Source organism: Saimiri boliviensis, chromosome 21, assembly GCF_048565385.1.
Source record: "Saimiri boliviensis isolate mSaiBol1 chromosome 21, mSaiBol1.pri, whole genome shotgun sequence".
In the NCBI taxonomy this organism is placed as follows: Eukaryota; Metazoa; Chordata; class Mammalia; order Primates; family Cebidae; genus Saimiri; species Saimiri boliviensis.
In genome coordinates this window covers 9,509,996-9,632,137 of record NC_133469.1, presented here as the reverse complement: position 1 = coordinate 9,632,137, position 122,142 = coordinate 9,509,996, and the positions used below count along the sequence as shown (strand labels likewise).

Below are 122,142 nucleotides of genomic sequence, written 5' to 3'. Positions count from 1 at the left end.
TCAGGAGGCCGGCGTGGGGCTGGGCACTGGCGTAGCTTTCAGGTCCTCAGTGGTTCCGAGATCCCAGGGATTGAGGACCACTGGAGTAAGCGCGAGGTCACAGCGGGTGCAAAGCAGAAGACGTAAACTCCTGACCGCCCTGGGACAATTCGCAACCCCGTCAAGCCTCCGTGCCAGCCTTTGTAAGGGGGCTGGGAGCAGCGGGACTTGGTTGACCCAGACTCCGGTCCTGAGCGCTGGGGAGCCAGGTTTGACTCCGTCGTCTTCCTCCAACCGTAAGGGCCGGGGCAGGCAGCTGGGAAGATGACGTAATGTGCTTCCAGCCAAGGCCGGAGGCGGCGGCGGTCGCAGGTGGAGGGTGGTCTATTAACCCTTCACTCCCAGGCCGGTGGACGGAATACCGTGTGGAGCAGATCCAACGGAAAACGCAGCGGCTCCTTTAAACAAGGAGGAGCAGGTTAAGATGAAGACCAAGCGGCTACTCACCACATTCGCTCCCAGGTTGCGGGGGGAGGGACCTCGCTATGCAAATCTGAGCTGCTGATCGATGACGCGCCATCACCCCACGCGCCGCCTCGCGCGCCCATTGGCTGAGATGAGCCTGGTCCCATTGACAACAAACAAGGGGGCGCGCGGCCTGGGGGCGTGGCCGCAGGGGGCGCGGGCTGGGGCGGGGGAATCCCGCCCCGCCCTTTTCGTGCGGCGCCAGGGCGCAACGCAAACATGGCGGCTGCTGGCATCCGCCGGTGAGGCGATACCGGGCGGGGGTTGTCGGGTGTCATGGGCGGTGGCGACGGCACCGCCCCCGCGTCTCCCTGAGCGGGACGGCAGGGGGGCATCTGTGCTGAGCCGGGCGATGGACGAGAGCGGCGAGCTGGGCGGTCTGGAGACCATGGAGACCCTCACGGAGCTGGGCGACGAGCTGACCCTGGGGGACATCGACGGTGAGTGGTGGGTGGATGGGAGTACAGGGGCCGCGCGGGGAGGAAGGGGTTACGGTGGCGCGCCCGGGTGCGCGTGCGCCCACTCCTCGGCAGCCCAGGCTTGCGCGGGAAGAAACCCGCGCGCACAATCCCCCCGGCGGCCCCCAAGCCTTCCGGGGCTGCGAGCGTGAGCCCCTCCCAGCTGCGCTGCTCTGGGAGGCCGTAGGATCTGGGGCGCCGTGGGGCCGAAAGCGGCTCGAAGGTCTTGGGTTCTGGAGCGCGGGGCCAGGGACATCGCGGGGGCGTCTCAGGGAGCGGCCTAAGGAGAGCGCGCGGCCGCCGCCTCCCTTGCGCGCCCACACGCGCTCTCCGGGGTCCGCTCTCCCGCGGCCGCATGTCGCACCTGTCACTACCTGCCCTGCTGCGGGGGCGGCCTTGGGATTCCCGGGGTCCAGCCCCGGGTCTGCGCACCCCGCATCCCTGGTCTTCCCGGGATTGACCGACTACCGGGTCGCCGGGTGCTCCGCGAAACTTTGGGCAGCGGCCACAGAAGGAAGTTGCTGATGAAGAGAGCGGTGGCAGCGGAGTGTGGATGCATCTATCCGGGATGGAGACCCGGGCGCTCCTGCTGTCACGCTGCAAAGGGAATTGAGCAGAAGGAATTTTGAGTTGTGGCCCTTCGGGTACGGGCTGGGGATCGGGTGGCCTTTGTTTCCGTGCCTTAACAGCGGAGTGGAAGAGCTGGTAGGAGCCCAGGGATCCTCTCTTTAAAATACTCATTTTGCGACCACGGGAACCACGATTTGGAAAGGGTCAGCGGCTTGCTCAAGGTCACCCAGCTGGTTAGAGCCCAGTTCTTCGATTTCCTGGGCCAGTATTGATTTTTTTTTGTACCCCTTCGTTCAGAGAGTCCAGTTGACTAGGCTAATAATCTCATTAGTTTGAAAGTATGTTCTCGTCTCCAAAATACTTTGTATTATTTCACTACTTCTTCACAACAATCTTGTGAGATATTCTGATTACCCCTATTGTAATACGGTAATGAAAGAAGCTGAGGCCAGGAGATGCTGACTTATCTAAGGCCACGCACCTTAGAGAGCTTTAGGCAGAAACGCAGATGCATGGTACTTTTCAGTTTACAGAATGCTTTCATGTCTAGGATCTCATTACAGCCTTGCAGGCATGTATGATGGCTGCATCCCCCTTGTGCAGATGAAGAAACAGAAGCAGCAGAAGATTCTCTTCAAGGGAAGAGATAAATGCCCCAGCTAATTGAAAAGGATCTGTTTGCCGTTTCCCCATTTTGCTTTTTGTAATATTTCTCCCCTTGGTTTGTCCTTGTTTTCCATTTTAGTCTTGTGGGCAGTGTGGTAAGACCCTTAATTGAAGCCCCACTTGTAACCACAGACCCTTTACTGAGTGCTCCTAAATTCAGAGATGGGTTAACAAATGGGAGTTGGGGGTTGGGCAGCTAACATGTTTGGAGAACTTCTGTGCCAGCCAGTGTTAAACACTTATACACGTTAATGTTCTTAATCCTCATAACCGTCAGGTAGCGAGAACTGTTATACTAGTCATCACCCTCTCACAGATCCTGAAAGTGAGGCCCAGGGCAGTTCATTAATTTACTGAAGATTACACAGCCAGTAGAAAGTACTGTATGTCTATAACTGTCTACCAGCAAGGGCACAGAAAGGAATTCATGTGCATTTTGCATTCCTGTTCCATGATCAATTCCTATTTTTTTTTTTTTTTTTTTTTTTCTGAGACGGAGTTTCACTCTTGTTACCCAGGCTGGAGTGCAATGCCGCGATCTCGGCTCACCGCAACCTCCGCCTCCTGGGTTCAGGCAATTCTCCCGCCTCAGCCTCCTAAGTAGCTGGGATTACAGGCACGCGCCACCATGCCCAGCTAATTTTTTGTATTTTTAGTAGAGACGGGGTTTCACCGTGTTGACCAGGATGGTCATGATCTCTTGACCTCGTGATCCACCCGCCTCGGCCTCCCGAAGTGCTGGGATTACAGGCGTGAGCCACCGAGCCGGGCCAATTCCTATTTGTTTATTTATCTAATTTTCAAATTTTAATTTTTGTATATTTAGTTACTTTTTGAGACAGGGCCTTATTCTGTCACCCAGGCTGGAGTGCAGTGGCACAATCACAGCTCACTGCAGCCTTGACCTTCTGGGCTCGAGCAGCCCTCCCATCTCAGCCTCCCAAGTAGCTGGAACCACAGATGCGTGCTACCACGCCCAGCAAATCTTCTGAATTTTTGTAGAGATGAGGTCTCACTATGTTGCCAGGCTAGCATAGGTCACAAAACTTTTGGGCTCAAATGATCCTCCTGCCTCGGCCTCCCAAAGTGCTAGGATTACAGGTGTGAGCCACCTAATTTTTTTGAGAGACAGGATCTGGCTGTTGCCCGGATGGAGTGCAGTGGCATAATCATAGCTCACTGCAGCCTTGAACTCTTGGGTTTAAGCAATCCTCCCAGCTCAGCTTCCCAAGTAGCTAGGACTAAGGCATGTGTCACCACACCCAGCTAATATATATCTATTTTTTGGAGAGCCGGTGTCACTATGTTGTCCAGGTTAGTCTTGAACTCCTGGGCACATACAGTCCTCCTGTCTGGGCCTCCCAAAGTCCTGGGATTACTGGCATGAGCCATCACACCCAACCCTGTCTTAATTTGTAATGTGTTTAAATTACCTAGTGGTTAATACTGTCTTTATCCCTGTAGATTTCTGAATAAAATGGAAACTACCACACTCTGGAAACTACCAGAGTGGTTCAGTGGCTTCACAGGTCCCTTAGGTTTAATCCCAGTGGAAGAAGATTCCACTTCTCTGCCCTTCCAGAAGATCTGGTTTATAACAGCACATGAGGCTTTTTCTCAAAATACAGTTATATACTGCACAAGGTGTGGCTATTTTGTCACAAGAGACCTAGGGACCAGTTTTGGGAAAAGTGGTTCCGTGTCTTCAGTTGATTAACAAAAGTATTCAAGTGCTGGCTGTGGTTTCTGAGCTGTAAGGAATCATGAAAGATAGCATAGAATTTTATGGCCTCATGGAGCTTGAGATGAGAAACTATAGTGCTAGCATGGAACAGCTTACAATTGCACAGGGCAACAAGTGAAAGTCAGCAGTGAGGGTAGCTTGGTAAAGGCTCGCTTACCGGGAAGACCACACCAAAGAGGTAGCTCTCGACCTGGGCCTTGGAGGACAAAAAGGGTTGGGCAGGCTGAAGATCAGTGGTCTGAAGATAATATTATCCCTTGATTCTTACCCCTTTGTTCCCCTTACTGACTGTTAGCTCCATGAGGGCAGGGAACTTCGTTTTATTCCCACTGAATTCTTTGTGCCTAGAAAGAGTGCCTGGCACAGGGAGTGTGCCCATTAAATATCTGTGGAATGCCTGAGTGATCCAGTGGTCTTGGGCTGGGAAGGATACTAATTGTCTTGGACATGGTTTAGAATTGGATTAGATCAAGGATAGCCAGACTGGATGCTTCTAGGAGCCAGTCAGGTGAGGAAGAGGAGAGGCAGAGGGAGTACATTTACTTCCTTTGTATGTGTATGGTGGGGATAAGGGGTAGATGCAACCTAGAGAGCCTCCAGGAGGAGCATGCATGCAAGGATCCATTCTACAATGTCTGCTGAGTTCCAGTCCCTTGGGAGCCTTCCAAGGATATGGGCTCAGGGAGGCCATATTCATTCACTTATTCAACAGAGTTCTTGAGTGGCTTCTAAGTACTCCTGTGATGGACAAAAGATATCTTGAGTGAGACAGACAATGTGCCTTCTCACTCAGGAAGCTTATGTTCTTGATGGAGGAAATACAAGTTGAGTAAAATAAGTATATCCCAAGCCCCCCAGCCTCCTGTAATAGAATAACTCTACCATTTCATTTTGTGGTATATATCTCTATCTTGAGAAAGGGCCTCATGCACTATTACGCACCAGGTCTTCGGGAAGGGCAGCGAGGTGGGATCCTCTTCCATTGGGATCAGGAAAGGCATAGTCATGGAGGTGATCTTTTTGCTGGGTCCAAATAGATGGGTGGCAGGAGCAGCCTAACAAGTACGTGGGAGGAGTTAGAACAAGCTACCTTTAGAAATAAAAGGTTACTACTAGAGATTTCTTAGAATATAGTGTTTGTGAGGAAACAGTAGAAGATGAGGTCTGAGAGGTGAGGTGGAGCTAAATTATATTCTAAATGCAAGGCGTTTTATGGAATATAGGGAGGGAGTTGTTGAAGATTTTCAAGTAGGGGTGAAACATTAATCATGGGTTTTAAGAAAATTGAACTGTGGGCCCGGTGTGGTGCTCATGCTTGCAATCTCAGCACTTTAGGAGGCTGAGGAGGGTGAATCACCTGAGGCCAGGAGTTTGAGACCAGCCTAGCCAACATGGTGAAACCGCGTGTCTACTAAAAATGCAAAAATTAGCTGGGCATGGTGGTGCATGTCTGTAGTCCCAGCAACTTGGGGAAGCTGAGGTGGGAGAATCGCTTGAACCTGGGAGGTGGAAGTTGCAGTGAGCCCAGATTGTGCCACTGTACTCCAGCCTAGGTGACAGGGTGAGACTCAGTTTAAAAAAATAAAAAAGAAAAGAAAATTGAGGCTGGGCGCGGTGGCTCAAGCCTGTAATCCCAGCACTTTGGGAGGCCGAGGTGGGTGGATCACGAGGTCGAGAGATCGAGACCATCCTGGTCAACATGGTGAAACCCCGTCTCTACTAAAAATAGAAAAAAACTAGCTGGGCGTGGTGGTGCGTGCCTGTAATCCCAGCTACTCAGGAGGCTGAGGCAGGAGAATTGCCTGAACCCAGGAGGCGGAGGTTGCGGTGAGCCGAGATCGCGCCATTGCACTCCAGCCTGGGCAACAAGAGCGAAACTCCGTCTCAAAAAAAAAAAAAAAAGAAAAGAAAAGAAAATTGAACTGTGGTGATAAGGAAGATTGGAGGGAGGGAGGCCATTTAGGAAACTGTAGCCATCCAGGTATGAGGTGATGAAGGGTGACAAATTTGAATGGGAGGTAGCCCTCATTCAAGTGCCTTTCCGTGGCACTGACTTGGGCCTCTGCTTGCTTCTTCCTGCAGACACCCAGTTTCACCTTTGGCAGAGTACCTTATAGTACCTGGCACTGAATAGGTGCTCTGTAAAGGTGTGTCTAGTGAGGGAAGGAAAGCACCTCAGGTTTGGTCTGGGTGTTCACACCATTAGGAAAGTTGGAGTGGCCAACTGGATGAGCTAGGAGTGAGTGTTGGGGATGTGACAAAACATGTCCTCAGTGAAGGCTTGGCCCTGAAAGCAGAGCAGAGGTAGAATTCTGAGATCCCATTACTGTGAGCCTGGACCACTGGGAGAGTTTAGAAGTCAGCAGGAAGAGCTGGTTTGGGGAAATTTGTCTTAATTGGGCTGAAATTGGGGTGCATGGGGGTCGCCCAGTGGGAGATGCGCCAGAGATACTTAGGAGAAGGTAAAACTGGGATGGAGACTGAAGAGTGGACACTGTTGAGACAAGAGGAGAGAACTGGGAGATCTGAGGTTAGAAAGTGTTACCTTTTCGAGGAGTAGTCTGTAGATGATGGAGACAGTGCAGCAGAGGACAGCAAGGATGACAAGGCCATGAACGGAGTCATGGAACTTGGTATTAGGAGGCCAACCTTTGCCAGAACAGTCAGATAAGGGAATCCAAGGCTGAAAGGAAGCAGAGGTGAGTGGGAGATGGGCAAGGGGAGGCAAGTAGTTCTCTTCGGAGAAAGTTGAGTAATTTTTTCAATGAGCTGATCTGTCTTTATGAGTTTGCCTGTTCGGGACATCTCATAAATGGACTCAGACAGGTAGCTAATATTGCTTAGGCTCATCATGTTGCAGTGTAGCTTTCCATTGCCTGGACACACCGCATTCTGTTCACTCCTTAGTTGATGGACGTTTGGGCCATTCCCACTCTTGGGCTACATTATGAATGAGTCTGCTACAAACTTTTGTGGTCAAGTTTCTGTGTGGACACGTATGTTCATTTCTCTTGGATAGGTCTTCTACATTTTTTTGTAGTTTGTATTTTCCAAGGCCTTTTAATAAATCGTCCCACTTACTCACATGCTTAGTTTCTATGTTCTTGTAACTAATTCATCCCTAAATCTTATGACAGAAACTTTCTCTTTTTTTTTTGAGATGGAGTCTTGCTCTGTCGCCAGGCTGGAGTGCAGTGCATGATCTCAGCCCACTGCAACCTCCATCTCTTGGGTTGAAGCAATTGCCCTGCCTCAGCCTCCCGAATAGCTGGAACCACAGGCATGTTACCATGCCTGGCTAATATTTTTGTATTTTAGTAGAGACAGGTTTTCACCACATCGTGCAGGATGGTCTCGATCTCCTGACCTCGTGATCCACTTGCCTTGGCCTCCCAACGTGCTGGGATTACAGACATGAGCCACTGTACTTGGCTGGCAGACACTTTCTTTTCTTTTCTTTTTTTTTTTTTTGAGACGGAGTTTTGCTCTTGTTAACCAGGCTGGAGTGCAATGGCGCGATCTCGGCTCACCGCAACCTCCATCTCCTGGGTTCAGGCAATTCTCCTGCCCCAGCCTCCTGAGTAGCTGGGATTACAGGCACGCGCCACCATGCCCAGCTAATTTTTTGTATTTTTAGTAGAGACGGGGTTTCACCATGTTGAACAGGATGGTCTCGATCTCTTGACCTTGTGATCCACCTGCCTCGGCCTCCCAAAGTGCTGGGATTACAGGCTTGAGCCACCGCGCCCGGCCGGCAGACCCTTTCAATGTGGTGGTCAGTACCTTTCTTTCCTGCCACATCTGATGGCTATTGTTTAGGTCTGCTCTCTCCTCACTTATCTTGGGACAACCCCTAACCATCATCTTTAGGGGCAGTGTTGGATTGAAAGAGCTGCTGTTGTCCACAGTTTATTTATTTCCCACCCATTTTAGCTCCTGGTCTCATCCAGTTACATTTCCTGGGATATGTTTTAGGGGGTTGCTCAGATCAGGACACTACAGTCCCCTTGGGTTTTTCCTCCTTCCTCTGTCTATTTGTCAAGGCCTCGCCCTTGACAAACATTCCCTGCATTCACACCCAGGCCTTTGGCCTAATGTTCTTGAATGCTGCTTGCCTCTCATTGAACAGGCTTTTATGTAGTTCTCATGTTCAGCTCATATCTTGGCATTTTAAAAAATACATATTTTTGCTTCTTTCTCAACTACATCATTTCTCTCCTCAAATATGTAATTAAAAAAGGAAATTCTCGGCAGTTTTATTCAGTTAGAACTTTCTGAATATCAAATTGTCCATATCCTTCTGGATTCTTGTCTGAACTTTGCTTATGTGCACACGTGTCACAGTGTTTTCACGTGTGGGCTGCTACATATTGAAGTAGTTGAGGTGTAATAGCCACGTAATCTAATGTAATCCATCTGAATAGGCAAATGCTTGCATACCTGTGTAATTGTTGAACTTTTTAATCATTTGCAATTTTTGCTTAATATGAGCACTGTTGTTCTCAATATTTATGAACATGTCACTTGGGAGTTTGTTCATGGGCGTGTGTCTTCCAAAGAGGAGTCTTCAAGTTGGGGTGGGTTACACATTGCCAAATGTAGCCCTTTCATTTTAAAAACATTTCCAGTGCTACAAATTACTATGATGATTGGGAATTGTAACTTGGAAAATATTTTTATTTTTTGAAAAGATAGTACATTCATATGAATAAAAATAAAATATATAAAGAGGTACTGTGAAAAGTCTTGCTCCCAGCCCTACCCACTATCTGCCTAGTCCCACCACTCCCTCATAAGTAATTACATGTTTAGTTTCTTTTACCTACTTCAAAATGTATGTGTTATTCCCAAACAAGCTAATAACAAATATGGATTTTAATTTTTGCTTCCTTTTCATTTTCACTGGAAAAGGCAGCATGCTATAAGCCCTGTTCTCTGCCTTGCCTTTTCTTTTCCACTTACCAATGTATCTTATAGATCTTCCCAGACTTTTTCACTGCTGCGTGGTTTTCCATTTTACCATGCACTATAATGTATTCATCCAGCCTTTTTTTTTTTTTTCTTTTTGAGACGGAATTTTGCTCTTATTACCCAGGCTGGAGTACAATGGCTCGATCTCTGCCCACCGCAACCTCCGCCTCCCGGGTTCAGGCAATTCTCCTGCCTCAGCCTCCTGAGTAGCTAGGATTACAGGCACGTGCCACCATGTCCAGCTAATTTTTTGTATTTTTAGTCGAGATGGGGTTTCACCATGTTGACCAGGATGGTCTCGATCTCTTGAGCTCGTGGTCTACCCGCCCCGGCCTCCCAAAGTGCTGGGATTACAGGCTTGAGCCACCGCGCCCGGCCATCCAGTCTTTTTTTGGTGGACATCTAAAGGTACTTTCAGTCTTTTGCTATTAAAAATAATGCTGCAGTGAATAGCTTTGTAAATTCATCCTTTCACACATGTGCAAGGGTCGGTGCAGGAGCAATGATCAGAAGTGGGATTGCTGGATTAGAGGGAGGGTGGTGCTGTCTCCAACTAGTTGCTGCAACAATCCACTTAGGTGAAAGATAAGAGGGAGGGGCGGGAACTAACATTTGCTGCTGGCTCTGTGTGCATTTGTAGTTTTGTTAGATCTTGCCAAACTGCTGTCCTTAGTGTATGAACCAATTTACACTCCCACCAGTGTGTGGGAAAGGGCCTGTCTCCCCACACCTTCCAGGCACAGTTGAATTGGGACTCTTTATCCCCTTTATTCTGCCTGTCTCTTTGCCATACTTTTGCCATTTTAGAGCTCATACTACCCCTATCCCCAGCATGACACACATACAGACTTCCCATCTAGGCCTTTTGTCTTCTCACTCAATTTTTCTGTGCTCAAGACCACAGAACAGTCAGTGGATAAAAACCAACTTTTTTTTTTTTTTTTTTTTTTTTTTCTGAAACAAGGTCTCACTCTGTTGCTCAGTCTTGAGTGCAGTGACACGATCTCAGCTCACTGCAGCCTCCGCCTCCTGGATTCAAGGGATTCTCCTGCCTAAGCCTCCTGAATGGCTGGGATTACAGGTGTGCACCACCATGCCTGGCTAATATTTGTATTTTTAGTAGAGATGGGGTTTCACCATGTTGATCAGGATGGTATTGAACTCCTGACCTCGTGATCCTCCCACCTCTGCCTCCCAAAGTGCTGGGATTACAGGCGTGAGCCACCGCGCCTGGCCTTAAGACCAACTTTCTAAGTGATCCCTTCCAGTGCCTCAGATGTCCTCTTTGCATGTTCAGGCCCCTGTTGGTTGGGCTTTTCTTACACTTCTGTTGCTCTGGGTTTCATGGAGTGATCCTTCATCTGGTTTGCCTGTTCTCCTTGCTTTTAAAATTGTTCTTTTTTTTTTTTTTTTTTTTTGAGACAGAGTTTCGCTCTTGTTACCCAGGCTGGAGTGCAATGGCGCGATCTCGGCTCACCGCAACCTCCGCCTCCTGGGTTCGGGCAATTCTCCTGCCTCAGCCTCCTGAGTAGCTGGGATTACAGGCACGCGCCACCACGCCCAGCTAGTTTTTTGTATTTTTAGTAGAGACGGGGTTTCACCATGTTGACCAGGATGGTCTCGATCTCTGATCTCTCGACCTCGTGATCCACCCACCTCGGCCTCCCAAAGTGCTGGGATTACAGGCTTGAGCACTGCGCTAAAATTGTTCTTTAAGATTTGTATGGGAGGGGCTGGGCACGTGGCTCAAGCCTGTAATCCCAGGACTTTGGGAGGCCGAGGTGGGTGGATCACGAGATCCAGAGATCAAGACCATCCTGGTCAACATGGTGAAACCCCGTCTCTACTAAAAATACAAAAAATTAGCTGGGCGTGGTGGCGCGTGCCTGTAATCCCAGCTACTCAAGAGGCTGAGGCAGGAGAATTGCCTGAACCCGGGAGGCGGAGGTTGCGTGCAGTGAGCCGAGATCGAGCCATTGTACTCCAGCCTGGGTAATAAGAGTGAAACTCCGTCTTAAAAAAAAAAAAAAAAAAAAAAAAAAGATTTGTACAGGAGGGGAGGCTGGGCACATTGGTTTACGCCTGTAATCCCAGCACTTTGGGAGGCTGAGGCGGGTGGATCACTTGAAGTCAGGAGTTCGAGACCAGCCTGACTAATATGGTAAAACCCCAACTCTACCAAAAATATAAAAATTATCTGGGCGGGGTGGCACATGCCTGTAATCTTTGCTACTCAAGAGGCTGAGGCATGCTTGAACCCTGGAGGTAGAGGTTGTGGCAAGCCGAGATTGCCCTACTGCATTCCAGCCTGGTCGACAGAATGATACTGTTTTTTTAAAAAAAAAAGAAGTTCCACTTCAGGCCTTGTTAAAAATTAAAAAAAAAAAAAAGGAAAAAAAAAGAAGAAGAAAATGTGTACAGCAGCTCCTTCAGTCCTCTGCTTTGGGGGACTCGGAAAATGGTTTCTTGTTTTATGCTGTTTTACTGGAACTGTCTTCTTGTCTGAGATCTCTTTCATGTAGTTTCAGAGAGGGTAGTCCTTGCTGCCCCAAAATTTCAGTGCATCCTCATGTAAAAATTATTTGGGGCTTTCCATCACTATAAATAGAGGTGTTCTGGACGTTGCTTCCTTTCACTGTAGTTCTCTTAAGACCATTTTTCACCAAAAATCTGCAGATACTTTAGAAAATGCCCTTTTGTTATAAATAGCCTCATTTCTCACAATACTTTGATTTGAGGTTTTTTTTGTTTTGTTTTGTTTTGTTTTGTTTGAGACAGTCTAGCTCTGCCCCCAGTCTGGAGTGCAGTGATGTGATCACGGCTTATCACAGCCTTGACCTCCCAGGCTCCAGTCATCTTCCTGCCTTAACCTCCCAAGTAGCTGGGACTGCAGACACGTGCCACCAAGCCTGGCTAATTTTTTTTTTGGTATTTTTTGTAGACGTGGGATCTTGCTGTCTCACACAGTCTAGTCTTGGACTCCTGGGCTCAAGTGATTCTCCCACCTTGACCTCCCAAAGTGCTGGGATTACAGGCATGAGCCACTGCATGTAGCCCCTTGATTTGAATTTTTAAAAAATCAGTCTTGCCAGGCCTGGTGGCTCACGCCTGTAATCCCAGCACTTTGGGAGGCCAAGGCGGGTGGATCACGAGGTCAAGAGATCGAGACCATCCTGGTCAACATGGTGAAACCCCGTCTCTACTAAAAATACAAAAAATCAGCTGGGCATGGTGGCGCACGCCTGTAATCCCAGCTACTCAGGAGGCTGAGGCAGGAGAATTGCCTGAACCCAGGAGGCGGAGGTTGCGGTGAGCCGAGATTGCGGCATTGTACTCCAGCCTGGGTAACAAGAGCGAAACTCCGTCTCCAAAAAAAAAAAAAAAAAAAAAAAAAAAATCAGTAGTTTTTCTCAGTTAATTGGGTGGACTTTCTGTTTATTTCTTCGGAGCTTGACCTCAGCTTGTGATAATTGTTTTCTATTGTGTTTAATTCTTCCTGTATGCACATACAGTCAAGCACCACTTAGCAATATTTTGGTTAATGGTGGACCACATATATGACGAGAGTCCCATAAGATTATAATGGAGTGGTCAGGCGCAGTGGCTCATGCCTGTAATCCCAGCAGTTTGAGAAGCCGAGACAGGTGGATCACCTCAGGTCAGGAGTTCGATACCAGCCTGGCCAATGTCTCGAAACCCCATCTCTACTAAAAATACAAAAATTAGCTGGGTGTGGTGGCGGGCCCCTGTAATCCCAGCTACTTTGAAGGCTGAGGCCAGAGAATCGCTTGAACCTGGGAGGTAGAGGTTGCAGTGAGCCAAGGTCACACCTCTGCACTCCAGCCTGGGTGACAAGAGCAAAACTCTGTCTCAAAAATAAAAAAATAAAAAATAAAAGATTATAATTGTGCAAACATCACAGGGTGTGCTCACATAACCTACATTCTATTGCCATACCATCTAAGTGTATGTGAGTATACTCAGTGATGTTTGCACAATGATGCAGTTGACTAATGACACATTTTTCAGAATGAATCCTGTTAAGTGACACATGACTGTATTAGATAATGAATAGAAACAAAACTATTTCATCTTGATCCCACGTAGAGGTGCATTGATGTTCTCTAAGGGAACATGACTCATTCTGTTCTTTATTAGTTACTGACTGTTACTCTGGTCACTTCTACTTTTGATCATTTACCAGGTTTTGAAATCACTGTGTAGGCAGCAGCCACTATGTGCGCAGTACTGCATCTGGTCAGACCTGCACTTCAGACCTTTATGTAGGCCTGTTTTGTACTGGGCTCCAGGTACAGTATTGGCAAATAAACAAGGTCCCTGTTCTCACAGAATGTGTATGACCCTGGGTGCCAAGCACTGTTCTATGCCTTAATCTACATTGTCTCATAATGCATTTTTGCTTTTAATCTTTTGTTAAATTCTGTGGTATACTACAGGTGAAGAAACAAAGACCTGGATCACATAGCTTGTCAGAGATGGAATGAATAGTGGCCTAAATACAAACGTGAGCAACTCCAAAACCCATGTATTTTCCCTCTACCCTATGCCCTGTCTGATGTAAGTAGGCTTCTAAGTTGCAAATACCAGGTGGTGTGGTGTGCTAGTCACTCCACATGTGTCTATCAAGAAGTATCTGGCTAGGCACAGTCGTTCACACCTGTAATCCTAGCACTTTGGGAGGCAAAGGAAGGAGGATCCCTTGAGCCCAGGAGTTTGAGACCAGCCTGGGCAATGTACCTGGACAGCATAGTGAGACTCCATTTCTATAAAACAAAATACAAAAATTATCTAGGCTTGGTGGCAATGGCCTGTAGACCCAACTACTACTTGGGAGGCTGAGGTGGGAGAATCACTTGAGCCTAGAAGGCTGAAGATGCAATGAGTCAAGATCACACCACTGCACTTCAGCCTTGGCAACAGAGTGAGAGACTCTGTCTAAAAATACATATATATACATATATGTACATACATATAACATATGTATTATATATTATACAAACATATATAATAGATGTGTTTATGTGTATAAATGTGTATATATATTTATATATATATATATATATATATTTATATATATATATATATATATATATTTTTTTTTTTTTTTTAATTAAAAAAATGTCTGTTCTATGCAGACTTCCCCTCGGTCCCAGGGTACTTTTCTGAGCCTCAATTTCCTCTGTAAGGTGGGGGTTGGGCCTCTACATCCTAGGTGCTGCAAAAACTAAGTGAGCTAAGGTACAGGAAAGGAAGCGGGCAGGAGCTAACCTCTTTTGGCTCTATTTTAAAACGAATGAGGAACTGAATGAACTAACTTCAGCTTGCAAGTTGATGTAGTCTGGGGCCTTTTTTAAGAATATGTTTTGAAATGTTTATTTTTTCCTTTCGAAATGGCTTTTGTAGGTGTGGTGGGTGGGACACAGAAGAGCAGTCACAGAGTGTGGTGCAAGTGACCACAAATCTCAAGGATTAAACTTTGTTGACTTGGTGGAATTTTTTAGAGCAGCAGAATCCCAGAGCCTGCGCCTTAAGATAAGTTTCCCTGGGGAACTTTTGTTTCTAAATTAATGCTAAACCACTGAAGGGCTTGCAAACTGAAAATTTCTGCATATCTCAGGCCTTCAGAATTGCTAATGAATATGTGTCTAGATGTGCCTTGTAAGCTTGCTCCTCCTTCTGGCCCTGTGGAACAGGTCTGTTGGGTTCAGGATCTGGTTTGAAACAGTGATGAAAGAAGATGCTGAACCAGACGTGAAACTGCCTTGCTAACCTGGTGTCTGCCAAGCTTAAGCCCTCTCCATCCCATAGCTGTGAAAGGAAATCATGCTTCTTCCCAAGAGCTAACATTCCTGTGAGGCCTTATGCTTTACCCAATACCCAAGTCCTGATACATTTGTCTTCCTAACAAGTTCTATAAGATTGAGGCTTGATTCCCACCTCCCCACCACCCCCAAGACAGAGTCTTACTCTGCTGCCCAAGATGGGGGTACAGTGGCTCAATCTTGGCTCACTGCCAACTTCTGCCTCCAGAGTTCAAGCAATTCTCCTATCTCAGCTTCCTGAGTAGCTGGCATTACAGGCGTGCGCTGCCATGCCCAGCTAATTTTTATATTTTCAGTAGAAACAGGGTTTCACCATGTTGGCCAGGCTGGTCTCGAACTCCTGACCAACATGGTGATCCACTCGCCTTGGCCTTCCAAAGTGCTGGGATTACAGGTGTGAGCCACCATGCCTGGCCGAGGCTTGATTTTTATGCCCATTTTCCATGGACATAGATGATTTGCCAACACTTCCTATGCTGATAAAGTGGAGGAACTTGGATCTTCTGATGTGAGATTCCGTATCTTCACTGTCCTGTGAAAATGAGGTGGAAGATGCCCTGGTCCAGGAAGCTTGTCTGTCTAGGAACCCCTTCTGTGGTCAAAAGTTGTTTTTAGCCGGGCGCGGTGGCTCAAGCCTGTAATCCCAGCACTTTGGGAGGCCGAGGCGGGTGGATCACAAGGTTGAGAGATCGAGACCAACCTGGTCAACATGGTGAAACCCCGTCTCTACTAAAAATACAAAAAATTAGCTGGACATGGTGGCGCGTACCTGTAATCCCAGCTACTCAGGAGGCTGAGGCAGGAGAATTGCCTGAGCCCAGGAGGCGGAGGTTGCGGTGAGCCGATATCGCACCATTGCACTCCAGCCTGGGTAACAAGAGCGAAACTCCGTCTAAAAAAAAAAAAAAAAAAAAAAAAAAGTTGTTTTTAAAAAATCCTTGCTGCATTTCAACATGAATGCATATCCACTGTATTCACAGCACAGTGCTAGAAAGTGTTAGAGATCAATGAAATGGCCTCTGCTTTCAGGGAGCTAACACGTAAACATCCAGTCATAATACATGGGAAAATACAACAGAGGCCATAACAGAGGAACACCTCTAAATTTTTGGAGCACTGAGGAAAGGAATTAGAAAGATCTTCACAAGACTTTGGCATTTGGGCTGAGTTGTGAAGGGTGAGTAAATAGGATTTTAGAAGGTAAAGGAAGAGGCAAGGTGTTGATTTAAGATGGAATTAGACAAAGTTGGGAATGATTTGGCATACTCTAGGAATATCTGTGTTGGAGCACTGTTACCGGACAGAGGTTCTTTTTTTTTTTTTTTTTTTTTTTTGGAGACGGAGTTTTGCTCTTGTTACCCAGGCTGGAGTGCAATGGTGCGATCTCGGCCCACCACAACCTCCGCCTCCTGGGTTCAGGCAATTCTCCTGCCTCAGCCTCCTGAGTAGCTGGGATTTCAGGCACGCACCACCATGCCCAGCTAATTTTTTGTATTTTTAGTAGCGATGGGTTTTCACCATGTTGACCAGGATGGTCTCGATCTCTTGACCTCATGATCCACCCGCCTCAGCCTCCCAAAGTGCTGGGATTACAGGCTTGAGCCACCGCGCCCGGCCCCAGACAGAGGTTCTTAAACTTGAATGTATCTATGAACTCCCGGGGTATACTCCCAAAGATCTGAATCTGGAAGGTCTGGTATGTCATCCAACAGGAGCACCTAACTAGTGGAGGGGCAGGATCAGAGAAGTCTTCTCAGTGATAGATAAGCTGAGGTCTAAAAGGGGTGGAAGGAGAGAGCAGCTGTGTTCCAGGCTGAGTGAACAGCCATTTTAAAGGGTTTGACCAGTGCTGGTGCTGGGGTGTCTGGGTTTTCCGCAGACCACATTCTTGATAACTGTGTTGTTTCTCATCTTCCTCAAACAGGGTTTTGGTCAGGCCCCTCCTTGCTTCAGTATGTTGTTTATCAGTCAGGATTCTTGGTGATAAGCAGCAGAAACTGCTTCTATCTAGCTTGAACAGAAAAGGATTTGTTAGAAGGGTGGTACATGGAGTGACTAGAAAAGCTGGAGAGCCAATTTGGAAAATGGGCCAGGACCTGGGAGGCTCCTGCTTAGTACTCCTCCACTTTGATGTGTATTGTCGCTGCTTTCCTGGGTCATTCCTTCAAGGGTCGCACTCCTGGTGGGAGCATGCATTAATCGTTCTTCTTTCTCTGAGCTTGGGGCATTCACTGTACTCATTCATGACTGAAGCACTTACTGAGCACCTGCCCAGTGCTAGGCTCTGTTTGGTGATATCCATATGATAATAGAACCAAAGCATCTGCATTGTGTTGTGGTTAAGAGCTGACTGGCGGGAAGCCTTCCCTCACATGAGGACTGCCCAATGGGGATTCTCCAAAGAAAGATCAGGGTGCTAATGGGAGGGTCGGGTCTGATAATGGACAAATGGAGCAAAAGTGGCAAATGCCCACCATGGATTCTGTGCCTCTCCTTGCCTCTGAAATAAAGGCCGTTTCTGCAGCCAAATGTCTATGGTAGCATTAAGTAAGGGCTTTCACAATTCAGCTACAGGCAGCTCCATGTCTCCATTTTGCCCCATCTTTCTCTACTTCAGCAGCTTGCAGGACATTTCCTGATGCTATGGTTTTGCTCAGACTATTTCCTTTGCCTGGAATACCCTTCTCTCTCTCTAATATATAAAAGCTTTTCATCCTTTAAGCTCGGCTTTCACTGCCTGCCAGGATGGATCAGTCCTTTCTCTACTCTCTGACAGCTCTTTCTTTGTGAGGCACTTGTCTGTTCTTGCCTTTGTCACAGTTTATGGAGTTGGGTAGGTTTCTGTGTCTTCTCTGTGAGCATGGGAGGTCAGAAGAAAACCAATACTTCTCAGTCCTTCCTCCATGCTGAGTTCCACACAAGGCCCATAGGATCGATCCTCCAGCTCCCAGCCCAGAGTACATAGCATGTGCAAATTTGAGTGGATGTTTGTATTTGTAGCATTATTTGGTAACCTGCTTTGCAAGTATTCTTTTTCTTATTTTAGGGAGATTTGGGGGCATGGTAATGAATGGAAGGGTAAGATGGTGGGATGTTGGGGTCTTTCATTTTTGCCCGAATGGTTTAAGGCAGGCATCCCCAAACTACGGCCCGCGGGCCGCATGTGGCCCCCTGAGGCCATTTATCTGGCCCCCCTCCGCACTTCAGGAAGGGGCATCTCCTTCATTGGTGGTCAGTGAGAGGAGCACAGTATGTGGCGGCCCTCCAACGGTCTGAGGGACAGTGAACTGGCCCCCTGTGTAAAAAGTTTGGGGACACCTTGGTTAAGGGCTGAAAAAGACTTGCTTTGTAGACTGCCCCCAGGAGGAGGACTGTTCAGCTGAAGTGGCTTGTGCCTGATTTTGCTGACCGTGGGTCACCTGTTGCGAAATGGGAGGGCCTCCTTTTTCAGAACAGCAGGTCATGCAGGATCAGTTCCTTGGTGTCTCACTCTGCATCTTGCTCAATTTGTAGTCTCCAGTGTCAAGAGAGTGAAAGGAAACAGTATGATGCTAGGGCAACAGCAGGTGAAGGGCTGGGAAATACGGGAAAGACCTGGGATGACACATCCTTCTCTTTCTGAGCTGGGCATTCACTCTAGTCATTCGTGAATGAAGCACTTACTGAGCACCTGCCCAGTGCTAGGCTCTGTTTGGTGATAGCCATATGATAATAGAACCAAAGTATCTGCATTGTGTGGTAGCTAAGAGCTTGACTTTAAATCCCAGCTCCACCATCTGCTGACTGGGTGACATTAGACAAGTTACTGAGCCTCTGTGTGCCTCATTTTCCTTACCTGTAAAGTGGAGATTGATAAGGCATCTACCTCAAAGTGTCATTGAAATTAAATGAAATTTATATAAAGTGTTCAATATGATTGCTGACGTATAGTAAGAGCTCAGTGAATGTTAATTTCTATGCTATTTTTTATTATTATTACTAATTCGCTCAGAGTTTTTCTTCTTGATTGTTGTTCTCAGAGTCTAGTCTTGACCTGGTTTTAAGAGCAGGCCTTTAAAAATGGAGCAAGAGACCGCCCTTCAAACATGGGATGACAAGAATCTGATGTCTCTATTTTAGCATTATGCAAGGATTGGAGTCCCTGGCGGCATCAGAGGGTGGGGCCATTGCATGGGTGGGGACTCTGGTCGATTGCAGCATTGTGGAGCCTAACCACTGGGAGGCGGGGCAACCCCGATGGAGGAAGCATCTCCCTGTGGTGGTTGGGGCAACTTCTGGAGCAGGGTGCCTGCGAAAAGAGCACAGGGTTTAGGAGGGAGTAAGGCTCCTATCTCTGTCTGCTACTCGCTCCCTCACCTGCCTGAGATGTGTGCAGATCACCCTTTCTTTCTTTATTATTGTTATTTTTTCCTCTCCTGACTTTCATCTGAAACCCTTTCTACAGGCCCTGGGAGATGACTTGTTTCCTAGCGTTGGTCGCTTTCTGGGCCATATTTATAACTGAAACTCTTACTTAACTAGTTTTCAGAAAATTCTCAGCGTCTTCATCGGTTGATCGTTATCTCACTTTTTATTCCAGCTATTTTGATATTCTCAGAATGATTTTCTTTCTAATTTTTGAAGACAGAGTTTTGCTCTTTTTGCCTAGGCTGGAGTGCAATGGCATAGTCTTGGCTCACTGCAACCTCCACTTCCTGGGTCCAAGTCATTCTTCTGCTTCAGCTTCCCGAGTAGCTGAGATTACAGGCATGCACCACCATGCCTAGCTAATTTTTGTATTTTTAGTAGAGACAGGGTTTCACCATGTTGGCCAGGCTGGTCTTGAATACCTGACCTCAGGTGATCCACCTGCTTTGGCCTCCCAAAGTGCTGGGATTACAGGCATAAGCCACTGTACCCAGCCAATGATTCTTAATTAGTTCATGATATGGGGTTCTAGACAGGACAGCAGCCTCTCTGCCTACTCAACTGCATAGAAACCAGAATGAGCAACTGCTGGGCTGGAGGAGCTCTCCTTCGTAGAGCATTGTTGGACTACTTGCTATGGGTTCTCCTTCATTTTCCTAAGGAGAATGGCCAAGTTCACTACCATGAGTTGTAGGGCCCTTTGTGCTTTGGCCCCTAACAACCTGCCCATTATGGTGCCCTGCCCATCACCTGTTCTCTTCAACAGCCTATCATGCCGCTCCATGCCTTTCTGCTTTGGCTCATGAGGTTCCCTAGCCTAGACTGTATTTTGCATCCTGATCAGCCTTCAATCCAGCTCATTCAGGGAACTGTTGACCTGCTGGAGTCCGTGATTTTGTCATGTTCCCTGTGTCCTCTTTGGTGTCTTACAGGTACACATCTCTGCTGTGACAGTCTCCACAAACCATTTGTGATTCTTTCACAAACTCTTTGAGGTCAAGGACTAATGTATTATCTCTGTGCCTGGTACACAGTAGATGCTTAACCCATTGAATTCCTTCTGTATTTACATACTTACCTCCGTAAATGTGAAAAGCTTTGCAGAAATTACATAGATTTGTTCAAATTTTCCAGGCTAGTCTAACTTTTAAAAATATCTTATTCTAGGCTGGGCGCGGTTGGCTCAAGCCTGTAATCCCAGCACTTTGGGAGGCCAAGGCGGGTGGATCACGAGGTCAAGAGATCGAGACCAACCTGGTCAACATGGTGAAACCCCGTCTCTACTAAAAATACAAAAAAATAGCTGGGCATGGTGGCGCCTACCTGTAATCCCAGCTACTCGGGAGGCTGAGGCAGGAGAATTGCCTGAACCCAGGAGGCGGAGGTTGCGGTGAGCCGAGATCGTGCCATTGCACTCCAGCCTGGGTAACAAGAGCGAAACTCCGTCTCAAAAAAAAAAAAAAAATCTTATTCTGGCTGGGTGCGGTGGCTCACACCTGTAATCCCAGTACTTTGGGGAGGCTGAGGCGGGCAGCTCATGAGGTGAGGAGATCAAGACCATCTTGGCCAACATGGTGAAACCCCATCTCTACGAAAATACAAAAACTTACCTGGGTGTGATGGTGCACGCCTGTAGTCCCAGCTGCTCAAGAGGCTGGGGCAGGGGAATCGCTAGAACCCGGGAGGCAGGGGATGCCATAAGCTGAGATAGTACCATTGCACTACAGCCTTTGCGATAGAGCAAGACTCTGTCACCAAAAAAAAATGTGTGTGTGTATGTGTGTATACACACATATATATGTATGTATGTATGTATGTATATTATTCCATTGTGAAGTGAAACATCCCCATCGTTTCTAGTTTCTGGTTCAGAAAGCATGATCATCATTTTTATAGGTTGCATGACAGTTGCTGTTGAGAGCATTTCAGTGAGTCTGTTCCAGTTTTTTGGTTGTTGTTATGGGTTGGTTTTGTGTGTGTGTGGTTGGTTTTTTTTTTTTTTTTTTTTTTTGAGACGAGTTTCACACTTGTCACCCAGGCTGGAGTGCAATGGTGAGATCTTGACTCACTGCAACCTCTGCCTCCCGGGTGCAAGCGATTCTCCTGCCTCAGCCTCCCAAGTAGCTGGGATTACAGGTGCCCAGTACACCGGCTAATTTTTGTATTTTTAGTAGAGATGGGGTTTCACCATGTTGGCCAGGCTGATCTCGAACTCCTGACCTCAGGTGATTCACCTACCTCTGCCTCCCGAAGTGCTGAGATTACAGGAGTGAACCATGGTGCCTGGACTGGTTTTTGTTTTTTTAATACTAGTATGCTTGGTGCTTGAAGTGGTATACGGAATGGAAGATTTTCTTCATGTCCTCATAGAACACAAGACATGAGAAAAACATATTTAAATTTTATATTTATTTAGAATCTGGGGTGATGGCTCATACCTATAATCCCAATACTTTGGGAGGCTAGGCAGGCAGATCACTGTAGGCTGGGAGTTTAAGACCACCCTGGCCAACATGGTGAAATCCTGTCTTTACTAAAAATACAAAAATTATCCGGGTTTGGTGCATACCTGTAATCCCAGCTAGTCAGGAGGCTGAGGCATAAGAGTTGCTTGAACCCAGGAGGAGGAGGTGGAGGCAGAGGCTGCAGTGAGCCAAGTTCATGCCACTGCACTCCAGCCTGAGTGACAGTAAGACTTCATCTGAAAAAAAGAAAAACCATAAAATTTATTTAGAGACTGGTTCTCGCTTTGTTGCCTAGGCCGACCTTGAACTCCTAGGTTCAAGCGATCCTCCCACCTTATCCTCCCTTGTAGCTGGACCAACAGGCATGTACAGCATTTTTAAAAAATCACTTACTACCCAGCAATCCCATTACTGGGTATATATCCAAAGGATTATAAATCATTCTACTACAAGGACACGTGCACACGAATGTTCATTGCAGCACTGTTTACAATAGCAAAGACCTGGAACCAACCCAAATGCCCAACGATGATAGACTGGATAGGGAAAATGTGGTACATATACACCATGGAATATTACGCAGCCATCAAAAAGGATGAGTTCACGTCCTTTGTAGGGACATGGATGAACCTGGAAACCATCATTGTCAGCAAACTGACACAAGAGCAGAAAATCAAACACCGTATATTTTCGCTCATAGGCGGGTGCTGAACAATGAGAACACAAGGACACAGGGAGGGGAGCACTACACACTGGGGTCCGTTGGGGGGAAATGGGGGAGGGGCGGGGGGTGGGGAAGTGGGAAGAGATAGCATGGGGAGAAATGACAGATACAGGTGAGGGGACGGAAGGCAGCAAACCACACTGCCATGTGTGTACCTATGCAACAATCTTGCATGTTCATCACATGTACCCCGAAACCTAAAATGCAATAAAATAAAATTAAAAAAAAAAAAAATCACTTACTATATGTAATATACCAAAGTAAAATTTTTTAAAAGTTAAAAACATACTCATATTAAAATGTCATGAGCACATATCAGAGATTTATTAACATTGTTAATGAGGATAACAGGATGACACATGGATCAAAGGAGATTGCAAGAAACATATTTACATAGTAGAAAAAAGAATGCAGGAATAAGATTGCGAATTTAAATGCAAAACTAGGGCCAGGTGCAGTGGCTCGCACCTGTAATCCCAGCACTTTGGGAGACTGAGGCAGGTGGGTCACTTGAAGTCAGGAATTCAAGACCAGCCTAGCCAATATGGTGAAACTTCGTCTCTACTAAAAATACAAAAATTAGCTGGATGTGGTGGCGTGTGCCTGTAGTCCCAGCTATTTGGAAGGCTGAGGCAGGAAATTTAAACCTGGGAGGCCGGTCACAGTGGCTCACATTTGTAATCCCAGCACTTTGGGAGGCCGAGGCAGGCGGATCACCTTGAGGTCAGGAGTTCGAGACTATCCTGACCAGCACGGAGAAACCTCGTCTCTACTAAAAATACAAAAAATTGGCCAGGAGCGGTGGCTCACGCCTGTAATCCCCAGCACTTTGGGAGGCCAAGGTATGTGGATCACGACGTCAGAAGTTTGAGACTAGCCTGGCCAACATGGTGAAACCCGGTCTCTACTAAAAAATTACAAATATTAGTCAGGCATAGTTGTGGGTACCTATAATCCCAGTTACTTAGGAGGCTGAGGCAGGAGAATCACTTAAACCTGGGAGGCAGAAGTTGCAGTGAGCCAAGATCCTGCCACTGCACTCCAGCCTGAGTGACAGAGGGAGACTCTGTCTCAAGAAAACAAAAACAAAACAAAATACAAAAAATTAGCCAGGCATGGTGGCCCATGCCTGTAATCCCAGCTACTTGGGAGGCAGAGGCAGGAGAATGGCTTGAACTTGGGAGGCAGAGGTTGCCGTGAGCTGAGATCTCGCCGTTGCACTCGTGCCTGGGCAACAAGAGGGAATTTCTGCTTCAAAAAAAAAAGAAAAAGGCCGGGCACGGTGGCTCACGCCTGTAATCCCAGCACTTTGGGAGGCCGAGGCGGGTGGATCACGAGGTCAAGAGATCGAGACCATCCTGGTCAACATGGTGAAACCCCATCTCTGCTAAAAATACAAAAAAAATTAGCTGGGCATGGTGGCACGTGCCTGTAATCCCAGCTACTCAGGAGGCTGAGGCAGGAGAATTGCCTGAACCCAGGAGGCGGAGGTTGCGGTGAGCCGAGATCGCGCCATTGCACTCCAGCCTGGGTAACGAGCAAAACTCCGTCTCAAAAAAAAAAAAAGAAAAGAAAAGAGGAGGCGTGACACTTATATTCAAAGAAAGATTGCCCCACCCCACCCCTCAAAGACATGTACAGAAAAGGGAGTGAGTACTTTTCCAGGGCAGATGAACTAAGGTGGACAGGAAGTGAAAACCCTTAGAGCAGAAGGGCATAATTCATAGGAAGATTGGAAGCTTGTGTTTAAGAATTTGATTTGATTTAAAGGGCTGTTGGATGAACAAGATACCCAAAGATGATTGTCGTTGGGTAGGAGGTTGAAATTATTTCTTGCATTTTAGGGCTTCTCAATTGAAGGATGTGGTTGAAAGAGCCCAGTTCCTCAAGACCAGGCTGGGCGACAGAGCAAGACTCTGTCTCAAAAAAATAAAAGGAAAGTGGAGCTGCAGATCCCTCTCCTGTTCAGACTGTGAGAGCTGGCTCAGGTCCCCTGCTGTAGTGGCCCAGAAAGGCCTGGACTTGCTTTTTCCTGCAGAGCTGACTCCCTCCGGGGCTACCATGAAAGGCTGGAGAGAGCCCTAGACAGAGAAGCCAGAAGACCATTTTAGAATTCCTTTGGGTTTCTTTCCTTCATGATTCCCTTTCTTCTCATTCTGAATTGTTTTATTTTATTATGTAGTATTTGGTATATGCAAAGGAATATATGACACCTTTGTGTATGTTATGAAACACAAGCATTTGAGGATCGCCACCCCTCCACCCAATTTTCCTTTGTGGTTTCTTTGCCAGTAAAAGAGTTCACTCATCCGTTTCTTAAAATATAGGATGCTTGAGTCACCAGTTTGCCAGCCTGTGTGTCATTCAACACCTCCTCCAGACTCTTCCCAGGAAGGTGACCCAGAATCCCCTTGAAATACATGATACTGTCCCTGTGCTCTGATGTGCCCCCTGGTGTTTGAGAGTGGAGTGATCTTTAGACAGCAGTTTGCTTCTTTAAACTGTCCCTTTGTTCCCTACATTATTGCTTGCGTTTTAGGGCTTCTCATTTGAAGGAAGTGGTTGAAAGAGCTGAGTTCCTCAGCCGCTCCTCTGGGTGACTAGAGTGGGGGTAACTGATGATTTTGGTCCTGGAGAAAGCTGTGGTGATCACAAATAGTGGAATGTTAGAGAAATGGTTATCTCACATTGACCTTCAGGTTTGATACTAGTCTGCATTTGGTTTTTAAAATAATTATTAGAAAAAAACACTGTAGATGGGGAGATGGGATCATTATAATGAAAGTTCTAGACTTTCAGTCAGGATACTTGTTGGGAATTAGATTTTGCATTTACCTCCCTCAATGGTTTTAGTCCATCTCATTCCCAGTGGCCTACGCACATCACACACCATGCTTATTTCTATGTTCTTGTATTTGTTGGGCAACTCTAATACGAAAGATAAAAAGAACAAAAAGTTACAAATGAAGACAGTTTCAGTAAATAGTCCTGTAATCTTGAGGGTGAGGGTTTTTCTTTTCTTTTCTTTTTTTTTTTTTAAGCCTATGGCACCCGGTATTCCCAGGCAGTCTCCCATCCAAGTACTAACCAGGCCCGACCCTGCTTTACTTCCGAGATCTGACGAGATCGGGCGCGTTCAGGGTGGTATGGCCGTAGACGAGGGTTCCTCTTAAGTGTCACACAGAAGCCATGTTATTTCACTATACGATATAAAATTTGTATATAGTCAGTTCTGCTATAGTACAACATGTGTATTTCTAAAAATCACCATGCTGTGCAAAATCATGCAATAAAAAACACAGGGGGAGCGGGCATGTTGGCTCATGCTTGTAATCAGGAGGCTAAAGTAGGAAGATTGCATGAGGCAGGGAGTTCAAGACCAGCCTGTGCAACAAAGCAAGACCCCATCTCTCTTATAAATAAAAAATAAAAATTATATGGGCATGGTGGTGTGTGCCTGTACTCCCAGCTACCCAAGAGGCTGCAATGGAGGATCCCTTGAGCCTAGGAGGTGGAGGCTGCAGTGGACTATGATCATATCACTGCACTCCAGCCTGGGTGACAGAGTAAAACCCTGTCTCTAAAAAGCCAAAACCCAGAACTTACTGGGAAATGGAGGATTAAAGATCACAACAATAAAAAATTTCATACATGACCAAAAAAAGGAAAGACTTATTTTTTAAAAAAGATAGGGACCTAATGGTCAGACATGGTGGCTCACACCTGTAATCCCAGCACTTCGGGAGGTCGAGGTGAGCGGATCACGATGTCAGGAGATTGAGACCATCCTGGCTAGCACGCTGAAACGCTGTCTCTACTAGAAATACAAAAAATTAGCTGGGCATGGTGGCACACACCGGTAGTCTCAGCTACTCATCAGGCTGAGACAGGAGAAACGGCCCAGGGGGCGGAGGTTGCAGTGATCTGAGATCATGCCACTGCACTTAAATTTAGGCGGCAGAGTGAGACTCTGTCTCAATTTAAAAAAAAAAAAAGATAGGGACCTAATGAAACAGTCATACAGTTTTATAGAACAGAAAAACTAAGAAATACATAAATACCACAATGTAAAGGCACTTTGGCTTGAAAAACACCTGAGGTTTGCTTGTGGGAAGTAGGTGTCATTAGGTTACAGCTTGGGAGTTATCAGGAAATGGTAGAAGCAGGGCTGTCTGAAGTCTGATGGAAAGTGCTGACATCAGTGTGATAGATGTGATTAATAACACGTGTAGTGACCTGATGAAGCCGGTAGATGTTTAAGGTGCATGTGTGTGTGCACACACATTTTGTGCATTCCTGCATGCTCATTTCAGCTAAATACGGTTTTCTATATTTCCTAGTGTTCCTCATACTTAAGCAAATGCAAAATTTATGTTATGCTCAAATTGTTGCTGGATATATATCTGATGCATTGGAACAAATTCACATTTTCAAATTGGAGTTAAAGTAAAAGAGTCAAAAAAACAACAAACAAAAAAAAAACCCACCATGAATAATGCATACTAGCTAACACTAAGTGCCAGGCATGGTGCCATAGATTCCACATGAGTTATCTCATTAACCCCATGAGTTAGCTATAATTGTTAGCCACATTTTTACAGATGAGAAATACTGCATCTCAGAGAGGTAAAACTTGCCCCAGGTTCCAAGGCTAGGACATGGTGATTCTCTATTGCTATGTCATTCTTTTTTTCTGGACATATTAAAAGAGAAATAACAAAGTGGGGGAAATACTTGCAGACATATAAGAAAGAACAAATATCCATAATATCTGGAAGTTTATAAAAACAGTAAAAAAAAAAAAAAAAAAAAAAGACGAAATAGCCTGATAGAAAAATGGGCAAAGGTCAAGAGCAGACAGTTTACAAAGGAAGAAATACAAATCTCAATAAAATTGGGATTTGGCCGGGCGTGGTGGCTCAAGCCTGTAATCCCAGCACTTTGGGAGGCCGAGGCGGGTGGATCACAAGGTCCAGAGATCGAGACCAACCTGGTCAACATGGTGAAACCCCGTCTCTACTAAAAATACAAAAAATTAGCTGGGCATGGTGGTGCATGCCTGTAATCCCAGCTACTCAGGAGGCTGAGGCAGGAGAATTGCCTGAACCCAGGAGGCGGAGGTTGCGGTGAGCCGAGATCGCGCCATTGCACTCCAGCCTGGGTAACAAGAGCAAAACTCTGTCTCCAAAAAAAAAAAAAAAAAAAAAAAATCTGATTTAAAAAAAAAAGACTTTTGGCCTCAGTTAGTACTCAGTCATACAAGACAAAACAATTCCATGTCAGTTTTTTCCATTATCAGATTGACAGAAATGGCTGTGGGGAAACATTAGCAGGAGCATAGATTTTTGAAACCTTTCCATATACTGGTCCTTTGACCCAGCCATCTAACTTCTAGTAATTTATCCTAAGACCTTTGACCCAGCCATCTGACTTTTAGGAATTTATACTAAGAACATAGTCAGATAAGTGGGGGATAAAAAGAGTTGTTAATAATGCTGGATAACTGGGTGTGGTAGCACATGCCTGTAATCCCAAGACTTCGGAAGGCCAGTAAAGAGGATCGCTTGAGCCCAGGAATTTGAGACCACCTTGGACAACATAGGGAGACTCTGTCTCTTTAAAAAAAAAAAAAAAAAAAAAAAAGGTTTCTTTAAAGTTAGCCAGGTTTGGTGATGCCTGCCTGTAGTCCCAGCTACTCAGGAGGCTGAGGATGGCTTACACACAGGAGGTAGAGGCTTCATTGAGCCACACTCACATCACTGCCCTTGAGCCTGGGAAACAGAAAGTAATAACGATAATGGTGAACAATGGAAGGCAATCATCCATCATCATTGAATAAATTAAACAAATTTTAATACACTGATACTGCACGATGGCATACAACATGATACTATGGGACTCTGAGAAAGATAATGTTTAATGTCCACAATGGTTGACACTGAACATTCTTCACATTTTATTAAGCAAAGGGAGCAAGGTGCAAAGTAACATATTCAGTGCGATCTCATTTTTGTAAAACCATTTGCATGCATGTGTGCATGCTTATGTGTGCAAGCAAGCCTTGTAGAGGATGAAGTATAGAAGGGCACACGTTAAAACATTGACAATGAATGACTCAAGAGTAGTAGAATTGCTGGATGGTTTTTATTTTTGTTCCTTTCATTTATATGTTGCCTAAATTTTTCTTTAGTGAATATATTACTTTTATGATTTTAACAAATGATTTAAAACAGAGGTGGATGTGGTGGCTTACACCAGTAATCCCAGCACTTTGAGAGGCAGAGGTGGGCGGATCACCTGAGGTTAGGAGTTCAAGACCAGCCTGGCCAACATGGTGAAACCCTGTCCCTACTAAAAATACAGAAGTTAGCTGGGCATGGCTCTAATCCCAGCTACTCTGGAGGCTGAGGCAGGAGAATCACTTGAACTCAGTAGGCGGAGGTTGCAGTGAGCAAAGATCATACCACTGCAGGCCTGGGTGACAGTGTGAGACTTCATCTCAAAAAAAGTATTAAAAACATTGTCTAACACAAGATGCATAATGCATACAAAATATAAGAATAAATGACCTTTGTAAACTAGGTTCCCAGCACCAAATGGGCTGGATAACAAATACCTATTAAAGGATTATTGATAGATTGTGCAGTTTGGAGACACTGTAACTCCATTTGGAGGCTTCAGATTCTTTATTCTTGATCAGAATTAATCTGACCGGATTTCAGTTTACCTCATTCTCAGGTAGATGCTCCAAGGCTGAGCTGGGCAAAGTGATTTGTATTACCTCCAGGCCACAAGCTCCATAAAGTACATATGAACTCGGGGTCTTTGTTAGTCATGGGGCTGCTTGCAATGTACGGATGATAACAGGAACCTCTAATTTTAGTCAGTTGCTTTTAGAGACCAGAAGCCAGATACAGTTTCCTGGGGCCTCACCTATTTTGTTAAGCAACTTAGCTCTAAGTTTAAGAAGCAGCTAAAAACAGGACCAGGGGAGTGAGATGAGCTTGAATGTGCCAGCCTAGCTCCTGGGAGGGCTGTCTTTGGCCCTGGGCTCCGTGGGCTGCCGCAGGAACTAGAGCTTCATTTTCAAAGCTCCATAAAACTTGTACCTTCTCCCAGGCCTCGCTTTTCTGGGTTTCATGGCTCTCTGTGGAAATGAGAGCCTGTGTAATCACAGAATGTGAATGATCAGAGCAGGGAAGAGTGAGGAGCCATTAGGACGTTCCCATGGGGTATAACTCAGAGTTACAGAGCACAGCTGCACCCTGGTTTCTTCCAGGCCTCCTCTTTTCTGGCCCTGCAGACCAGATGGGGTCCTGGAGAGGCTCTGTGTGCCCTGCTGGAGCTTCCCATCACTCCTTTCTGCAGATGCTCCTCTTAACAGCCGCTCTGTACCACTCAGCCCAGTACCCGGCTGCCTGGCTGACTGGATATGGCTCCACTGGAGCTTTTTGTGCGTGGGTTGAAAGGGATTTTTTTTTTTTTTTTTTAATTTAAGCAGTCGCATTCCATCTGCCTACACACTCTTAGGCTTTGTGAACTAAGCTTTGTGACCTTTGTAGGTTACTTCACCACACCAGCCCATATCTTCTCCACAAAAGAGTTTCAGGTGTACTTGACAAAATAAGATCAGTGTGCCCATGTGCCTGTGTAGTGGGTGCTCTGGAAGTATCACTAATAGGGACCTGCATAAGGGTCTGCCCTTCACCAAGTACTCTGGATAAATTATCTTAATCCTCAGAGCAAAGAGGCCAAGTGTGTATTTTCTTTTCTTTTCTTTTTCTTTTTTTTTTTTTTTGAGATGGAGTTTCGCTCTTGTTACCCAGGCTGGAGTGCAATGGCGCGATCTCGGCTCACCGCAACCTCCACCTCCTGGGTTCAGGCAATTCTCCTGCCTCAGCCTCCCGAGTAGCTGGGATTACAGGCATGCCCCACCATGCCCAGCTAATTTTTTGTAGTTGTAGTAGAGACGGGGTTTCACCATGTTGACCAGGATGGTCTCGATCTCTCGACCTTGTGATCCACCTGTCTCGGCCTCCCAAAGTGCTGGGATTACAGGCTTGAGCCACCGCGCCCGGCAAGTGTGTATTTTCTTTTTTTTTTTTTTTGAGACAGAGTTTCACTCTTGTTACCCAGACTGGAGTGCAATGGCGCGATCTCGGCTCACTGCAACCTCCGCCTCCTGGGTTCAGGCAATTCTCCTGCCTCAGCCTCCTGAGTAGCTGGGATTACAGGCACGTGCCACCATGCCCAGCTAATTTTTTGTATTTTTAGTAGAGACGGGGTTTCACCATGTTGACCAGGATGGTCTCGATCTCTCGACCTCGTGATCCACCCGCCTCGGCCTCCCAAAGTGCTGGGATTACAAGCTTGAGCCACCGCGCCCGGCCAAGTGTGTATTTTCAAAGCAGCCTTTTGTAGTGAGGAAACCGAGGTGTAGACGAGAGAAGTACTTGTCCATACTCACACCGCTGGTTAGGTGGGCCTCTAGAGACTCACACTCAGGTCTGCCCAACATCAAAGCTTGTGCCCATCTATCAGGCCACCCTGGCCTTCTGCCCTCTTTAACTCTCCATGGATGAAAACTCTCAGCCAGTGAGTGATATTTTTCTGGCTTACAAAGCAGCCCTCTCTGTTGATTTCCCAGAAAGTTGGGATTTGGGAGGAATTCTGAAAGGTTCAACAAATTATTAGATTTCTCTTAATCGTTTTCTTAAAGCATTTTATCATCTAGTACTTGGAGTGTCAGCACTAAATTATGTTTTGTTTGAATGTGCTGAATTTGAGGACTTTTCTTAGTTTAATCATGTACAAGGAATTGGAATTAGTTAGTACAAGTTGCAATATCTGTAGCAATCTGCCCATTTCTCCCTCACACAGGCTGAGTGAGGACAGAGCTGAGTGTCAATCAAGGTGTTGGTAAATAATGCCACTATGTGGGAATTTAGTCTGTGAGATGCTGTTCTGCCCAGCAGGTTTAACTGACTGAATACTTCAGGTGCCTAGATTGAAATGCTAAGCTCCAGTTATCCCATATGGAGGCCACACTAGAAAGCCCCAGCCGTTTTATATCTTTATTTACATTTATTTATGATTTATTTTTCCTATTCTTATGTAAGCTTCAAAAAATCTTTTTTTTAAATTTTATGTTTATTTCTAGAGACTGACCTTTGATAAAAAAAATCTTTAGTTTTTTGTTGTTGTTGTTGTTGTTTGTTTTACGTTAAGAGAAGGAATCTGGCTAGGTGCTGTGGCTAATGTCTGTAGTCCCAGTACTGTGGGAGGCTGAAGAGGGTGGGTTGCTTTTCAGGAGTTTGAGACCAGCCTGGGAAACATGGTGAAACCCCATCTCTACAGAAAATACAAAAATTATCTGGGCATGGTGGCTCACACCTGTGGTACCAGCTACTGGGGAGGCTAAAGTGGGGCTTGAGCTTGGGAGGCAGAGGTTGTAGTGATCTGAAATTGAGACACTGCGCTCCAGCCTGGGTGACAGAGCAAGACCCTGTCTAAAATAAAAGAGATAGTCTCACTGTGTTGCCCAGTCTGTTCTCAAACTCTTGACCTCAAGTGACCCTCCCACCTTGGCCTCACAAGGTGTTGAGATTACAGGCGTGAGCCATCACACCCAGACTCAGCAGCTTTCTGTTTGTCAGATATACAAACATGCCCCAGCTCTGCCCTCCCAACACACACACACACACACACACACACACACACGAAATCAGAGACCTGAGAAGGATACCCTGGTGGTGGTGGAGTGGAGGTTTGGGGGAATGTTTTTGTTCGTTTGTTTTTAAGAGACGGGGTCTCGCTGTGTTACCCAGGCTGGAATGCCTTAGCTGTTCACAGGTGCGATCCTGCTACTGATCAGCACGGGAGTTTTGACCTACTCTGTTTCTGACCTGGGCCAGTTCACCCCTCCTTAGGCAACCTGGTGGTCCCCCACTCCTGGGAGGTCACCATATTGATGCCGAACTTAGTGCAGACACCCGGTTGGCATAGCGCACTACAGCCCAGAACTCCTAGGCTCAAGCAATCCTCCCACCTCAGCCTCCCGAGTAGCTGGGACTGCAGGCACGTGCCACCACGCCTGGCTGGGGGAATGTTAATAGTGGTGGTGTGGTGGGTTTTGTTGTGGTATCCAAATCAGAGCATCATGTGGCCTTGAGGGTTTGGAAAGGAGGAGCCAAAGTTCAAGAACAAGCAGTAGCTTCTTGAGATCGTATTAGAGAGAGGAAAGAGAAAAGAACGTGGACAATGTGGAGAATTATAGATCTGAAAATATCTGGGACAAAGCCGAGGCCCCTGACTTCTATATGGACCAATCATATGAAAAGAAGGGAGTAATGAGAGATGATGGGTTAGTTGTGGGTTAAGTTGGGTTTTAGAAAGCCTTTGGGAAGATTGACCAAGGAAGAGGCTCCGGAAACAGGCTTGAGACCCTTTGGGCTGGGAATTTAGGGGTCCCAGGTACTTGGAACATGATCTAGAAAAGGGAGCATGGTTTCCAGGTGGACACACCTTTGGACCCAAGAGCTGTTGCCCAGAGGAAAGGGGTACAATCAGACAAGAGCCAACATGAACCCTCGGAAACATGGAGTCCAGGGTGGGGCCGACTTACTGTGTCCTTACCTGGCAATACACATGCACTGTGTTGCAGCAGAACACAAAGCTGGGAGGCAGAGAACTGGTTCTAATCCTATGTGACCTTGGCCAAGTTACTTTCCTCTCTTGGACTTCATATGTGGTCTTTCCATCCTTTCCACTCCTGAAGATCCGTGACTTAGGGGCCATCAACTTTATTGTCCTTGAGTGTTTCCGAGAATGCCAACAGTGTCCAGGGCTTTACTCAGCTTGGAGAGAGGGCCTCCCTGTGGTAAGGAGGAAAGTGGTTAGAGCAAGTTAGGGTCTGCAGTGCTAGGATTGGAGGTGGCCTCACAGGACAACGTTGCTATACTCACAGCCTTAGGACAGTGACTCCCTGCTTGCTACCTCATCGTCTTCCGCTCTAAAAAAGGCTGGGCGTGGTGGTCGCTCATGCCTGCAATCCTAGCACTTTGGGAGGCCAAGGCTGGCAGATCACCTGAGGTCAGGGGTTCGAGACCAGCCTGGCCAAGATGATGAAACCCTGTCTCTACTAAAAATACAAAAATTAGCTGGGCATGGTGGCAGGCGCCTGTAATCCCAGCTACTCAGGAGGCTGAGAAAGGAGAATCATTTGAACCCGGGAGGCAGAGGTTGTAGTGAGTTGAGATCGCACCATTGCACTCCAGCCTGGGCAACAAGAGCAAAACTCTGTCTCAAGAAAAAAGGATGCGCAGTACCTTTGACAAAGCAGCACCACCTACTACAAAGGTAGTTTCTTTTATTTTTTTAATTTTTATTTTTTTTTTTGAGATGGAGTTTCGCTCTTGTTACCCAGGCTGGAGTGCAATGGCTCGATCTCGGCTCACCACAACCTCCGCCTCCTGGGTTCTGGCAATTCTCCTGCCTCAGCCTCCTGAGTAGCTGGGATTACAGGCACGCACCACCATGCCCAGCTAATTTTTCGTATTTTTAGTAGAGACGAGGTTTCACCATGTTGACCAGGATGGTCTTGATCTCTTGACCTCATGATCCACCCGCCTCAGCCTCCCAAAGTGCTGGGATTACAGGTGTGAGCCACCACGCCCGGCGGTAGTTTCTTTTATGATTGACCAAAACAATCAGGAAAATGAGAGGAAGGGCCTAGAGGTGAGAGTGAGGAGGGAAAAGAACATCAAAAAGATAAAATCCTGTCCTGTTGTCCCGGGACCTTGGTTGGCCATCTTGGTCCAGGTAATCACCACAGGAAAGAGTTTCCTGACCCATTTCAGCCACAGTTTTAGGAAAGCCATTGAGTTTTCATGACTTAGTTTCTGAATCAAGTTTGCAAGTGAATATTTTGGATAGCAATAAAATTACTCCTTTTCTTTTGTTCACAGAGATGCTGCAGTTTGTCAGTAATCAAGTGGGAGAGTTCCCTGACCTGTTTTCAGAGCAGCTGTGTAGCTCCTTTCCTGGCAGTGGTGGTACTGGTGGTAGCAGTGGCGGCGGCAGTGGCAGCGGCAGCGGCAGCGGCAGCAGTAGCAGCAGCAGCAGCAATGGCAGGGGCAGCAACGGCGGAGCTGTGGACCCTGCAATGCCAAGATCATTCAGCCAGGTCCCATTACCTTCTTTCTCACCCTCAGCAGCTTCACCACAGGCTCCAGCCCTGCAGGTCAAAGTCTCTCCCACCTCGGTTTCCACCACACCCAGGGCAACTCCTATTCTTCAGCCCCGCCCCCAGCCCCAGCCTCAACCTCAAGCTCAGCTGCAACAACAGACGGTGATGATTACCCCGACATTCAGCACCACTCCGCAGACGAGGATTATCCAGCAGCCTTTGATATACCAGAATGCAGCTACCAGCTTTCAAGGTGATTCAGAAATCAGATATGGTAGGGTTCAAAGTTTATGTGCTAGTTTGCAGACACTGTAAATATTTATTTCCGCTTTGGGAATGACAGGTATATGAATATGGCCCTGTCTGAATGAGTTTCTGATAACTGGCAATAAGAACTGGTGCAGGAACGTGTCACATTCTGCAGTTCAAATAGCTTAATATCTATTGTGCCTATTTAAAAAATACTTGGTTAAAAAATTCCAGCAAGCGTAGTAAACACAGGGCCATCCTGATAAGTAATGGTGGAGGCTTGAATAAAGTTAGGTTTGAAATTGGCTAAGCGGCATCCAGATCTCAGCCACCACAGATGAGAACTATTCGTTTGGCAAACATGTGAACATCCACTACTGAATATGACTTTTAATATAGGCGCAGCAGTTTCAAGTACCAGGCCTCATGCTGGGCCCTCAGTATGTATTGAGGGAATGGATGACTGAAAGGGGCTTGTTCTTTCTGTGATGTGCTGCATCCCAGTGCCTTTTCATCATATTTCCCTCTGACTCTGTGGGGAGCCCTGAATTTCAAAGAATCTGATAGTTCTTCAGTGGAGTTGAAGAATTTGGAGGGGGGTGTAAAGGCAAAAAGCTGAGACAGTCCTCCCAAAATACACTTTCAGTCCAGAAAGGATGGGAGGAAATGAAGCCCCAGGGAGTTGTTGATTTTCAACATCTGTTAATTCCCTTGCTGGGTGCAGTCATTTGCTAATTAGCTTCCCTTTCCTCTACCTTGGCACACAGAGTAATGAAACAATTTGTACTCGTTCCCTCAGAAATTGATGCAGCCCTTATGGGATGTTCTTGTTGTCTAAACCAGCTTGTAAATGGCTACACACATCTTCTTCAGCAGCAGGTGGAGAGTTGGAATCGTTATGAGATACTCCATCCTCAGGTTACTGCTGCAGCTACAGTGACTGGATGCATTCCTCATCTGTGCCTTTTTTCTCCTCTTCTCCCAAGTCCTTCAGCCTCAAGTCCAAAGCCTGGTGACGTCCTCCCAGGTACAGCCGGTCACCATTCAGCAGCAGGTGCAGACAGTACAGGCCCAGCGGGTGCTGACACAAACTGCCAATGGCACACTGCAGACCCTTGCCCCGGCCACGGTGCAGACAGTTGCTGCGCCACAGGTGCAGCAGGTCCCGGTAGGTGGCTGGAAAGGATTCAAGGAGGCACTGGTTGGGGCTGTTAACTGGTCCTTGGTTGAAGATGTGGTCTACATACTGAGAAGGACCAGTGAGAGTATACACAAAGCAGCTTGTAGGGCACCAGGATGCACCTGTGAGCGGTGTGCAGAGACCTGGCTGGGCCCGTGTCTGTGGATAGACACTGGCACTCAGGAAAGGCTGGTGCAGTCTCTTACATACACATGTAATGGGCACGGAACTGAAATGAAGTGTGCCAAATTGCTATCTCCCAGATAATTTTCTTTTTCACAGTGGTTTTTTTTTTTTTTTTTTTTTTTTTTGGAGATGGAGTCTCACTCTGTCACCCAGGCTGGAGTGGAGTGGCTTGATCTTGGCTCACTGCAACTTCTGCCTCCTGGGTTCAAGCAATTCTCCTGCTTCAGCCTCCTGAGTAGCTGGGACTACAGCGTGTGCCACCACACTCAGCTAATTTTTATATGTTTAGTAGAGATGGGTTTTCACTATGTTGGCCAGGCTGATCTCGAACTCCAGACCTCGTGATCTGCCAGCCTTGGCCTCCCAAAGCACTGGGATTACAGATGTGAGCCACTATGACTTCCATAGTTTTATGTTTTCCATATTTTCTACTCTACTGTAGATGCTGAACATATATTACTTTTGGGTTGGTGGAGGGGCATGTGATGTTTTTGTTTTTTTTCTTGAGATGGAATTTTGCTCTTACTGCTCAGGATGGAGTGCACTGGCACAATCTGAGCTCACTGCAGCCTCCACCTGCTGGGTTCAAGCGATTCTCTTGTCTCAGCTTCCTGAGTAACTGGGATTACAGGTGCCTGCCACCATGCCCAGCTAATTTTTGTATTTTTAGTGGATGTGGGATTTCACTGTGTTGGCAAGGCTGGTTTTGAACTCCTGTCCTCAACAATCCACCCATCTTGGCCTCCCAAAGTGCTAGGATTATAGGCCTAAGCCATTGTGTCTGGCTGGGTGGGCATGTATTATTTTTATAATCAGAAAAAAATGTTTTTATGTTATATACCATCATGGACCATATTTTCTTATTAACAAAGTAATTTGTTTTTTAAAATTCAGGTTTATTATTTTTGCTTCTCAGATGTGTTTCTGGCTTTCCTGAGTCCATCAAAGTCAGACCCTCTCCTCTCTGCCATCCACCCTGCCCATCTCTGCTCTGTTCCTGCTGGGCCACTAGCACCACCCTCCTGAAAGTCTTTTAGCCTTAAAACCCAGGACCCTGGCTGGGTGCAGTGGCTCAAGCCTGTAATCCCAGCACTTTGGGAGGCTGAGGCGGGTGGATCACGAGGTCAGGAGATCAAGACCATCCTGGTCAACATGGTGAAACCCCATCTCTACTAAAAATACAAAAAATTAGCTGGGCATGGTGGCGCGTGCCTGTAATCCCAGCTACTCAGGAGGCTGAGGCAGGAGAATTGCCTGAACCCAGGAGGTGGAGGTTGCGGTGGGCCAAGATTGCGCCATTGCACTCCAGCCTGGGTAACAAGAGCGAAACTTCGTCTCAAAAAAAAAAAAAAAAAAACCCAGGACCCAGCTTGGCACCATGGCCTGTAATCACAGCACTTCAGGAGGCTGAGGCAGTAGGATCACTTGGGCCCAGGAGGTCAGGACCACAGAGAGCTGAGATTGCGCCACTGCACTCCAGCCTGGGCAATAGAGAGCGACCCTGTCTCAGTTAAAAAAAAAAAAAAAAAGGCCGGGCACGGTGGCTCAAGCCTGTAATCCGAGCACTTTGGGAGGCCGAGGCGGGTGGATCACGAGGTCGAGAGATCGAGACCATTCTGGTCAACATGGTGAAACCCTGTCTCTACTAAAAATACAAAACCTTAGCTGGGCATGGTGGCGTGTGCCTGTAATCCCAGCTACTCAGGAGGCTGAGGCAGGAGAATTGCTTGAACCCAGGAGGCGGAGGTTGCGGTGAGCCGAGATTGTGCCATTGCACTCCAGCCTGGGTAACAAGAGCAAAACTTCGTCTCAAAAAAAAAAAAAAAAAAAAGAGAGAGAGAGAGAAAAGAAAAGCCAGAACCCTTTTTAGCTAGCCCGTCTTTCTCCCACTGAACCCAGTATTCAGGCTGTACGAAATAATCAGCTTTCGAAATGGCCTTTATGATTCTCAATTTCATAAAAATTGTATCATTTCTCTCATTATTTCCTAGAAGGTCTGTGCAATGAGAAAGGAATGCAAAACTGAAGGATAATGCTATCATCCTTTTCCTTTTTTTCCTTCTTCATTCAGGTCCTGGTCCAGCCTCAGATCATCAAGACAGATTCCCTTGTTTTGACCACATTGAAGACAGATGGCAGCCCTGTCATGGCTGCGGTCCAGAACCCGGCCCTCACCGCCCTCACCACCCCTATCCAGACGGCTGCCCTTCAAGTACCAGTAAGAGCTGCCTTCTCCCCCATCCTCCTCCCTCCCTGTTCATTCCTGGAGGTGTTAGTCTTCAGAGATGTTAAATCTCTAAATCAGGCGTCCCCAAACTTTTTACACAGGGGGTCAGTTCACTGTCCCTCAGACCGTTGGAGGGCCGCCACATACTGTGCTCCTCTCACTGACCACCAATGAAAGAGGTGCCCCTTCCTGAAGTCCGGGGGAGGGGGGGGGCAGATAAATGGCCTCAGGGGGCCGAAGTTCAGGGACGCCTGCTCTATATGCTGAGTAGATATGGGAAAGTTTATAGCATGAATCAGTTGAATTGTAAATGTCATCCCTCTTAGTCATTTTTCCACTTGAAAAAGTATTACCAGTGTGTGTTAGATGTGGGAATACTGGGGTTTACAAAAGTGTAGTAAAGGATAGCAGAAGGACCCTCTGTTCTTGCCTAATAGCTCCACACAAGATCATTCACCTCTTAAGTCCTACTGATGGCTTCTGAAGGGGTCTAGGGCTACCAGGCAGGGAAGGGCTCCAAGGTAAGATACATGGAAGGCACCCCATCCTTCAGTTTTAGGTTCTCAGCTGCTTTCAGCATACTATAGGATGAGAATCTGATAGAGCAAATGGTGATTAAAATTTGGAAGCACTAGCTTTATTCATAAAAGCCAAGAACTAGAAGCAACTCAAGTGTCCAGCCACAGAAGAATAAGCACATTGTGATATATTCATACAATGAAATTATGCCTAGCAATTACAAAAAAGAACTGCTGGCCAGGCACAATGGCTCATGCCTGTAATCTCAGCACTTTGGGAGGCCAGGGTGGGTGGATCAGCTGAGGTCAGGAGTTTTGAGACCAGCGTGGCCAATATGGTGAAACCCCATCTCTATTAAAAATATAAAAATTAGTGGTGCATGCCTGTAGTTCCAGCTACTTGGGAGACTGAGGCAGGAGAATTGCTTGAACCTGAGAGGTGGAGGTTGCAGTGAGCCAAGATTGCACCACTGTACTCCAGCCTGGATGATAGAGTGAAACTCCATCTCAAAAAAAAAAAATAAATAAAATAACATGGGGCTGTTCCTCAAAAATAGTGTGTTTAGCCAAAGGAGCCTATCACAAAAGAGTTCATGCCAATGATTCCATTTATATGAAGTTCAAAAAAAGGCAAAATGAAGCTATGGCGCTAAAAGGACAGTGATACAAGGAGGAGAGGGGCAGGCAGGAACCTTATGAGCTGGTAGAAATGGGCTATATCTTGGTCTGAGTGGTTACATACATTGTGTACATATGTAAAATTCATCAAGCTGTAAACTTAAGGTTTGTGGTTTTTATTGTGCATGACTTGTTCACAACTAATGAAATTGAGCACCTTTTAATTTATTTACTGGCCATTTAGATATTGAGGCCATTATTTAAGAAAATTAACTAAAATTGGGCTGGGGCCAGTGGCTCACACCTATAATCCCAGCACTTTGGGAGGCTGAGGCGGGCAGATCCCCTGAGGTCAGTAGTTCAAGACCAGCCTGGCCAACATGATAAAATTCCGTCTCTACTAAAAATACAAAAATGAGCCAGGCATGGTAGTGGGCACCTAGATTCCCAACTACTCAGGAGACTGAGGCAGGAGAATCACTTGAACCTGGGAAGTGGAGGTTGTAGTGCACTGAGATCATACCACTGCACTCCAACCTGGGCAACAGAGACTGTCTCAAAAAAAAAAAGCGGAGGTGGGAGGCCGCGGGGGGCGGAGGTTCACCCCTGTAATCCCAGCACTTTGGGAGGCTGAGGTGGGCGGATCACCTGGAGTCGGAAGTTTGAGACCAGCCTCAACAACATGGAGAAATCCCATCTCTACTAAAAATACTGTATTTTTAGGGTGTGGTGACGCATGTCTGTAATCCCAGTCCCTCTGGAGGCTGAGGCAGGAGAACTGCTTGAACCCAGAAGGTGGAGTTTCCTGTGAGCTGAGATTGTGGGCAACAAGAATGAAAATCCATCTCAAAAACTCTGACTCAATAAAAAAAAAAAAGAAAATAAACTAAAATTAGAAAAAGTAAGAGGGGAAAACAGAGATGAAGAATAAAAGGGAGGGACCTCCATGGTTGGCCTGTTTACTTAATCAAATGGCTCTGATACAGAGTGTCACTTCTGCCCTTGAGCTTTTTGATGGCCAAATTATATAAAGAAATGCAGTAACTTGCTTAATTGTCATTTGAGAGGGAAAATGTCTCATACTAGGAGAGAGTTTTCTCTGGTGCCAACTCGTGGTTCACCGTGTATAAGTTTAGAGGTGGTTAACAGTTTGACAGCAAAGCAGAAATCATATGACTTGTTTCTGGCATACCTAGATCAAAAGTTAAAACATATTTAGCCATGTTAATCCTCTTGTGGTATAGTTTATTAATGGCGATTTTTTTCTTTTGAAACAAAGTCTCACTGTTGTTGCCCAGGCTGGAGTGCAGTGGCGCGATCTCAGCTCCGTGTGATCTTGGCTTACCGCAACCTCCACCTCCCAGGTTCAAGTGATTCTCCTGCCTCAGTCTCTGGGTACACACCACCACGCCCAGCTAATTTTTTTTTTTTTTTTTGTATTTTTAATAGAGATGGGGTTTCACCATGTTGGCCAGGCTGGTCTTGAACTCCTGACCTCATGATCCACCCACCTTGGCCTCCCAAAGTGCTGAGATTACAGGTGTGAGCCGCCATGCCTGGTGATTCTTTTTTTTTTTTTTTTTTTTTGAGACGGAGTCTGCCACTGTCACCCAGCCTAGAGTGCAGTGGCGCAATCTCAGCTCACTGCAAATTCCACCCCTGTGGTTAAAGCGATTCTCCTGCCTCAGCCTCCCAAGTAGCTGGGATTACAGGCGCCTGCCACAACGCCCAGCTAATTTTTGTATTTTTAGTAGAGACAGGGTTTCAACATCTTGGCCAGGCTGGTCCTGAACTCCTGACCTCTCCACCTACCCCAGCCTCCCACAGTGCTGGGATTACAGGCATGAGCCACCGCGCCCAGCCTTGATGGTGATTCTTAAAGGGAGGTAGTAACCGAGGTACCATGGCCCCTGAGACTTCTTGGGGCCTGACTTGGTTAACTGAGGAAGAGTCCCAGATCTCATGAAGCACTGCCAGGTGTGGCAACATTTGGCTGGGGCAGGCAGGTCTGTGTTGAGGTTGCTTTACTTGGGCTAACGAAGGGATCATTCTGCTCTGTACCTGTGCCTGTTCTAGACCCTGGTGGGCAGCAATGGGACCATTCTGACCACAATGCCTGTAATGATGGGGCAAGAGAAAGTGCCCATTAAGCAGGTACCTGGAGGAGTCAAGCAGCTTGAGCCCCCCAAAGAAGGAGAAAGGCGGACAACCCACAATATCATTGAGAAACGATATCGCTCCTCCATCAACGACAAAATCATTGAATTGAAAGACTTGGTCATGGGGACAGATGCCAAGGTGGGTGCCAAGCAAAATCGTGTTTTATGCCTCACCATCTCCCATCTACCTGTTTTTGCTTCAGAAACTTAGAGAAGTCCCAGGCTCAAGATAAGTGAATACAAGAACGAGTTAGAGGTGCTTTCTAATGAAAGCATCTTGTTGGTGTGTCAAAATTATAAAATATTAAGAAACATTAAGGGACTGGTAAGGGTTGTTAAGGCAGTGACCCACTGAGACCTTTGACTCCAGCTATGCTCTGCAGTGATGGGGGACCCCACTGTCACAGGCAGAGAAAGACGCCTGCACTCACTAGTTCCAGTACAGGACTGTGTGTACTTGGAGTCAGCTGATGGTATAGTTTTAGCTGTGTTTAGAGGTTACCTTTTAGGGAAAAGAAAGAAAAAAGGTTGAGTCTTTGACCAATAGCAAATAGAGGAAATTGATTTTCCAAATGCTTCTGGTGTTTCAATGAATGTGTCATCTGGAAATAGGAGATTTTATTTTTAAAACCTATTATCTATTTTTAAACCCTATTTTGAAAGAAAATTGTATTATTTTCCTTGTTGTCTACAAATCTGAAAGGTACACATCTTAAGTAAAAATATAGGCCTTAAGGTAACTGTCCAAAAATGCTGTGGTTGTTTCATTTGTTTTCCTTAAAGTTTGTTTTGGTGCTAAGATTATTATAAGAAGTAGGAATAATAGCTAGTATTTATTTATTGAGTTTCAGCTATTTGCTAGGCTCGAGGATTATCTCATTTAGCCCTTGCAGCAGCAATTCACATTATCTCCGTGTTAAGGAGGAGGAAAGAGAGGTTCAGAGGTATGGAATAACTTGTCCCTGATAGCACAGCTAATCACTGGGAAGGCCAGCATATGAACTTGGGTTTCTCCCCTCACAGAGCCATGTTCTCAACCCAAGTGCTAGGGCTCTGCTCTCTTCACCCTGTAGCCTGCGCTAGTCTCACTGTGTTTTCCCTCATCTTCCTTCCCAGATGCACAAGTCTGGGGTTCTGAGGAAGGCCATTGATTACATCAAATACTTGCAGCAGGTCAATCATAAACTGCGCCAGGAGAACATGGTGCTGAAGCTGGCAAATCAAAAGAACAGTAAGTGTGCTCGCTGAGAAAAGGATTGTCAGACCATCCTGTGTTGGGCACTGGGCAGAGCCCACAGACGTGTATGAGGCCTAACCCGGCCCAGCCCCAGCCCAGGTGGGGCTTTGTAAAAGCAGATCATTTTCACCAGCTGGGGTTTTCTTTGCAGAGCTTCTAAAGGGCATCGACCTAGGCAGTCTGGTGGACAGTGAGGTGGATCTGAAGATCGAGGACTTTAATCAGAATGTCCTTCTGATGTCGCCCCCAGCCTCTGACTCAGGGTCCCAGGCTGGCTTCTCTCCCTACTCCATTGACTCTGAGCCAGGAAGCCCTCTTTTGGATGATGCAAAGGTACATACTTTTGAAATCTCTTCATCCCTGGAATCTTTCCCATTTCCCCTAAGAAAGTAGCTGGGAGGCCACAGTTAAGTGGCCACGCCACATGTTCAGAGGGCCTACCCTGGAGAGGAACAGCAGTTCTGTTAAATTAGCCAGGTCCTGGAGAATAAAGAAAACTGAATCTGTGGGGGAAACAGTCCCTCAGGTTTAACTGATTTTTGCTGATGGGCCCCGTCGGAGAGGAATGAGTGCCAGATCCAGAATGAGAATGCGAAGCAACTGTTTTGGGGGCGTTGGGAGCTGCTGGAGGCGCCTCATTGCTTCCCTCTGCCTTTAATGGGCCTGGCAAGACCACTTTGGGAGGCTGATCAGCTGGTTTAGGATGAGGCTGCCTCTGGGTCCTCTTTTCAGAAATGATTACAACTTGCAGTCTAACAGATAACATTTCACCTAGGACCTTTAATCGTCAAAGAAAGCCCCTGGCAATTGTAGTTTAATGGAATTACTTAAGAGAGGCTCTGGACCTAATGATCTTGCTGGAAACCTGTAGAGACCACTGGGTTCTGTACTGTATTTTGACATTGGCAGTTTCTGACTCTGAAAGCACAAAGTTCCCTTCTAGTTTTTTTTTTGTTTTTTTTTTTTTTAACTAAGCTGTTTATTGTATCATATACTTAATTTTACTAAGGAAGCTCTGTTTTTGAAATATTCTTATAAATGTGATTCTGTTTGGTAACAACAGGCTGTTTGACATATAAATTGAATTAGCTGGGCTTCTGAGTCATCAGAAGAAATCTTAAATGGTTTTAAAATATTGAAAAGAAGTGACATGCTATATACACATTGAGGCTCAGGGGAGATCTGGTTCCAGCCCTCCCGCTATAAAATGAAGAGTAGGGTGGATGTAGACAATGGTAGGGTTTTAGAACAGGTAAAATCCTTTAGATGGATTCACACTAAATACAGTCTTTGATCAACTTTATTGAGGTATAATTTAAATGCAATAAAATACACCTACTTTAAATGTACAGGACCAAGATTTTAACGTAATGTACCGTACTGTGTAACTATCAGTATAATCAAGATGTAGAACATTTCCATCACCCCAAAAAGTGCTTTGTACACCTTTGCAGGTAGTTTCCCACACCCTCTCCAACCTCAGACAATGACTGATTCATCGGTTTCCTGTTACTTTAGATTCGTTTTACCTGTTCTGGAATTAGACAGAAACAGAATCATACAGTGTGTTCTCTTTTGTGGTAGAGCTCTATTTTAAAAGAAAATCTCTTCTACCTTTGTTCTTCGGAACACGTACTTTTCTCAGTTAGTAAGCAGGTGAATGTGCCAATGTTTGGGCACAGTGAATGAATTATAGGCTTCTCAGTTCCCATCTGGCTTTAGTCCTGAGTTAATGGACTTGAATTTAAACCTTATAACCATTTCTCAATATATGTATTTATAAAGTGCTGTAAAAACCTATGCAGTATTTATTCCAACCTTGAGGCCTTGTTTTGAAGGTCAAAGATGAGCCGGACTCTCCTCCTGTGGCACTGGGCATGGTAGACCGCTCACGGATTCTTCTGTGTGTCCTCACCTTCCTGTGCCTCTCCTTTAACCCCTTGACCTCCCTGCTACAGTGGGGAGGGGCCCACGACTCTGACCAGCACCCACACTCAGGCTCTGGCCGCAGTGTCCTGTCACTCAAGTCAGGTAGGTGGAGGCCCCTTGCATCACCTGGGCATGATTGGGACACTCTGGCAGCAGAAGGACCCTGTGTACAGACTTCTCAGCTTGGCTACCAGGTCCCAAGGGGCTTTTATGGTGGGCCCCCACCTGCTTACTTCTGATAGGGACTGGAATAAGTTGCATTTTGGAAGTAACAAGGCAAGCCCAAGTTCAGTCAGAATGAGCAAAACAAATCAGAAACTCACACTAAATACCCTGGGGTGGAGGGTTGGTACCTATTTGAAGGAGGATATGGTGTTTTTTAGCTGAGTGGCAAAACCAGTGCCTTAACCCCCCTTAAAAGCTGACAGATTTTTGTGGTACTTGGCTCCATAATGACAAGGGCTACAGTCATTAGCCCTATTTAGATTATAGAATTACTTACCCTTCCTTCTGAGAATGAAGTAGAAGCCTCTTTCATGTGATAATGTGCTGGGGTCTGTCAGGTGCCTGGCTGCTCTGCAAGGCCTTTCCTGGCAGGCTCTGCTGAGACACTCCTCCTTAGGTTCTGGGGGCTGGTTTGACTGGATGATGCCTACTCTTCTCTTATGGCTGGTAAATGGTGTGATTGTCCTGAGCGTCTTTGTGAAGCTGCTGGTCCATGGGGAGCCAGTGATCCGGCCACACTCTCGCTCTTCGGTCACCTTCTGGAGGCACCGGAAACAGGCAGACCTGGATCTCTCCAGAGTGAGTTCTGTGTCCGCCCTGCCCCATCCTCCACAAACTTGACCAATAATTCAGCAACTCACGTTGAATCCTCCCTGTGAAGAAAGTCCTATGATAGATGCTTGTGATGACTGAGAGGAAAAGGGGACCCTGCTGCTGAACAGTCACAGGGCAGTGGAGAGGGCGTCTCTGCATAGATAATTAATTCCAGGGACATGAGAGGATCTATGTCTCTGGTATGACAGAGGAAGAATAAAGTTGAGTTCTGAGGGAGGAGTTCTAGGGCTTGAGCGGGGCTGCCAAGGTCAAGAAGGAAGGGTGGGCGGGACAGAAGGACCTTCCAACCCGAAGGCATGAATAGACAGGCTGTTTGGAGACCGACAGGTTCCAGGGTGTGTTGAGTGTGGGATATGTCAGAGAGAGAGGAAGGCAAAGGCTGGTAGTGTGTCTAGGCCCAAATTGGAGAGGGCTTTCACTAGGAACTGATTTGGGGCTTTATTCTCAGTTCTCTAAAGAACCAGAAAAGGTTTTTGAGTAGGAAAACTAGCTGAAAGCTTTCATTTGAAATCAACAGAGAGTTTATGGAAAAGATTCTGGGGCAACTCATGGCATTGAAGGAAGAGTTAAGTATCCACATTTCAGGAGGAACAAGAACCAGAACACTCCTCAGCAGCAGTGAGCCATGAGCCTGCTCTCCCCACCTCTCCAAGCTGCAAGCCCATTAGTGAGAATCTGATTGGCCATTCTAGATCCGTCAGCCTTGCTGGGGCTGTGGGTCTCAGAATATAGATATGATTTTAAGAGGCCTGTTCCTAGAGCATAACATCCCAAGATGTATATCCTAGTGGCAGGCTCAGGTGTGTGTTCTACAGGCATCATTCTGGTGGCTGTGGAGGATAGATAGGAGGGATATGTGAAATTCATGGAACCTAGAAACAAGTTAGGAGCTCTTTTTTTTTTTTTTTTTTTTTTTTTTTTTAAAGTAGAGATAAGGTCTCACTATGTTGCCTGGCTGGTCTCGAACTCCTAGGCTCCAGTGATCCTCTCACCTTGATCTCCCAATGTGTTGGGATTATAGTTATGAGCTACCACGCCTGGCTGAGTTAGGGGCCTCTTGAAATAGGCCGAGTAAGAGATGATGGTAAGGACCTGGAATTAAAATGAAAGGTTGGAACTGAATAAATATTTGAAATGTAGTATTTGGAAAGGAGGTGATAGTGACATTGACTCAAGGACCAGAGAGGCTGGAAGATGGAGCAGACTCCATCTAGGCCACGTTGCCTGGAAAAGCTGGGAGAGGCCCCTGTATCAAGAGCAGTGATTGGGAGGCAGGCCATGGGGACTGAGGAGGGGCAGTGCCAGAGTGCTGGGAAGCGTGTCTATCAGGAGAATGTTCTTAGGGAGAACTGGACTGGGGAGTCAAGAGGGGTGAGAGCCGAAGACTGGGACCTGGGAATAGCCCACCGTTGAGAGAAAGGCTGGGGAGGAGCCAGGGAGCACCTGCCTCCTTTGGGATCTGCAAGTGCAGGTCCTTTTGGCTGAAGAGATAGAGCCACCTTAGAGACTGTTGCCCACAGGACATCTTTTCTTTTCCCTTGTCCAGTCCAGTAATGATATGGGAAGCAAAGCACAGGTAGTGTACCAGCTGCCCAATAGAGGAAAAGAGCAGAATTTACTTCAATTTCCCCAAGACTGTATAGCCTGTCTTATAGTTCCCAACAATAAGAGAGAGAAAAAGCAAGTGGTCTTCAGAACGGTGCAGTAGACTCTCTATTAGACCCTCCGAGATTGACAAAGATTAGTTCATCTGAATCCTAGGGTAGGATAGTTTAGCTGTGAGTTTGCCTAAAACTCTGGTTCTTAAACTTCAGCAGGCATGAAGCCAGGTGCTGTGGCTCACACCTGTAAATCCCAGCTACTGAGGAGGCTGAGGTGGGAGGATTGTTTGAGCCCAGGAGTTCAAGAGCAGCCTAGGCACCATAGCAAACCCTTATCCCTAAAAATGAAAAGAAAAGCATTAGCAGGCATGGCATAAGAATCACCTCGAAGGCTGCCAGAGGTTCTGATTCAGTAGCCTTGGGGTAAGGTCTAAGTGCTTGCATTTCTAACAAGCTCCTAAGAGCTGATGCTACTGGCCTCTGGGGTCCACACTATGAGACCCTGAAAACCTAAAGGATCATGCAGTTTATCTAAATTTGTGTCACCATCTTATGTCTAAAAGCTACTGTTGGCCAGGTGCAGTGGCTCACACCTGTAATCCCAGCACTTTGGGAGGCTGAGATGGGTAGACCACTTGAGGTCAGGAGTTTGAGACCAGCCTGGCCAACATGGTGAAACCCCAACTTTACTAAAAATACAAAAAAAAAAAAAAAAAAAAAGCTACTGTGAGGGAACTCTGACCAGCATTTGCTCAAAGAAAGAACACAATACAATCTCAATTGAGTAAAAAGCCTGGAAGGAAATACCTCAAAATGTCAGCAGAGATTCTTTCTGGGGGATGAGATTGTAGATTGTTTTGTTTTACTTTCTTGTAGCTTTCTGAAGTTTCCCTCATTTTTATAATGAGTATGCACTAATTCCTCTGATTATGGGGGTTGGAGGGAATAGTCTATCAAAACAGAAAGCCAGAGCAAGGCCAGTGACCATTAACACCCTCTTGATACTTTATAGGGAGATTTTGCAGCTGCTGCCGCCAACCTGCAAACCTGCCTGGCAGTTTTGGGGCGGGCACTGCCCACCTCCCGCCTGGACCTGGCCTGCAGCCTTTCCTGGAACGTGATACGCTACAGCCTGCAGAAGCTACGCCTGGTGCGCTGGCTGCTCAAGAAAGTTTTCCAGCGCCGGCAGGCCACACCAGCAACCGAGGCAGGCTTTGAGGACCAAGCTAAGACCAGCGCCCGGGATGCAGCTCTGGCCTATCACCGGTTGCACCAGCTGCACATCACAGGTGAGGGGATGGCTGCTGCCTGGGTTGCTACAAGGCTTCTTGTGCTACCTCACCTCCTTAGCTTGATTTGCCAGTTCTGCACCCTAGTTGAAGCCCCTTTAACGCTGCTCTTTTAGAGTGGCTGGACCAACCTTCTGCCTGTTTCCATAGATGTAAGGATGGCTTGTTGCTGTAGCTCATCAGTTCTCAGATCCACATGTTTTCATGAAATCATCACTATACTCAGGATGTGTCCTATAAACAGTGGCACATTGTAGATAAGTTGGCAGTGTTTTTCTTTAGTGATACTTAAATTAATGGTGAGACTTAAAATTGATGATATCTGAGATTCAATGAAATATGATCATTTATTTCATTCCATAAGCTCCTGCTGTAATAGAAAGGCAGAGACATCAGCAAATGAATGACAGTTCAGTGTGAGTATGTTAGACTTAGCTGAGGGAACATGATTTCGTTGGGAGGGAGCGGGTACCCATTGGGTAGGGTTTCAAGAAAGGCTTTCTGGGAAAGTAGCATCTTGGCTTTGCATAGAAGGTTGCATAGAGGTCACCATCTCTGCAGGAGATGAGCCTTCTGAGCAGAGGGATATTCTCAAGAGCCACCTGGGGTGGCTCTTGAGAATAAGCCTTCAGTGGTCCTAAAGGGAGCCAGGGCACAAGGGCAGTGCTCAGACCATGATGGATCTGGATACCAGCCTGGGGATCTTGTAGTGTATCAGAAGGATTCAGTGAAGAGCATTAGGAAAATAATGATATGATCAGATTTCTGCTTCTCAAGTTTAGAAGAGTCAGGCCAGGCATGGTAGCTGACTCATGCCTGTAGTCCCAGCAGTATGGGAGACCAAGACAGGATGATCACTTGCACTCAGGAGTTGCAGTCCAACCTTGACAATGTGGTGAAACCCCATTTCTACAAAAAATACAAAAATTAGCCAAGCATGATGGTGCATACCTGTAATCCCAGCTACCGAGGAGGCTGATGGAGAATTACTGGAGCCTAAGGGGTCAGGGCTCCAGTGAGCTGAGACTGGCACCACAGCACTCCAAAAAAAAGTTTAGAAGATGCACTCTTGGCAGATAAGGAGTGGATCCCAGAGGAGTTAGGGAGGCCAAATAGAAGCTGATGCAGATGGAAGATGAGAGATGCTGAAAGGACAGATGAGAGGAAATTAGAAGATGGATTGATTGGACTGATAGATGAGGAAAGGAGTCAGCTAAGATGGTTCCCTCGTTCTTCCTTGGGAGTTTGGGTGAATGGTGGTGCCACCAACAAAGGTAAGGAAAACAGAAGGAAGAGCAACTTTCCAGGGAAAAGATGATGAGTTCCCTTTGGACACTTGCCTGTGAGATGTGGAGGGGAGCTGCACATGCAGGATATGCAGCCCAAAGACCTACAGGTGAGCGTGAAAAGCAAGGGAGCTGATGAGAGTGGAGGTGGTGAAAAGGAGACCCTCAGGGCCATTCAGAGGAACACCCACATGTAAAGACAGGCTGGGTGCAGTGGCTCACACCTATAATTCCAGCACTTTGGGAGGCCAAGGCAGGTGAATCACCTGAGGTCAGGAGATTAAGACCAGCTGGCCAACTTGGTGAAACCCCATCTCTACTAAAAATACAAAACTTAGCCGAGTGTGGTGGCACGTGCCTGTAATCCTGGCTACTTGGGAGGCTGAGGCAGGAGAATCACTTGAACCCAGGAAGTGGAGGTTGCAGTGGGCTGAGATTATGCCACTGCACTCCAGCCTGGGTGACAAGAGTGAAACTGTGTCTCAAAAGAATTAATAAAAGAACAGATAGAGGCTGGCACAGTGGTTCACATCTGTAATCCCAGCACTTTGGAAGGTCAAGGCAGGAAGGTCACTTGAGCCCAGGAATTTCCCACTAGCTGGGAAACACAGGGAGACTCATCACTACAAAAAAAATTTCAAAAAATTTGCCGGTCTTTGGCCGGGCGCGGTGGCTCAAGCCTGTAATCTCAGCACTTTGGGAGGCCGAGGCGGGTGGATCACGAGGTCGAGAGATCGAGACCATCCTGGTCAATGTGGTGAAACCCCGTCTCTACTAAAAATACAAAAAATTAGCTGGGCATGGTGGCGTGTGCCTGTAGTCCCAGCTACTCAGGAGGCTGAGGCAGGAAAATTGCTTGAACCCAGGAGGCGGAGGTTGCGGTGAGCCGAGATCGCGCCATTGCACTCCAGCCTGGGTAACAAGAGCGACACTCTGTCTCAAAAAAAAAAAAAAAAAAAAAAAAAATTTGCCGGTCTTTGTGGCATGCACCTGTGGTCCCAGCTACTTGAGAGGCCAAGGTGGGAGGATCACTTGAGAGCTTGGGAGGTACGTTGAGGCTGCAGTGAGCTGTGATCGTGCCACTGCACATGCACACAGAAATGAACAGATAGAAGACGAGGAGTTAGGGGCAGAGGCTGCCTGAGAAGAGCAGTTGGAAAGGTCTGAGGAGACACTGAGAGGATTAGTGCTGGAGGAGCAAGGGGAGAGGGTTGAGGAGGGGAGATTGTTGCCGGGACACCCAGTAAGATGAGGGCCAGGAATAATAGTAGGATGTGGTAACTGGAAGGTGTTGGATGCCCTGGTGGCTGCAGGTAGCTTCAGCCAAAAGTGGAACAGAGACAGTCAAGTGACACAGGAGTGACCAGGAGGTGACACAGTGGGGCCAGTGTGCAGCTTTAATATGTGGGCTCATGGTAGAGTTTTAGCAGAAGATCCCTATCTGCAGATTTGCCCTGCTCTTACCTTGTCTGTTCTTCAGTATGCCCTTGGGACAGAATAAGCCCATATTCATGTCTCTGATCAGGCTGTGTCCTCCTTGCTGCCAAGTTCTGGAGAATTCCAGCTGAGAAGCTTTATATCACTCATTCCCTCCATACTCTCTGACATTCGCTGTGTGAGACACTGAGGGGACAGCGGTAACTACAGTATGGTTGCCACACTGCCCTCTCTCCTCCCTCCTTGTGAAGGTAAAAGCCCAGTGTCTTCTGCAGGAGGAACACCTGAGGCCAGTACAGAATGGAGTGTGAGGCTGAGATGACCTGTGCTGATGAAAAGACAGGGAGGCAAGGGAGCCCAGGAGGAGGAACACAGAGCTGGATGACCACGGGAAGCCTGGCTTTGCTACTGTCTGCACCTTGGCATGGGTACTTCCTGTGGCGGCCTCTGAGGCAAGGAGACCCTGAGGGTCTCCTTTTCACCACATCCACTCTCATCAGCTCCCTTGCTTTTCACGCTCACCTGTAGGTCTTCGGGCTGCAGATCCTGCATGTGCAGCTCCCCTCCACATCTCACAGGCAAGTGTCCAAAAGGGAACTCATCACCTTTTCCTTGCCCTTGTAGTGAGGACCAAAGCAGGCAACAGTATGAAAGCCTCAGGAGAGCTGTGATGGGCCTTTGTGCCTGTGCAAGGATACTTTGTCACCTGATTAGGGGTAGCCCCATATGAGCCGCTGTGTACCTCTCGTGGGGGAGAGGGGAGTATGCCTTCCTGGCCTCCCACCCACTAACCCAACATGTATTCATCTGTCCTTGCTCAGTTTATGTCACTTCCCCCCTCAAAAGGGTGTGTGCCTGTATATTGTGAAGGTCGGTTCTTTTTTGGGGGAACAGAGTCTCTCTCTGTTTCCCAGGCCAGAGTGCAGTGGCGCAATCTCGGCTCACTGCAACCTCCACCTCCCAGGCTAAAGCGATTCTCCTCCCTCAGCCTTCCAAGTAGCTGGAATTACAGGCATGCACCACCACGTCCAGCTAATTTTTTCTATTTTTAGTGGAGATGAGGTTTCACTGTGTTTGCCAGGCTGTTCTAGAACTCCTGGCCTCAAGTGATCTGCTGGCCTCGGCCTCCCATGGTGCTGGGATTACAGATACGAGCTATTGCGCTCAGCCATATTGAGGTTTTTTAATGAAAATAAATTCAAATCAGTTTGTCTTAAAAAAAAAATGTCATTACCTCTCTTGAATGTTTGGAGACACAGAATATGGCTGTGCTGCTGACGCTGTTTTGGGAAATGTTGCACTGTGCGCCTCTGAGTCCCATACAACAACTTGTAATCGTGACAACTCTGTGTGCAACAGAACTGGGTGCCATGTTCCCAGCTACCTTGTCAGGTAGACAGGAACACACAGTACGTCCCAGAGCCTGGCATCCTATCCTGTGATCTGGCCTGTCTGATCACAAAGCTCACCTCATTTCTACCCTGGTTTCTCTCTTACTTTGATCGTACTGGAGACAGCAGGAAAAAGTTTGGTTTGGGAGATCCAGCAATGATAGTGTCTGTTTCCGCCCACCCTAGGGAAGCTTCCTGCAGGATCCGCCTGTTCAGATGTACACATGGCGTTATGTGCTGTAAACCTGGCTGAATGTGCAGAGGAGAAGATCCCACCAAGCATGCTGGTTGAAATCCACCTGACTGCTGCCATGGGGCTCAAGACCCGGTGTGGAGGCAAGCTGGGCTTCTTGGCCGTGAGTACCCTTCATTCCCTTCTGTAAACCTCCGCTGAGCACTTACCTAGCCAAGAGCTAAGATGCAAAAGTAGGTATGGGTCGTCTTCCCCCTCAGGTGCTGCCCACCTAGAGGGGTAGGCATTCATTCAGTTGCTCATTTCACCAGTACTCCCAGCAACCAATAAAACAGACCAAAATTCCTCCCCTTGTGGCCTTAACAACCATAAGCCTTGTAGGAAGGACATTTTGGTGCCCTGAGGTAATGTGAAGATTGGTTAGATACAGATAGCAGAGCTACACTACTTGGGGGTTAATATGCAACTTTCTGCTCTTCAAGTGGTCATAAAAATTCTTAGAATCTCTTGGTTATGTCTTCTGTTCTTTTATTTACCCAAAAGGTATTTATTGGGCATCTTGTGTTGATCACAGCACTGTGAATCCAGAAATAAAAGCTAGTGCCTTTGCCAAGCTACAGAGTTAAAGAAAAGAATAAAAATAAAGATCTGTGCCTATCTACAAAGAACTCTGGTCAGACCCAGGGCAGGGATTGTAGTTATCAAGCACCCCCCATACGCCTGGCTAGGAGCCAGCCTTGGGAACTCTCAAATGGGTAATTCCCTGGTCCTTGTGATCAGCTAGTTCACAACATGCTGACCTCAGGCTTTCTCTTACTCTAGCAGAAACAGGCACGTTTTACTCTGTGCCCCACTGTGGGTAGACTGCCGAATACATCAAGTATTTTCAAAACAGTACTGTCACATCTCTGTTTCTGTATCTCAGTAATGGCAGAGGCAAGCTGAGAATGAGTCAGAACGTACCTGTGGTGACAGTGACATGTTTCCTGAGGTGCATCACGATAGTATAGGTGATGAAGGGCGCAGGGAAGTCCAGTGTACTTTCTATGTCTTACCTCTGTTTCTGGTGACCACAGATAAGAGATTCATCCATTGATTGACTCATTCAGTAAACACGACTGAGCACCCTCTCTAAGCAGGACATTTGCCTTGTTCTCAGGGAGCATACAGTCTGGCAAGGAATCTAGACAGCCACCCTTCTAGACTTTGACATTGATCTTCTCATGAGGAGGACTGGGCTCCAGGTGGGGAAAGAACCCCATCCTCACCTGTGGCTAGACAACCTGGGAGTCCACAGACACTGAAGACACATCATTTTTCCTATTCATTTCAACCTTCCCTCAGCAAATCTTCCTGAGACTAGGTCTTCAGGACAGTGTGAGCTAGGGTGAGCTCCTGAGCTGGTCTTGGGGGAGGGCAGGGTGGGCTTTCTGGGAAAGGTGAATCTAGGCTAGAGCATGAGGCATTGATGAGGTCTCTTCCCTATTCAGTGTATTGAAGTGCTTAGGGCTGAAGTCATTACATTTGTAACTTCCATGCTCCCCAACAATGTTTAAAAGACATTCATTTTATCAAAACATAACGTGCAGAAGAATGCGCACATTTTAACTTACGGCTTGAAGTAAAGTCACCCATGTAACACCCACCCACATTAAGAAGTAGGACATTCCCAGCACGGCCCTTCCCACTCTTCCTGCTTCTTCCTGCCCCCAACCAAGGTAACCACTTTTCTGAATTCTGTCACTGTAGTTTAATCTGCCTATTGTTTCTCATTTCAGTAAAGTTATCAAAATACACACTTAGAATTCTGGCCATGTGGAGTAGCTCCTACCTGTAATCCCGCCATTTTGGGAGGCCGAGGTGGGCAGATCACCTAAAGTCAGGAGTTTGAAACCAGCCTGACCAGTATGGTGAAATCATTTCTCTACTAAAAATACAAAAATTAGGCCAGGCATGGTGGCACACACCTTTAATCCCAGGTACTCAGGAGGCTGAGGCAGGAGGTAGGGGTTGAGTGAACCAAACTTGCGCTGCTGTGCTCCAGCCTGGGTGGCAGAGTGAGACTCCATCTCCAAAAAATAAATACATACATACAAAATACAAAAATTAGTCAGGCATGGTGGTGCACACCTGTAATCCCAGCTACTTTGGAGTTTGAGGCAGGGGAGTCACTTGAACCCAGTAAACAGAGGTTGCGGTAAGGCAAGATTACACCACCACAAGCCAGCCTGGGGGACGAAGTGAATGACACTCCATCTCAAAAAAAAAAAGTACAATATGCATGTCAAAAAGTATACAAATCATAAATATACAGTTCAGTGACTTCACAGGGTAAACACATCTATATAGCCAGCAGACAGCTCAAAGCACAGAGCTAAGATGTCAGAAGCCATTCTTGGGCCCTTTGCTATCACTAACCTGCAACTCCCCCCAAGCCTTCCAGCCTTGCATTGGTAACCACCATCCCAGTCACCTCAGATGTTTTGCCTCTGTTTAAACTTTTTATTAATATAAAGTGAGTCTTGCAGTATGTACTGTTTTGTGTCTGATTTTTTTTTTTTTTTTTTTTTTTTTTTTTGGAGACAGAGTCTCATTTTGCTGCCAGGCTGGAGTGTAGTGGCATGATCTCGGCTGACTGCAACCTCCGACTCCCTGGTTCAAGCAGTTTTCCTGCGTCAGCCTCCTGAGTAGCTGGGATTACAAGCATGTGCCACCATGCCAGCTAATTTTTGTATTTTTAGTAGAGATAGGGTTTCAACCCATATGGTCTTGGTCTCCTGACCTGGTGATCTGCCCGCCTCAGCCTCCCAAATTTCTGGGATTACAGGCATGAGCCACTGCGCCCGGCCTTGTGTCTAACTTCTTTTGTTCAATGTGTAAGAATCATTTATCTTGTCATGTAGAATTATAGATTGTTCGTTCTCATACTTTATAGTGTTCCGTTGTATGACTAGATTATTGCAGATGAACTTTTTCGTTGCTTTCTGGTTTTGGTTATTTTGAAGAGTGCTGCTGTAAACCTCCTTGTACACACATCTTTCAGTAAACATGTGACTGCATTTTTAGGAATGGCATTGCTGGGTCAGAAGTTGTGCATATTTCCAAATCGTTAGCCATTCTTCACTCCATCCGCAGTGGGCAAGAGTTCAAATTCTACATCCTTACCAAACACATAAAATGTCAATTTTTTTAAGCCCTTCTAGTGTATCTCATCGTAGTTTTCATTTGGACTTCCCAGGTGATTCACGATGTTGAGCACCTCTTCTTAAATTTATTGGCAATTTGGATAGTCTCCTTTGTGAAATTCAATTCAAATCTTACCTCTTTTTTATTTGGGGTGTCTGTCGTCTCATTGGATATATGCTTTTCAGATCCCTTCTCCCACTCTATGGCTTGCTTCTTTCTTAATGGTGTCTAGTGATAGCACAAGCTCTGAAATCCAGATTATTACTCTTTTCCTTTACATTCTGTTCAGTAAATCTTTGTCCTACCTCAAAGTCATGAAGATTCTCTCCTTTGTTGTCTGCCAGAAGCTTTATTTTTTACTCTTTATACTTAGGTACCTAATTCACCTGGAATTAATTTTTATATGAGTTGGAGGCAGGAGTACAAGATGTGTTTTTTTCCCATAAGGATATCCACCTGACCCAGAGCCTATTATTTTAAAAACTGTCCTTCCCCTGCTGCACCAAGTGGCACCTTTTTTTCATAAATCAAGTGTCCATGTACGGTTGGTCTGCCTCCCGATCTGCTAGTCTGTTCCACTGTTCCACCACCACCCAACCCTACGGTTGTTATGTCTTGATGTCTGGAAGTGTTGGTCTTCCAGATTTAGTGACTGTTTTTTGCTCCTTTACCTTCCCACATTAATTTTGGGCTCATCTTTCATCATCCCAGAAGCCCAATTTTCCTTATCACTAAGATGCAACTGCCCTCTGAAAGGGACTCAGCCTATTTGAGACAGGCATGTGTGTGGCAGCTGAGGATCAGATCACTGGTTTCATTAGAGTCGTCTCTGCCCACGAGCCCACAGAACACGTTTGATATGCCTGACAAGCAGTGAGCAGTGCTGTATTTCCTCAAATTTTTTCATGCACATACTAACATGCATGTAATTTATTGTGATTATACCATAAACCCTGACCTTTTTTTTTTTTTTTTTTTTTTTGCCACTGACTTTTTTCAGCCTAACAATGAATCTTGGGTGTTTCTTTGTAGCCTCTTCATTCTGCAGAGGTACTTGGTGCTGCTGCTGGACATTTGGGTTATTTCCAGCATTTGCTGTTGTGAACAATGCCATAGGGAATATTTTGGCCATTGTCTTTACACACCTCTGTAAGAGCTTCCTCAGATTAAATCTCTAGAGATGGTGATGCTGTGTCAAAGGATATAAGTATTTGAAACTTAATAGTATTACCAAATTTGCATATTCACTAAGATGGAAAAAGGAGAACTGTCATCTCTAAAGCAGCTGCTCTTCTCTGTTTACTTCTCTTGAGAGAGAATAAAGAGACTCAGACAGTACTTTCTTATAAAGGAAGAAGCTTTGAATTTGGTGAGATATATTTAGCTAGAAAATGAGCCAGGTGTTGGGGGCAAGTGGAGGGCTGGCCTCAGTGAATATGGTTTAGACTAGAGGTTCCCAAACTTGCTCGACTCACTATGTCTCTGCAGATTTGTCATGGTGTCCCTTCGTCAAAAGAAATACCTAACAGTTCTGTTTTTTGTTTGTTTGTTTGTTGAGATAGGGTCTTGCTCTGTTGCCCAGGCTGGAGTGCAGTGGTGTGATCATGGCTCACTGTTGCCTCAGCCCCTCTGGGGTCAGGTGATCCTCCCCCCGTAGCTTCCCGAGTAGCTGGAACTGCAGTATACACCACCACACTGAGCTAATTTTTTTCTATTTTTTGTAGAGTCAGGATTTTGCTATGTTACTCAGGCTGGTCTCGAACTCTTGGGATTATAGGCATGCACTACTGTACCTGGCCTCTGTTAAGCAGTTAAGTCTGAACATCCTAATAGGTATTTAAATTGTCTTAACATGAAGTTGAAAGAAGAAATAATACTTTTTGCTAAGAGTCGTAGCACATACTTGTAGTCCCAGCTCCTCAGGAGACTGAGGCAGGAGGATCTCTTTTGTTTTTTTGAGATGGAGTTTCACTCTTGTTACCCAGGCTGGAGTGCAATGGCACGATCTTGGCTCACCGCAACCTCCGCCTCCTGAGTTCAAGCAATTCTCCTACCTCAGCCTCCCGAGTAGCTAGGACTACAGGCGCGCGCCACCATGCCTAGCTAATTTTTGTTTTTTTAGTAGAGATGGGGTTTCACCTTGTTGACCAGGATGGTCTCGATCTCTTGACCTCGTGATCCACCCACCTCAGCCTCCCAAAATGCTGGGATTATAGGCGTTAGCCACCGCGCCTGGCCCAGGAGGATCTCTTGAAGCCACAAGTTTGAGGCTGCAGCTAGCCATGGTCATGCCTGTGAATAGAGCCACTCTACTCCAGCTTGGGCAATGTAGTGAGACCGTGTCTCTATAAACAAAAAAGGCTCACACTTGTAGTCCCAGCACTTTGGGAAGTCATGGTGGGTGGATCACCTGATGTTAGGCATTCAAGACCAGCCTGGCCAACACGGTGAAACCCCGTCTCGACTAAAAATACAAAACTTAGCCAGGTGACACAAACCTGTAAGCTACTTGGGAGGCTGAGACAGAATCGCTTGAACCCAGAAGGCAGAGGTTGCAGCGAGCTGAGATCGTGCCACTGCATTCCAGCCTGGGTGACAGAGCGAGACTCCATCTCAGGAAAAAAAAAAAAAGAGAGAAAGAGGATATTTTGGATTTTTTTTTTTTTTTTTTTTTTTTTTGAGATGGAGTCTTGCTCTGTCACCAGGCTGAAGTGTAGTGGTGCAATCTTGACTCACTGCAACCTCTGCCTCCCAGTTCAAGCGATTCCCCTGCCTCCGCCTCCCAAGTAGCTGGGACTACAGGCACACACCACCATGCCCGGCTAATTTTTTATATTTTACTAGAGACAGGGTTTCACCATGTTGGCCAGGATGGTCTTGATCTTCAGACCTCGTGATCCACCCACCTTGGCCTCCCAAAGTGCTGGGATTATAGGCGTGAGCCACCGCACCTGGCTGATATTTTGGATCCTTAGTTAATTTCTTAGAAATCATGGTTATTAAGAATCCAAAATATATATATATATATATATATATATATATATATATACCTATCTATTTTGTTTGTTTGAGACAGAGAGTCACCCAGGCTGGAGTGCAATGGTGTGATGTCAGCTTACCACAACCTCCGCCTTCCAGGTTCAAGCCATTCTCCTTCCTCAGCCTCCTGAGTAGCTGGGATTATAGGCGTATGCCACCACGCCCAGCTAATTTTTTAGAGACAGGGTTTCACCATGTTGGTCAGGCTGGTCTCAAACTCTTGACCTCATGATCTGCCTGCCTCTGCCTCCCAAAGTTCTGAGGTTACATACGTGAGCCACTGGGCCCAGCCCAGCCATCTTTTTTTTTTTTTTTAATAGAGACACAGTCTCACTCTGTTACCCAGGCTGGAGTGGAATGGCTGTTCACAAACATGGTCTCACTATGTTTCTTACCAATACATGCAGCTGTCAAGCAGTGCCCACCTTTTCAAGCTTTGGGATCAGACTAGCCACCACCACTCTCTGTTTTCCACATTGATTTTCACACAGTATTATGACAGATATTACATCATCCAAAGGAAGGTAGTGTGATTTCAATGCTGAGGCTATAGCCTCTCCCCATCTAGTCACTTACAGTGCCCAGCTGATGTTGAATGTTACTGTTTTCCTCCAAAGTTTAAAATAGCCTATCGTTGCTTGATCACTTGCTGTGGGACCTCAGACTGCCTTGGCACCTGATTTGAGAGCCATGGGGTTAGACCGATGTTAGGGGACACAATTGGAGTTGGGACTGGCCCAGGGGTACTGAGTGGCTCTAAGGATATAGGCAGTTGTGGGGTTCTTGCCACAGCCTTTTTCACGTCAGGCAATTAGCAGATGAGTTACAGAGGATAGGTTCCTAGGCCCCAGTTGGGGAGAATCCTGGTGTCTATAACATTTGGGAAAATTAAAAAAAAAAAAAATCTTTTTTTAGGCCAGCCATGGTGGCTTGTAATGCCAGCACTTTGGGAGGCTGAGGTGGGAGGATCACTTGATCTCAGGAGTTTAAGACCAGCCTGGGCAACGTGGTGAAACCCCATCTCTACCAAAAATACAAAAATTAGCCTGGCATGGTGGTGTGCCCAGCTACCTTTTTGTACGGTCCGAACTACTCAGGTGACTGAGGTGGGAGGATTGCTTGAACCCAGGAGGTTAAGACTGCAGTGAGCCTTGGTTATGCCACTGCACTGCAGCCTGGATGACAGAGCAAGACCCTGTCTCAAAAAGAAAAAAGAAAAAAAAATTTAAGGAAAATTATTATAGGACTAAAATGCCAAGAAAATTAAAAGCCATTTTCACAATTTCCCTTATAGAAGCCCTACTTTAGATGACTGTATCCCAGAAGATAGATATACATATATATATAAATATATATGTATATTTATTTTTTGAGATGGAGTTTCACTCTTGTTAGCCAGGTTGGAGTGCAGTGGCACGATCTCAGCTCATTTGCAACCTCTACCTCCCAGGTTCAAGTGATTCTCTTACCTCAGCCTCCCAAGCAGCTGGGATTACAGGTACCCACCACTGTGCCCAGCTAATTTTTGTATAGTTAGTAGAGACAGGGTTTTGTCATGTTGGCCAGACTGGTCTAGAAGTCCTGACCTCAGATCCACCTGCCTCAGTCTCCCGAAGTTCTGGGATTATAGGTGTGAGCCACCACACCGGCTTTTTTTTTTTTTTTTTTTTTTTGAGATGGAGTCTTGCTCTGTCACCCTAGAGTACAATGGTGCAATCTCGGCTCACCACAACTTCTGCCTCCTGGGTTCAAGCTTGAGCCCAGGAATTCAAGACTAGCCTGGGCAACATAGCAAAAACCCATTTGTACAAAAAATAACAAAAAATTAGCCAGGCATGGTGGCATGTGCCCCATAGTTCCAGCTACTTGGGAGGCTGAGGTGGGAGGATCATCTGATCCCAGAGGTTGAGGCTGCAGTGAGCCATGATGGCCCACTGCACTCCAGCCCAGGTGACAAAGTGAGACCCTGTCACAAAAGAATTAAGCTTAAAATACATTTTAGCTTTGTGATTTCCACATTGGCCCTTTCTGGTTCCTCTTGCCATATGACCTAGACCAGGCTTTGTTTCTGCTTCAGTTTGTGACATTTGGGCCCTTCTAAGGGACTAGTTGGTCCTCAGTTTCTCCTGGAGCAGTCACCAGGCTCCCTTGCTGATTGGACATGTGGAGTAGGCTGTTCTGGAAAGAGAGTTGGAGCCAACCATTTAAATGTTCTGGGACCTCAGAAGCCCTGGAATCACACCACCCTCGCCAGCCTCCATCCTGGCTCAGCTCCTCAGCTACTGTTCTCCCACCACTGCAGTTACCAGGTCAGATTCAGTGAGTGTTTTGTGGAAGGTTGGCGGAGGGTCACAAGGTTCCTCTACATTTGTTCTCCAATATACAGTATCAACACTGGTTAGCAAAGAGGAGAAAGGACTGTTAGTGCCACTGGTCCCGTGATTAGAAATGTAAGTGAAATGCCCCACCTCATGCCATAAGCTGCCATGAGATTATATGTCTGTAGAACAGGTTATTTTCTCTCAGATTCAGGCAATATCTCCAAGTTCCCCCTTGAAGAGAGACAGACTTCTCTGTCTGTGTCCTTGAGTGGCACTCTGACAGTGCTATTTCTGACCCTGGCATTCAAGTCTTCTGAAGCTGTTACATTTGCTGATAGCTACTTGGTGCCCAGTAAAGGTCAGAACCATCAGACTGAACCAGACCATGAAACAGCTCCCCTCTTGTGGGGGCGAGAGCTGGGGTGTGGAGGCTGATGTCTGCGGGCCTTGGCCTGGCAGCCCTGCCCCTGGGCTCCCTGGACTTTTTATCTTGTGCTTCTCCCTCCCTCCTGTCTTCCTCTCCTCAGTTCCTCACTCACCTGGCCTGTTTCAGGGAATGGTTATGGGTTGGAAGTTGTGAGTGTTACTGTGAAGATATCCTCACTCAAAAAATTACAGAACTGAAAGCGTGATAGTATTGTCCCTGCAGTTCTTGTCACTGCGGTCCCGGAATGATGTTATCCCCGCAAGTGGAGGAGGGGCCCAGAGACCGGAGGCCCTGGCTCTTTGAATTGTCCCACAAAGAGGCTTTCCAGGATCCCCCCGTTCTTTCTCGCAGGCTGGTGTTCACATCAGGGGCTCATGCAGGGGTGCTGTGGGGTTTCTGTAGGGGGCTGCAAAGCTGGCCCTGCGGGGAGAGTCTCTCACCCACCCACACACAGATACTTGCCTGCACGGGGCTGGGCTGGCCTCCCAGCTGCCCCTTCACTCCAGTGCCATCTAATGTGATCCTGACTGCTGGCCATGTGCCATGCAGTCTTCTGAACTTTACACACAAAGTAAAAGTAAAAGAAATATTAATGAAAGCAGAATAGTTTTGCCTAAAATAGTCTAAAAGATATGTAATTAAAACAACATGGTGAAAAGTTCCAGAATAGAAGGGGCTGCCTGGCTTGGCACTCACAGGCAAGGGTGAAATACAGCAGCCAGGAGGCCTCTGAGCCCCCTCCTTGGGAAACTCCCCTCCCAGTTTACCCTGCAGGTTGAGTGGCAGTAAGATCAGGCAGTCCCAGCAGGACAGGATCCAGCAGGAGTATCACACCTGCCTCATGGCTGCTCCCTGCCCTCCTGCTGGGATTTTGACCCAGTCACCAAGTCCAACACACTCCACTGGTGGGCTTACCCTAGTTTGCATGGTGGGGTTTACTTCCAGGTACCTGTGAGAGTCCTAGCCCTGCACTGATCTTTCCCAGTCTCCCCGCAAGCCCATCTCCACCGTGGTGCTTTCTGATGGCCCCACAGTGGCTGCAACCAGCATTCTGCCACCTTGGTGTTACAGTCCTTGTCCTTCCACAGAGCTACTTCCTCAGCCGAGCCCAGAGCCTGTGTGGCCCTGAGCCCAGCACTGTTCCTGACTCCCTGCGTTGGCTCTGCCACCCCCTGGGCCAGAAGTTTTTCATGGAGCGGAGCTGGTCTGTGAAGTCAGCTGCCAAGGAGAGTCTGTACTGTGCCCAGAGGAACCCAGGTGAGAATAGCTCGAAGCCGTTCAGAATTGGAGAAAGCCATGCCAACTGTACTACAGAGCTACTGTGCAGCAGACATGTGATGACACGGGTTGTCTCTCAGTATTGTTGAGTCCGTTTGTTTGAACTGAAGCTCAGGGAGGTCACATAACTTGCCAAAGGTCACAAGCCTGATCAGAAATTGTTAGTGGCTAAGCTGGGTGTGCAGCTCTGCTCTCTCTGACATTCGGAGCCTATGGTCCTTACATCACACAGTGATACATTGTGATTAAGCACCAAGTGCGCACTCTTAGCCCTTGTTTTGGGGCTTTGGAGACACAAAAGATGTGTGAGCCTTGCTCTCCCTGGCCTCCAGAGTTCGGGAACAATAGGTGGCAGGCGGTCATCAACTGCTGAGAGTGGTGACAGGGACGAGGCTCCAGGCATTGGAAGGAGGTGCTGGCTTTCTGTCCCTGGCATTTGTTAGTGATTGGAGTTGACTTGCCTGGCCTTGGAGCAGTAGAGGCTGGTCGGGATTGACTTAGACCTTGAGTGCTCAGTGGCTCTCAGCTTTCTGCTGTACTTTTCTTCCCCTCTCAGAATTGGGAGTCTGTGGAGAGAGTGAGGTTCTGCAGGTTCAGGGGTGTGTGTCAAGCATCATGGGGGTTTGCTATCCTTTTTTTTTTTTTTTTTTTTCTTTTTCTTTTTCTTTTCTTTTCTTTTCTTTCTTTTTTTTTTTTGAGATGAAGTCTTACTCTGTTGCCCAGGCTGGAGTGCAATGGCGTGATCTCAGCTCACTGCAACCTCTGCCACCTGGGTTCAAGCAATTCTTCTGCCTTAGCCTCCCGAGTAGATGGGATTACAGGCATGCACCACCACGACCAGCTAATTTTTCTATTTTTAGTGGAGATGGGGTTTCACCATATTGGCTAGGCTGGTCTTGAACTCCTGACCTCATGATCCACACACCGCGGCCTCCCAAAGTGCTAGGATTACAGGCATGAGCCACTGCACCCAGCCTTCTTTTCTTTTTTAAATAATAACTTTATTGCTCAACATGCGGAATTATATGCTACACCAAAATATAAAGGATGAAAGCAAAAGCAATCCTCAATCTTTCTACCCCAACCCCTGCTGGCTAGCCATGGACTTCCCAGTGGCATTGTCATTTCTGGCAGTCTTTGCTTCCAGGTCTTGTTACCTGGAATACGTTCATAAGTGTCCCTCCTTCTCCTGGTCATTAGATCAAGGCCCACATATCTGCCACATATGTGTCCCACATACCTCGCCACATGCGAGGAGAGAGAAGGGGCTAGTGATTTCAGGCCTGCCAGTAAATAAACTTGCTGGTAACTGTCAGCCGTCCAAGCATTGCAAGGCCCTGTGTCTAAGCAGTTCAGACAGGTCACTGCTGATGGCACGTTCCATGACAAGGTTGTGGGAAAACAGGAGCATGTCCTTTGTTGTCATGAGCATGGGAGCAGCCACCACCTTTTTCTCCTTGCCTGGTGGTTCTCCTGAGCCACATGGAGAAGAGACATCCTCTGAGACATTCCATTTTCTGTTTTCTGATCCAACTCCACCCAACAGCTCCCAACCTTGGAGTACTGAGCACTGTGCCAGGAGGCACAGCAGCCTCCCCCATGCCCCCTCCCCACCAGAGTTCATACAGAACTAACCTGGGCTCTTCAGCCTGGGAGTGAACACTCTCCCCCAGCCTCCATCTGTTCAGCACAGTCATTCTGGGCTTTGGTTGAGAAGGGGGATCTGATCCCCATTCACAGGGCATGGCTGTGTTTTGAGTTTCTCTCCATAAAGACAAAGTGGATTTATAAATGAGCCCCATTTAACCCTCCTTTCCTGTCTCTTTTCCAGCCGATCCCATTGCCCAGGTCCACCAGGCCTTCTGCAAGAACCTGCTGGAACGAGCTATAGAGTCCTTGGTAAAACCTCAGGCCAAGAAGAAGGCTGGAGACCAGGAAGATGAAAGCTGGTAGGGTCCCCAGACCAGTCCCCCTGCCTCAGGGCTTGTCCAGCCAGGCAATTCCAGGACCACCTGAAGGCCTGTACTCCTAGAGGGAAACAGCCCTGGCATCAGGTTGGCAGGGCAATCAAATGGTTCCTTTGTATTTAACTTCTCAAAAATGAGAGCCCCGCATGAACTCTCACCTGGCCTTTTCTCCTAGACCAAGTGCATCCATTTTTATGTATCCCTTTACCAAGCGGAGTCAGTACTTGGACCAAATCGGGAATTTCATTTGCTTGCTTTGCTGTTTGGGGTAGGGAGCAGTGACCTGTTGAAAGGGGATGGGAATAAAATGTGGCAAGTTCAGCAGAAGGGAGACACATCTGACCTGGACATCTTGGGGGCCCAGCCCCTCATGGAATGTGCCAGGCAATTTTTGTCTCTGAGATAGTTACTGAGCACAGACCTTCTTTCACAGAGTAAGACCTGAGGCGCAGATGGGTACCAAAGTCACTTTCTTTATTTTTTTTTGTTTTTATTTTTATTTTTATTATTTTATTATTTTATTATTTTATTATTTTATTTTTTTATTATTTTATTATTTTATTGTTTTATTGTTTTATTTTTATTATTTTTGTTTGTTTTTTGTTTTGGGGGTGGGGTGGGGTGGGTGGGGGTTGAGACAGTGTCTCACTGTCGCCTAGGCCAGAATGTAGTGGCACAATCTCGGCTCACTGCAACCTCCACTTGGGTTCAAGTGATTCTCCTGCCTCAGCCTCCCAAGTGACTGGGATTGCAGGCATACGCCACCACGCCTGGCTAATTTTTGTATTTCTTGGTAGAGGCAGAGTTTCACCATTTGTCAGGCTGGTGTCGAACTCCTGACCTCAAGTGATCCACCTGCCTCAGCCTCTCAGAGTGCTGGGATTATAGGCGTGAGCCACGATGCCTGGCCCCAAAGTCACTTTCATACAAGGCCCAGATCTGATTAGCGTGCCCTGAGGAGAGGGAAAGGGCAGTCCTGCTTGGGAGATAAGAAAACTTCTTGGAGGAGATAATACTGGACTTGGAGCTTCAGGGGAGGAGTGAGACTAGGCTGTGGGGGATGTTAGGGAAAGGCCTCCAGTAGAGGGAAGAGTGTCATGACAGCCCAGAGACACGGAGGAAGGATGCCTGGGGAGTACAAAGGGTGCACATAGACAACTTTCGCGTGTGCCTGGGATAATGGGGAATTAGCGGAAATGGCCTTGGGTCTTAGAGCTGGAGAGCTCAACAGCCAGGCCATGAGGTGGGCCTTGTGTATGTTTTGATGTACATAAGACCCTTTCTTTTCTTCCTAGTGAATTCTCCAGTGCTCTGGAGTACCTGAAATTACTTCATTCTTTTGTGGACTCTGTGGGGATTGTGAGCCCCCCACTCTCCAGCAGCTCTGTGCTCAAATCTGCCCTGGGTAAGCATCTGCGGGTGGCCCACAGTCTTGGGCTGCTTAGTTCAGGTCTTCACAGTGCTTTTGCCCCAGGGGTCCAGGGTGTTAGGAGCGTAGATGCCAGCCTCTTCTCTGGATCCCAGGTTTATACCTATGAACTTCATATGGCCCCAAATCACAGTCACCCCCCTCCCAAACAGCACTCAGAGGCAGGAAACAATGGTTTCCAGAGATGTTGGGCAATGAGTGATTGAATGCCTTCCTCAAGCGCTGGCTATGTGGCCCAGGAGACAATCCTTCTTAATGCCCAGAAGAACAAGCAAAGAGTGGCCCAGGCACCAGGGCAGGCAGGGGGTCACCTTTCAGATGCACAGTGGCTCCCAAGGCAGCTCTTGGGCCTTACGCTCTTTGCAGAAGAGACTTTTCATCTGGGCGTCTCTGCCACCCCCAGCCCCTGATTGCCTCAGGGTCACAGCATAGCCCACTGACTTAAGTTGACACCAGGACATTTCTTTGCTTCTATCCCTAAACTGCCATCAGGATGATAGCACATCAGCTGCCAACTCTTGGGTTTCTGGGACCACTGGGGAAGTTGGGGCTACCAAGCTACCTCTGGTTGCTCTCCCTAAGGAGGGAGGGATCCCAGAAAATCAGCCACCACATCATGATCCTTGACCTATGGCCTCTCTGTGTTTTCAAGTTGAGGGAAGCACGACCATCCCTACTGGTTTTGTGAGATCACTACTGTCATCGTTTTGCAGCTGAGAAAACTAAGGCTGTGAGAGGAGAAGACTTAAAATATTCTAACAGGAGCCTGTTCCAGAGTCTTCGAAGATACTCTTTATGACCATTGAAAGCTTAGGGTGTATCCATCTTTTTACTTAAAAACAACACTGTGGTGAACATCTGTGTTAAACTTTTTTCTGTCTTTATGCCAATATCATTATGATAGACTGCCAAAAATGGGATTACTAGCTTAATGGGAGTGAACTTTTCTTTTCTTTTTTTTTGAGATGGAGTCTTGCTCTTGTTGCCCAGGCTGGAGTGCAATGGCACGATCTTGGCATAATGCAACCTCCACCTCCCAGGGGTTTAAGCAATTCTTCTCTCCTGCTTCAGCCTTCCAAGTAGCTGGGATTACATGTGCCCACCACCACACCTGGCTAATTTTTTCATATATTTTTAGTAGAGACAGGGTTTCATCATGTTGGCCAGTCTGGTCTTAAACTCCTCACCTCAGGTGATCCGCCTGTCTTGGCCTCCCAAAGTGCTGGGATTGTAGGTATGAGCCACCACGGCCAACCGGAGTGAACATTTTTAAGGCTCTTGATACATATTGCCAAATACATTCCAAGATCTGTTCACACCAGAATCCTGGATGTGGGAACGCAGAGGCTGCTGGCCTATTGCCAGAAGGCAAAGATGTTACCCACCTCCTAGGAAGGAAGTGTAGCAGCCTCTGAGCACTACAGGTCTCATTTCTGTGGGTGCTGGAGTACGTTTGGTGCTGTTCCCCTCTAGGTCCAGACATCATCTGTCGGTGGTGGACGTCTGCAATCACTGTGGCCATCAGCTGGCTCCAAGGAGATGATGCAGCTGTGCGCTCTTATTTTACCAAAGTAGAACACGTCCCCAAGGCCCTGGAAGCGACAGAGTGCGTAAGCCTTCTTGGCCACTCGCTTCTCTCTAGGGGAATCTTATCTGAGTTAGTGGGAGCAGGCTGCACTGGGTGGGCATGTTGGGGTTAAGGGTCAGGACTGCATGACAGGTGGGGAGCTAGAAAAGTTGGGGGCGAAGGCACCATGGAGAACTCAAGTTGGGCCTGCAGGTCCTATGTGCAAGTATCCTGCTCTGCACAACACGACAGTTGTCCCAGCAGCTGTCAGCACTGCCTCCTCCCTGCAGCCTTCATGGCGCCACAGGCTAAAAGGAAGAGACAGAGCAGCGTGGCTCCCAGCACCTTCAGAAGCTTCATGGTGGAGGCAGGCAGGGTGCTGGTGGTTCACAGTTAGTTCAGAGAGGCCACAGTTGCCCCCAAAACTCACGTGTACTGGAGCATCCTGCCCCTGTGTGCCAGCATTTTATCCACTTTCCTTCCAGCCACCTCCAGCCCCACCATCAACCCTAGCAACCTTGTCCTGTAACTAAAATAGCCTTTAACACTTGGCATAACCAGAGAGCTTTTGACATTCCTCTTTGGAGATTTATGTCTGCATCTTGGGGACATTCGGCACATAATGATGGGCAGCCCTGCCTGCTGTACTCCCTGGCTGTTTCTAATTGGATCTGACTGTTGTAAGAGAAACTGTAAAATGCTCCAAGACGAAAGGCCCCACGAGGTCCTATCCTTAGAGCCAAGTCTGTAACATTTCCTGTCAAGGAGACTCTTAACCAGGAGCATAGGAAGGAGCTGAGAAGAGTGAGTATACACAGGCTGGAAGCCCTGTGCTCCCTGAAGTAGATGTGATACCCTAATTCATTGAAATAGCCTCATTTTTAAGCCCTCTGACTAGTAAGCACCTACCCTGCCCCAGCCTTGTGTAGCATTCCACCTGTATGTATGTGTCTCCCAGTCAGTGTGCCTGAGGACACTCAGCTGGTAGGTTGTCCCAAAGTCACCTCACTCCTGAGCAGCAGAGCTGCCATGGACAGCCAAGACACCCCTGCAGGCACTGCTGCCTGCTGGATTCACTTATCCCTGGGTCCTTCTGCTCTTCAGGGACTAGGATGCTACGAGAACTCCCCCAACCCTAGCCTCCCCTTTCACTCCCCAGTCTGCTCTACAGAAAGAAACTAAGTTTCTCCACAGAGTTTAACACCACATATTTGGGGGAGTGGTCCCTTAAAGAACGGGTACAACACCTTATTGTGGCCACTTTAAAGATAAGGAAACTGAGGCACACATGTTGGAATGCCTATCTTAGATGGCTTCTTAGCAGCAGACGTAGTGGTGAAACCTGTGTCTGACTTCTTCCAGCATTGAGTGACGGTGTCACAGGGTTGGAAGCCAACCCTAGCTCAGGGCTGGCATTTCAGATCTGGAGCTGGTGGCCTGGAGCTATCATAGTAGCACTGCAGCTGACAGACCCACATGTCATGTCAGTGTGGGGTGTGGTGGTCACTGGTTTGGGCTCCTCTACCTGTCAGACAGGTGATACATAGTGACCTGCCTCTCGCCTCCCTTGTTACTGCTGCAGGAGCCCCCTGGTGAAGGCCGTCTTCCATGCCTGCAGAGCCATGCACGCCTCACTCTCTGGGAAAGCAGATGGACAGCAGAGTTCCTTCTGCCATTGCGAGAGGGCCAGTGGCCACCTATGGAGCAGCCTCAACGTCAGCGGGGCCACCTCTGACCCTGCCCTCAACCACGTGAGTGGGGGCTGAGCAGGCCTCTAGGGGAGGTGCTCTGTCCTGGTTCATGAGAACACTCCCACCCACTTCGTGCTGACCTCACAGGTGGGGTTGTCCAAGAGACAGATTAACCAAGAGAGCAGCCCCCTTTCAAAAAAAGGTGGACTCCCTTGTCAGTCTCTGAGGCAGGCATGTTTCTACCTGTACCTTTCTTAGGCTTCCAGAGTCCCAGGTCCTACTGGCCCATACGCTCTGTAAGCCCAGGTATACCCCAGCTGGCCAGGGCTTCAGCCTGCATTTGTTCCAGCAGCTTGCAAGACTTTCCAGGCCTCTGTAGGTGCCTTGGAGTGAGCCCCTGCCCCCCACCCCTGGCACACGAACGGAGTTGAAGACTGCTCTGGGCGCCTGTCTGGCTGACCGCACACCTCCTGGCGGGCAGCTGTGGTGCATTGTAGTTGCATTGCATGTTCTGGTGGTATCCATGCAATGTTTCCACAGTGCATCACAGAGGCCTGCCTGGCCCTCAAGAGACGCCCACCATGTCCTCACCGAAGGCCCAATTACTTGGGGAGGTGATTCTAATAGAGGGCACTGCTGCCTCTGTTGGAGACTAAATCACAGCCATCCCAGAAAAAAGGGGAGGACACCCAGCTGAAAGTGGAGCTTCACCTGGTCTCCTGGGGAACGTGTCCTTAACTCCAGAGAGGGAAGGGCAGGCAGAGTCCTGGAGGTTCAGATTCTCAGACACTCTCTGGGGTTTGATCTCAGGTAGCTAGGCTAGTACTTCATGCTAGATATTGTCAGTGGGCCTTGGCACTGGGATGAACCCAGGACAGCATGCCAGCCCCTACAGGGACAGGCAATGTGCAGAAAAGGCCCAAACCAGCTGGGCGTAGTGGCTCACACCTGTAATCCCAGCACTTTGGGAAGCCGAGGTGGCCAGATCACCTGAGGTCAGGAGTTTGAGACCAGCCTGGCCAACATGGTGAAACCCCGTTTGTACTAAAAATACAAAAATTAGCCAGGTTTGGTGATATGTGCCTGTAATCTCAGCTACTCAGGAGGCTGAGGCAAGAGAATTGCTTGAACTCGAGAGGTGGTGGTTGCAGTGAGCCAAGATCATACCACTGCACTCCAGCTTGAGCAATAGAGCAAGACTCCATCTTAAAAAAAAAAAAAAAAGTCCTGCCAGGTGCGGTGGTACGTGCCTAAAGTGCCAGCTACTCGGGAGGCTGAGGCTGGAGGATCACTTGAGTCCAGGAGTTCTGGGCTGTAGTGCGCTCTACTGATCAGGTGTCTGCACTAAGTTAGGCATCAATATGGTGACCTCCCGGAAGCAGGGGACCAAAGTCCCAAATTCTCCTGGGCTGCCAAGACCAAAGGCAGATGGCAAGCCACAACTCAGCTTCTCTTTTGGGCTTTCCATTAGTCTCTTCCATATTTGTCTTCATGAGAGAACCGAACAGTACAGGCTCAGTTTGGGGTTCTTTGTTAGCTGCTCTGTGGTAGGAGAGTGAGCCTAGAAGACAACCGCACGCAGCCTGGTGGCCCTTGGAGGGCAGAATCCAGCCTAGGCCTGCTGCCTCCATGCCCACAGGCATTCCTGCAGCGCACACAGCTTAGAAGCACCAGGTTTTGTTTGAGGAGAGGAATCCTTTTCCACATCCTCATGAAGCAGACAAGAGCCAGAAAATTGTAGGCAAGGATCCAGGCCTCGTGCAGGGACAGGGCAGGGTCTGCATCAGCATAGGGACTTAATTCCCCAGGCCCAGTGTCTTGGGAATGAGGAAAGCCAGGGCTGGGTGAGGTGAGGCTCAGCCTGAGGGAGTTCATCTGGACCAGAGGGCTGCTTGCAGCTCATCTCAAGAAGGACTTGCTGCTCCTCACTGCTCAGTGTTGTGCGGGTATGCCACTGGGAGCTGGGCGGGCAGCCTAGCCTCATAGGTGGTAGGCAGAGAGTATGCATGGCCCACACACAGTGTCTTGTCATATGACACAGTAGCCCTGTGGTGGTGCCCTTTCCATTTTTTTTGGATAAAGAAACTGAGGCTCAGAGAGATGTAAGTCCTGCGCCAGGGTCACCTAGCTAGTAAGTGGCAAAGCTAGGTCAATCAGCCTAATCCCCAAGCACCAAACCACTCTGCGGTTCTGCCTTCTGAGACACCTGTCTCCCTCTCCCTCTCCTCCTCCTTCCCCAGCCCCAGCTCCAGGCCCTGCTGCCACTTCAGGCTTTTCCTTGGCACCTTGTGGGCATCGCAGTCTCCTAGGCAGCCACAGTGGGGCTCCCATGAGGTGAAAGAACCTGTGCCTTCAACCCACAAGGGTTTTATTTCTGCCCTTGCCACCTGCCTGTGCTGTGTTCCCTGTACAAGCTACTGTCCCTGTCAGAGCCTTGCTTTCTCACCTGCAGAATGGGGAGGGCCTGTCTCCCACCTCCTGGGGCCATGGAAGGGATTGGTTCTCCCTTAAGCTGTTCTCATGTGCTCAGTAGTCTGCCAGACTCTGGGGCTCTCCACTTCCTCCCAGAGCTGCCTGGTGTTGGTCTGGGGGAAGCCTGGTAGGTGCTGGGATCCTTGCCTCAGGGATGGGCTAGTCATCTGTCCCCCCTCTCTCATGGCTGACCCCATAGGTGGTCCAGCTACTCACCTGTGACCTGTTACTGTCACTGCGGACAGCGCTTTGGCAAAAGCAGGCCAGTGCCAGCCAAGCCATTGGGGAGACCTACCACGCATCAGGCGCTGAACTGGCGGGCTTCCAGCGGGACCTGGGCAGCCTGCGCAGGCTGGCACACAGCTTCCGCCCAGCGTATCGCAAGGTGAGGCCCAGCTGGCTGGTGGGGTAGGGCAGATTGGAGTTTGTGGGGCCTGAGCCCAGAACCCAGCATGGGCACCAGCATGTGGTTGTGGAGTTGGCCCTCTGAGGTCAGCCTGGTGACCTGTGGAGCACCTGCTTGGCTTGTGCCCAACACTGGGCTGGGCGCCATGTGTCCCTGTGTTCAGCACACATTGGTTGAGTGCCTGCTGTGTGCCTGGCCCTGGAGCTCGGCAGGGAGCAGGTCATACTTTGCCGCCACAGACGGGCCAGCAGGGAGCCATACCTCCCCAGGCACATGCTGGGTGGGAGGACACTGAGGGCAGTGGCAGCAAATTAGGGCTCCTGGCCTGGTCCCAAGCTCTACTTTGACTTTTATAACTGTTGGCAAAGTGACAATTTCTCTAGAACCACACTAAAGCGAAATTGACATTTATTCTTTTTCACAGCAGCTAGGGGCTTCAGTTTTTCTGCTGGGTAACATCCCCTTGGAAGTGGCCACACTGTCTGAACTGAGTCTCGGAGGAAAGTTCTATGACTGGGCTTGCTGGGCTCCAGCCATTTCCTTTGTTGTTTATTTTTATTGTTACTTAATGTATTCAACATATTTGTACCTGTATTTTTTTCTAAGAATTTGAGTAAGATGACTCAGAAGTGCCATTGAGGGGGTATGGCCTGGGCTGGAAGAAGGCCTCAGAGCAAGGCTGCTGCCGCAGAGCCTGATATTCGGCCCCCACATCCATCACCCTGAGGTGCTGCAGGACCCACACAGGGTTGCACTGTGGCCACTGTGTGCAGCAAGCCAAGATGGACACAGCAGAGAATATCATCAGAGAGCCATTCCTTACCATGGAAAGAGGGCATGTGCCCCAAGGCCTGGGGTGGCACCCCTGTATCCTAGAGCCCAGTCTGATCAGCCCTCTGGTCTGCTCACAGCATGGCTGGCATCAATGGCCTTTTTTTTTTTTTTTTTTTTTTTTTATAAAAAGGGTGGTCTTGCTGTGTGGCCCAGGCTAGTCTGAAACCCCTAACCTCAAGCTCATGCTTTGGCCTCCCAAAGTGCTGGTTTTACAGGTGTGAGCCACCTCATCTAGGCCCAAAGGCCGCCTCTTAAATACCGTTTCCATCCTGCTTCTCCCTGCTGAGAGCCCTGCAGTAGCTCCCTGTTGCCTACCAGGACCAGAATCTACCTGGCAGCACTGAACACCCTCCTTGAAGACTGAGATATAAAGGCATCAAAAAGAGCTTGAGATCTTAAAAAATGACAGACTTCGGCCTTGCCCTTCACCTACCAGTGGCTCATACCTCAGCGCTGCAGACTTTTACCCGCACACCTCTAGACTCTGTTCCTTTCTAAAGATACGGAAGTAAAGAGGGTACCGAACCTCTCTGGTACCAGCCCAGCTGTCCCCCTCACCCCTCTGTCCCTGCCACACCTGTCCTTTTGTCAAACTGGCGGCAGCCTCCAGGGCCTTGAGGCTTCACCCAGGCCCTGCTTGTCTGCCAGCCCCACAAGGTGCGTCCAGGGCTTTTTTGTCACCAGTTGAGAAAAGCAGGCATTTTGCCTCTCTCTCCTCTCCTCCCACTCCTGCAGCTCAGCCAGGTTTCCCACCTGGCTCAGGGTCAGAATAGGGGACAACAGAGGTTGCTTTTCAGGGTTGAACAAGGCAGGGTGGTATGGGAAGGGATGTCATCAGGTGGCAGGCAAGTTGGCTCAGGGAGAGCTACCCTGGGCATAGACAGGTGGAGATCAGGAGTATGATGGGTGTCACCCCTGCAACTCCCCAGGTCTTCCTGCATGAAGCGACTGTGCGCCTGATGGCAGGAGCCAGCCCCACCCGCACCCACCAGCTGCTGGAACACAGTCTGCGGCGCCGCACCACACAGAGCGCCAAGCATGGTGAGTCCACCGCTCTCTAGCTCGCAGGCTGGGGCTGGCCCTGCCCTCTGGGAAGAGAGGAGGGGAGGGGCCAGCCCAGCTCCCACATCTAGCAGCTGTGCCCAACACACCTCTCTGAGAATGAAAGAAGCTTGAGACCGTTCTTGGTGGGTTGCAGGGGTGGGAGTGGTCATGGGTCATGCTGTGATCAGGGAAGGGGGGTTGGGGTGGGGTCCGAGCACAGGCACAGGTGGAGAAGCAGAGGCTCTGACCAGACAGTGTGGCTCCATCTCAGCCCCAGCCCCACCACAGGCTGGCCGTGGGACACTGGACAAGTTTCTTTTCCGTGGACTGGTGGGGGGCAACAGACCCCACCTCCCAGGATGGGTGTCAGTGTTGACTGAATGAGTCCAGGTAACGCTGAGGGACAGCACCGGCTACATGGCGGACTCTCAGTTCTGACATATATCTTCTTCCCACAGGAGAGGTGGATGCCTGGCCTGGCCAGCGAGAGCGGGCCACTGCCATCCTGCTGGCCTGCCGCCACCTTCCCCTCTCCTTTCTCTCCTCCCCGGGCCAGCGGGCAGTGCTGCTGGCCGAGGCTGCCCGCACCCTGGAGAAGGTGGGTGACCGGCGCTCCTGCAATGACTGTCAGCAGATGATTGTCAAGCTCGGTGGTGGCACTGCCATTGCTGCCTCCTGACCACCAGGCTCAGCCCGCCCCTCCACCTCTCGGTTCCTCTCTCTCCCCCAGCATCTTCCCGCTGAGAGTGGTAGGAAGGAGCCTTGTCTTCCTAGCTGTCACCTGCCAAGGCTTCTGGGCCACCTCAGGCAAGTGGGCCCCTGGGCAGAGCCCCTTAAAGCTGCTGTCACTAGATTTCCATGGTCGAGGGTCTGGTGGGCATGAGAGGAAAGGTGGCAGGGCAGAAACTGTTTCTTGAAAGCAGCAGGGGGAGCTCCCAAGCTGCCAGGCCCCTGCCTCCAGCCTTCCTGACTTTTCTCCTGAACGTCACTCTCTCCTTTCTGCTTCCTCGGTTTTTATCAGGCTCTCTCTGGGAGACAGTAGTCTCTCAGCACCAGGGAGCAGCAGCCCTCAGGCCTGTGCCCGGCATGCCCTCCCCCCTTTTTATACGAATGTTTTCTATCAGTGTGCTTGGGTTTGCCATGATGCGAGGCTGAGTTGCTGTGGCATCTTGATTCTCTCCCTGGGTCTGCGTTCCCTCCCCTGTACCTGACTGAGCCCACTCATTGTTTTTCCCTTTATTACATAGGACAGCCAGGGGAGGAGGGGACCCGAGCTCTGGGAGGCTGGTGGGAGGCAGGGGGCATGCCTGCGGATGGATGAAATTATGTCGGCATTATTTTTTAATTTTTTAAGAAATAAATGGTATCTTATTTAATTGTCCTGTTCCTTCCCACTCCCCACCTCCTAGGATGTCAGCCCAAGCTCAGGGTAGGCCCAGGGGGCTGGGAGAAATGAAGCCACCCATTGGGACTGGGAACCAGGGCCTTCAGCATGGCGTCCAGGTTCCCTCCTCCCTGACCCCAACACCTACCTCCACAGTGCAGACTGGCCCTGACTTTACAGTGGTTCAGCTTCAACCATGTTTCAACTTTACAATTGGTCTGTCGGGGTATTAAATGAATTTTTGAATTATGATATTTTCATTTATGATGGATCTATCAGGAAGTAACCCTATGTAAGTTGAGGCATATCTGTGTATTTTTATCCCTAATTCTTTTTTTTCTTAAGACGGAGTCTCGCTCTGTTGCCAGGCTGGAGTGCAATGGCATGATCCTGGCTCACTGCAACCTCCGCCTTGCGGATTCAAGCGATTCTCCTACCTCAGCTTCCTGAGTAGCTGGGACTACAAGCACATGCCACCGTGCCCAGCTAGTTTTTGTATTTTTTAGTAGAGATGGGGTTTCACCATGTTGGCCAGGATGGTCTTGATCTCTCAACCTTGTGATCTGCCCGCGACGGTCTCCCAAAGTGCCGGGTTTACAGGTGTGAGCCACCATGCCTGGCCTTTTTATCACTAATTCTTGACCTGAAAATAAACCAGGGTGGCCCAACCCCTCCCCAGCAGCAAGCCCCTCTTTACAGAGTGGGCAGAAGGTTGCCTTTGGTGGACACTAGGAATGAGGTCCCTGCCTTGATGTGAGTTCTAGGAGAAAAAGTCCCACTTTTCTGGACTCCCTGTGCCTCATCCTCAAGCTGTTTGGGGCAGAGGGTGGGCAGGAGCCCCAACACAGACTGGGGCCTGCTCACAGTGGGGCCCCTTGATGCAGGCTGGAATGTGTCAGCTTGTGTTGTCCCTGGGGTGTGCGTGGACCCCACCTGCTTTCTTTCTCTCCTGCCCCTCCCCCACTTACTGTAATTTATGGACCCTGCCCGCTCAAGTGTCGTGTGTATGTCCTGTGCCTTTTCTCATTATTGTTTGGGGGTGGGAGGGGGTGGTTTTTCACTCAAAAGGGGGATACACCTATGGCTTCCTTGATGTTCAATCAGTCACTGTGTCCCAGACCTAGGTTATTCAATAAACACTGATTGGTACCACCCAGCACAAGGTGTGTGAGGGTCTGTAATGCGACTGCTGTGGTGTCCAGCCAAGGGGCTGCCTGACTTGGCAGGCAGTGGGCCACGGGCTGTGGGTGGTGCTTCAGGGGTCAGAGGTCGTGCTATCCAGGTTCCAGCTTGTTCCCTGGATGTAATGTGGCTGGCTGACCTCTCCCCTGCTGAGTAAGCTGCTCCCCGGTTTCCCTTCCCTGGAGGCAGCGACCCTCCGAGCCAGGAGGCAAGTCAGACCCAAGTCCGGGTCCTGTGCTTGTCTCCCACTTCCACGCGTGCAGAATAGGGATGCTAAGCCCAGCCATGGACTGTAGTTCCACAGGCTTGTGTGCCCAGAGTGAGTGCCTTGTGAGGCTGCTGAGACACACGAGGGGCAGGACCACAGTCTGGGATGGTAGTGCTGGGCCTTGTTGCAAGAGAAGTCAGGATGGGGCTGAATCCCTTCTGCTCTGAGCCACTTCCTCTGAAAGGTAGTCACAGCAGGCTACACTGCCCTGAGGACCAGAGCAGCCTAGTGAAGCCCAGTTGCAGCTGGTCCCATGCACGGTTCCATCATTTTCAAGGATGGCTACTGTCCACAGCCTCAGCCTGGTTCCACTGGGATGGAGATCCAGGGCCCTTGGGACTGAGAATGAGCAGGGGGAATTGCCCACTCCTGGTATAGCTCAGCCACAGTCTTCATCATGTGTTGGGGGGCAGGGGATGGGAGGTGGACCAAGAAGGAACTAGATCCCTTTGTGAATCTGCAGCCTCCATGACTCAGCCCCCACCCCCCTCCTCCAACTCTGCACAGCTGTGGGACAGGGGCAGGACTGTGGGCCCAGGGCTCTGTCCTGGGGTTTCTAGGCCTTGGTTGCCTTAACACCTTAAAGGCACAGGGAGGTGCACCCTTCACCTGACAGGAGCAAAGACCAGGCCTGCTGGGTTCTGGGGCCTCAGGGCAGCCCAGCCAGCAGATGGAAAGCTCCAGACTTTATATATACCCTAGGAACAGGGAGCCCTCCCTACCAACACTCAGAACCCTCTCTACCTGCCAGACTGCCTGTTGCTTGCCATTCCAGCCGATTCACAGCAATCCAGAAGGGTCCTGACCTGGGAGTCCACTGGGTGACCTTGGGCAAGCTACTTAGGTCTCAAAACCTGAATTTCCTCCTCTGTAAAGACTGCACCCCCATGAGGCTCTTGCAGATTTCTTGAGAAAGGCCAACAAATGGCCATTGTTTTTAACACAGTACACCACACCTCAGGTACTCAGGAGGGAAAAGGACTCACCTGGGTGGCTTTGTTGAGGTCATATCCCTCAGCCACCCACAGCCAGGTACCGGGAGCCCTCCCGGAGGGGCACTGCCAGGGACCCTGCTCCAACTTTCCCCTACTTTGCTTCAAAGAAGCTACTGGGAGGAGGTGCCGCCATCCTGAGCACCAGATGTCCCCACAGCCCACACCCATTAAGGGGGGTAGCCCCGGGCCAATCTGGCCAAGCCCTGCAGGCCAGGGGCCGGCCCACAGCCAATGGTCAGTGAGCATCAGCCAGGTTCAACCACCTCAAGCTGCAGTGGCAGAAGTCTAACCATCCCCTCTCCCAGGGCTCCCACTGGCGTGGGCATTAACCCTGACATTCAACCCTGACCACCCTCTCCAGCCATTGCTCCCTGGCTGTGGCCAGTGCACTGGAGCAGTCCTCCACCCTTGCACACGCTGTGCCCTCTGAGGCCTGCACTGCCGTCTGTCCAGTCAATGACCAATGCTGCCTCGCATCCACGCTGGGGCCTCTTTATTCTCAGGAGCGGGAACCACATAAAAGGGCTTATTTACAAGACCAACCCGCGGCCTGCGGGCTCCAAGACCCCAGTGCCCTTGAGGCAGACGGAAGAGCTGGCCTTCCGGGCCGGTGCTCCTCTCTCTGTGGCCTGGGGCTCCGACGGACAGACGAGGGCCCCAGCCCATGACGCCTCGAGGGGACCGCGGCCCCGCTTCACACGGTAACCTCGGTCTTGCTGTTGGTCCTTAGGTACCGAGACCCGCGGCCCGCGCTGCGGTAAAGGCCGAGGGGCTGCGGGCTGAAGGCCGAGGGCATTTTCTCCGCGCTGAACTGGCGCCGGGCTGCATGGCCGGACCGCCGGGGTACCTGGAAGGCCTGAGCCGCCAGGTGGCCGAGCGGGGCAGGTCGGACCGGGCGACCGGCGGTCCAGGCGGCATAGGGACCCGGCACGGCAGGGGGCGCGTAGCCCGGCGGGGCCCAGGGGCAGGCGTCCCGCGGCGCAGGCAAGTCCGGGGGGGGCCGCGGGGACCGCTGGGAGACGGGGAAACGCTGGCAGAAGTCCCGCGGGGCGGCCTCTGCAAGCAGAGGGCAAGGAAGGGTCAAGCCGCGCCTCGCGGGGAGCTCGGCGCCTGAAGCTCCGGACGCGACGAGGGGTCCCGGTAGGGGGCGGGGCCAAGGCGGGCGGGAGGCGGGGCCGGCCGGGGCGCGGGAGCCGATTGGCCGAGCGGCGGGCGCGCGGGACTGAGAACTTGGCGCCGGGAGACTGGGAGCCGCGCCTCGCAGTCCCGGAGCCCGCGACCCCGGCTTCCCTCGCGCCGCCCGCACCCCGCACTCACCTGAGGCCTTGAGCGTTGCGGCCTTAAATGTGGCGTACTTGCCGTAGTCGGGCTGCAGCGTCAGGCTGCGGCCGACTTGCAGCCGCGGGCCGCGCGGGGGCCCCGGGCCGGCCGACCCCAGGGGCGCGTTGTTGAGGTGCTTCTTGTCTGCAGCGGGGAGTGGGACGCGGCTCGGCCCGATGCCCCGGATCACTGCGTCCGCGCTGTCACCTCTCCGCAGCCCTCTCCCCGAGGCTGTTCGGTGAGAACCTGGGGGACCGTCCTCCGGGCGCGGCTGCGAGCCGAGCCTGTGTTCGCGGCAGCCTCCAGCGCCTGGAACAGGACCTGGCTCCAAATCACGCGCAGCGGCGGCGGCAGCCAGCCCGGGGGGTGCCACCCTCGTGAACGGTTCGCCTGGAGGCGACGCTCGAGCCAGGCGTGGAGTCCTGGGACCTGCTCCCGCCGAGATGGGGGATGTCTGAGGAACAGAACCCAGACGGGGCGTAGGGGCTGCCAAGCCTGCCTGCTCTTGAGAGACCCAGGGGGAGGCTCCGGAGCCCGAGCCTCAGACCACAGCCCCAGCCAGCAAATCCTGCATCTGGAACCTTCCTCACACAGCACAGCCCCCCAGACTCGAGGCCGCAGGACCCAGGAGGGGTCCCTCTCCACCCTGTGAAGCTGGCTGGCCGGTCGGGCCCCTCACACCCGCAGAGGCAGCGGCTCATTTCCACTGGGGAAGCCTCCACACCCCAGCCGAGGGACCCCCCCGCCTCTGCCTCTCAGGCCCGCCCGCCACCGACTCACCTGCGCTGTTGTGGGGGGAGCCCTGAGGGAGGCCGTCCCCCATCTGCACCTGGACACAGCCACCCAGAGGCAGGCCCAGGGTGGGAGGTAATGGCTCCTGCGGGCCTGGCTGCTTCAGAAGCTCCGTCAGCGTCCTGCAGGGACAGAGCGGTCAGGGGTGGACCTTTTTGCTTCCCACCTCATCAAGGACCTGCCCGGGCCACCACCGCCTCACCCTGTGGCCCTGGGCAGTTCTCTCAGCCTCTCCAGGCCGTCCTCTCTGGTGCTCGAACTCACACACAAGCTACCTGCCAGCCTCACATGTGGCCCCAACACAGCTGCTTCCCAGAGCAGACGAGGAAACTCTCACGGGGCTCCCCTTCCCACCCCTCCCTGGAGCCCACTCTCTGGGACCCTCCTTGGTTGAGCCTCCTCTCCCAATGCAACTTTCTCTGCTTTCCTGCCCCTCGTCCCATAAAACTGCTACTCATTCTTCAGACTCCACCAGCGGCCTCCTCCAGGAATCCTTTCTTTCTTTCTTTCTTTCTTTCTTTCTTTCTTTCTTTCTTTCTTTCTTTCTTTCTTTCTTTCTTTATTGAAACTGAGTCTTGCTCTGTTGCCCAGGCTAGAGTGCAATGGCGCCATCTCTGCTCACTACAACCTTCACCTGCTGGGTTCAAGGTGCCCACCACCACACCCAGCTAATTTTTGTATTTTTAGTAGAGATGAGATTTCACCATGTTGGCCAGGCTGGTCTCAAACTCTGCCTGTCTCGGCCTCCCAAAGTGCTGGGATTACAGGTGTGAGCCACTTTACCCCTCGCAGGAAGCCTTATTTACCTGCCTGCCCAAATGCCCCTGCAGCTGCGGCTTCTGCTGGGACCTGGGATGAAGCTGCCAACACGGGCAAGAAGGACAGATGGATGAAGGTAAGAAGATGCTGGGAGACTTCCGTCGCAGCCCAGGACCCACAAGCTGTGTGACCTTGGGCAGCCACCTCCCTGGACCCAACACCCAGCCCCCACCCAGCTGTGATGTAACAGTGTCTGTGCAGCCCAGCTGCCCTCAGAACCCAGAATGCATGATTCTCTCCTACTCAACCTGACCCTCCTTCTGGGGCTGGGGCCTCAAAAGGCTGATTCGTGAAGGGCATTCAGGAGTCAGGACACTGGGGATGGCCAAGGTTTGTCTTCAGGTTTGGTGACAGGGTCTGAAAGCATCCTAGTACCTGCCTGGACTGCCCTTCCTGCCCTGCCCACTGCCCAGAGGCTCACCTCTGTGGCCTCATCTCCGGGCAAGCACTGCCAGCTCCTCTCTCCCTGACAACTGAGTAATTGCCAAGCCTCTGGGCCTTTGCACAAACTGTCTCTGGATGCCCGCCCCAAGCCCTCTGAGAAGCCTTCCCTCGCCTTCAAAGCCCCAGCACAGCAGAATTAAGGGTGAGACTTGTGAGGAGGGCAGGGACTCAGGACACACCCACACACGAGCCCAAGCCCTGTTCCAGGTCTCTCCAGCAGAGAAAAGGGAGTCAGGGTCCATGGGAGCCTGAAGCCCAGAAAGAAGGGACTGGTCTAGGCCACGCAACACAGCAGGGGTGGGTGCAGCCTTCCTGAGGCATCACCAAACCTGCTGCCCCTTCCCCAGCAGGCACAGGGAGTTTGGGGTGAACATGTCAGCTGGGCTGCCACAGCTACTCCTCATGGCCTTCAGGTCCTTTTGCCCTGCCCCTGTCAAAGACACACCTGGGCCTCCTTCATGCTATCCTCACGCAGCATGAGGGACCCCCAAATTTGGGCAACTCAGTCCCTACCCCTGCGGTATCCAGAAGCCAAGCCAGGAGGCTCCACCTCCTGGAGGCGGTGCAGGAGCTGAGGGTGGAGGCCAGGGTGCCAGCCCAAGCTCCACCCTACAGCTCCCTGGGAGAAAGTGGGCTACATGGTTTCAGGAGTGAGGGGTGCTGGAGTGCCAAGGAAGCCCTCAGGCCCTGCCTCTGAGGCCCAGGAGGGGGAAGTGTCCACATCTGTCCCACTAGGGCATGGGGGCTTCTCTGTGGTCACTTCTAAATACCAGCCTGTCACATGCAGTGTCAGCAGCTCACAGGCCCATAGGGTGCTGGGACCAGGTGGATGAGGAAGGTACAGGATCCAGGGCATGAGGGTTGCTGGGGGCATATGAGTGCCACCTGAGGCATGTGGGTGAGAGTTCCAGGATCCAGACACATAGAGTCCCAGAGTCCTTATTCCAACCGAGAAAGGGGACCTAGACCCTGCAGCCCACTTCACACCAAGCTCTGAATGCAGCAAGCACCTGTCCTGGCCTCAGCAACACACGACTGTGTTCCAGAGTCCTTCTTCTTTTTTTTTTTGAGACAGAGTTTCGCTCTTGTTACCCAGGCTGGAGTGCAATGGCACCATCTCGGCTCACCGCAACCTCCACCTCCTGGTTCAGGCAATTCTCCTGCCGCAGCCTCCTGAGTAGCTGGGATTACAGGCACACACCACCATGCCCAACTAATTTTTTGTATTTTTAGTAGAGATGGGGTTTCACCATGTTGACCAGGATGGTCTCGATCTCTTGACCTTGTGATCCACCCGCCTCGGCCCCTCAAAGTGCTGGGATTACAGGCATGAGCCACTGCACCCGGCCTTCCAGAGTCCTTCTTCTAAGGAAAGGGAGCCCTGACCTTCACCTGAAGCTGTGGCATGGGGTGAGTAGGGGTAGGCCTCTGAAACCCAAGGAGGGAAGGGCAGCCCTGAGTCACAGCTACGGGGGCAGGGGAGAGGCAGGAGGTGGGCAGGAAGAGGGGAGGGAAGAGTGGGGAGAAGCAGGAGAGGAGCAAACAAACACAGAGCCAAGGGCCCCTTCCCTTCCCTGTGCCCAAGACACCCAATACTACATCAGCCCGGTCTCCCTCCTGTCCCGTGGCCCCATGGACGGTGACCCCGTGCCCTCTGTCCAAAGCTACCCAGCCCCCCACCCCCTCCAGAAGATGCTAGAGCGAGGGAAGGCGATGCAGCGCCCAGCACAGGCGGAAGGTCAAGGGGAGTCAGGGCAGTGTCAGGTGTCTCGCTGATGAAGTGGGGGTGGGGGGTGGGGAGACAGAAAAAAAACAGAGGAGGGGCCTACTGGGAGAACTAGCAGGCAGGGAGAGCAGTCCGAGGAGCGGGCGGGGGGTGGTCCCCGGCGGCGCGCGCTCACCTGGTTACCGTGCGTCGTGCGCGCGGGTTGTGCGCCCTCTCCAGGCCCAGGCGCGCCCCGATGCCGGCCAGCACCAGCAGCGCGGCGACACCGCACACCGCGTAGACGGCAGTGTGGCTGCGCTCGCGGCCCGGATCCCGGGGCGCCGCGGTGTCGCGGGCACGGGCGGGCGGTCGGCCGGTCTGGACCCAGGCTGGCGTGTCGTAGTTGGAGCAGCGGCTCTGATCGAGGCGCCGCGGCCCGTCGTGGCAGCAGAAACGGTAGCCGCACGTGCCGCAGCAGAAGCTGTAGGCGCCCGAGCTGCAGTTGAAGGGCGGGTCCCATTGGCCCATCACGTCGTAATAGCCCCGGCAGCGGTCGCCCCCCGCCGGGGCTGTGGTGCCGGGCGCCGCGGGCCCCTGCGCCTCGGGGGTCCCCGCGCGACCCGACGGCGGCCGCGCCAGCAGCAACGCTAGCCGAAGCGCGAGCGCAAGCCGGAGCCTGGGTGGACGGCGGACGCCGAGCAGTCCCCGCGCTCCGGCCCGCGCCATCGGGCCCGCGCCTCTTGCTACTGCGCCCGGTGCATGGCCGGGCGCTGCAGCTCCCTCCGGCTCGGCCCCGCTCCCGCAGGGATCGCACTGGCTCCCGACGCACGCCGCCTCGGCCGTCGGCCTCCTCTGGGGACCCCAGCCCCGGGAGGGCTGGCTCTAGAGCTCCGAAGCCGCACCCCCGGTGGGCGCGTCCTCCGCCAGGGCTCACCTCGGACCCGAGCTGCCCGGTCCGCGTCCTGGGATCTCTCCCGGGCCGGACAGCAGGTCCTCGCCCGCGCGCGGTCCCCGGCTTCTTTCCGGCCCAGTAGGTGTGCGTGTCTTGACCCTAGCAGGGGCCACGGGCCGCCAGACTCCGCTGCCTTCCTGCCGCCCGCTCGGTGCAGCCCGCACTCTGGCTCCTGCTCCGGCTCCGGCTCCCGCTCCGCGCGGGCTCGGGCGGGCGGGGGAAGGAGAGAGGAGGGAGGGCGGGAGGGAGGCAGAGCCCGGGGAGGAGCGCGGCCGCCGCGAGAGGCGAGAGGGGGCAGCAGGGACCGCGCAGCCGGGGCGCCCCACGGGGGACCCTCCCCAAAGGCTGCCCAGAAACATTCCTCTGAACTGGGCGCTCAACGAGGATCTACTCTAGGGCCCGCGACTGGAGCGTCCCTGTCTTACAGGTGCGGGGACCGAGGCGCAGAGGTCAAAGCAGCCCGGAATTGCCCCGGGACGGGCAGAGCCACCCTCCCACCTCCTCCTGTCCCCTCTATTCCTTCTGAGCATAACATGAGGAGGACCCCTGCCTCTCTCGACGCCTCGGTTTTCCCATCTGTCCTGCTGGCAGCGCCGCTTCAGAGGGCCAAGGATTTATCCCAGGGCGCGAGTTCAGTTCCAGAACCTCCCGAACGCTGGGCTGGGGTCCCGGGATGTCTCCATCCCCTCGTCGACCGGCACAGCCAGACTGATGCATTCCCGCGATCTGCTTCTTCCCCAGGTGTGTGGAGGGGGAGATTGGGTTCTCCTCGACCCTGGAAACGGAAGGCCTGGAAGAGGAAGACCTCTGCACTGCGCGAACCGCAGGTCCTTTCACAAACCGAGGGTAAGGGTGTGGGGGCTGTAAGGAGCTCGGACCTGGTCCCAGCACGGCCCAGTGGTGTTTTCCGAGTTGAGCGGAACTGGAGAATGTGGTGGTGCCGCTGTGCCTGGCTTCTCCCTGCCTCAGTAGCTCATCTTAACATCAAAAACTCTTCCTGGAGGGCACACTCATAATCTGCCCCTTCCAGGAGGTAGGGGTCGATATGGGACTTCCCCCTATCCAGATGGAAACAGCAGGAGGGCCAGGACTGGACATGCAATTCACCCAGTGTGCAGCACAGCTCAGGCCCCTGCCAGCATTTGCTGAATGAATAACTGAACGAAAGGGCTCCAGCGTCTAGTTTCTGTGAGATGAAGCAGTGGGACTCCCTAGGGTCCCTCCTGGACCCCTTTCCATCTGTCCTTCACTCAGCAACTGGGAAGAGCTTATGAAAAGTGGAGGAGGTGGAGGAGGAGAAGAGGAAGGATTTACATTTTAAGGAGGATCAAGTCTGTTGCCTGACATGAGGGCCTGTCAGGCTGATTTCAGGTATTAGTGGGTTCAGACAGGAAGAGGAGGTGACTTCCCCACCCCACCCCCACCCTACCCCCTGCACAGCTTCTCCCTGTGCCTTGGCCAAAGACAGCCTGCTCACACACCTACACACACACATACACACACTTCCCATCCAGCCCTGAAGACCTCACCCTCATTAAAGAATGTCTTATTACGAGTTTAGAAGAAAACACAGATGAACAAAGGAATTAAATGAAATTGCTTTAATCCCATCACCAGAGACAACCACAATAAAATATGTCACACTTTCCATGCTGGCTTGTAACTGGTTTGTAGTTTACTTTTTGCCATCCTTAAACTTTTTGTTTGTGATTCTTCTCAGAGCTTCAGAGCTCTCCTTTCTGGAGCATCCTTTCCTGCTTCCTTGGCACTGCTAGAAATGGAATCTGTGGCACAGCCCGCACTGCTGGTATTTAAGTCCCCACCGCCCTCTGCCCTGGAGGCCTCAGTGGCTCTGAGGGTGGCCACTTCTCCCAACTTTCCCACCCATTGCTGGGCACTCAGTTGAAAGAAGTTTTCTCTGCCCCCTTGGAACTGGGGCCTCTTCCAAGTTAGGGTGACCCTGCTGGGTCAGAGCAAGTGTCCCAATGCTCTCCCTTCCTGGGCCCCCTCCTGCCCCCACTGTCCTGGCACTGGGTGTTTTCCTCATGTTGACCCCATCAGGCCTTCAAATACATATACATAGTGACAGTCACTTGTCCAATGAAGAAAGTGGATTACAGCCCCTCCCAGGGACTGATGTGCAACCCCCAATGTGTACCCCCCAAACACACACACAGGCACATGCACACATAGCTTCCTCCCCATCTCAATTCCATTCAGTGGTCAGCCAGCAGCCATAGGTACCCACAACTACTGAGTCTGTGCCAGGCACTGAATACCCTCTCCTCTCTATGGGAACACCTGGCCGCAGGGAGTGAGGGCAGCAGGAGAGGGCAACTGCGGACACAGAGCCCAGATGACCCTGACTGGCTGAGTCCTGGGATCTGATTGCCCATTCAGCTGACACTGCCCCAGGTGCCTGGCTATGTGCCTCGTGAGGGGATATGGAGATGGAGCAGCCCAGCCGAGGAGTGACCCCTTTGCCCTGGACCCCATGGTCTCTCACCACATCAAGGCTCCAGGGCACCCACCCCTTATCTCTTCTGCCCGCCCCCTCCACTACCACCAAGCCTGTGTCACCAAAACTCATCCATTGATCCAGGCTTAAAATAACCCCTGGCATCTGCAGCGAGCCCCGCGGGGCGGGCAGAGGAGCCGAGTCCCTGCTCCTGAAGGGCACCCGCCCCGCCCCCAGCTCCCAGTGCTGGCAGCTCCAGTGTGCGGGTGTCTGAGCATGCTTGAGTGAAAGCAAGAGTGTGCATGTCTGCGGCTAGCATGACTATGAGGGCCCTCCCTGCACAGGGGGCATGTGTGTGCACACATGTGTCAGCATACATGCTCCTGTGTGCACACAGCCTTCCTCCATGTTGAGCCCTCACCTGGTGCCCAGTTCTGGCTGTGGAAGGCTGGGGGCCCTTAGAAGTGTGGACAAGATGAACATCCTGTGCTGGGAATCAGTGTCCTCATTTTAGATGGTGGGTGACCTCTTGGGACAAGTCCTAACGTGTATGATAAATTATATTGTTTGCTGAGAACAATGGCAAGGAATATCTGTTGGCCCTCTCAAATGGCAAACTGCTTGTGGCATTCTAAAGTAGCAAAGCGGGGTATGTATATCATACACCAGTGAAAACAATTCTTTCAGCACGGGATATGTGACCCGCCCCCGTGGCTCCCTCGTGGAGAACACTTTCTACTTTCTCCTTGATCAGTGATAAACAGGCATCAGCTGTCTACCTAGTTTATCTTGGGTCTATGAGAAAACACAGAACACCTGTTGGTTAATAATGATCACCTGTTCAGAGAGAATAAATACCTGGGTCAGCAGCTGCTTGAGGCTCTCAGCACGGAAGGCTGTCAGCTTCTGAGGCTCTCAGCATGGAAGGCTGTTGGCCCCTGGATAGTCCCACTTTGCTGTTCTGTCTGGGTGTCTGTTTCTTAATGCCTTCGGCACCGCCTGGATGGGGGTCTCTATGGCCGAGCTGGTCTCGGTAGTGCCCAGTCTGCCAGCTCTGTTGAGTCCTGAGAAAGGAGGTTTGGGATTTCCTAGAGAGAAACTCAAGACAGAGAGGGGAAGTGACTTGCTGTGACCAACACACAGCCAGGAAGGGCAGGGTTTGGCCTGGAACCTGCGCTGCACTCTGGCCCTGAATCCCCATTCTGGCCAGTTCAGCACACCCGGGAAGCACTCCTACCCCTTGACAGGGTCCTCACCAACGCCTGACCCAGGCACACTTGCCCCCTGCCTGGACACACAGGCTGCCCTCTCTTCCTTGAATGCCGTTTCCAGCCCCACATGGCCAGAGCTTTTACGTATTATTTATTTTATTTTATTGTTTTGAGATGGAGGCTCACTCTATCACCCAGGCTGGAGTGCAATGGCACGATCTGGGCTCCCTGCAATCTCCTCTTTCCGGGTTCGAGATTCTCCTGCCTCAACTTCCCGAGTAGCTGGGATTACAGGTGCCTGCCACCACACCCAGCTAATTTCCATATTTTAGTAGAGACAGGGTTTCACCATAGTGGTAGGGAACTCCTGACCTCAGGTGATTCGCCTGCCTCGACATCCCAAAGTTCTGGGATTACAGGTGTGAGCCATCATGCCTGGTTAATTTTTGTATTTTTAGTAGAGACGGGGTTTCACCATGTTGGCAGGGCTGGTTTCCAACTCCTGACCTCAAGTGATCAGCCGTTTAGGCCTCCCAAAGTGCTGGGATTACAGGTGCTAGCCATTGCACCCAGCTTTTAATCCTTTACTTTGGAGCCAGGCTGACCGGGTTGGAATTCCCACTCTACAGGTCCATTCAACCTTTCCAGACCTCAGTTTTGTCGTCTGCAAGATGGGCTGGCGGCATTTCCACAGGGTTTCAGGGAGAAGCGGTGGACCCCAGACAGGAAACAGCCAGGTACATGCGGCTTTGTGGGAGCATTCACTGAAGCCAGGCTGAGAAGACTGTGACCGCGGATGCTACCCACAAGCCTCCAAGGCTTCATTCCTAAGCTAATTTCACTTCTGTTTGTTCAGTGATGGAGTTATCCAAGAAGCAAAGGTTCTTGGGGACTCTGGGCTCCCTGCTGGTACAAATACTGGTACCAGGAGGAGGTCTGGAGGGAGGGCCCACGGCTGTCTTTTTCTCAGTTAGGCAACTCTGACTCAGGCTCCAGCTGCCTGTGGGAGGGTGGGGGCGACCGGGCTCCTGAGGCTGGAAGCTGGGGCTTAGCTCCCCGTCCCATTGCGCCCAACACTTTCCCCGACCCGCATCCCGCCCTGCCTCAGGGAGTTGCACTCCAGCTGTCACAGGTAGTCTCTCTGCCTGAACGCCCCCACGGTCTCCCCCTTCAGGACCCTCCAAAGCCCTAAGTGAATGTGCGAATCTGAATCTGGAGCGGACACCGAGACCATAGCGTGGGAACCAAGAGGACCGAGCTCCGCGGAGGCCACAGCACGTCTATGAGGACAGGTGCGCCCTCGCCAGGCCCCCAGTTCCTGGGGCGCAGTTTCGTGCAGAGGAGTCCTGCACCCCCTCCCCGGAGCCTCGCCCTTGAGTCAGGTCCGTGGACCGCATTCCGGGCCCCCTGGCTTGGGATGTGCGTGAGGACAGACTCCCAAGAGTGCAGAAGTCTGGAGCCCAAAGTAGGTGCCCTAGGCCTTGGTCCCACTAGTTATCCGGTCCCACGAGTTTTCTTCGCTTCTGGGCCTTGACCTCACCCCTTTCTAGCCACCTTGAGGCTTGGGGTCCTTCAGCCCAGTACCTCTCCTCCCCAGCCCCCGACCAAATAGCCCCGGGCCAGTGGTGGCCAGGCTGATGGCAGGAGTCTCGCAGAGACTCTCCCACCCCAAAGTCACTGGATTTGAGCCCGGATCCCAGATTTTCTAAAGCCTAGGGCAGGGGAGAGATGCCCAAGATTCCTCTGGGTCCTGGGACCCCAGTAGTGTCCCTCCCCGGCCCAACGCCAACCACTGAGCACCCCTCGGAGTCCCAGGAGGAAAGCGCAGGGGCAGGGAACTGGCATGTCTTTCCTCACGATTGCATCTCACTCTGCCTGAGATTGGGGGCAGCAATAATCGTTTCTACTGCACCCCCATCTCCTCCCCACTCCCAGGTCATGAGGGCAGGACCAGGCCTGCTCCCACCTCCCTGCTGGGAGCGTTCCCTGGCCATGGCAGGGGCCCCTCTCCCTAAATATCACATGACCTCTTCAATCTCCAAGGACAGCTGGGTGATCAAGAGTCCATTTTGCAGATGGGGAGAGGGTCCAGAGAACTGAGACCCAGGGAGATGCTACCAGCTTGTAGGGATAATGCTGTCCCATCTGAGACAGGAAGGTGAGAGATCAGGCCTTTCTCCCTGGCCTCACCAGCTGGGCCTCTCCAACCCCTTCCGGAGCCCCCAACCTCTGGCCAGGCAGGAAGTGAAAAGGGCCTGCAGGAAGCCCCAGGAGGAAGTGATACTTAAGCCAGCCGTGCCCCCACCAGCCAGGGCCCTGGGGACTTGGTTGGAATCAGACCCTCCTTTTTTTTTTTTTTTTTGAGACGGAGTTTCGCTCTTGTTACTCAGGCTGGAGTGCAATGGCGCGATCTCGGCTCACCGCAACCTCCGCCTCCTGGGTTCAGGCAATTCTCCTGCCTCAGCCTCCCGAGTAGCTGGGATTACAGGCACGTGCCATCATGCCCAGCTAATGTTTTGTATTTTTAGTAGAGACGGGGTTTCACCATGTTGACCAGGATGGTCTCGATCTCTTGACCTCGTGATCCACCCGCCTCAGCCTCCCAAAGTGCTGGGATTACAGGCTTGAGCCACCGCGCCCAGCTGGAATCGGACCCTCCTTAAGGAAAAGCTGGCCTGAAACACAGGCTCAGGGAGGGGCCTTTTCCCTTCAGTTCCCACCCCAAAAAAACGGTCCTTCCAGAGTCTACCTGGGGATCCCTCTTACGGAAAAGAGGCTGGTCGGGAAGAAAATATTTGGTGATGAAACCAACAGGTGGGGCCTGGCATCCATCCAGAGTCCTCCACTCCCAAGGAGGGTGTCGGGGCCCATGACCTGCTGGGCAGGCATGCTGGGCAGGGGCAGGAACCCAGGGTTTGCCCAGCTCCACCCACCTGTTGTATCTTGGGCGAGATTCCTTTACCTCACAGGGCCTCCCTTTTCGTATCTGCAAACTGGACCATATAATCCCTGCTCATGAATGTGAAATGGTCCAGATTTTCAGGAGAAAAATTGGACCAACAGGGACCTTTAAAAAGGTCAAGGCAGTGCAGTGACTCATGCCTGTAATCCCAGCACTTTCGGAGGCCAAAGCACAAGGATCACCTGAGGTCAGGAGTTAAGACCAGCCTGGCCAACATGGCCAAACCCCTTCTCTACTTAAAAATAGAAAAATTAGCTAGGGGTGGTGGCCTGTGCCTGTAGTCCCAGCTACTCGGGAGGCTGAGGCAGGAGAATCTCTTGAACCCAAGAGGTAGAGGTGGCATTCCAGCCTGAGTAACAGAGCAAGACTCTGTCCCCACTTAAAAAGTCAAGGCCTTTGGTGCAACAACTGTGCCTGGGACTCAGACTCCTGCACAGGCCCATGTGGATGGAAGGAGGCACTCATAGCCTCAACAGCCAAACCAAAATGGCCAAGTGCCCGGGTGGAAAACCTTACCACGTTGAAAGGCTTATTGTGATTGTAAAGTCTTTAAAGAGAAACTTACCAAATACCAATATGATGGTCAAGACGTGAATTTAATGTATAGAATGATTACAATTATGTAGAAAAACACACACTACAGGCTTGGTTACTGGACATGGGTCATTTCTTCCCTGACTACATCATGGGTTCCCATCCAGAACTTGCAGATTGTCTACAAAATGCATATCTTCATTTTTTCATAAAATTTTAAAGCAGGGGCCAGGTGCAGTGGCTCAGGCCTGTAATCCCAGCACTTTGGGAAGCCAAGGTGGGCAGATCACAAGGTCAAGAGATCGAGGTTGCAGTGAGCTGAGATCGCACCACTGCACTCCAGCCTGGAATGCAAAAAAAAAAAAAAAACAAACACAAACACCCCACCCCCCTCCTCCAGGTGCTCTTATGAAGAGCAAATGAGGTATCGATATGACGGCTCTGGGTCTCAGTCTCCTTGTCTGTGAAATCCATGTGAGAATTATCTAAGGCTCCTTCCTGTTCTTCTCTGGGGGCCACAGGCCAGGAGGAGAACTTTACACCCAACCTCTCATTTTTCAGAAGGAAAAACAGAACTCGGGAAACTTCCTATCGGCCAGAGGGTCCAGCTGGGACAGAGAGATCCCTAAGGTTTGCATGTCTGGGCCCCAGAGGGGTTTCACCCACACTTGGTTTTCACCTGCTGAACTAACCCCGAATATAGCTAAAAATGGGGTGGACAGAGGAAGATGTGGGAGAGATGGGGTGTCCAGGAGAAGATGGGGTGGGAGGTGGGGTATCCAGGAGAAGGGGTGAGAGATGGGGTATCGAAAAGATGGGGTAGGAGACACAGTGGCCAGGAGCAGCTCAGACTCCCCCAGCCTCAGATGGAGGGGTAGTGGACAGCTGGGTCCATGTGGGCCTGACCCCACCAGCCCTCTCCCACACCTACTGCTTATCATTTGACCTCACCCTGTCACCTGGCTCCCTGGGGGCAGGGGCATCTGAGATGGGTTCATGGAGCAAGTAGCCAGGCAGAGACCTGGATGTGAGTGACCACTGGCCACTGTCTTCTGAGCTGGGAACACAACAGGCCCTTGGGACAGGAAGCACTGAGTCCAGAGGCCTGGCAAGGGACAGGAGGGGCAGGGGTCTACGGGTGACTCCGGTGGCTGCTCAGGAGAGGCAGGCAGAAAACTGCTGCAGGAACAGAACATGCCCAGGGCCCAACAGAGGGAAACAGTACCCAGAACTCCACCTTCTGACTCCTAGTCCAGTGCTCCCTTCCAAAGATGCTAACCTGCAACAAGTTCGAAGGAAGCTGCCCAGGGCGGAGTCTGGGTCAGGAGATCTGACCCTGTGCAGGAGGCGGCAGGCTGTGCACAGGGTCGTCCAGGACTGGAAAGAGACGGCCTTGTCCCCAGACCCCAAAACAAGGTACATCATTGTAAGAGGAGGGAGCAGCTTCCACTGTGACGGTAGGTGACCTGGGGGCTGGCACAGACTGGCCAAATGACCCCAGCACTGGGGGGCCGGTGCTTCAGGGGAACAAGCCAGAGAGAGAAGGGAGTTCAAGGGACCTCACATCCACACGGTTCAAGGTCACAGGCCTGCCCTGGCCTCTGCACGAAGGAGCCTCCTGTAGGCCCCGGCCATGCCCTGTGTATGGCTGAATGTGCTGTGCCTTGGAGCAGCTGGAACCCCAAGTGGACCCTAAGAGAGCTGCCTGCCAGCATGTTCCTTAGCTCGAGTTTGAAGCCCAGCCCTGGAGGCTGCACACTTCCTCCCAAGTGCAGGCTTGTGGCTCTGGAAGCTGCCACTGGGGTCAAAATGGCATCTTAGGTTCTGGCAGATTGGGCCAGTCTCAGGGTTGATCCTGGGATAGAGCTACCTGAGAATTAGCAAAATCCACCTCAATCTTTTCTTCTTTGTTATTTCTTAAAATCTTGTACTAAACCTTAAAGCAAGCAAATGCATGAATTGGTTACTTTTGCCATTTGCATCAGTTTAAAAGCAGGATGGCTCTGAGGACAGGTATTAAAGAAATACAGGTCAGGCCTGGTGGCTCAAGCCTATAATCCTAGCCCTTTGGGGAGGATGGCCTGAGGCCAGGAGCTTGACACTGGCCTAGGCAACAGATCAAGATCCCATCTTAAAAAAAAAAAAAAAAAAAAAATCGGGGCCGGGCGCGGTGGCTCAAGCCTGTAATCCCAGCACTTTGGGAGGCCGAGGCGGGTGGATCACGAGGTCGAGAGATCGAGACCATCCTGGTCAACATGGTGAAACCCCATCTCTACTAAAAATACAAAAAATTAGCTGGGCATGGTGGCTTGTGCCTGTAATCCCAGCTACTCAGGAGGCTGAGGCAGGAGAATTGCCTGAACCCAGGAGGCAGAGGTTGCAGTGAGCCGAGATCGCGCCATTGCACTCCAGCCTGGGTAACAAGAGCGAAACTGTCTCAAAAAAAAAAAAAAAAAAAGAAAAAATCAGCTGGGCAAGGTGGAACACCTGTAGTCCCAGCTACTCAGGAAGCTGAAGCAGAAAGATCACTTGGGCCCAGGCTGCAATGAGCCAGGGTCCCATCACTACACTCTATCCTGCGTGATAGAGCAAGACCCTGTCTTAAAAAAAAAAAAAAGTGGCCAGGCGCGGTGGCTCAAGCCTGTAATCCCAGCACTTTGGGAGGCCGAGGCGGGTGGATCACGAGGTCGAGAGATCGAGACCATCCTGGTCAACACGGTGAAACCCCGTCTCTACTAAAAATACAAAACATTAGCTGGGCATGGTGGCACATGCCTGTAATCCCAGCTACTCAGGAGGCTGAGGCAGGAGAATTGCCTGAACCCAGGAGGCGGAGGTTGCGGTGAGCCGAGATCGCACCATTGCACTCCAGCCTGGGTAACAAGGGTGAAACTCCGTCTCAAAAAAAAAAAAAAAAAAAAAAAGAACAGGTGTGGTTGCTCATGCCTGTAATTCCAGCAATTTGGGAGGCTGAGGCGGATCATGAGGTCAGAAATTGAGACCAACCTGGCCAACGTGGTGAAACTCTATTAAAAATACAAAAATTAGCTGGGCATGGTGGTGCATGCCTGTAATCCCAGCTACTTGGGAGGCTGAGGCAGGAGAATCACTTGAACCAGGGAGTCAGAGGTTGCAGTGAGCGGAGATCACACCACTGCACTCCAGCCTGGCAATAGAGCAAGACTTTTTTTTTTTTTTTTTTTTTTTTGAGGCAAACACAAAACCACACCCAACTACTACAAATTAAGTATCCTCCCACTTGGTCTTTTTTCAGATTCAGTTTGGCTTAATGGTGCTATCCCCATTTTAAAAGAGAAGTCTCTTACTCAGAGCGCCCCAGCCTTTCGAAGGCACAGGAGCTGGGCTACCACCTTCAAGGGCTGTCAGAGATGGTATGGTCTGAAGCCAAAAGCAAGCACACCAAAGTCTATGCTGGTTGAATGCTGTGGTCGGTGCTGTCTGTGCTTCTGCAGGGTTTAGCCTGGTCCCAGAAAGAAAGCAGTTGCATGCTGGAGTGAAGAGCTGAATTTGATTTCCAAGCCCCTGGCTGGGGTCTGGAGGGAGGCCAGGAGGCACCTCCTGCCAGCTCTCTGCTATTAATGCTCAGGGCCAGCTGTCTTGGTGGTCACCAGTTCAGTGGAGCCCAGCTCTGTGGCTGGCACAGGGACGCTGTGGCCAGGTGGGGTGGTTCCTGGGTCTTCCCCAGGAGGCGGCCAGGCAGGAGCTGTGGCATCAGTGGTTCCTGGAGACAAAATGATGACCTTGTCCAGGGGCTCCGGGGCTGCTGGCCGAGGTGATAGAGGCTCAGTACTGGGTCACTGACTTCCCTCCCTCCCTAGAAGCCTCCTCTGGAGGAGCAGTCCTCCATCAAATGAAGCTCACTGCAGGGCAGGGAGGGGTGGCACATGGCTGACCCTGAGTCCAGAGGCCTGACCAGTGGGGAGCTGGCAGGGCAGGGAGTTGGGGAGCTGGGACTCAAGTCTGGCAAACCCTGCAGGAACCAAGCTTCTTAGACTCCGAGAGGGCAGGACAGACTCCTCCCTCAGACAGGGACCCCCTTCTCCAGACCTGTCTCTTCCTCACACTGGGGTCTGGCAGGGGCAGACCTGTTCCTGGCTCCAATCACGGGTTCAGGTGCAGGACTATGTCTTGGTGCCTAGTCTGAGTGCCGAAGGGCAAACACTTCCGCTCTCCATCCATGTCCCCCCATTTAAAGCCCTTCTCTCCCCCTCTAGGGGCCATGCATCATCCCCCAGGCCGTCCCCGCGACCCCATCCCCTGCGCCCTGCTCGGACTGGTTCCCTTATACCCGGAACTCACCCGCCTTGTCTCCGTCGGGGGCTTCAACCGAGGCCGCCCCGCGAAGCCGCTGCTGTCGCCGCCTCCAGCTCACCAGGCCCACCAGGACCAGCGCCAGGACCAGTACCAGGCCCAGGAGCGCGGGGGCGCCGAAGAGCAGACCGGGCAGGGGCAGCGCCACCTCGCCGGCCCCCGCGCCTACCGACTCCTGCGGCTGCAGCGCCGTCTCAGGCGCAGGGCTGCTGGCTCCGGCTGCTGCGGGAGGGGACAGGGAGGGGCGGAGAGGGGCGAGGTTGGCCCGGGAGGGGAAGGTCAGCGGGGGGGGAAGGGGGGCGGTGGGCAAGGGGAGGGAGAGACAGGCGGCGGTGAGGGCTACGCTGTGATCCTGCGTGAATCCTCTCAGCCTTCTAAGCCCCCGGCGATCGGGGCTTCGTACTCCCCGCGGCTGCCAGCGCCACGCGCCCCGTGGGTCCCCCTTACCTGTTTTCGGCGGCGATTTGCGTAGGAGCCTACAGTCCACGCATTTACGGACCAGCAGGTCGTAGCACTCGGTCGGGATGCAGGGCGTGGGGACCGGTGCTTCCCTGCCCCGCAGGCTCCGGGGGCCTCGCCTCATGGTGCCAGCACTGCCGTATGAGCCTTGGGGACTGAGGCTGAGTGGGGCTCCCGGGCCCTTGCGGTGGAATCGAGGGGCGGGAGGGGGGGGGTGGAACACTCCGCCCTTCCCCGCCCCCTCCTGCTGGGTGGGACCGCGCTCCTCGGGCCCTGAGCCCCGGGCTTTTCCCATTCAGCCACTCAACCAGCACTGCCTGGACGGGCCGTCTGCTGGGTACTGGGACAAGGCTGGGGACAGACAACAGCCTCCTCTGGGGCAGGGAGGGGGATGGGCCCTACAGCCAGGACACACCTTGAGTGGCTCCTCCACTCTGCCTCACCAAGGCCGCTCCATGGCCCCGGGTGCTCCTGTCTCCTCCACTAGAGAGAATCTTTGTGCCCTTCTGGGACAGAGCTGGTTGGGGGCATCAGACACCTGCTTTTTTTTTTTTTTTTTTTTTTTTGAAACGGCTTGTTGCCCAGGCTGGAGTGCAGTGGGTGATCTTGGCTCACTACAACTTCTGCCTCCTGGATTCAGGTGATTCTTCTGCCTCAGCCTTCCAGAGTAGCTAGAACTACAGGTGCGGGCCACCACACCGGCTAAGTTTTGTATTTTTTTTTTTTTTTTTTTTTTTTTTTGAGACTGAGTTTCTCTCTCGTTACCCAGGCTGGAGTGCAATGGCACGATCTCGGCTCACCGCAACCTCCGCCTCCTGGGTTCAGGCAATTCTCCTGCCTCAGCCTCCCGAGTAGCTGGGATTACAGGCACGCGCCACCATGCCCAGCTAATTTTTTGTATTTTTGGTAGAGACGGGGTTTCACCATGTTGACCAGGATGGTCTCGATCTCTCGACCTTGTGACCCACCCGTCTCGGCCTCCCAAAGTGCTGGGATTACAGGCTTGAGCCACCGCGCCCGGCAGTTTTGTATTTTTAGAAGAGATGAGGTTTCACCATTTTGGCCAGGCTGGCCTCGAACTCCTGACCTTAGGTGATCTGCCCACCTGAGCCTCCCAAAGTGCTGGGATTATATGCATGAGCCACCATGACTGGACTGGCATCAGACACTTGTACCAGGTCCAAGTAGCAGGGGGTCTGCCCTGAAAGAATCTCACTTGTGCTGATGGGGGAAGGCAGCCTCACAGCAAGGGCACTGGCTCATGTCATCCTGGAAAGTGGGCTGGCAGGCTTCATGGAGGAGGTGATGGTGAGGTGTTTGCCAGATGGAGTGAGGTCTATGGCACAGATGGGGGTGAAGGCCAAAGCGGGGAGCAAAGGCTTGGAGACCCAAACAGGAAGTCCAGGGAGTGCTGGGACTGAAGGGCTGGACTGGGGCTTTAGCACATTAGAGAGCTTGGACTGTGGCTGGGGGACATGAGGGAGCCACTAGGGCTTTGAGCAGGGAGCACCCTGGTAGATCTGCATATGAGCAAGGGGCTTTTGACTGCGGTGGAGGCCCACCCACCCCGACTCCTTTCCTCCAGGGCTATGTGTCCCCTCTGCTGACCTCCATGTCTCACTTTGGGCCCCTCCTATCTCTGCTCCCGTGTTTGGGGTCCCCAAGTGTCTCACCCACGTGTCTCTCTCAGACTGAGCATCAGATGCACACACAAGCCCCCTACACCCTCCTGGTCACATGCAACTTATTCCCCAGGGCCAGGGCTGGAGGCGCCTCCGGGAGCTCAGGACTCAGCAGGGAGCATGGGGTTAAGTGCCACGTGTGCCACCCAGACCCCTAAGCACTCAGGGGTCGGGGAGCACGTTGGGAGGAGAGACTTAGGGGCAGGGGAGGGAGCTTGGGGGCAGAGGGAGACCCTGAGCAGCGGTAAGGTGGAGGCAAACACTCCAGGCAGAATGCCACAGGGGCTAAGGCTTGGAGAGGTGAAGGGGGAGCCTGAGCTGCTCTGGGGACAGGCATGGCCACTGCCACAGGGGATGCTGGGAGGGAGGGAGCACTGGGACTGCAGGTGGGCAGGGCACCAGGCCCTGGGCCCTGTAGAGCCTGGGGGCATCCGGGTAGGAGAGAGATTCCTAGCTGTAGCTACAAGGGCCCCTCTCTCTGGCACTGTGGCCCAGGTTCAGGGCAGGTGGCCCAGAGTAGGGGATGATGCAGTGGCTGGTCATGGAGTGAGGGGAGCAAGGCCAGCCCCTGGGTTTCTGGTTTGGGAGACCCTGAAGGTTCACAAAGAACTCCAGTCAGCCAGCCCTGACTAGTGGGCGCTGGCCCACCCTCTCCATCCCCTGTGCACGGGCCAGCAGCTCCCACACAGGAAGGTGTAGGCGGAGGGGAGCTGTAAAGGAGAAGTGGGGCCGGGGGCAGGTGTGGGTGTATGGTGATATGGGGGTGGGGCAGGTGTGGGTGAGCGTGGGTGTATGGTATGGAGATGGAGGGCAGGAACCTGGAGGGGAGCCAGAGCAGGAAAAGCCTCTCTGTGGGGCAGAGGAGTGGGGACAAAGCCAGAAGACTGGGCCACAACCCTGCCACCCACACCCACACCTCCACCTCCACCTCCACTCCTGTTGGTGCTATTACCCATTAGTGAGGTCTGCAGAGGCCTGAGTCCCAGGCCACTCACTTAGCCCTTGTGCCAGCCATGTGAGCAGACCGAGGCTTGTGGGAACCCAGGAACAGGGAACCTGTCCCTGGAGACGGTGGCCCAGTGAGGCCGGAGTGGGAATTTACAGGAGTTAGGAGGAGGGGGCCCATCTGCCCAAGGTCTGCGTTTCACAGCAGAAGCGCTGGCTGCTCTGACTCCAGCAGAGATTCGAGGAGGTTGCTCTCAGGGACAGAGAGTGGGAGGGCTGGAACCCACTGTCAGAGTTCCAGGGTCCCTCACCTTGGCCAGAGAGAGAGGCCAGCTGCTGAGAGCAGCAGACACAAATGAGACACCCATTCATGTGACACAAATGTTTGCCGGGTGCTTCCTATGTGCCCATGTTGGGCAGGTGCCGGGACAAAAGGCCTGCAGGGTTCGTGTCTGTCATGTGTGCAGGTGCCTGGCCTCACAGGAACCTTTCCACTTGGGCCTCCTAAATGGGGTAGCGGGGTGGGCTGCAGCAGGCTGTGTCACTGCATGGATGACACAACAGTTAAGAGGAATTCACAATCAGACCAATGTGGGAAATGTTAGTTCACCCCTTGTATTCTTTATTTCCCATAGCTCTTAAATCAAGTATATTAATCTTTTTTTTCTTTTGAGACAGGGTCTAGTTCTGTCGCTCAGGCTGGAATTCAGTGGCCTGATCTCAGCTCACTGCAACTTCCACCTTTTGGGTCCAAGCGATTCTCCTGCCTCAGCCTCCTGAGTATCTGGGTCTATAGGCATGTACCATCATACCAGGTTACTTTTTTGTATTTTTAGTAGAGACAGGGCTTCATTGTGTTAGCCAGGATGGTCTCAATTTCCTGACCTCATGATCCACCCACCTCAGCCTCCCAAAGTGCTGGGATTACAGCCATGAGCCACTGGGCCCAGCCAAGCCTATTATTTTTAACAGCTTTAAACAAATGTCAAATGTCTCGGGCTGGCCATGGTCATGACGTGGTCACAAATTGGAGGCCATTGTTGAAGGCAGGCAAGGACCCCCTAGCCCTACAGACTGGGAATGTGGAGCCGAGGCTCCTGGAGGCAGCATCTCTTCAGCTGGGCCTAGCAGCTACCTCATCCTTGCTCCTGTAAGCTAGGAGGAAGGTAGTATTTGGGTCCCACTCTCAGAGGGGCAGAGCTTACTTGGAGTCACACATTCATTTGTCCCCCTCAGGCCACCTGGCTACGAGCAGTCCTTGGGCCCCCTGGGAAGCTTATATTCTCCATGGCCAGTGGTCCAGGCCCCAATTTGATAGTGTTTCCCATCCCTACCAAGGAGGCAGGGCTTCCTAGCAAGGCAGGAGGCTCCGCAGCCTGGGCCCTGTCTCCTGCACCCCAGTGAGCAGAGGCAGGAGCAGCCCAGCCGCAGAGGGGAAGTGGTGCAGTGGGAACAGACCCAGCCTCTGAGTCCCACCAACGGGGTCTGTGGCCAATCTGCAATGTGACCTGGGGTGGCCCACTTCCCTCTCCGAGCCCCACCACCTGCCCCCCTCTTCGGGCCTTGTGAGGCTCAGAGAGAAACAAGAGCCTGCCCATGCCTGCCCCGCCCACGCTCCCAGTGGCCCAGTGCCAGCTGGCCAGCTGTGCTCTAGTGGGCTGGTGGGTGAGGAGAGGTGGGGGCTTCTTGAGACAAAGCCCTGTTACAGTTGCCCCCCAACCCACACACACCAGGGGCGCTGGGCCCGGCCTGTTGACAGGGCTCCAGCACAAAGAAACCTTTTCCAGAAGGTTCTGCAGACTTAGCCCCTTCCCTCCATTGTCCCCTGAGGCCAGGACACAGGCAGAGAGTTGCTGTGAAAGGTGGTCTTACACGTGGAGGCAGAGGGAGACAATGCAGTGGGCTGCCAGGCCATGGACCCTGAGTCTGCGGGTCACACCCGAGTCTGGTGCTGTAGACCAGGGGCCGCTGAGGGCAGCTCCAGGGGGACAGTGGGTGGGTGCTCCCTAGAGCCCCAGACCTGCACAGGTGTCAGCCTTCCCTGGGCCGCCCTCTTCTATCAGAGGGGATGCCTGTGGCATGGGGGCCCCTGCGAGCTAGCCAGGCCCAGAAGGGTACCACAGCTCTATTCCTCCAGTATGCTTGACCAGCCTCCCTGTGAGGACACAGATCCCTGGACTTTACCCCCACCCCTCTCCCTGCCACTGTCCGCAAACAGGAGGAGAACCCCACTGATGTGTGTAGTGTGACAGACTTGGGGGCTGCCTGGTGGGCCCCTCTCCTCTCTAGCCTGCTTTTCCTCTTTGTAAAGTGTGACTGGCCATGACAGGGCTGTGGGAGGAGTGGCCTGGATAGGGAGATGCTTTGCACAGTGACCTTTTCCTGGTCACTGGGCCCTGTCTGCTTCCCCCAGACATCCTTGGGGAATCGCTCCACCCTGTCCTCTCTTCCAAGGTCTCCATCCACCAGGCCTTCTCTGCCTCACCATTTGATATTGCACCCCTAACCCTCGGGCACCCCACTCTTCTTTTTCTCTCCAGCACTCCTCACCTCCCCACCCACAATGTTGTGTACCATTTGGGTTTCCTCTCTGCTTCCCTGCTGTTTCCCCAGAACCTCAAACAGCGCCTGCCTGGTAGGTGCTCAGTGAGTGAGTGGTGAATGACCAGAGGCATCTGCTCAGGGGTCGCCCTGTGCATTCACAAGGGCCTTCCTGTGTGGCATCCTGAATAAGGCCTGGGAGGTTGGCCCTAGCGGACCTCTCCTCCTCTCCCCACTCTCCACCCTGGCCTTACAGCCTCCCTCCACTTCACACACCCAGCCCCCAAGAGGTGGGGGCTCCACTCCCTGTGGTTAAGGGGCAGTGGTCTACTCTCTAAGGTCACATGGAGGGCCCATGCCCCCTATCCCACGGCCATGCTTAGAGTGACTGGGGTTCCCTGGCCGGTACCCATGAAGTGCTGGAGTGCACAGGCACGGAGCAGAGGGCTTGAGGACAGGCAGCTCCAGCCCATAAAGACCCAGGCAGATTGGTGACTGCTTAATGGAAGGGCATGACCTGCCCTCCCCCGGTGTGAGTTCAGGGAGGAACAGGATCGGAGTATCCCAGGCCTCTGCCTCTGAGTCGCACTGCTCTGGCCTCACCAGGACTTTGTATTGATTTCTGGCTACGCCTGCCCCCTCCCAGTTTCCAGAGACCTACAACACTGCATCCTTTCCGCTGTCCCCAGTGAAGGGTCCTTTGTAGCACTGTCCTTGTTTGTGGGAGTTTTGTTTTTTTGAGATGGAGTCTCGCTCTGTTGCCCAGGCTGGAGTGCAGTGGTGTGATGTTGGCTCACTGCAACCTTCACCTCCCAGGTTCAAGCGATACACCTGCCTCAGCCTCTCAAGTAGCTGGGATTACAGGCACCTACCACCACGCCCGGCTAATTTTTATATTTTTAGTAGAGCCTGGGTTTTACCATATTGCCCAGGCTGGTCTTGAACTCCTGACCTGGAAATCCACCCATCTCGGCCTCCCAAAGTGTTGGGATTACAGGCGTGAGCCACCGCACCCTGCGGGAGCTTTTAAATACAAAAGGAAAAAGGAAATCCCCACAAGGGGTGATCCCGGTGGTGTCATGAGAAGAGCTGGAGCCAGAGCCGAGAGAGGCAACTTGAAGTCCTGCCGGCCCAGGCCAGCCAGCAGAGCAATCTCCACCGGACGACCCACGACCCCATTCCCAGAACACCAAAAAGGCTGTTTCTATATGCACCCACACAAGGGGGCAAAGGCACAGAACGAGGCAGTAAAGAAAGACTCTCAAGGGAAAACAGAGGCTGCCTCTGGGGACCTTGGGGGAAACGCCCTTTGTCACTCACACACTTCTGTATTGTTTGCAGGCTTTTCCTGAGCAAGTGTTCTGGGTATTACTGCATAATTAAGATGAAAACTGATTTTGAAGTACAGTGTGTATTCCAGGCCTCAGAGCAGTTTCACAACCAGATCTGGGGTGCTGGGGCCTCTCTGTCCCCAAGGACTGTTCCCCCAAGACACTGTGCTTGTCCCATCCACAGAGTGCCCTCACTTACCCCACCCTGTCCCAGGCCATGCTTCACAGTGAGGTGGACACAGACCCCCTGCAGGCCCCTCCCACCTGCTGGCTCATCTTGAGAGGGCCCTTGCCCCTCAAATCCTGTTTTCTCATCTGGAATATGTCCTAGTAGTACTTGCATCAGAGCCATTGTGAGGCTGTTTTCAGGAGAATTGGGGGCACAAAAATCAAGAGACTCCCTTCTCTCTGAAGACCCCAAGTTATCTTTTTATTTTATTATTATTATTTTGAGATGGGGTCTCGCTCTTCACCCAGGCTGGAGTTCAGTGGCTGCAACCTCCGCCTCCCAGGTTCAAGCGATTCTCCTGCCTCAGCCTCCTGAGTAGCCGTTATTACATCTGCGCGCCACCACGCCTGGATAATTTTTTAGTAGAGATGAGGTTTCATCATGTTGGTCAGGCTGCTCTAACTTCTGACCTCGTGATCCACCTGCCTTAGCCTCCCAAAGTGCTGGGATTACAGGCATGAGCCACTGCACCGGGCCCAAATTATCTTTTTCCAAAAGAGTATTCAGTGAATTAAAAGTAGAGCATGCTGGCCGGGCGCGGTGGCTCACACCAATAATCCTAGTACTTTGGGAGACTGAGGCGGCTGGATCACCTGAGGTCTGGAATTCAAGACCAGCCTGACCAACATGGAGAAACCCCATCTCTACCAAAAATACAAAATTAGTCGGGCATGGTGGTAAATGCCTGTAGTCCCAGCTACTCGGGAGGCTGAGGCAGGAGAACCACTTGAACCCAGGAGGCAAAGATTGCGGTGAGCCCAAGATTGTGCTATTGCACTCCAGCCTGGCCAAGAGCAAAACTACGTCTCCAAAAAAAAAAAAAAAAAAAAAAAAAAAAGGTGGGTGGGGGGCGCGTATAGAAGTCTTTAATAGGCCGGGCATGGTGGCTGATGTCTGTAATCTCAGCACTTATGGGAGGCCAAGGTGGGAGGATCACTTGAGGTCAGGCATTCAAGACCAGCCTGGCCAACATGGTGAAACTCCATCTCTACTAAAAATAAATAATAAAAAAAAATAGCCAGGCATGGTGGTACACACCTATAGGCCCAACTACTCGGCAGACTAAAGCAGGAGAATGGCTTGAACCCAGGAGATGGATGCTGCAGTGAGCTGAGATGGTGCCACTGCATTCCAGCCTGGGTGACAGAGTGAGACTCCGTCTTAAAAAAACAAACAAAAAAAGTCTGGGCGTGGTGGCTCATGCCTGTAATCCCAGCACTTTGGGAGGCCAAGGCGGGTGGATCATGGGGTCAGGAGTTTGAGACTAGCCCGACCAACATGGTGAAACACCATCTCTACTAAAAATACAAAAATTAGCCAGTCATAGTGGCACAGGCCTGTAATCTCAGCCACTTGGGAGGCTAAGGCAGGAGAAATCACTTGAACCCGGGAGATGGAGGTTGCACTGAGCCGAGATCACGCCACTGAACTCCAGCCTGGCAACAGAGCGAGACTGTCTCAACAAAAATAAATAAAAATAATGGGCTTGAGGCCAGGAGTTTGAGACCGGCCTGGGCAGCAAAGCAAGACCCCATCTCTAAATATATACATAAAATAGTGGCTTCTTCATTGCCAGTCCTCAACCAGCTAAGAAGAAAGGCATCAGTAAGCCTGGTGCCACGCTACAGCTGAGGAACTGAGGCTTGCTGAGGGTGCGTGACCTGGCTGAGGTCATGCCACCAAGCAAGCAGCAAAGCCCAGCCTCTCCCATCTCCCTCCACCTCCACTCAGTACCAAGCACCAATTCCGGGCACACACTGATCTTCCATTACTTCCCTCGGTCGAATTGTCTCCTGGACAATATCAATGGTCTCCAGATGGCATGAAGCAACCCCACTCTCTGGCCACCCATCCCCCACCTTCCAGGGACAGCAGGTCTGAGGGCACCTGCCTGCCATTTAAGTGTGGTTCAGCTCTCCTGTGAGGCAAGGGCAGGCCAGCCCCCAACTCCAGAGGGGAGGCCTGTCGGTTCCAGGGCCCCTGCCAAGCTCAGCTGGGAGCTGGCGGCAGTGACAGCACTGTGTTCCCCAGTGCTTGGAAGGTTCCCAACCCCTTGGCTGGAGAATGCAATGCCACTTCTCTTGTTAAATGGTACCAGGTGGCAAGGAAAATGTGGCACAGGGACCTGAAAGAGGTGCCCCATGCGGGCTGGGGGGCGGGGTAGGGGGTGTGGGGAAGGCCTCTGTATGTCTCCAGCAAAAAGTGACATCCCAGAAGAGCAGGCGGGCTGCATCTACACTGCCTTCCTCCCGTGCTTGGACCCCTAACTCCATCAGCCCCCCAAAGACTACTTTATTGCCCAGTCACACTGCAAAGCTACCCTTTTTGGCCCAGGACAGAGGGGCTGAAGACAATGTCACTCTCTGGGAAGGCTGGCCTTCCAGGCCTCTGCTGTTACTGCCCATCCCTTTAGGGACGGATATGAAGCTTCACCTCCAGCCTCTTCCTTCCGCCTTGGAGTCACCCCTCCTCCAGCACAGAGGCTGGCTTCCCCGACCAAGTGCCCAAGGGGCTTATCGCTGCTGGCGAAGGCCTGCTTGGGCCCAGTGCCTGGACTGTGCTGTTCTCACACTAAGGGCCTCTGCCCTTGGCCTATCCTGCCACCCTGTGCCCTCCCTCAATGCTGTGTCCTAGTGGTCCCATCCTGAGGCAGGAACCGTGGCTTGCTGACTGCTGCTTTCTATGGGGTACGGGGTGTCTCCACCCTCTGTATTGCTCAGGGCCTGCCCAGTGGAGATGCCCAAACCCCTTTTTCTTTTGACATAGAGCCTCGCTCTGTCACTCAGGCTGGAGTGCAATGGTGCGATCTTGGCTCACTGTAATCTCTGCCTCCCGGGTTCAAGTGATTCTCCTGCCTCAGCCTCCTAAGTAGCTGGGATTAGATGTGCGCCACCATGCCCAGCTAATTTTGCATTTTTAGTAGAGACAGAGTTTCACCATGTTGGCCAGGCTGGTCTTCAACTCCTAACCTCAAGTGATCTGCCGCCTTGGCCTCCCAAGTACTGGGATTATAGGCATGAGCCATCGTGCCCGGCCTCCAAACCTTTATTCAAGGATTAGGCACACAGGAAAACTGGAGGGAAGAAGCAGAAGACTGGGACTGGCTCTGCTGCTGGTTAGCTGTGTGACTGTGACACCTCCCATGACAAAGGTCTGTTTCATGAACTGTGAATTGGGGAAACGTGATCTACCTCATAGCTCTGCTGTATGAGAAGAGCTCTGTGAAGCGTAATGGGCCCTGCAAATGTCGGGTGACATGTGGGGCCTTGACTGGAATCTACACGACTGACGTCCTCAGCAGAGCCCAAGGATATGCCAGGAAGTCAGCCAGGTAACTACAACCCTTTACTGAGCACTAGGGGTGGGGCCTGGGCTAAGTTCCAGAAGGAACCTAGGGGCAGACAGGGCCACATCCCTGACACCTACAAGGAGTTAGGAGGTAGCCCACCCCTTAGTGAAGGGCATGGGTCCAGCTGTGATGGTGACATCAAAACAGAGAAACAGGCCTCAGGCTGGCCTCAGTGGCTCACGCCTGTAATCCCAGCACTCTGTGAAGCCAAGGTGGGCAGATCACCTGAGGTCAGGAGTTGGAGACCAGCCAGGCCAACATGGCAAAACCCCATCTCTACTAAAAATAGAAAAATTAGCTGGGCATAATGGTACACACCTGTAATCCCAACACTTTGGGAGGCTGAGGCAGGCAGATCACCTGAGGTCAGGAGTTGAAGACCAGCCTGGCCAACATGGTGAAACCCTGCCTTTACTAAAAATATAAAAATTAGCCAGGCATGGTGGCACATGCCTGTAATCCCAGATGCTCCAGAGGCTGAGGCAGGAGAATCGCTTGAACAAGGAAGCAGAGGTTGTAGTGATCTGAGATCACGTCACTGCACTCCAGCCTGGGCAACAGAGTGAGACTCCATCTCTACCAACCAAAAAAAAGGTGCGGAGGCCCTGAGGTCCAAGGTGCTGCCCAGGGTTTCAAGCAGGGTCCATCCTGAGGCCTGAGGGCAGTCCGTGGCACGTGCAGGGTGGAGGTGGGGAGGGCACTGTCAGGTTCCAAGGGAGTCAGGACCCGGCTCTCTTCCTGAGGTTTCTCCTTCTAGACACTCCCTTCACCCCCAAGTTCCCATGTGCCAAGCCTGCTCCATGCAGCCGCAGGAGGCTTGACCTGGCTACAGGACTCCTAGAGTCCAGTTGGTGCCTTTACACATTTCCAATGAGACCCAAGGAAGAAGGAACACAATGGTCACTGCACAATCTCTCACCATCAAACCAAACACAAGCCCTCCAGCCAGCTTCTCTCACTTCTTGCAAACTTCCAACATGGTGCAATTCCTTATTTGTACCAGTTTTTGAACTCTGCTGTGTGATTTCTTTTCTTATCTTTGAAGACAGAGTCTCACTCTGTTGCCCAGGCTGGAGTGTAGTGGCATAATCTCAGCTCACTCCAACCTCCGTCTCCCAGGTTGAAGCGATTCTCCTGCCTCAGCCTCCGGAGTGGCTGGAACTACAGGCACCTACCACCGTGTCTGGCTAATTTCTGTATTTTTGTAGAGATGGGATTTCACCATGTTGGCCAGGCTGGTCTCAAACTCCTGACCTCAAGCGATCCGCTTGCCTTGGCCTCCCAATGTGCTGGGATTACAGGCGTGAGCTGCTGTGCCAGACCCACCCTGCCCTATTCTTAATTGCTCTGAGTCAGTTTCCTCGTCTGCAAAGTCAAAGTGGTAAATTAGACGAGTGATTTTTAAACTTTTTTTAGCCACAGACCTTTTGTTCAAAGGAAACCTTAAATGGAGATGTAACACACCAGCTACTTAAAGACACAAGAATCTTCGAGAGTGAGCGTGGGAGTGGGAGGGGGCTGGAGTCCCATCAGCTGGGCCCCTTGCTGCTTCTGCCCAGCTCTCCCTGCTAGAGTATGGGCACTACAGGGAACCAACCACTGAGGGCTGAGCTGGGGCTGTCAAGCCCTCAACATCCTCAACAGAGAATGTGTATGGAGTCAGCAAGAAGCCATGGGGAGGAGCAGCCCAGGGCCAGCTGCCCTCACATGTCCTCCAGTGAGGGGCCCTCAGAGCTTCTCAGCAGGGACAGCAGGTTCAGAGCCGAGACACCAGGCACGTGGCCGGCGCACATCTGCAGCATGCGCACCAGGCGCTGTGCCATGGTGGCCCGAAAGCCTTCCACCTGCGGGGAGAGCAGAGAACAGCGGTGAGACAGAACTCAACAGCTGGCCCTGCTCCCTTACCCAGAGCAGCTGCAGGGGCTGCCAGAGCAGGGCTGGGGGCAGAGACTCAGGGGCAGCTCAGGGCACCACTGCCCATCATGGCCACGCCCTCATTCATACCACACCTCAGAGTAGCTTCCAACTGCCTCAGCTTCCCCAATCCTTCAAACCACCTCCCGAGACATCCAGAGCCCGATCTCCTGTTCAAGAGGAAATGAAGGCTCAGGCTGGGTAGGCCGATTGAACTTTTTAGGGTCACACGGTGACTGCAGAGCTGAGCTCTGAACCAGAGCTGCTTCTGACCAATGCCTGGGCAGCAGAAGCCCCAAAGGCTCAAGACCAGGGAGCATAAGACACAGCGATGGGAAGGAGGGAGGGACAGTAGGTGGCCCTCACCATGGATAAGAAAGTGCCATCAAAAAGGAATGGCCTTAGGGGAGCTGTGGGACCAGAGAGGGACAAGACTGTCCAAGGCCTGGGCACAGATGCTCTGGACACGTTCGTTTGAAGAACAAATGACGCTGCTCAGTGTCTTCCCCTGGCCAACAGGCAGCCGCAGAAGCATCTCACCTCTGTTTCCTCTATAGCTGGGGGCAGGCCGGGGTGTCACCACCCACTGAAACTGGAGCACTAGAGACCAAGGCATCCTCAACTACCCTGCTCTTACTCCTACCACTTGTCAGCATGACCTCCTTGGTATGAGACCCAGCGTCAGCGTCTCAGTCCTCACCACACTGGCGCCATTGGCAGAGTCGAACACTGCTGTTTACTCCCTCCTTGAAATGCTTTTTCCACCTGGCTCCCAGACCCCCATGCTCACTCAGGGTTCCTCCCCCACACAGGGTGCTCCCTTGCCTTTTCCCAACATCTACAGGCTGGGGCTCCAGAGCTTGGTCCTTCAGTCTCTTCTCCCACTCAGTCCTCAGGTGACCTCCTTCAGTTCTGTGGCTTTAAAACCACCTAGTTGCTATTAACACCCAAAGTACACCTCCAGATCTTCCCTGTGAATGTAACACATGTATGCAGCTGTTTACTTGATTTCTCCACCTAGGTGGCTAATGGACCCCTTAATTTTAGCATGCCCAAAACAGAGCCCCTGAAGCCCCACAAAACCTGCTCCTCCTGCAGGTTTCCCCATCTCAGCTAAAGACAACTCTGTCCTTCCAGTCAGCGCCAAAACCTTCAGAGTCAGGGAGGACTCTTCTTTCTCTCATGCCTCATGGGTTGGCCACAGCAGGGTCTGCTGGCTCTATCCTGGAAACAGCCAGTGTCACAGACCATTCCATCGTTCCCTTCCCTGGCCAGCACTGAATCCACGCTTCACTCCCCTAGGAAGAACTTCTGGACCTGTCCGTTTTTGCCTTAGTTTCCCTTCAGTCTGCTCTCCTCCCAGCAGCCAGAGGGGTCCATTTAAAACCCAAGTCAGGACAGGGCACAGTGGCTCACGCTTATAATCCCAGCATTTTGGGAGGCTGAGGTGGGCGGATCATGAGGTCAAGAGATCGAGATCATCCTGGCCAACACGGTGAAATCCCATCTCTACTAAAAATACAAAGATTTGCCGGGTGTGGTGGCTCATGCCTGTAGTCCCAGCACTTTGGGAGGCCAAGGCAGGCAGATCACAAGGTCAGGAGATAGAGAACATCCTGGCTAATGCGGTGAAACCTCGTCTCTACTAAAAATACAAAAAAAATTAGCCAGGTGTGGTGGAACGTGCCGCGCCTGTGGTCCCAGCTACTTGGGAGGCTGAGGCGGGAGAATCACTTGAACCCAGGAGGCGGAGGTTTCAGTAAGCTGAGGTCGCACCACTGTGTTCCAGCCTGGCAACAGAGCGAGACTCTGTCTCAAAATAAAATAAAACAAAAATACAAAAATTATCCAGGCATGGTGGAGCACACCTGTAGTCCCAGCTACTTGGGAGGCTGAGGCAGGAAAATCACTTGAAACTGGGAGGTGGAGGTTGCAGTGAGCCAAGATTGAGCCACTGCACTCCAGCCTGGCGACAGAGCAAGTCTCCACATGGAAAAAAAAACCCAAGGCAGGCCACATCCCTCCCTGGCCCTGAGCCCTCCAGGAGCTCCCCACCAGGCCCTACTGATCCAGCCCCACTGTTCCTGATTCTTCCCCACCAGCCCTTTGCTGCTGTGCTCTAGCCACCCAGGCCTCCCTTCAGGACTTGGAGCACATGAGGCAAGTTCCACACATGGCCCATGCGCCTGCCGTTCCTCCTGCCACCGAGTATCTCCGTGGCCTGCCCTCCTACTTCCTTCAGGTCTTTATTTATTTAAAAGTCCTGTTTGCAGGGATGCTTCCTGGTCACCCTGTCTAACTCTTGCCTGTTTACCACCACCTGACATGCCACGCTTCCACTTTCCAGTAAATCATTTACTCTGTTTGTTTCCTTGACTAGAACAAAGCTGGGACTTTTTTTTTTCTTGAAACAGAGTCTCACTCTGTTGCCCAGGCTGGAGTGCAGTGGTGCAATCTTGGCTCATTGCAACCTCTGCCTCCTGGGTTCAGCCTTAGCCTCCAGAGTAGCTGGGATTACAGGCATGTGCCACCATGCCTGACTAACTTTTGTATTTTTAGTAGAGACTGGGTTTTACCACGTTGGCCAAGCTAGTCCCAAACTCCTGACCTCAGGTGATCCTCCCACCTCAGCCTCCCTGGGATTATAGGTGTGAGCCACCACGCCCAGCAGGAAACTGGGTTTTTCTTTCCTCCCAAGATGGAGTCTTGCTCTGTCGCCTAGGCTGGAGTGCAGTGGCACAATCTCGGTTCACTGCAACCTCTGCCTCCCAGGTTGAAGCAATTCTCCTGCCTCAGCCTTCTGAGTAGCTGAGATTACAGGCACCAGCCACCATGCCCCACTAATTTTCAGTATTTTCAGTAGAGGTGGGGTTTCACCATGTTGGCCAGGCTGGTCTCAAACTCCTGATCTCATTTTGCATCCGCCTTGGCCTCCTAAAGTGCTGGGATTACAGTAGGGCATGAGCCACTGCACCCTGCAAGAAGCTGGATTTTTTTTTATACTGTTTTCCTCTGTGCTGTGTTCCTGGAACCTAGAACAGTGCTTGGCACTATAGAAACTCAGGAAGTATTTTTTGAATAAATTTACTCCAGATTTGGTGGGCTTTGTCCCTGAAATCTATCTCTAAGCTGCTGAGGCTCAGGTTCTACAACCTGCCTCCTGCAGCAGCTCGACCCAGCCTCCTGCCTCTGGCCAGGCCTCCTCCAATCCACATCACTCCAGAGACGTGACCCAAAAGCCCAGGTCTGACTACAATCATGACTTTGCCCGTGACATCTAGGAAGAAATGACCTAATTTCACCACCACACTCCCAAAGCTCCTTCTGCTGTTGCGTATGTTATATGTCTGTTTATTTCATGAGATTCTGAGAGGGTAGGGCCCATATCTGACTCATTTGTGTTCCCGGGGTCCAGCATAGAGCCCTACCAGCAGACCTAGGACATTATTTCACTGGGTTAATCACACACCTTCCTCTGTTTCCTCATCAATGAAACGGGGAGGATAATTCCTGCCACGCAAAGGCCTCAAGATATATGGTAGGGCTCAAACTCAATTATGCAGAAGAGTGTTCAAAGAGGACAACACCAGGATGAAAAGCGAGGCCAGTTCAAACCCTGGGTCCTTCATCTGAGGGATGCAGGTGTATGTTCCGAGCAGGCATTTCTGCAGCTCCTGCTGCTGGCTGGAACCAGGCTTGGGCCTCTTGCTTCCTGCCTAGGCCATGAGAGAGCCCAGGACCTGGCCTGGCCCGCCACCTCGTGACCACAGACAGAACTGCACCACTTGTCACAAGGCGAGCAGGCACCACTGTCCCCCACCAGCACCTGAACTATGGAGCAAAGATGGTGATTCCCCTTTAGAGATGAGAAAACTAACACTTTGTGGCAGGGAAAGTGACCTACTCAAAGTCACATGGTCAGCAGTTTAGGACGGGAGAGACAGCTGCATACCCACCAGCTGGCTCTACCCCTCACTCACGAGCCGTATGACCCTGAGAAAGTCACCTCTTCTCTCTGGGAGGAAAGCCTGGCAGGGACAGGCACTTGAGGTGTGCCCAGGCCTCAGGTTCCCATCTGTGAGATCAGAGCGCTGATCTGGTCAGGGGCTCTAAAGGTAGTCATCAAATAGGGAAACAAATGTGTGACAGAGTCAAGTGTGTATCGTGATGGATGCATCGACTGAGGGGCAGGTCTGACAGCTGCTGCCATGTGAGGCAGTGATAAGATCTGACCAATCCTAATGTGATACGAAAACATCCCCATTTAGTCCTGGCGCAGTGCCTCACGTCTGTACTCCCAGCACTTTGGAAGGCCGAGGCAACTGGATCACAAGGTCAAGAGTTTGAGACCAGCCTGGCCAATATGGTGAAATCCTGTGTCTATCAAAAATACAAAAATTAACTAGGTGCAGTGGCAGGTGCCTGTAATCCCACCCACTCGGGAGGCTGAGGCAGGAGAATCACTTGAACCCAGGAGGCAGAGGTTGCAGTGAGCCAAGATCACGCCACTGTACTCCACCCTGGGCAACAGAGGGAGGCTCCATCTCAAAAAAAAAAAAGGAAGAAAGAAAGAAAGAAAACACCCCCATTTCTACTGGTGACAGTCACAGACTGCTATCACCAGAGGAGTGTCCTGACACCAGGATAAGGGCCCCTGGTCTAGATGGCGGTGATGGATTGGTGGTGACCGATCATGTGCTGACTCGGTTCTCCCTGCATTGCATCACTTTGCCTTTGGTAACAGGCACAAGACCCAGAACAGAGCAGAAACACAACTCTTCAAAATACATCTCAAAACCAATAAACAGGTTTCCAAAGGAACGGAGCAGGCCTGGTGCATAGGTGGGGCAGCGTAGGCCCTGAGACCCCTCAGTAGACCCCTGGGGGTTGTGGGGAACATATCAACTCCTGCTGATGCCTCTTTAGCAAAAAGTCATCAGGATTTATCTTGCATAAAAAGTGGCTGAGCCGGGCGCGGTGGCTCAAGCCTGTAATCCCAGCACTTTGGGAGGCCGAGGCGGGTGGATCACGAGGTCAAGAGACCGAAACCATCCTGGTCAACCTGGTGAAACCCCGTCTCTACTAAAGATACAAAAAATTAGCTGGGCATGGTGGCACGTGCCTGTAATCCCAGCTACTCAGGAGGCTGAGGCAGGAGAATTGCCTGAACCCAGGAGGCGGAGGTTGCGGTGAGCCGAGATCGCGCCATTGCACTCCAGCCTGGGTAACAAGAGCGAAACTCCGTCTAAAAAAAAAAAAGCGGCTGAAAGCCAGGCGCTGTGGCTCACGCCTGTAATCCCAGCACTTTGGGAGGCTAAAGTGGGAGGATCACTTGAGGCCCGGAGTTCAAGACCAGTCTGGGGAACATAGCAAGACCTCAACTGTACATTAAAAAGTAAATAAATAAATACCTAGCTAGGTGCGGTGGTGCATGCTTGTAGTCCTAGCTACTCAGTAGGCAGAGGTGGGAGATTCACTTGAGCCCAGGAGTTTGAGTCTGCAATGAGCCATGATCACACCACCGCACTCCAGCCTGGGCAACGGAGCATGACCTTATCTAAAACAACAACAGCAACAAAAAGGCTACTTTCCTACCCTCCATGGTTAGTTTCCCCTTGTGAGAAACACCAACAGAAGCCAGTCAGGGCAGAACCAACACCCTACCTATCCATCCATCTACCCACCTACACAACAAACCTCCCTACTGCCTGCTAGGTACCCTGGCTTGGGCTAGGACTAGATCAGGTCTGCAATCCAGAGAGGTAAGGGCAAATCAGGCATTCTGACTGCCAACGGACATGAGGATGCATCAGTTAATGGAGACAGACATTTGCCCGGCCTCACAATCATTTACACTCCAGCAGGAGAGTGGACTCACAAATACAAACACGTAAGACTTAGTTGTAAGTAAGTACGCAGAAACGCAGCGAAAGGAAAAGCAGGCAGCACGTGCTAGAGCCTGGCATATAAGATGCACTCCAGATGAATGTACAGCACCTCCGCTTTACACCTGTGTACCCCAAGGCTCAGGGTGACCTGCCCAGGTCACAGCCAGTGAGCAGAAACGCCAGGATCCTGTGTCTCCCTCTACCTCAGGAGCCGCCTTGCTCGGATACTCAGTGCTTCGGTAAGCATTCCCGATGTGCCCCCTGTGTGCTGACCACCCCGTTTCCCGCACCTGAGTGCAGTGTTGGTCCCTGTGATCAGCATGCTCACCTCCAGGTCACAGTAGAGCAGGGGGCTCTGGTAGGTGTGGGCCAGCTTCACCATGGTGTGCCGGTGAATGCTGCAGTGGCTCTCCCGTCCAGCTGCAAAGAAGCGATGAGTGCTACAGCTGCAATCTCTGTCTTCCTGGATGGAATTCAGGAAATGCTGGGCAGAGTAACTCACTTCCCCGCTCTGGGGCTCAGTTTCTTTCTAGTTGCGAGTGTGACAGTCCTATTCTACTTTCTTTTCTAGGTAGTTAAGAATATCAAATTAGACAATGAAGATAATAATAGCTCCTACCCTACTGAGTCACTCTGGAGTCAGTGAGTTGACATGTAGAAATTATCTGGCCTTCATTTGCTCACCAATTCTTCTTGAGAATTATCTGTGCCAGGTGCTCTGCTCAAGGAGCTAACAGTTCAGCAGGGAAGGCAGACAGGTCAGACATCTCATGCATGCTACAGTGACACCGGGGCTGAGTTTTGAGGTATATGTAGGGGTTACAAGACAAACAAAAGGAAATGTATTTGAGAGAAGCCTAGAGTAACTATAAAGAGTACGGGCGCGGTGGCTCACCCCTGCAATCCCAGGGCTTTGGCAGGAAAATGCGGGTGGATCACCTGAGGTCAGGAGTTCAAGACCAGCCTAGACAACATGGTGAAAACCCCGTCTCTACTAAAATACAAAAATTAGCCGGTCACAATGGTGGGCGCCTGTAATCCCAGCTACGCGGGAGGCTGAGATGGGAGAATTGCTGGAACCTGGGAGACAGTGGTTGCAGTGAGTGGAGATCACGCCACTGTACTCCAGCCTGGGTGGCTGAGTGAGACTGTTTCAAAAAAAAAAAAAAAAAAAAGAGGATGGGCCTTGAAACAGGACCTCCCCAGGTGTGAACCTTAGCTCTACCACTTTTTATCTAGGGGCCTTGGGCAAATCAACCTTATGACTATAAAACTGAGGTAGTAATACCTACCTCAAACATTCATAGATACAAAAAGCAATTACACTGTCTGCCTCACAGTGAGAGCTCAAAAGAGGCTTGCCATTATTATTTTCACTGTTAATATTACAAAGTCTCAGGAACAGCAGGGCTTTTTCTGAGAACCATAAGCTGATCCAAAGAAACAGAGTAACAGGAGATGAGACCAGTCCAGAAGGCAGAGGCCCAACTGCAAAGTACTTTGTGTTTTTAGAGGAGTTTGGATTTTACTGAAAGTCACAGGCAATCACTAGGCAACTCCAAGCAACAGAAGAATTATCTGCTCAGATTCATTCTTAGATTCCAAAGTATGTGTTCTTTTGTTTTTTTAATTTAACTTTTATTTTAAGTTCAGGGATACATATGCAGATTTGTTATATAGGTGAACTTCTGTCATGGGGTTTGTTGTACAGATTATTGTCACCCAGGTATTAAGCCTAGTACCCATTAGTTATTTCTCCTGATCTTCTCCCTCCTCCTGCCCTCCACCCTCTGACAGGCCCAAGTGTGTAAAATACATGTTCTTTCCATCACCCAAGCCACCTTGGCAAGGAGTCTACCGCCCCAGCATTCCCTTGGCTGGGGGTGGGCAGTAGCAGGTGAGGGACGTACTTACCGCCTGTGGCGAGGAAACACACCTTCCCCAAGAAGAAGCTAGCATCCACATGGTGCAGGGACTCCTCTGTGTTCTGGAGGCTGTGGTGACCAGGCCAGGGTAAGAAAACAAACCAGAGAACAAAACTTTACCACAGAGAAAGCAGAAGCCCTTGCTTCTCTGATCCTAGAGGCCAGAGAATGACAAAAGGGTGACATTCTCTGGAGAAATACTTGTCCTTTAATTAACTAATTAATTTTTTGAGATGAAGTTTCACTCTTGTTGCCCAGGCTGGAGTGCAATGGCACAATCTCAGCTCACCACAACCTCCACCTTCCAGGTTCAAGTGATTCTCCTGCCTCAGTCTCCCGAGTAGCTGGAATTACAAGCATGCGCCACCACACCCAGCTAATTTTTATATTAATTTTTTTTTGAGATGGAGTTTCCCAATCTTGGCTCACTGCAATCTCCACCTCTCAGGTTCAAGTGATGCTCCTGCCTCAGCCTCCTGAATAGCTGGGATTACAGGTGCATGCCACCATGCCTGGCTTTTTTTTTTTTTTTTTTTTAGATAAAGTCTTGCTCTGTCACTAGGCTGGAGTGCAGTGGTACGATCTCAGCTCACTGCAACCTCCGCCTCCTGGGTTGAAGTGATTCTCCTGCCTCAGCCTCCTCAGTAGCTGGCTGGGATTACAGGCACGTGCCACCACACCCAGCTGATTTTTGTATTTTTAGTAGAGACGAGGTTTCACCATATTGGCCAGGCTGGTCTTGAACTCCTGAACTCTCTCATCCTCCCCACTTCCTTCCCATCACAAGTTAGATCACTGTCCCAGCACACTCCTGAGCCAGGCCTGCCTGAGTCCTGTCCTCTGGCTCTCACCTGTATTTGCTGTGAAGATTAACAACAAACACGATCAGGTCAATTCGGGGCCGATTCACACTGGAGGGCAAAGGGAGGGACTTTGCCAAGTGGCTGAAAAACAGGAAATTGCAGGACTCAAGATATCCATACCCACCACACAGCCACCGTTTAAATGCTGCCTTTCATGGGGTAGGGTCTGTCAAGGGCTCTCGACCTCACCCTAACCACACGAGGCTCTTGTGGCCATGACTCCTTGGGCCAGCACAGAGGCAGGACAGGGCCAGTCCTATTCAAATCACTCCTGTCTGATTCCCTTTGCCTTAAAGGGGCTCTGTTTAGTCACCACCTCGGCAAGGAGGTTGGGACTTGCCAGCTACGCTGCATGCTGGGAGAAGGCCCAGGGTCAGAGGAGAGGTCGCTGGGCCTCGGGGTTTAGCAGCTAGGACTGAATCCCTCTAGGGTGAGAGACACGTGAGCCAGGCTACTGCCTACTTACACCTTCAGCTCGGAGGCGCAGTCCTCCTTGAGCATTGAGTCCGCCAGCTGCTGCAGAAGAGCATCCTCCGTGCCCACCAGCTGCGCAGGGAGACAGAGAGAGCGGTAGAGCCCCGGACACCATATTCCCTGGGGAGGGCCTGGCCCTTCGACCCACACTCCCGGGGGGATCGGGCCGCCGCGCGCAGGCGGCTCGGAGGGCATTTCCCGAGAAGCGGACCCCGCGAGGCGGCACAGGCTGGTGGGTGAGGTATGGACCCGCTGCAAGCCTGTGAGCACCGCACTTTACTCCCCCGGACCCTCGCTCCGACCACTGGCCTCACCAGGAGTCCAGGCCCCCAGACGCTGACCAGGCAAGTCCAGACGCGGAACAAGCAAGTCCAGGCGTGGAAACCTGCCAATCAGAAGCTGGAAAACGGCCCGCCGCGCACCTATTGGTGAGTGCGTCTCTCAACCTCAGAGAGTGGCTACTCCGATTGGTTCAAATCGTGGCTCTCCGCCTATTCCCCGCCCCCGCCGCAGCGGCGCGCGCTGGCTTGGCGCTTCGGGGAGCTCAGTCGACATGGGGGCTGAAGCTCCGCCAAGGAGGAAAGGCCGGCTGGGGAAGCGGGGCCGCCGGCACCTACCAAAATGGTGGCCGTGTTCAGCCTGGGCAGCTTATCCAGTGGCCTCAACACCGACATCTGAGCGGCAAGGCCGACAGCAGCTCTTGCGGTGCGCGCCGACCTTTCAAACCGCCCTGAGTCCCGCCCCTAGAGCGTGGCCTGGGGGCACGTGCCTCCTTAAGGGCGGGGCTTCGCGTGGCGGGACGGGGCCTCCTCTTAAAGGAACCGAACGCCTGTCTCGTTTTCTGAGGGGCGTTCCAGCGTCACCCGTGGAACACCTGGTGGACAGGTCTTTTGTCCCACGCTCCACAGTAAGCAGGTTTTTAGTGATTTCTTTCGTTCATTCATGCTCACAGTACTTTTTTTTTGAGAAGGAGTCTCCCTCTGTTCCCCAGGCTGCAATGCAATGGCGCCACCTGGGCTCACTGCAACCTTTGCCTCCCGGGTTCAAGCGATTCTTCCGTCTCAGGCTCCCGAGGAGCTGGGATTACAGGCGCGCGCCACCACGCCTGGCTAATTTTTGTATTGTTAATAGAGACGGGGTTTCTCTAAGTTGTCCAAGCTGGTCTCAAACTCCTGGCCTCAAGTAATCTGCCCGTCTCGGCCTCCCAAAGTGCTGGGAGTACAGGCGTGAGCCACCGTACCTGGCCTTTTTTTTTTTTTTTTTTTTCTTTCTTTTTTTAGGAGTGTCACTGTGTTGCCCAGGCTGGAGTATAGTGACATATCATAGCTCACTACAGCTTCGAACTCCTGGGCTCAAGTAATTCCTGCCTCAGCCTCCTGAGTAGCTGGGACTCCCGGCGCACACCAGCAGGCCCTGCCAGTTGACTGCTTTAATAGTGCGTGGTAAGCATGCTGTTCTCCGTCCAGTCGGAGACTTTACCTTCTGTTTCAAGGTTCCTTGCTGCAAATCCAGCCTGAGTACAAAGCTGTCAGGGTCTTGTGCAGGGGCCCTCAGGGCCCATAGCGGACTGGTTCTCCCAACAGCTGTATAATTACCTGTTTATTGTCTCTCCATCTAGAATGTAAGAAACAAGAGGTTAGAGACTTTTGTCACTGTTAAAACGTGCGCTCTGAACGAAGACAGCCCTCCAAACAGGCCTTGTGTAATCAACATGGCTGTTTATTCACCTGGGTGCGGACGGGCTGATTCCGAAAAGACAGTCAGCCGAGGGCGGTGGGAAAGGAGTTGGTTTTATAGGTTTGGGGTGGGCAGTGAAAAGTTACAGAACTTACAGTTTAGGGCGGTTTTTTGCAAACTGGGAGGGGGGTCATAGGATGTGGAGTCACAAGGTTGCCCAAAGTCCAATGGCATTAACAATTGGGGTGGGGAATGTCTCAAAGTTAAGTAGGTGTTCCAGGGGTTGATGATTTCTTCCTCTTTTCATGGTCTTCCAGTTACTTCAGATTTTCCAGGAACTCATCTGGAGTGTCTGTGCAGGTCACAGAGATTAACATGATGGCAATGGTGCCTTCAGTCAGCCTAAAAGACCTTACATTCCTGTCTCTTAAAGGGAAAAGAAGAGTGGCAGCGGAACATCAGGAAGGCTGGCGCAGAGGAGTGATGGGGCGATGTTTCTCAGGGCTTCTTTGCGTGGGATTGGGAGCGGCACGGAAACCTAAAAATGGGAAAGAATTTAGACTGCTGGGAGATCGTGGGGCAAGGGATGATACTGTGGGTTGTTAGGAGCATTTGTCATATTGACTGATTGGTTATCGCTTGTATACGATTTTGTAGGATTGAGAGATTAATTGGAAAACACAGGGTACAAATAAGAGAAGGAGAAAGGCCGGGCGCGGTGGCTCAAGCCTGTAATCCCAGCACTTTGGGAGTCCGAGGCGGGTGGATCACGAGGTCAAGAGATCGAGACCATCCTGGTCAACATGGTGAAACCCCGTCTCTACTAAAAATACAAAACATTAGCTGGGCATGGTGGCGCGTGCCTGTAATCCCAGCTACTCAGGAGGCTGAGGCAGGAGAATTGCCTGAACCCAGGAGGCGGAGGTTGCGGTGAGCTGAGATTGCGCCATTGCACTCCAGCCTGGGTAACAAGAGTGAAACTCCGTCTAAAAAAAAAAAAAAAAAAAAAAAAAGAGAAGGAGAAAGGTATCAAGGACTAAGGGTTGGAAGAAGCCATGACTCCATTAGAGAGTGTCCAGCCAGTCCAGCCAGGTCCAGAATAACCCCCTAGGAAATCTCCCACTCCCTTTGTGCTTCTTTACACTTCACCTCAAGAGCCCTGCTACCCACATTAACCAAAAAAATAGGAGCATATGATCTGCACATCATATAAAAGCCTCCCCTATTACTAGCAGCCTTAAAAACATCAATAGCAGGTCTTGTCTAGACAGGCGTTTACCTTGTCTCTCACTTTACCCTTGGGGACCCTCCCCTTGCTGCTCAGACTCTCCTTCAGACCCCTCTTCCTGACTGCTCATACCCAGTCTTGTTAATGAAAGTAAATGGTGGCTGGTTATGGTGGCTGGTTATGGTGTCTCACGCCTGTAATCCCAGCACTTTGAGAGGCCAAGGTGGGTGGATCACGAGGTCAGGAGATAGAGACCATCCTGGCCAACATGGTGAAACCCTGCCTCTACTAAAAATACAAAAAAAAAAGCTGGGTACTGTGGCAGGCACCTGTCATCACAGCTACTCAGGAAGCTGAGGCAGGAGAATAGCTTGAATCAGGGAGTTGGAGGTTTCAGTGAGCCGAGATCTTGCCACCGCACTCCAGCCTGGCGACAGAACGAGACTGTCTCAAAAAAAAAAAAAAAAAAAAAAGGTTACTTATAGCTGCCATACACTTTCTCATACACCATGAAAACAAAAGCTCTCTCTCCACACAGTTACCCCACCAAACCCCGCTACAACCTTTAACAGCTGCAGCCCTTACTGGTTCCCTTGGTATCTGGGTACAAGACCCCAGCCCTCCCAGAACACTTCTCATCGTTTCAGTTTACACTTCCAGTTCTGTCTAAGCCAAGGACTTTTTTTTCCTCTGTGGTTCTTCCTTTTTTTTTTTTTTTTTTTTTTTTTTTGAGATGGAGTTTTGCTCTTGTTACCCAGGCTGGAGTGCAATGGCGCGATCTCGGCTCATCACAACCTCCGCCTCCTGGGTTCAGGCAATTCTCCTACCTCAGCCTCCTGAGTAGCTGGGATTACAGGCATGTGCCACCATGCCCAGCTAATTTTTTGTATTTTTAGTAGAGACGGAGTTTCACCATGTTGACCAGGATGGTCTCGATCTCTTGACCTCATGATCCACCCGCCTCGGCCTCCCAAAGTGCTGGGATTACAGGCGTGAGCCACCATGCCCGGCCGGTTCTTCCTTTTACATCTGCCTTCCTACTAACTGGACAGGAACTTGTACCCTAGTTTTCCTTACTTCCAAAATTCAGTTTGCCAACAGAGATGAAAACCTCTCTGTTCCCCTTGAGATCCTGACATGACACAAGTGGGTCATTTCATTGAACCCCTTATTTGTAGGGTTAGGAATTACTATTGTACTCAGCACGGGCATAGCAGGCCTTACCACTTTGTCACCTTCTGTAGCCTCTCTAATGATTTCTCTGGAAGGGGTTATGGAAGACAGGAGGGTACAGGGGTTGGTACAACCAGGTGGATGGGAAGTACAGTCTGATTAATGAGGCGGTGGTCTTGCTCTAGTCTGTAGAATTTGTCTGGTTTTCGGACAGCTAGGATAGGAGAATTGTAAGAAGTCTTTGTAGGAATTAAAGGCCATGTTGCAATAGACAGGTGATAACAGGCTTTAAGCCTTTTAAAGCCTGTTGTGGGATGGGGTACTGGCGCTGGGCGGGCTAAGGGTGGTTAGGTTTTAAGTGGGTGATGAGGGTGAGTGACTTGTAGCAATGGATGGGGAGGTGGGTCCCACACCTTAGGGATATCTCAGCCTGGTCTTCTACCTACTTCAGATTTTCCAGGAACTCATCTGGAGTGTCTGTGTAGGTCATAGAGGTTAACATGATGTCCATGGGGCCATCAGTCAGCCTAAAAGACCTTACAGAGGTCTTTGCCTATTCATAAATG

The 122,142-nt window shown here is 50.7% G+C and overlaps 4 protein-coding genes and 1 non-coding gene across 12 annotated transcripts; 1 reads left to right on the top strand and 4 right to left on the bottom strand.

Moving 5' to 3' along the window:
* Positions 1-532: 532 nt before the first annotated feature.
* On the top strand, positions 533-77,080 carry SREBF2 (sterol regulatory element binding transcription factor 2). 2 transcript variants are annotated; one of them, XM_039463322.2, is made up of 19 exons: positions 533-944; positions 34,319-34,792; positions 35,775-35,956; positions 38,226-38,372; positions 41,594-41,815; positions 42,793-42,907; positions 43,065-43,246; positions 44,752-44,944; positions 45,465-45,646; positions 48,296-48,572; positions 52,873-53,042; positions 62,941-63,109; positions 64,962-65,079; positions 66,393-66,502; positions 68,000-68,132; positions 69,676-69,844; positions 72,456-72,641; positions 74,426-74,537; positions 74,999-77,080. In XM_039463322.2, exons 1-19 carry the CDS (start codon positions 548-550, stop codon positions 75,217-75,219), a joined length of 3,759 nt encoding a protein of 1,252 aa, XP_039319256.2. In that variant the 5' UTR covers positions 533-547; the 3' UTR covers positions 75,220-77,080. The 2 variants fall into 2 exon arrangements, with proteins under 2 accessions (XP_039319256.2, XP_039319255.2); XM_039463321.2 differs by having other exon boundaries at positions 34,319-34,813.
* On the bottom strand, positions 25,392-25,510 carry LOC120361500 (5S ribosomal RNA). Its single transcript, XR_005577686.1, has one exon. It is a non-coding gene; the product is annotated as a 5S ribosomal RNA (ribosomal RNA).
* Positions 77,081-78,845: 1,765 nt separating the features above from the next.
* On the bottom strand, positions 78,846-84,595 carry SHISA8 (shisa family member 8). Of its 2 annotated transcripts, none has more exons than XM_039463318.2 (4): positions 83,646-84,595; positions 80,470-80,603; positions 79,687-80,118; positions 78,846-79,425 (listed from the first exon to the last, which is right to left on the bottom strand). In XM_039463318.2, the coding sequence occupies exons 1-4, from the start codon at positions 84,173-84,175 to the stop codon at positions 79,064-79,066; spliced, it is 1,458 nt and encodes a 485-aa protein (XP_039319252.1). In that variant the 5' UTR covers positions 84,176-84,595; the 3' UTR covers positions 78,846-79,063. The 2 variants fall into 2 exon arrangements, with proteins under 2 accessions (XP_039319252.1, XP_039319253.1); XM_039463319.2 differs by having other exon boundaries at positions 79,687-79,998.
* Positions 84,596-85,875: 1,280 nt separating this feature from the next.
* Positions 85,876-97,150, bottom strand: TNFRSF13C (TNF receptor superfamily member 13C). Of its 3 annotated transcripts, XR_012515525.1 has the most exons (4): positions 96,346-97,150; positions 95,887-96,120; positions 87,718-95,347; positions 85,876-86,172 (listed from the first exon to the last, which is right to left on the bottom strand). XR_012515525.1 is itself a non-coding variant. In XM_074391273.1 (3 exons), the coding sequence occupies exons 1-3, from the start codon at positions 96,650-96,652 to the stop codon at positions 95,163-95,165; spliced, it is 726 nt and encodes a 241-aa protein (XP_074247374.1). In that variant the 5' UTR covers positions 96,653-97,150; the 3' UTR covers positions 85,876-95,162. The 3 variants fall into 3 exon arrangements, 2 of the variants coding, with proteins under 2 accessions (XP_074247374.1, XP_074247375.1); XM_074391273.1 differs by having other exon boundaries at positions 85,876-95,347; XM_074391274.1 differs by having other exon boundaries at positions 85,876-95,308; positions 96,346-97,149.
* Positions 97,065-118,248, bottom strand: CENPM (centromere protein M). 4 transcript variants are annotated; one of them, XM_003932817.4, is made up of 6 exons: positions 118,116-118,248; positions 117,491-117,570; positions 117,013-117,105; positions 116,151-116,230; positions 114,565-114,656; positions 97,065-108,278 (listed from the first exon to the last, which is right to left on the bottom strand). In XM_003932817.4, exons 1-6 carry the CDS (start codon positions 118,170-118,172, stop codon positions 108,138-108,140), a joined length of 543 nt encoding a protein of 180 aa, XP_003932866.1. In that variant the 5' UTR covers positions 118,173-118,248; the 3' UTR covers positions 97,065-108,137. The 4 variants fall into 4 exon arrangements, with proteins under 4 accessions (XP_003932866.1, XP_010341702.1, XP_074247376.1 ...); XM_010343400.3 differs by lacking the exon at positions 118,116-118,248 and adding an exon at positions 117,813-117,929; XM_074391275.1 differs by lacking the exon at positions 97,065-108,278 and having other exon boundaries at positions 114,638-114,699.
* Positions 118,249-122,142: the final 3,894 nt, after the last annotated feature.

What these genes read in the sequence shown, in the direction of transcription:
- SREBF2 (XM_039463321.2), top strand. Translation starts at nt 548, where the DNA reads ATGACGCGCCATCACCCCACGCGCCGCCTCGCGCGCCCATTGGCTGAG. An exon ending in CAGACCTGGATCTCTCCAGA is followed by an intron (nt 45,647 to 48,295) that starts GTGAGTTCTGTG and finishes GATACTTTATAG; the next exon opens with GGAGATTTTGCAGCTGCTGC. An exon ending in GACCAGGAAGATGAAAGCTG is followed by an intron (nt 65,080 to 66,392) that starts GTAGGGTCCCCA and finishes TTTTCTTCCTAG; the next exon opens with TGAATTCTCCAGTGCTCTGG.
- SHISA8 (XM_039463318.2), bottom strand. Translation starts at nt 84,175, where the DNA reads ATGGCGCGGGCCGGAGCGCGGGGACTGCTCGGCGTCCGCCGTCCACCC. An exon ending in GCACGACGCACGGTAACCAG is followed by an intron (nt 80,604 to 83,645) that starts GTGAGCGCGCGC and finishes CTGTCCCTGCAG; the next exon opens with GACGCTGACGGAGCTTCTGA. An exon ending in CTCCCCCCACAACAGCGCAG is followed by an intron (nt 80,119 to 80,469) that starts GTGAGTCGGTGG and finishes CGGCGGGAGCAG; the next exon opens with GTCCCAGGACTCCACGCCTG.
- CENPM (XM_003932817.4), bottom strand. Translation starts at nt 118,172, where the DNA reads ATGTCGGTGTTGAGGCCACTGGATAAGCTGCCCAGGCTGAACACGGCC. An exon ending in TGCGCCTCCGAGCTGAAGGT is followed by an intron (nt 117,106 to 117,490) that starts GTAAGTAGGCAG and finishes CCTGTTTTTCAG; the next exon opens with CCACTTGGCAAAGTCCCTCC. An exon ending in GTGTTTCCTCGCCACAGGCG is followed by an intron (nt 114,657 to 116,150) that starts GTAAGTACGTCC and finishes GCTTCTTTGCAG; the next exon opens with CTGGACGGGAGAGCCACTGC.
- TNFRSF13C (XM_074391273.1), bottom strand. Translation starts at nt 96,652, where the DNA reads ATGGGAAAAGCCCGGGGCTCAGGGCCCGAGGAGCGCGGTCCCACCCAG. An exon ending in CAAATCGCCGCCGAAAACAG is followed by an intron (nt 96,121 to 96,345) that starts GTAAGGGGGACC and finishes CCCCTCCCGCAG; the next exon opens with CAGCCGGAGCCAGCAGCCCT. An exon ending in CCCCGACGGAGACAAGGCGG is followed by an intron (nt 95,348 to 95,886) that starts GTGAGTTCCGGG and finishes CTCGGCCAGCAG; the next exon opens with CCCCGGAGCCCCTGGACAAG.